Source organism: Cottoperca gobio, chromosome 14, assembly GCF_900634415.1.
Source record: "Cottoperca gobio chromosome 14, fCotGob3.1, whole genome shotgun sequence".
Taxonomy (NCBI): domain Eukaryota; kingdom Metazoa; phylum Chordata; class Actinopteri; order Perciformes; family Bovichtidae; genus Cottoperca; species Cottoperca gobio.
This window is the reverse complement of record NC_041368.1, coordinates 7,282,720-7,404,615: the sequence shown is the minus strand read 5'-3', so window position 1 is coordinate 7,404,615 and position 121,896 is coordinate 7,282,720. Positions and strand designations below refer to the sequence as shown.

At 40.0% G+C, this 121,896-nt stretch overlaps 8 protein-coding genes and 1 long non-coding RNA gene across 17 annotated transcripts; 3 read left to right on the top strand and 6 right to left on the bottom strand.

Annotated features, from left to right (window-relative positions):
* The first annotated feature begins 1,894 nt into the window (after positions 1-1,894).
* Positions 1,895-13,779, top strand: LOC115019340 (multidrug and toxin extrusion protein 1-like). 2 transcript variants are annotated; one of them, XM_029448850.1, is made up of 17 exons: positions 1,895-2,306; positions 2,703-2,804; positions 4,726-4,794; positions 4,916-5,064; positions 5,290-5,332; positions 6,117-6,161; positions 6,538-6,635; positions 7,309-7,406; positions 7,501-7,614; positions 8,202-8,269; positions 10,435-10,543; positions 10,848-10,923; positions 11,010-11,079; positions 11,210-11,342; positions 11,766-11,860; positions 12,306-12,410; positions 12,525-13,779. In XM_029448850.1, the coding sequence occupies exons 1-17, from the start codon at positions 2,103-2,105 to the stop codon at positions 12,885-12,887; spliced, it is 1,941 nt and encodes a 646-aa protein (XP_029304710.1). In that variant the 5' UTR covers positions 1,895-2,102; the 3' UTR covers positions 12,888-13,779. The 2 variants fall into 2 exon arrangements, with proteins under 2 accessions (XP_029304710.1, XP_029304711.1); XM_029448851.1 differs by lacking the exon at positions 2,703-2,804.
* A 1,158-nt stretch (positions 13,780-14,937) lies between these two features.
* LOC115018744 (uncharacterized) lies at positions 14,938-29,725 on the bottom strand. Its single transcript, XM_029447946.1, has 5 exons — positions 29,696-29,725; positions 21,667-21,728; positions 20,474-20,526; positions 20,347-20,418; positions 14,938-17,106 (listed from the first exon to the last, which is right to left on the bottom strand). The coding sequence occupies exons 1-5, from the start codon at positions 29,723-29,725 to the stop codon at positions 16,451-16,453; spliced, it is 873 nt and encodes a 290-aa protein (XP_029303806.1). The 3' UTR covers positions 14,938-16,450.
* A 671-nt stretch (positions 29,726-30,396) lies between these two features.
* Positions 30,397-37,977, bottom strand: cct8 (chaperonin containing TCP1, subunit 8 (theta)). 4 transcript variants are annotated; one of them, XR_003833424.1, is made up of 16 exons: positions 37,918-37,977; positions 37,097-37,187; positions 36,887-36,966; positions 36,637-36,786; positions 35,913-36,093; positions 35,735-35,796; positions 35,517-35,654; positions 34,895-35,073; positions 34,365-34,431; positions 34,183-34,270; positions 33,970-34,085; positions 33,557-33,628; positions 33,262-33,426; positions 33,008-33,127; positions 31,684-31,832; positions 30,397-30,685 (listed from the first exon to the last, which is right to left on the bottom strand). XR_003833424.1 is itself a non-coding variant. In XM_029448108.1 (15 exons), exons 1-15 carry the CDS (start codon positions 37,975-37,977, stop codon positions 30,611-30,613), a joined length of 1,644 nt encoding a protein of 547 aa, XP_029303968.1. In that variant the 3' UTR covers positions 30,397-30,610. The 4 variants fall into 4 exon arrangements, 1 of the variants encoding a protein (XP_029303968.1); XR_003833422.1 differs by having other exon boundaries at positions 31,698-31,832; XR_003833423.1 differs by having other exon boundaries at positions 31,702-31,832.
* Positions 37,978-39,668: 1,691 nt separating this feature from the next.
* On the bottom strand, positions 39,669-45,107 carry pimreg (PICALM interacting mitotic regulator). Its single transcript, XM_029447410.1, has 5 exons — positions 45,082-45,107; positions 42,718-43,041; positions 41,971-42,278; positions 41,764-41,859; positions 39,669-40,238 (listed from the first exon to the last, which is right to left on the bottom strand). Exons 2-5 carry the CDS (start codon positions 43,024-43,026, stop codon positions 40,079-40,081), a joined length of 873 nt encoding a protein of 290 aa, XP_029303270.1. The 5' UTR covers positions 43,027-43,041; positions 45,082-45,107; the 3' UTR covers positions 39,669-40,078.
* A 437-nt stretch (positions 45,108-45,544) lies between these two features.
* On the bottom strand, positions 45,545-52,325 carry tmigd1 (transmembrane and immunoglobulin domain containing 1). 4 transcript variants are annotated; one of them, XM_029448615.1, is made up of 6 exons: positions 52,285-52,325; positions 47,715-47,800; positions 47,322-47,612; positions 46,479-46,766; positions 46,288-46,391; positions 45,545-46,195 (listed from the first exon to the last, which is right to left on the bottom strand). In XM_029448615.1, exons 2-6 carry the CDS (start codon positions 47,776-47,778, stop codon positions 46,184-46,186), a joined length of 759 nt encoding a protein of 252 aa, XP_029304475.1. In that variant the 5' UTR covers positions 47,779-47,800; positions 52,285-52,325; the 3' UTR covers positions 45,545-46,183. The 4 variants fall into 4 exon arrangements, with proteins under 4 accessions (XP_029304475.1, XP_029304476.1, XP_029304478.1 ...); XM_029448616.1 differs by lacking the exon at positions 52,285-52,325 and adding an exon at positions 51,528-51,649; XM_029448618.1 differs by lacking the exon at positions 52,285-52,325 and adding an exon at positions 51,594-51,615.
* LOC115019184 (multidrug and toxin extrusion protein 1-like) lies at positions 51,720-64,044 on the top strand. 2 transcript variants are annotated; one of them, XM_029448612.1, is made up of 17 exons: positions 51,720-51,985; positions 52,703-52,804; positions 54,716-54,784; positions 54,906-55,054; positions 55,280-55,322; positions 56,107-56,151; positions 56,528-56,625; positions 57,299-57,396; positions 57,491-57,604; positions 58,197-58,264; positions 60,700-60,808; positions 61,113-61,188; positions 61,275-61,344; positions 61,475-61,607; positions 62,031-62,125; positions 62,571-62,675; positions 62,790-64,044. In XM_029448612.1, exons 1-17 carry the CDS (start codon positions 51,782-51,784, stop codon positions 63,150-63,152), a joined length of 1,941 nt encoding a protein of 646 aa, XP_029304472.1. In that variant the 5' UTR covers positions 51,720-51,781; the 3' UTR covers positions 63,153-64,044. The 2 variants fall into 2 exon arrangements, with proteins under 2 accessions (XP_029304472.1, XP_029304473.1); XM_029448613.1 differs by lacking the exon at positions 52,703-52,804.
* A 984-nt stretch (positions 64,045-65,028) lies between these two features.
* LOC115019321 (multidrug and toxin extrusion protein 1-like) lies at positions 65,029-72,917 on the bottom strand. The gene is made up of 17 exons (XM_029448819.1): positions 72,822-72,917; positions 72,524-72,710; positions 71,402-71,503; positions 71,167-71,235; positions 70,859-71,007; positions 70,666-70,708; positions 70,494-70,538; positions 70,210-70,307; positions 69,909-70,006; positions 69,270-69,451; positions 68,995-69,103; positions 68,687-68,762; positions 68,387-68,456; positions 68,157-68,289; positions 67,971-68,065; positions 67,746-67,809; positions 65,029-67,639 (listed from the first exon to the last, which is right to left on the bottom strand). Exons 2-17 carry the CDS (start codon positions 72,707-72,709, stop codon positions 67,410-67,412), a joined length of 1,749 nt encoding a protein of 582 aa, XP_029304679.1. The 5' UTR covers position 72,710; positions 72,822-72,917; the 3' UTR covers positions 65,029-67,409.
* Positions 72,918-100,379: 27,462 nt separating this feature from the next.
* Positions 100,380-107,146, bottom strand: LOC115019377 (uncharacterized). Its single transcript, XR_003833476.1, has 3 exons — positions 106,837-107,146; positions 100,691-100,766; positions 100,380-100,426 (listed from the first exon to the last, which is right to left on the bottom strand). It is a non-coding gene; the product is annotated as an uncharacterized LOC115019377 (long non-coding RNA).
* LOC115019376 (neurosecretory protein VGF) lies at positions 105,694-111,694 on the top strand. Its single transcript, XM_029448905.1, has 2 exons — positions 105,694-105,905; positions 108,018-111,694. Exon 2 carries the CDS (start codon positions 108,047-108,049, stop codon positions 110,069-110,071), a length of 2,025 nt encoding a protein of 674 aa, XP_029304765.1. The 5' UTR covers positions 105,694-105,905; positions 108,018-108,046; the 3' UTR covers positions 110,072-111,694.
* The last annotated feature ends 10,202 nt before the right edge of the window (positions 111,695-121,896 follow it).

Genomic DNA, 121,896 nt, shown 5'->3' with positions numbered 1-121,896 from the left:
GTCTTCAATAATGTAAGAAGGTGAAATGTTTGGTTTGTACGTTCTGAGCTACTGTAGAAACATGGCGGTGGAGAGAACCTGCTCCCTATGTAGATATCAAGGGCTCGTTCTAAACTGACAAAAACACAACAATTCTTAATTTCAGGTGATGATACACTTCTGAAAACATAGTTATGAGTATCATATTCCATTTCTGCTAATTGAGATCCCTAAATCCTGAAATACAGTAAGTACATACGAGGTCACAATTGAGTTAAAACAATAATCTGACTTTTTGACATGTGTTTTACTGTATTGTTAAATTATTATGTCATAGAAATGTATACTTTTTGGGAAGCCAAATTATAAAATAGACTATTGCTAAAAAAAAAAACAGAGGTACACAAAACAAACAACAGTGACTGCACTCTAAAATAACATTTTAATTGCTACTGTAACATATCTACGGTGTTTTCAGGGCACTTTTATTCTATACTTTAGCCAGGTGTGTGCATGTTTCCAACAGCCCCCTCTCTTGTCCCCACTCGAGAGAGGCATTGACCAGCTGGGAAGGTTTCTTCATCTACAGGTAACATATGAGACCTTTTTTCTTTCTTCAAAAAAATATGGCTGGCAGAAAGTCATTGGGTTCTTTAAAAAAACTAAACATAAAGACTTGATTTAGTTGTCTTGTACACACTTTCCACTTCTTCACTGCTGCTCTGCATTTGCAGTTGTTTTTGTCAACCACTTTTATCATTGTCATTATTGCTGTTACTACTTTCATATTTTTTTATTTCCCTCTGTCCTATCTCAACCCTAAGCACACATTTTAAGCTTCTTAAAATGGTAGGCCTGTACTGCTAACCCCCTTCTTTCCGTCTGACAGCTTCTTATACTTGCTCTAAAAAGAAAATCCTGTATGTGATTTTGACTGAGCATAAAAAGTGCCAGTTGTAGGCGTATTAGTTATGGCTCCTTCAAACTTCCAAACTCTTTGCTCATGTATTTGCATTTGATAAAGTGAATTTTAATGTATTAGCCTCTAAGCTTTGGACTTTTTTATAATTTGCACGTGATATTCAGTTTGTGACAGCTTCTTTAAAAAGAAAAAATCCTTATGTGTAAATTAGATCAAAGGTTAGCAGCAATTGCAACATATTTAGTTAAGGAAACTTGCACAATTGACTAAACTCATAACCTACTTTATGCTAGATAGACCCATGCAGTGATCTCTTGTTTCTCACCATACACACCTGAAACCTGTTCAGCTGCAATGTGTAAGCAGATAGCTGTGCTTGTGACCTGTTGTTATGATGCACATCAACTTCTTCTTGAAACTGTGTCTTTTGAGAAGTTAAAGTTTAATATCAGTGATTAAATCCGTACTGTTTGTACTCACAGTTATTTATTAACATTTGAGTTGAACATACCTATAGATGCTGCTGATTAAATGTTTAGGTTGCAGATTTCTGTCAGGGTAAAATTGACGAGTCCATGTGTGACTATGTTTGTCTATATGTGACAAGTTCACAAGGAGGCTGACCCCAGCGTTGAAGTCATTGGTCAAAGTACAATCAGAGGCAGATAAGATCAGTTGATGATGTGCACACACACAAACATAAACAGCATGACTGTAAATAATTAATCAAAGCCTTCAGAGATTATGCCATCATAGCTCTTTGTGAACAACATGCAACCAAACATTCTCCATGAGATTACTACTGAGCCCCGTAAAACCACACACACACACACACACACACACACACACACACACACACACACACACACACACACACACACACACACACACACACACACACACACACACACACACGTCAAAAATGTCAATAATACATGAAGCACTTACTACTCATACACTAGACACACTGCATTCCCTCCCTCCATACCATCTTCCTCTCAACTTTATTCATACCGTCTTCTCCCTCCTCCTCCAAACAGTATTCAATCTATAACTTTGAAGTGCATTTGTTGTATTTCTAAACCCAGATAGACCGACTGCGCCACTCCTTGCTCTCACTTTCCCGACTCCCTCCCACTCTCACTTGCCTCTTAGCTGTTGTCCCAACTCTCTCCCTATTCTCTTCTTTTTCTGTATTTCAATGGAGAAGCTGAGTCCCCTGGAACCTGGACACCCTTTACCGGGTGCAGGGACCGTTGCCGGGGTTTCTGTTACCACAGCAGGGGCTGAGGGAGACGAAGTAGCAATCAGCTCCAAACTGTTTCGGTGTGCGTGGTTTAGACGTTTGGTACCGCTCGCCTACAGAGAAGAACTTTACCAAGTCTTACGGCTCACAGGCCCACTGGTGAGTAGCGGAAAGTTGAAGTGTTGGTGGGGGGTTGCATTGGTATGTAATTCATAAAGCGCCACAACTGTTTAACAATTGGTTCCTATATCTGTTGGTTTCATAGTTACTGTTGAATGTGCACTGTTACAGAGTATAACCTAAAAGTGCAATCGATTACCAGTTCGAAAATAATATATAGCATGCAAATGTATTCAAATGTAGTCTAAACCTGTCTGTGCTTGGGGATTACACATTGCTGCACTCTAACTTCAATTTTGCTGAGCACACATAAACTGTCTGAGCCCAGATACTAGTAATATTATATAATACTAGCAATATTTTTCTACATCAGTTTCACCTGATCATTGATGACCTGTTAGGGAAAGAGTCAACTTTTTCTGTTTGTTTTTTCAGCTGCTGTCTCGGATTCTGAACTTCCTCCTGCCGTTTGTTATTACTATATTCTGTGGTCACATTGGCAATGCAGAACTGGCGGGATACGCACTGGCCTCAGCGGTACTGTTTTTACTCCTTTGTAGAATACTTGATTTTACCTGCTTCAACTAAAGTAGTAGAACTACTACTACTACTCTTTACTTCGCTCCGAGGACTTGTTTCTTTTAACTGTCCCAAAGGTCCGTACAGAACTTGGGAAAAGGGCTTTTAGTTACGCTGCTCTGGCTGTCTGGAACCAGCTGCAGAATGAACTGAAACTCAGAGAGCTGGTCCCTAAAAGACTTAAAGCAACTCTTAAAGACATTGAAGCCGCTGTGTCTGTAAATGTTTTAATTAATGTTGTGATTGTGATTGTTTTTTTTGTCTGTAACTGTGCTGCTGCCTATCTTGGCCAGGACACTCTTGAAAAAGAGATTTTTAATCTCAATGAGGCCATATCCTGGTTAAATAAAGGTTATAAATAAATAAAAATAAAAAATAAAAAAATAAAAAAAGTAAAACCAAAAACTAGTTTACATTAAGTCGATTTAAAAGAACGTGTACAGCTGCATTGCTCTCATCTGCACTTGTCGCCCTTTTTCTGTTGCTATTTTCATGAATAGCTAGCTATGCAGGAAGATTACGTTCTTATCCTGACTTCTTAGCTCTGATTGGTCGACTTTTTTTTACCAACTGGCCCATAGCAGATGATTCACAAAATGTATATAGACGTTAAACTATTCAGTAACACCTAACACCTTGTGGCTGGGGATATTGTCATCCTGGAAGAGACCATTCAACAGCCATAGACCACTGACTGTTTGGTAAATAGCATTATTATTGCTTCCACTGACGCAAACTCTATATTCATCCCAGTATCAGACCTCAAGAAAGTCACGGTCGCCACCTGTTAGTTTGCTTGGCCAACAAGTAGTGGTAAGGAGGTTGTATCACATTGCATCAATGCAAGCCCTCTGCCATAGGCTTTCCAAGTCCTTGGCTAACTTTTGTTTTTATTTAATTGAGATTGATATCTCCTTTGCAAGACCTGAGACCATCAGCAGAAACATGTAGAGCAAAAAATAATTGTTGATTGTCAGTGGGACTGGTGTATCAACCCTTTCACATTACAGGCAACAATGATATTCAATGGACACATTTGTCTTCGTGAAAAATGCCAAACTCTCTGAATTCAGCCATGAAATCCTTAAAAGACTGAAATCTTTTTCCTGATTAGATAAATTCTCTGTGGAGAACCACAAAATGTTCAGCTCCTTGATACCACTCAGACGATAAACTTCTTCTTTAAACCATTTTTGAGCTCTTCTGCATGCCTTGTGAGGGCTGAGATCCAGTATCGGTCTCATATATATAGTTTTCTTGCACCAGAAGTACAGCCCTCCATCTTGATTTTAGAGACTACAGAAATAGCTTCTTCCTAAATGTCCTGATGCTGTGCGTCAATGTTCACTTGTGAGATCATAATGGACTGAGGTAGGACACAGTGACACTGAAGTGAATAAGCCAGTAGGGGTAAAATCATTTCAGGCAGGGTCCCTTCCTTCGCAGGACGGTCTCTAGTTGGTTTAGATTCAAGCGGGATAGCTGCACATCATAGATCGCAATTACAGTCGATCTAATTAGGTTTTCCTATCCTGTAACTTCCTCCTGCCAGGATACTGTCTCTGAAGACATTTCAGCCAAAAACCCTGCTCTGCTTGAAACACTGCAGGCGTTGCTTGTTTTCTGCATTCTGTCATTAGCTTTTCCACCCTTGCTGCACCTGGATTTTCGTCCTTTTTTACCTAATAGTTTTCAGGGACTACGGAACCAAATTCACATTGGTTGCTGAATCACATAATATCATCAATATACTAAAAAGGACAATGCGTGAAAAAACAAAAAAGACGATACGTACAAGACATTTGAACAGTAACATTTTAGAACTTAAGTCTAATGTACAGTTTTCTGATTTTCTTGTTTTTGATTCTCCTCCTCTTAGACTATTAACATCACCACGACTGCTACAGGCTTTGGCCTTGCCCTGGCTTGTGACACACTCATTTCTCAGGTGAGCAAAATACATTTTTCTTTAATGTCCTATATTTATTGTTTCTAATCTACAGTAAGGTTTACATTTCAAACCTATGTAATCAGATTCAGCTCTCTTTGATCTCATTTGTGTTTTGCAGACATTTGGCAGTAAGAACATGAAACGTGTGGGAGTAATTCTCCAAAGAAGTTCATTGATCCTACTGCTGTTTTGTTTGCCCTGTTGGGGTCTTCTCATCAATTCTTACAACTTGCTGCTCATCTTGTACCAAGAGGATCGGGTGGCGAGGTAAATTCGCAGTTTATGAAACGGATCAATACATTACTGTCTTTTTTATCAATTATATTTTGAGTAACTAAAGCGCCAAAGCAGACATTTGATGTGAAGAGACACATAGTTTTGATATTGCATATATAGAATTGCAAAAATAGGGGCATGTCAGAGCAGAAAGCACATTTTTGTCAAAGTGTTTGTTCCACTAAATTAATATTATTCTGTTTGCCTCCCTTTCAGAATTGCCCAGCTCTACATAATGGCATTTCTTCCAGCTGTTCCAGTGAGTGCACTGAAATGAAACACTCAAAAAAGAGTTAGGATCATTTTTTACATTCTGCAGTTACTTGAGCTACAGAATTACACATTAGCACAGACTCTGTATTAAAAAAACCAAGAAATGCAAATCAAGTTTAGGTGCAACCAGTTCCAAACAGTATGAGGCATAGTGACGCAAGGAGACATGTTAATATTGATGTCTTTAAAGCAATGATTGCACAACTCTGGTGACCAACTATCAAGTCTCCAAAGAGTGAAGACTGTGCTCTCTGTCCTCATCTTCAAGACATGCAGCGTTTTTATTTACACACTGTAACCTAATCACTGTGAATAATCTCATTAGGTTTTGCTCAAGTGTTTACAGTGACCTAAATTCAATACCTTTATTGACAATGCTCTGAGGTAGCTACCAGGAAATATCTTAAGGAAAAGCAGGGGTAGCTGCAGTAATGGGCATACAAACAGTAGGTGCAGGTAGGTGTCTCTAGACAAATGGACACATGTCGAAAACAATGAATGCCGAAAAGTCTGTACAGATTATTAGCATGCATGTTTACCCTGTCCCCACAAAACATATCAACGTGAATGAACGAGTAGCGTAGCAACATATAGTACAGTAGCACTGAGAGGCAATTTTGTTTAAGGAAGTTAAAACAAGACCCATATCTTTATCTTTAGTGCCATGGTTGTTAAACTTATCAGCAGTGTTACTGATGTCTACATTGTATAATTCCAGGATTTTATTCCAAAAAGGAATTTTAAAATTCCCATTTGTCTCTCTGCTACAGGCCATGTTCCTGCACCAGCTGCAAGTTTCCTACCTACAAAACCAAGTAAGTTTGAAAGAGGAAATAGGTGCACTTCTCCTGCACTGAGTGTGCCCTGCTTTAAAAATAATTGAAGTGTTTGTTTCCTCAATTCAGGAAATGGTGGCACTCGTTAAAAAACAAGAAAGAAATACCTAATGTTTAAAATGGTGAACATGGTAAACATTTTACAGTGAGCATTTAGCTCAAAGCACCGCTCTGTCTAAGAAGAATAAATCAGCTTGGCTTTTTTCTCTTGTGCTTGTTACTGAGAGTGCTGTATTTTCCTGAATGTATTGTTTGTCTTGAACCTGCATAAATAATATTAATGCACAATTGAATATTAGCTCCACAGATTGGATAGCTGATTGTTTATTGCATGTCTTTATTTTTTGTCTGTCAGGGGATTATTCTGCCTCAGTTGTACACAGCAGCAGCAGCAAACATTTTTAACTTGGGGGCCAACTACGTCTTGATCTTCAACCTCGAGTTGGGTGTCATGTAAGTCTGCCATGCTGCTTCTCCTAACCTTTACATTGTTGATGGACTTTGTGCTGCTAGATAGCCTTTGGTATCAGGCCTCAAGTGCCATGACTAATGAAATGTACTAGTTACTGTAAGCCTATTGCATTTAAAGCAGAGAAACTCTACTCTACTGATCACTGTTGTGAAAACAGGAGAGGGCAGGGGGGTAATGCATAGCCAGGAGTTTGGGAGGTCGGAGAGCTCATTATTAATTTTAATCTAAGAAGAATTAAACTTTTTTTTTTTTTTTTTAAACCAAGCCAGCCACTGGTGTTTATTATTTCTGTACTTTATTTTTAGAGAGGGAGGCCGTGTAGGGAAAGAAGAGAGAGCTATGACAGGCGTTGATCCTTCTCCAGCTGGACAAACATTTGATCAACAGGCAGTCCACTTAACCAATCAAGTCCCTATGGTCGGGTCAGGTCTGTCCCTTGCCTCCCAAATCAAGCTTGGACACAACATTTTCAAAGCTTATTCTCAGACACTTGTGCTTAAACCATGGTGTAACTTTAACTGTCTCGTCGCTGACCTCCTTTGAGCCCTAAATGTGCAGTCCTTCACCAGAGAGGGAGCGAGTCACAGTTAATGTGTAGACCGTCACTAGACATCCCTTCAATATAAAAAGATGTTCCATCATGTGTGTTTGCAGTGGATCAGCAATTGCCAACAGCCTCTCTCAGATCATCATCTGCCTGCTGTTGTTTGGATACATCAGATGGAAGAAGCTACATAAGCAGACATGGGGAGGTGAGTAATACACACAAATATGAATATACTCAATAAATCTGACGTCCTCTGAAGGCCATTTTGAGTATAACTCTTTTGTGTGAAACTTCTGCAGGCTGGTCCACTGACTGTCTGCAGGAGTGGGGCTCCTATATGAATCTGGCTATCCCCAGTTTATTCATGGTCTGCTTTGAATGGTGGATCTGGGACATTGGCGGTATACTTGCTGGTCAGTGTTACTTTTGTAAAAAACTCTTTAAAGCCACTGTATTAATGTAAGGCCAAAATGGTGTATGTCTTTGTCAAAAATGTCTACAAACAAATATTTAAACCATCAGAGTAAATGTAAAGAGACTCAAATCACAACTTATATACATAGTGACTTTAAAAATAGATTTTTAAGAAAATGTAGGAACATATTTAATTGATAACAAAAAAAAATGTAACTGGCAAAAGGTTAACACACAATTTTGAATAAACCAAATCACTTAAAACAAGGTACACAAGGTAAAGACACAAAAGCCTAAAGCTTTAAAGGCTTCCCCCATCCACAGTAACTGTGCCACCATAAATTCACTTTATTTGCCCAAATAAAATTCGGTTTCAGGACTTGGACACCTATCCACCAGCACTATGTGGTGAATTGATAAGAGAATAGTACCATATGTATGCCATTTAAAAATATTACAACTTTTCTCTCTCTCATACATTTGATATTTGTGAGATTATTAAAGCAGCAGTGGGCTGTGTACAGTTTACTGACTGTGCTTGGTCAAACATCACAAGTCTCTCTGAATGTGACTTTTATCATATCAGGTATACTTGGAGAGGTGGATCTCGCTGCCCAGCACGTGTTGATGGAGATAGGAGCGATAACATATATGGTACGCATCATCCAATGTGTTCACTGGAACATTTATCTATTATTATTGACAACAATTCAGCATTTTGGGAAATGCGCTTATTCACATTAGATGAAAAGGTAGATACCACTGAAATAAGGACCTAGATCCAGGAGGATATTCGCTTAGCTTAGCAATAAGACTCAAAGCGGGGGGGAAACAGCGTGCCTGGCTCTGTCTGAAGTAAAACAAAATAGAACTACCAACACCTCTTACTTACTTGCGCCTATTGCTCCTTTTTAAATGGAGCAAAGGCCATTGACCACAGTTCTCCATAGTCTTCTATCCTGGGAGTTCCTTTCAAGCTGTTTCCATGTCAGCCCGCTCTGCTTGATGCCTGTCTTGAGGTCCTTTCGCCAGGTGTTCTTAGGCCGGCCTCTCTTTCTTGTGCCTTGGGGGTTCCATCTTAGGGCCTGCCTGTGATGCTGGTATTGGGTTTCCGGAGAATGTGGCCGATCCATCCCCATCTTCTTCTTTTGATCTCCTCTTCACTGGTTGTTGGCCTGTTCTCTGCCAAAGATCATTGTTGCTGATAGTATCTGGTCAGTGGATGTACAAGACAAACTATAGCCAGCTGTTGATGAATGCTTGTACTTTCGTCATTGTGGTCTTGGCTGTCCTCCACATCTGAGCCATAGAGTAGTATAGGCTTAGAGCTGAAGAGTCTGAGCTTTGTCTGCTGGCCGATTTCTTTGGATCTCCACATGTTCTTTAGTTGGGTGAATGAAGCCCTTGCCTTGCCGACTCTGGCTCTGATGTTTGCATCCGTGCAAATTTTCTCTCACTCAGATTTAAAACAACGGAAGGAGAATTGGCGAAGACACAGTTTATTCTGACACTCTGCCTTTTCACTAGTGATGTGTCCTTCCGTGTCGAGGCTTCGAAGCGTGTGTCGAGTAATCCAGGTAGATCTTTGTGAAGCGCATATCAATGCTTGTGTTGATTACGTATGTGATGACGTTCGAAGCCTCGCGAACCTGCCGTACCACGTGGCTGATTCAGGAACTGGTTGGCGGGTTTGGCGTGCGATTCGAAATATAAGGGGGAGCAAACCGCAATTGATCCCCCTTATAATTTGTGGACTTTATTGCGCGTTTGTCTGCAATCTATTCAAGCTTTTTGTTTTTGCGATGGAACCAGCAAGAAAGAGGAGATTTCCCCTGTCTGGAAACATTTTGATCTGATCTCTCCTAATAAGTTATGCACATTGTAATAATAACTAGCGTGATATACTGTACATACATGTGACAACACAGCGTATACCTTGTTCTAATGTCTTTCTTCTAATTTCTGGTATTTTAAAAGGTGAAGTGTCCGTTGTGTTCAAAAGAACTTGGATACAACAATAACACCTCATCGATGCTGACGTAACACAAGCACATTCACATCACAACCCTCTCCACAATTTGTTTCTACCCCGCCATTGACAGACACCATATTAATAAGTCCATAAATTATGTATTGGCATCACAAACATCATTCATTTATTTATTAAATTCAAAGCTTCACACACCAAAGCCATGTCATTATAATCACTCTGCCGGTTTTACATTTATTGTCCACTTGATGGCACAGTAGAGCAAATGAAGCACCATGAAGCTTCGGCCCATGAGTGAACCAATTGGATGGAAAGCTTCAATGCTTCATGAAGCTTCATCTCGCCATCAGTACTTTTCACGCTACAACAAATAATTCACAGATCAGTAACCCTCAATGTCCTGAGGCTGCTCTGTGGGGCCCACATCCTTCCTCCAGGACCCAGCCTACTGCAAGAGGCCAGAACCAGGTTACCATCATGCTTATATTATTGGACTGATTACCTGATTCTGTCCAGCTGTCTGATCTCCAGCTGAGACACTCCCCTCTCTCCACCAGCAGCCGGCGCTGTAACCACACCCCACTGCCACATGATTAGTGAGTGCTAGAGGTGCTGGTAGATTTACTTTTGAACTTGATTCTCCCTGCTTCCAGTCTGTATGCTAAGCTAAGCTAACTGCCTCCTGGTTTGAGTGCCATATTTCAAACACAGACGCGAGAGTTGTATCAATCTATTCACCAAACTCTCGGGAAGAAAGTGAATAAGTGTATTTTCCCAAAGCAGTGTAACTGAATGTCTGAAACCAAATATTAACATAGGGTCTTTGCAGTTCCCTCTAGGTATCCATGCAGCTTCCTGTGTGCGTGTTGGGAATGCTCTGGGGGCCGGGAACACTACCAGGGCCTTATTGACCTGCAAAGTGGCCCTGGTGCTGTCAGGTATGAAGACACATAAGCATTGTAAACACAATAATACCCAATTCATAAAATCTGAACTGTGCCAACTGAGAATTTTTGGTCCTGATTGGTTGGACGGTGTATTCATTTCTACTAATAGAGTATAATTGGACACCTCTGACGTAGGTGTAATCTATGTATTAAACTCTGGATAAATGCTTTTGAGAAGAACAATGCAATCTTGATTCCAAAAGTGTTTGATTTTGCATGAATCTTGACTAAAATCAAGCATAACCAACACGGAAGATACAACTTGTCAGCTATTATTATGATGTTTTTGCTATAGGTACGCTTGCTGTGTGCCAGGGTATCATCATCGCTGGCTCTAAGTCCGTCATTGGCTACATATTTACCTCTGATGAGTGAGTTTCAGACTATCACACGTTCATTCCTCCAATATGTAAAGGCAATGCTGTTTTTGATAATCTTCTTCTTCTACTGTCTGCAGAAACATTGTAAAGATGGTCTCAGAGAACCTCACAATCTACACATTTACACAATTCTTTGATGCACTTCTGGTACGTTATTACAGAACAGAACTGTCTTGTTTTGCATTGAACTCTTGTTTTGACGACTACATGAAGTTGTTTGCTTGTTTTGTTGAACCAATGTCTCTTATTCTTTCTTTTAATTGGTGTGTGTTTTCAGTGTGTCTGCTCAGGGGTTCTTGTTGGAGCTGGGATGCAGAAAATTGCCGCCTTGTCCAACCTGGTGTGTTACTACTGCATCGGTCTGCCTGTGGGAATAGCTCTGATGTTTACTGCCAAGCTAAGAGTATTAGGTAATGTTTCCATTCTATTCTATCTCTCTATGTTTTTGCAAACAAGCTATGAATGAAGATAAAACAAATACAGTAAACCTCAATTTTTTCCGGCTCGGAGTCTCAGCATTGCACTCCTATAACATAGTCAGACTCGCAATGGACAGGTAGAAAAGGCTCTAGGGATGACATGTTGATGATCATTGACATGTTGTTGTTTTCAGGGAATAGTCTACTATCGATGGATTGCTATGAAATTTGGTTCACACTCTCATGTCCTCCTCAGGATGAATTGTAATAACTTTTGCAATCCCCTGACTTTTCATTTAGCACCATCATCAGGTCAAAATTTTAATTTGTACAATAGCCGCTAGCGTTGCTGTATCTTAATCTTTTTGATATCTATTTTCTTTCATGTGTGCATATTTGTGTCCCTCTGGTTAGGCTTGTGGATCGGTATCTTTGTCTGTATTTTCTTTGAGACGGGTTTCTTCCTCTTTCTAATCTTCAAACTCAACTGGAAGAAAGTCACACACAAGGTAGGATCCTCTTATATTTATTTAAAGCACGCATGGCATTTAAACCTTTCCAAAAGGTATTGAGGGCAGGAATTGGGATTAGCTAATGAAACTTCCTATTAAGGAAACATTTTTGTTGTAATGGAGCTTCATCAGGACACTGGAGGTAGGCAATCAATGCTGGCATCCCTGCGACATTTTCACCTATACCAAATTGAATTCTTTGCAACAAATCTTTGTTTTGTTTTCTCCCTTTCTTCCGCTTTTGCATAGCTTTCATAATTATCTCTCTCAATCCATCAACACTAAACAGAAAAACAGAATCACTATTTTACAAAGACATTTGGTGTTTAGGTGTAATATATATTTATTTGAATTGTAGGTAAATTCAATAAAAGTTAATTGAAAATTTGGTGTATTATAAAATAATTAACCTCTCATGAGCCTCATTCTAATGTGTTTTCAGGCTCAACTGCGAGCTGGACAGAAAGTGGTGATGATACCAATGCGTCCTGTTAGTACTCTGCTAAATGAAGCGATGGTGCCTGGCGTCTCTGACTGCCCTAATGCAGTAAGTGCATAATAGTATGTGGTGTGTAGTTAAGGAAGGTGCTCTCCCTTCTATGTCCCTGTTTATAATATCTACTCACATATTGATTAACAGCAGCTTCTTTGTACTCTGAAGGCCTGGTTGGATGGTGAAGTAGATGGCTACATTCCGGTCAACACCCAGAATCAGGAGCTGAAAGCGGCTCATGAGGCTGAGGCCAACAACACACAAACAGGAGGAGCTGAGAAGAATGCTGAGCACAGCAAAAAGACTTCAAATACCAAAACTCAAGCGCTGCTTTCTGTCTCTGAGCTGATCTTGCGCCGGGGACTCATCTTCTTGGTTTCATTAATTTTTTTGGCCATAGGTGTTGCTGTCCACATTGCTTTCCCTGTACTGGAGCCCTCCGCCCAGAGCAGGGACAACTTCACCTTGAACTGGGCTAATGACTCCACTCTAATACCGCTGGCTCCACTGAACCTGACATTGAACCTCTGAGCTATCTTTGACATCTGAATGTAGACATCTAGTGGCTGAACACAGTTCTCATAAACTGACAATTTAGATCTCCCACAGAGAAAAGCCTTGCATTCATGATCTACTTGTATACCTGGATTGTTATTTTGTTAAACTACAGCATGACTTAGTACGACTGGATTTGTCTTGTATTGAGAAAAATACGTCTCAGTGCTGCACTGCTGAGCTGTAGAAAGCTGGAAGCAGTATCAATGAGACTGGCAGGATGAACAAAGGTCTTGTTACAAATATCACCTTTTTAACCTGCTCAGCCTGAGATGTTCAACTGGAAAGACAAGACACATTATAAATCCCTCACTAAGAGACCACGTGGGAATCAAGTAACAGATGTTCTTCCACAGATAGCTTTTCATTTAGCCACTTATTCTTGTCTTGATTTACATTTTGTCTTTTGTCTTACTGACCTTAAATCAATTTATCGTGTTTTTACCTGTAAGTGTAAGATTGACTGTAAATATCTGATGTAAAGTTTACATGTTCACATATATGTAATATGCACAGACTGTACATTACTGCATTGTCTGACTGTATCACTGCCACTCAACCCTGGTAATCTCCAGAACAGAGGTGATTGATAAATAATAAGATAGCTATTTTTTAAAACTAAATATCTATGACCAATAATATAATGTACTGCCATGTGATGGCAACCTAATCAATGACTTTTAAAGTGTATAACAATGAAACTAACTACAGGGAAGCCAAAATATATTATTTCCCCAAGACATTTGTGTACTATTTTGAACTGCAGACTACAGACTGAACTCATCTTCTAGGGTTTTTAAAAAAGAAATGTAGTTGAAAGGAAGAAATACAAACTATGTTGCCAAAGATTAAAAAATTAAACCACCAATTTCTGAGTCATACTGTTGACGTGGGCAGTAAATGCTACTCTTGGTCCTGCTAGCATGTAAATAACTGCTAAAGTAGCTACTTTCAAATGATATTGTCTTATCAAATGTCCACTTTTACCAGAAACACAGTATATATGAGAATAAAAATAAGAGAAGTCAACTTCAGATCCACCAAATATTCCTAACCATCCAAATCTGCTCTTAGGTGTGCTGAATGATGAGCCCCACTTGATCATAAACGGGAGGTATGTCGCTGATTGTTTATTATTGGCATAGATTACACCCCCTATACACTATATAAGGGCAGGTGTGGTGCCGTGTGCAAATACTCTGGCTGTAAGAAGAAGAACTTCAGCTGTAGTGAAATTGAGGTACTGTTAAATCAATTTCAGAGCGTCAGTATTGGCGCTACAGGTTATCAAAAAGCCAGAGCATTTTGTAAGCCATTCAAAAGCTGAAGGTACGCAATATCATCCTCCAAGAGTTTTTACTGTCTTAACTGGTATTATTGGACCAATACTATTTCTGTAGCACACACACATTTAAATAATCAAATCATAATAACTCTAAAGCATAATAATAATAATACATACATAATAATCTAAATTGATAATATAATATTCATGGATTTTTTATGGATGCTCCTCAAATGTTCCTTGTGTTGGACAAACTATTTGACTGAAAAAACAAGATGTTTTTTGCTCTCGACCATTCATAAAATGTTCTTTTACCTAAGAGAAAATAAAAAATAAAATAAGAAAACATTGGTGAAACCCAGAAATCAATGGGTACTTACAAAATAGGAACAAATTATCTATATGAAGAAAAATAACATTTGTTCTTATATCACTTCCTGTATGAGGCCCATTGTGTAAATGAAACTGCACAGAAGAAGGAAGAAGCACCAAACCCAGATTTAGATTCCATCATATTCCATTAAATCCACATCACTGAGGTTGACAGAGATCAGTAAATTAAAGTGCCATGGTGAGGGGACTACTGAAGCGACCAGTTTTACTTCAATTTGAAACCCATAGACTTAAAACTAGTTTGTGATATAGTGATCATATTATAAATTCACTTATATTTTAGACTTGAAATGGCATTTTGATTTGTGAAGGAAGGTGTAGTACTATGAGTTGGGAAAGGTGGGCTAATATTGATGTTCTTATTGCTTTAGTGCATATAGGAACTCAAAAGACTCCGCTAAGGTTTAACTACTAAATGTGACAGAAACAGGCCTTTACATTTTTCACAGTTCACACAGTAAAATGATGCCACTGTTGTTTATGGACAGCCCTTCAATATGACACTGACCAATCACTGATGTACAGAGTATGACATCATATATTGAGGTCAAACAAAATGCCGAAGTGCTTGATTTTTATTTCCACCTGGGAGAAGAGGCAAACACGGATTTTTGTCACATAACACAAGTCATATGTAATGATGATTATTCAGGTAAAAGCAGTAACAAGTATTTCTGGACTGCTTTACTAAAATAATATGCAATAGCATTAACTGCAGCCATGATTTAACTGACTTTCTGGTACGCTTTTGTGCTGCATGGCAACACGACCAATAAGTTAATATGAGATTCCCTAAGCCACTGTATCACAAGTTCTAGTCTGAAGATACTGACAGCAGATCTTTAAACAGTCACTTGTTAATGATGCCACAGCATGTTACTGATTGCAGTCTCTGGAGGTGAGCGTGTCTCTGTGAGGAGCCTGTGACATTGTCACTGTCACTGAAGCTCAGACGAGGATGTAACCATGTAAGAATCAGGCCTGATTTACATGTTGAATAACGATAAATTAATATGCATGTTTTTTATGGGACTGTTGCAAACATCAATCTGTTGCAGTTCTGATGTCAGTTGGTGAGTGTAGTAGCTTCGTACAGGCCAGAGTGGAGACTTTTATGGATACCCGTAAGGTGAAAGCTCTTTTGAAGTTATTACCTTCTGAAATGAATCTGCCAAAATATGAAGTGGTTAGACTTGACCAACAAACAAAACAAATCCCTTTAGGAGGGCCTGACTGTGGCCTGAATACAACAGGACTAAATAATTATTCTTTCAGCTACAGATTAGTTGTATTGATGTTCTCATTTAACTCGAATAACCGTATTTCCCAAAATGTCAAACCATTGCTTTTAATGGATTTGTAGAGAAACATCATACATGTAAGTATTTCTGAAAATCGCACAAGGTTAATTGTTAGCTGTTAACAGGGGGGAATTCTATATTTGTGAGCAGGCTATGACTGTGAAGCATGAGATTGCTAGTTATCTGCTCCTACAGAGTGAACATGACAGGGTCTGTTGGGAATCGAACCCTGGTCTCTTGCGTGGTAGGCAGACTCTCTACCACTGTACTACCCAGGGGTGATAGGCTCACTTGCAGAGACAGACACAGGCTTGGAGTGGGTTAGAAAAGGAGTCTTTACTTTTAGAGCAAACAGGTGGCAGGACAAAACTCAAAATACCTCCAGACAACTAACAGGTAAAGTCTGGGCAAAAACAGGATCAACAGAGGATATACGAAAAGCAGGCAGCAAAAGGATCTCAAGAGCTAAAGAGCAAAAAGGCAGTTAACTAAGGAACTCGAAACAAGGGCACAATAACGGACACTTCAAGAGACGGATCAAAACAGGCAGCTTATAAAGGCTAGCAAACAAGGAACAGGTGCAACCAATGAAACAATAAAGACAAGCACATGACACACAGAAATGAACGGTGGCCCGGATCGAGAACATGCCGAGACGGGACCCAGGACCGCTCCTCAGGACCATAGCCCTCCCAGTCCACCAGGTATTGAAGGCCCCTCCCCACCCGGCGAGAATCCATTAGGCGGTGGATTGAATAAGCAGGACCACCATCAACGATTCTGGGGGGCGGAGGGGGTTTAGCTGGAGGGACCAAAGCACTTGTGGCGACAGGGCGTAGGCGAGAGACGTGGAAGGTGGGATTGACCCGCATGGACCGGGGAAGTTGGAGACGGTAAGCAACTGGGTTGATCCTCCTCAAGATCTTGAAGGGCCCCACGAACCGTGGCGCCAGCTTGCGGGACTCCACCCGTAGAGGAAGATCCCGTGTTGACAGATAGACCCTCTGCCCCGGACGTAGCGGTAGTGTAGGTTTGCGGCGGCGGTTGGCATGGCGCTGGTACTGGCGTGCGGACCGCTGCAGGGTAGACCGGGCCTTGCGCCAGACCCGCCTGCACCGTCGGACAAAGCTCTGGGCCGAGGGAACACCCACATCAGTCTCTTGGTCAGGGAAGAGTGGAGGCTGAAAACCAAACTGGCACTCGAAGGGACTGAGACCTGTAGCAGAAGAACACAAGGTATTATGTGCATATTCAGCCCAGATCACAAACCTGCTCCATGATGATGGATTGGAGGAGGCCAGGCATCGGAGGGTGGTTTCCAGGTCCTGATTTAGCCTCTCAGTCTGACCATTGGACTCAGGATGGAACCCGGAGGAGAGACTGACCGTGGCCCCAATCAACTTGCAGAAGGCCCTCCAAAACTGCGCGGTAAACTGGGGCCCACGATCCGAGACCACATCCAGGGGGAGACCAAAGAACCTGAAGACGTTATGGCACACAGCCTCGGCGGTCTCTAGTGCTGAAGGGAGTTTGGGCAGGGGAACGACCCGACACGCCTTGGAAAAGCGGTCGACAATAACCAAAATGACTGTGTTTCCCTGAGAGGGGGAGAGGCCTGTAACAAAGTCCAAGGAGATGTGGGACCAGGGCCGCTTGGGGATGGGTAGAGGATGAAGGAAACCATGAGGCGGGGCACGGGCGCTCTTACTCTGGGCACAGACAGAGCAAGCAGCAACAAAGGACCTCACATCCGCATTCATGCCAGGCCACCAGAACCGCCTCTTAACAAACTCCAGAGTCCTGCGTGCTCCCGGGTGGCTGGTAAGGCGTGAAGAGTGCCCCCACTGCAGAACTCTGGATCGCACCACAGTTGGGACAAATACCCGGTTGGAGGGTCCATTCCCGGGGTCTGGCTCCTTCTTCTGGGCCTGGCAAACCAGTGACTCGACTCCCCACCGGACAGGAGCCACAATCCTCGAGCTCGGGAGGATGGGTACTGGAACTCTCTCACCATCTGACCCGTGAAACAGTCTAGAGAGTGCATCAGGCTTCTGGTTCTTTGAACCGGGGCGGAAGGACAAAACAAAATCAAATCTATTAAAAAAAGGGCCCACCTTACCTGCCTGGGGTTGAGACGTTTGGCCCCCTGAATGTACTCCAGGTTTTTGTGGTCGGTCCAAACAACAAAAGGGTGTTGGGCCCCCTCCAGCCAGTGGCATCACTCCTCCAAAGCCATCTTGATAGCCAGGAGCTCACGATCTCCAACATCATAGTTCCTCTCAGCAGGTGAAAGGTGAGCAGAGAAGAAGGCACAGGGATGGAGTTTGCCATCAGCCGGACGCTGGGAGAGCACAGCCCCCACTGCCACATCCGAGGCGTCCACCTCAACCATGAAGGGGAGGGAGGGGTCGGGTAAGGAATTCACACTTCTCAGGTTTGACAAAGAGGTGGCTTTCCAACAGGCGCTGGAGGACGACTCTGACATGATGGACATGTTCATGGAGGGACTTGGAGAAAATCAAAATGTCATCCAAATAAACAAAGACAAAACGGTTCAACGTCTCTCTCAATACCTCGTTGATGAGTGCCTGGAACACTGCCGGGGCGTTGGTTAAGCCAAACGGCATCACTAAGTACTCGTAGTGGCCCGTTGGTGTGTTGAACGCCGTCTTCCACTCGTCACCCTCCCTGACCCGGACCAAATGGTAGGCGTTACGGAGGTCCAATTTGGTGAAGACGGTTGCCCCTTGGAGGAGTTCAAAAGCAGTGGTCATTAAAGGCAAGGGGTAACGGTTCCTCACCGTGATCTTGTTTAACCCCCTGTAATCTATGCATGGCCTGAGGCCGCCGTCTTTCTTCCCAACAAAAAAGAATCCGGCACCAGCAGGGGAGGACGAGGGGCGAATGATCCCAGCAGTCAGGGAGTCCTTGATATAATCCTCCATAGCTTGTGTCTCGGCGGGTGACAGGGAGAAGATCCTACCTCGTGTAGGGAAAGAGCCTGGAAGGAGATCAATGGCACAGTCAAAGGGCCTATGAGGGGGCAGGGAAGTGGCCCTCCTCTTGCTAAATACCTCAGCTAGGTCGTGGTACTCTGAGGGGACTCGGGACAACTCGAGAGAGCTAGGAAGCTTAGGGGCTGGAGGCACAGCTCTAGTAAGGAGACAGGAGGACTTGCAATTGGGACCCCACTCAACCACAGTTCTTGAAGACCAATTGATGTGAGGGCTGTGGTGAGATAACCAGGGGAACCCTAGCACAACAGGGAACTCGGGAGAATGAATAAGATTAAACTGAATCTTTTCGTGATGATTGCCAAAAATAGACAAGACAACAGGAGAGGAAATATGAGTCACAGTACCCTGTCCCAAGGGCCTATCATCCGAGGCGGTCACTGAGAGCTGCCAGCTCATCCTTGATTCCGCCACAGAGGCCATGCCGGAACGCTGTCATCAGGGCCCCCTCATTCCACTAGTCATGTAACGTAGAGGTTAAAATAATAAAATGATACTGTGAGGTATCTGTAGAGGCGGGTGATCATTCTCTGCAGATTTCTTACTACACTAGTAACCGCATTTACATTAAACATAATCATCAGACTCCTTGCTAAAATAAAAATATTGATTAGAGCAGCTTTAAAGGGACTATAACTTATATTTCACAATAACAATGTACCAAAAAAATATGAAAACAATGTTACAAAGTGAAAGGGTTCGCTTGTAGTGTTTAACCTACAGAGAATTATCACCTGGCTTTACTGAGCTCCATAACGAGGTTCTGCTCGTTGTTTAGCTCCATAGATCTCTACCTGCTCAGCACCAAACAGCACAGTTATTGCTCAACTGGTTCAGAATAATCCTGGTTTTAGATCTTCTGATGAAAACTAACAAACTCTTTTGCTGTCGGCTGTCAAACTATTTCATGACTGCAGAGAAAAAGAACCGATGTTGTGTGTCTCACTCAGAGATTTATTTCCCCTCACTGAGGTGAATCACTCTGTGAGTCTGTCCCTGTAGAACAGCACACATGTATGTATCCTGTCACCTCCTCAATGTATATTCCTTCTCCCATAGTAACACCTCTCAGTGAGGTTCCGCTCTCTGGTTGCGGCTATGAGAGCCTTCCATCGGGTGGTGCTGTTTTGCTCTTGTTGAAATTCAAACGCTCAAAAATTTCAGGTTGCTTCACTGAACTTTGAATGGATTTCTGATCATTTAATCAAATAATATAAACATTTCTTTCTCCTTCAGCTGATTACAGTTAACACAGCCAAGCATCCCTGCAACATACTGTCGAACATATTGTCAAACACTCAGTTCATTTTTGCAGTTTCAACAGTTTTCTTTGCCCCGGGGGCCAACAGGAGAAGGGAAGAGCAGAGAAGAGAAAAAGAAATTAGCGGAGGCTAACGGGAGAGGAAGGGGGTGACACCTAGTGTAGGCTCTCATTCATTTACCTGGTTCAGTGATGCAGCAAGGCCCACCGGGTCCACCCACCCACCAAATTGTATTCCTCCTGCTCCCCCATCCTAACCACACGCACAGAATCACACACACACACACACGTAAATATGTTCCACCAACCAGCGGGTTCGGCGTCCGCCGTGACGTCACACTGCAGTTCTTCTCGGGCTCCACTGGATGACAGTGGCAAGTCACCGCTTACACATGATCAGCCGTCATTCTTAATGGCGACCAGTCAGAGTGTGTGTACGTGAGTGCATTTGTATATGTGTTTGTGTTTGTGTGCATGTGCGTTTGGGTGGGGTTCGCGCCTGATGGGAAGCGATGGGGTATTGAGGAGGTAGAGAGGGCTTATTGGAAGGGGTAGGTGGTTTGATGGAGGTGTAGGAGGCGGGGGTGGGCAGTAAAATCACAAATGAGAGGAAATTGTTTTGAGTCACAGCAGATTTGGTCGAGTGAGATAAGGGCTGATGACGGTGGCGGTGGTGTGATTAGGATTAGGGTGGGGGGGAGTAGGGGGGTTTGTAGGGAGTAGAAGGTGGTGGTGGTGGGGGGGTAGTGGGTGAGTGTGTGCATGGAAGAAGGTTCTGGGAGAGTTGAGATTTGCACGCACAGTGTCACGGGGTGTGTGTGTGAGTTAGGGTGTGTGTTTATCTGTGTGTGTAGGTTGTGATGACTATGAGAGAGGGGAATTGAGGGAAAGATGAGGAGATGGGTGGTTTAGATAATGGCGGACAGAAAGAGCGGACGAGGGCAGAGCGTGTCACGCAGAAAGATAGAGTGCGATGGAATAAGAAAGAGTGAACGAGACAAAAGAAGTGAACATTTGATAGAGATGGAAAAAAAGGGAGACAGTTTGGGGTGGGGGGGGGGGGGGTGCAGGCCGTGGATGAGAGGATGGATGAGGGGAGGGACGTTGAAAGAGTGCCAGAGTGATTTTTCGACGTGTTCTCTTCCCTCCTTTGTTAGTTACGTTGTTGGTAGCTTTGGCGGCTAGAGCTTTAGGGGGTTTTGGAGGGAAACAATGACGCAGAGGGACCCGTCGCGTCTGCTCCAGCTGATAATGATGATGCCTAAAAACGATAACAATAATAAGTAGCTTCTAGTGGAACCCTAAAACCGCTAGCACGTGACGCGTACGTCACACATTATCACACATGACACACTGCACTGGACACACAGACATTGCTATCTCACGTCGGCAGTGTGTATGAGGGGGGTCAGAGAGAGAGAGAGAGAGAGCGAGACACAAAGAGACACAGGAGAGGTGGAAATAGAGAGAAAAGGGGAGCGGGGAGGGAAACAGATTATACTCGGAGTCTGTCACCTGCATACACTTGACATTCGCATACGGGGCGAACGTGGGGGTAGAATGCTGAAAGTCAAAAACAAAATGAACGCATTTTTAGTTGCCACTATTGTATGTGGGCAATCTTGTGTAATTTTGCTTTTATCAGTACAGACAAAAAAAGAAATCAAAGGCAGCCACTCAGAGAAAGCTGAACCCTACTGAGCAGCACTATATTAAAATGTGGTAGAAACCTGAATGAGATGGTGGGAGGGGTGGGGTAGGGTGTGTATGTGTGTGTATTGTGTAGATTTAAACATTCTCAGTTTAAATCTACACAATGTCAAGCGCCTCATTTGAATTTCAGACTTTGTTAAAAGGAACAAATAATTGAAGCGTGGACCCAAAAATGACGATATAGATGAGAAGTAATTCAGCCATGACTAAAGCAGAAGAGACTTTGCTGTCTGCTCTTTTGATGATGCATGAGCTTTTGAATTTCTTTGGTGAGTCATATAGAAATTACTTGAAATAGTCAAAGCGATGCTGCACTCACATTGTGTACTAGTTGCTATAAATATGTATTGAGAATTTTAACTTCATTTTGATGCGGAAGGTTGAATGCAGAGGGGAGGTATTCTCCTTCAAAAACAAATTGCAATCACAATAACATGTAACCGCCGAGTCTCTAAGGTAATTAGCTTACATTATGCCATAATGAATTCCTTGTCTGACCTGCTCAAACATGCATCATGGGAACACGTTAAAATCCCACTCATGATTTACACAGTGCTGTCCTAATGCAATGGACGAGCCTTCTCAAATGCCACCAACCCTGATTTGTCTTCAGTGACTCATCCAGCCTCTAAAACAATGCGGCACCGTGCTGCTCGGTCCCTCATGACACACTGTCCTTTCCATAGCACCCTTGATGAAGCTGCAGGTTTGTCCACAGGGCTAAACACAAACAGACAGCACCAAAGGGTGTCTCCACTCAAACAGGCAAGAGCAGGAAAAAAAACTACCTGTAAAAGATCAGAGGTAAACAGGTTTTTGAGGACGATGTTGTATGACTCAGACAAAAGCCTCCCATTGAGCTCACAGGCGTTATTATATAAGTTCTTGTTAGCATGTGATAGGGTCGGAGGGCTGTATTACATATATGACAAGCGAATGCTTGGAAGTGATTCTGTGCTTTGTTGACTCCTACACTGAAGAGGCTCATTGACTGTGGCAGCTGGTTGACCTTGCAGAGAAGGCAACCTGTTTCTCTCACTTTCAGTTTCACCCACTGGAGATTATTATTTTTTTTTTTCCTTGTCTGAGGAAGTGAAGCGGGAGATGTTCGGTCTGACGTGAGAGTCGCAGGAGGAGAGCGGCACCTGGCCTCACCTACCTAAAACAGAGCGGCAGCTTGTGACGCGCTGGTCTCTAAGCTCTTTAAATCGATCCTTACACGCTTTGACAAGTGGCTGAAAATAACTTTGCAGTATCTGGTTTTGGAATTAGATTGATAACAGAGAAGTTATGTGCTCTATCTAAACACTGAGCACGCACACGGGTCTTAACTACACACTTTAGTGATGTGTCATCACAGTGTGACACATCACTACCTTGGCTTTTACCTTTTGATATTTGGACTGTAAATGTGTACACTTACAATTTACACAACACAAACAAACAGTTGGGAGGTTACAGCCATTACTGAGGTAAAGGCATGAATGCTGTAAATGTACAGTACATAAGGAACGTTTACCTCCATTCCAGCTATCAATTGAAGAGCAATTGAATCCAAGAATAAAACAAAAACATATTTTATACTCAATTTGTGCAGTATGAAAACAAAGCTTAATGTACGACCAACAGTCAGAGTTTTCTGCGTGCTGTCCTTTATGATTCATACAATTTTGACCGTTTTAGCTGCTGCAAGTCAGATATTCTTCTTCACTATATAGAACTAGGCTTGTGGCAAACAACAGAGACAGAACAAACACAGAGAGGACTTAGAGGAGAGTGAACGAAGACACAGGACTACATAGTAAACTTGATTCTGGCTTTGATGCGGAAATAAACATTGTTAAGGTATGCCCCTCTTCCTTTCCGGAAGGAGTACTCTCATTGGATGTTAAAGGTCACAAGTTGCAAAATACCTTTAGACTTCTAAGAATGGGTGCCTCGTTAATGTACGCTCGCATCTAAAATACATTTAACGATCATATTAATCCTTAAGATGTTTTTGGGAATCTGAGTCCAGACCTCTTCTGGTGAACATATGCCTACTTTGTAAAATATGGAGACATCTGTCCTTCTTGTTTTCTTGTTGGACAATTTTTTAGAAAGTTCCTCATCTGAGAATTGTGGATGCAGAAACAAACATACAACAGATTTGCAAATCTGTTTTCTTGCTTTCTTTGGACATGTCTTAATGTCTTAACATCTTAATGCCTTTCTTTATTCTCCATGACTTGATGTAACACTAACTACCATTTCTGATACATTTATTGCAGTTTACATGAAATGTCAAATCTATGCTTGAATGTAATTAGTGTAATCTATTTTAAAGTTATCTAATGCTCGACAGAATAACTTATATTGTTTTAAACCTCTTGTTGTTCTGTCTCCTTTAGACACTACTGATTTGGTTTTGGATCAAATGTGCGAGAGAGTGATGAATCTTATTAGCATTCACAATATGAGGCCAGGGCAGGATGTTTGTGGATGGTTGTTCATGTGTTACACATTATGTTTGAACAGAGTTTGACCAAATATGTGATCAGACTCTACAGTTAAAGGTCGCAACCACAGAGTTTAAAACAGGTTGTAACCAGGTCATATACTAAGAGACTGCAAGCGTTTCCACTCGTCTGTTATTGTTCTCCCAACGATACAAAGTTTTCAACTCTGTCGATAAGAGTGACATATTAAAAATCCATAGGTATCTCATTGACAGCGTTGCCATGGGAACACAGTGAAAAAGCTATTAGCTACCGTGTGGTCTTTCACACCTGAATGTTTCCCAGTCTCCTGAAAGTTGCATAGACCCAATATGAAAAGCTTTAAAAGATGCACGTTCCCATGAATAAAAAAGTGCCTTCAGAATAATCTGCCTAAGTGTGCACAGGCGTACAGCTGCACACATACTCACACAGGAGGGACTGAAGGCATGAGAGGGAGAAAACACCGGTGAGGTTACACAGTGTGAGGAGATGGCCGACGAAGAGCAGCTCCCACTCAAAAGGAGAGATTTCATTTTTTTTAATTCTTTTTTCATTTTTTACTGCAGTTAGAGAACCTAAAGCAGCACAATCAGCTACTACTAATACAAATGGACTGAATTAATCTCATTCTTGTTCAGTGACATGAAAGTGGATGGAGGAAATTGGGGAGGGGAGTGAGGTGGTGGGGCGGAGCGGGGGGAGTGCTGTGTGTTGGTGATGAGGCTTGAAAAGAGATGAAGCTGGCTGGGGGGAGGTATGGGGGAGGACGGGAGAGTGCAAGTTAAACGCAGAGAGAATTAGAATGAATGATGACAAGATCTGCTCCTTATTTCCCATCTTTCTGTCCTCAAGAAGGAAACAGAAACCTATTGTTTGTGTCTAAATGACCCACACGGCCGTCAGAAACACTTTGCTGCAGATATCAACAGTGTGATATTTCACATACAAATAGTAACATAATGTTAACACCCAGCAATGGACAGACAATTTGAAAATTAGCTAATGTTGCTGTTGAAAGCTCACCTGATTTCCTGTCAGGCTGCAGTATAAATGCTTTGTTTTTCTTCTACAGTAACCTTGCGCTATCTGACAGCCAATGAATAATGAGTCAGTTTAAAATACAGCTTTGCTAAAAAAGTCCTTTGCCACTAAAGGAAAGAAATGTCGGAGGCTGAAGCAGACATTTGTGATTAAGAAATCAACACACAAGCAAGGTTTGTTTTTTCCTCTTTGTTTTCTCCCATAACCAACATAAGGTTTTTGCAAAACGTCAAATATCTTGTGTTTACAAAAACATGCAAGATACTTTATTAATCTTGTAGCAGATTTTGTCTTGCTTTTGTTTTTTTTGCTCTGAGTTGGTGTTTGGGTTGGTAAAGATATGAGTGTAAAGTGCTTTTGTTAGTCATTTTTAGAGCTGCAATGATTTGTCGATTGACAGAAAATAATCAGCAACTTTTATTTTTATAATAAAAAATTCTAAATATTTGATGGTTCCAAGTTTTCTTGGTCTTGCATTACAGTAAACTAAATGTTTGGAGGTTTGGTCGAACAAAACAAGACATTTGATGACATTTTTAATTGGAAATGAATAAAAAACAAAAGAGCAGATTAATTGATTTTGAGAATAATCTGAATTTTCTGTGTCTGTATAATGTTGAATGATATAGTGGCGTTGATCAGAGCACATTTGACTCAGGCTTTTCAAGCCCTATCTACCAGAGGAGGACCAGAAGGGTAGCAGAAGGAAATATGTACACAAGATACAGATGGTTGAGTTATTTATTTGAACTAATTACAAGAACAGCAACATCATGCTGGCAGTAAACCATCTCAAGACTAATTTCTGTCTTTCATTAACATTTTGTTCGACAGTTTATGTTAATCATCAGGTTGATATATCAAATTTGCCAGGAAGGCTTTAAAAAGGTTGAATCATTTTGTAGTTTCCTGTTGATTTTTTAATTCCATCACTTTTAATTTTTTCTTGTGCATTCAGCAGAAGATTGTGTTTCAGATATGACAATGCAACGCATTCCGTGAATGCAGTTTATGAGACAATATGGCATTGTAACAACACAGCTGTGGGCTGTGATTGCAAAGCCTGTCTCTTTTGTGTTTGTGCGCATATGTGTGTGTGTGTGTGTGTGTTGCCTACAGGTGACTCATCTGCAGATGACCACAATGTTTTTCTGCTGCTTGAGCGTTCATGGATCTCTTTCTACCTTTCCCTCTCCTGTGATTCTCATTTTCTCACTCCCTTTCTTTGCTTCTGTTTCTCTTTTTATACCCTCTCGCTATCACTTTCCATCAGTGCTTTCTGTAGTCGATACAAGCCTGTATCCCCAGATTACATAATGCCCTGCCCCCTGAAGCACCTTTCATACACCTGTTTCTGTTTTGTGACCCACATTGTAGCTTAGGGGGCTGCCCACCAGCAGCAGACCGGTATAATGATAAGGTATAATGTCATGTTACGATCTGATTGGCATAGCGAGCGTCACAGAGAGGGGCGGGAAGAGGGGCTGGTGACAGGGCAAGAAAGAAAGAGAGAGAGAGGGAGAGAGAGAGATGGGGGAAAAAATAATGATGGTGATGATGATGATGATGAGGGGCCATGAGCCGAAACAAAGGCAGGATGACAAAAAAAAGGTTAGGATCAATTTACGCCTTCTACCTCATTTTCTGCTTCCCCTTCACTCTCTCTCCCACCCAGCGTCCAACTCACATCAATCATACATCCATTTACCCCATCCCTCTCTCACTCTCAATTAGTCTCTCCTCCATTACTTGTCCTCTGCATCCAGTGCCCCTGATTTTGAATGTTTAAACATCATTTCAAATGAGAGCAGGTGTTGTTTCCTTGATGACAAATCTGAATGCGTGCTGAACTTATATTCGATTGTAAAAATCCTTTAAGAGTTGACAGAAAACAAACAGTGCACAAACTAACAAGTGAGTTTTGTTACATTTTATTGGATAAAAAAAAAAAAATCACCAAAGAATTTCACTCAAACTGTTTAGATGTGGAAAGACTGCACACACTTGAGTTTCTTTGTTGTATTTCATGTTTGTTTTCTAGGTTAGTGCTTTGACTTTCGTTTTCTTTGTTCGCAATATCATTGAATATTAGCTAAAATACAAAGCATTGCATTATTATTGACAGAGAAGAAAGAAAGCTGTATGACAGAAGAAAATTGACAGAAAAAGGTGTCTAATCTCAAGTGCACATATAACAGGGTTAACATGAATCTAATTGCTCGTGGGGTTTTTTTGTCAAAACTGTTAATAATTGGATATTTAGTTATTTTTGCTTCCATCATAATCAAACTTTGCTTGATTGTAGATTAACCTAATCTTAGACATGCACATGCAGGCACACACACACACGCACGCACGCACGCACACACACACACACACACACACACACACACACACACACACACACACACACACACACACACACACACACACACACACACACACACACACACACACACACACACACACACACGCGCACACACACGCATTTACATTGTAAATTGCATTGCATTGCAGCTGGTAAGACATTTGAAAAAAACCCTTTCATATGAATTTCCTCACCAGTATGTTTTAGCCAACTCCAGGGACTGTTCACTGGACAGTGTTGAGGCTGTTTTACGCAATCAAGAATTATCGCTGGCGTGCACTGCTAAAAGCAACTTTTAAAATTTAATTTAGCCTTTATTTATACAGGTAAAATCTCATTGAGACACATGGTGTCATTCTCAAGAAAGACCTGATCAGATGGTAACAGTACCCTACAAAGTTACAGACAGACAGGACACTAAACACAGAGGCAACAGTCAAATAAAACATCATTAAAATAATCGGCAACTTTCTTCTGTTATTGGACATTTTGGAGTTCATAGCCCAGAAACTCATGAGCCGACAGTGCTGGTATAAGCTGTGCAGGACACATGGAGGCCTTTTTAAAAATATATTTAGTTTGTAATGAGGGAAAGTTATCTGCATTGCTTCATATACACACTGGGGAACTACTCAGTGTAAACACATCTCCTCTTCTGTTGGATTACAATATGTTTCTGAAAAGTGAAGTTCTTCTTTGTTCCACAAAGATAAATTAATCTTACTTAAAAACATTTATTCACACTGCAGTGGACATACAGAAGATGTGATAAACATTAGTTTATAGTTTCAAGTTAGAAGTCCAAGTTAAGCATAAATTAAAGTAGTAAAGCAGCCAGGTTCTTGGCTCCAAGCTGTCTAAGTCTTGAATCTATATATGGACATGATTACCAGAAGGTCCCTGGCCAAGGGGATACAGAGATCCGCAATGAGAAATTAATACCTGATATCTAAAGTTGCACATACTCATAAAAAGATAGATTGAAGATTTAAAAGTTAATATGGAATTATTCTAAAAATGTAAAAACATATGACATAAAAGAATGTCTAATATCATGGTACAAAATGTCCTCAGTTTCCAAATCTGTAGCTCCAGTAATTGGACATAGGCCAGGGAGAATTTGTAACCTCTACCTCTTAGAAAAGATTTCCCACTGTATGATTGTTGATTGCATTTGCAGAAATCATCAGTCTAAATCTTAAAGTGACCCAAATCCCCTTAAATGCATGAATGGAACTGCAGTGGCCAACATATTATCTTCACTTAACCATTCCTGCTCTCATTTGTGATGTGACAATAGAGGAAAAAAACACTTCTACATGCAATCTGCAGTCACCGGGTCACACAACCCTTCTCCCCGCCTCCCTGTCCCTCTGGGCTGCACAACAGATCGGATGCTCTGTGGTGCAAGATGTGTGCAATCAACCATGCATGAGGTTATTATCACCAGAGCCAAATGAAGCGACACACATATAGAGTCACACAGCAGGAATAACAGCTATCAATGAGGCATCCCCCACAATGAACGCTGACAAGAGACTGGGCAATGTTAGAATTTAAATTGGACATTTTGTTATTTTAAATCGTTCAATTCTCAATAGATTTCAGAAGTCAATACCGGAAGCGTAAGATTTCGCCTTCAAAGTAAAAGCGTGAAGATTACAGTCACTTTTGAAGAAAACAAAAACATTTTGAAGTGATAGCATCAATTATAATACAAATATAATACAAACTACAAATGATGATGATTAACTAAGCAATTTGAATACACGTTATTTCAATTTACTGCTAAAAAAACCCACGTTCAAATAAAACCATTCAGGATTGGCACCGTCGTTGCTGCCTGGTGATTTCGGGAACCAACTCATCGTCATGGAAACAGGGAATCCCCCACGTGCGTCACACCTGAGCAATTTCTACCAACTCACCTTCTTGTCCTTACTGCCGTCGGCCCCCATCTGTGTGACAGGACATCGGCACTGTAAACTCAGTGCGACGTCTGCTCCGCATCGAGGCACCTCACATCGTACTGCGCGCCTTCATGGTAGCCCATCAACAGTTTTCTGCACAACACACAGACTAATGTAAGGGTTGAAGACGCTAACGGATCCTCTTTATTAACTACCTGCAGGTGAGCTGGCTATCCGGTAGAAATGTGATAGATATGGCGACATAGAAACAAGTTAATCCCGAGTATGGGCAACGTCAGCGCAAATCCGCCCACATCTTCGCCATCCAATGAGACTGCATACGGGTGGAGTTCAGCTCCCCCTGCTGCTCTCTAATCAGAGCCGCAGAAATTAATTCTACACATAAGTGACAATTTCTATCATCGTGGATTGCATCATTTGCATGGCAGACCAGTTTTATTTTGAAGTACACAGGAAACAAATAAATGCATCCATTACCAACACTATGAATGTCTTGTATTGTTGACCTCTCTTCAATTCACTCGTTCTAAAAATAAACCAGCGCATGCATAATTTCGTCCTGCCTCAACATGTTAAAAGTAACCCCACAGGGCAACATCTAAAAGGTAAATGCATGCATGTTTGTTGCCCAAGCAAGGAGCAGATTGCAAACAACATGGCTGAGTGACACAATCAAGTAAAAAATATCCTGACCAAGATGATAGCCCAAGTGCCTTTTATTTGGGACCTAGAACAAATAAAGCAAACAGTGCCATCCATACATCTTACTTTCACATATTTGTTAACCAATGTGTGGTCATTTCTACAAAATAAACCGAACTGTTAAGCTTTAAATAAACAAGTAGAAAAGGTTTTGTCAATCCAAGTGGGAGCGTTCAGGGTTAAAGAAGCATCAGCTGGATGGCATCAGATTTAGTCATCCTCATCAAAGTCCTTCTTGCCCTGGGGAGGAGGTTTGGGTCCTCCTGCTGGTTTAGCCATGATGATCTGAAAGGAGAAAAGAAGCAGTCAGTCAGTCAGTCCTCTCTGGTTGGAAATCAAGAGCACGGAGATCCACGCAGCAGGCTATAGGCTCTGAGGCAGGCAGGTTTGCAGTTTTTTAAACATACATGTTAGCATGGGGAAAAAGCTTAAAATAATACAAATTCATATGCTCAAATAATGACTTGGGCTATATTATCAAAATAAGAGATTAAATTCCTATGGATACAGAGGAGGGCCATTTATAGTGATGAAATATTCATGATCTCATATGGGCAGATGTATGCTGTAAGGGAAACCGTGATACAATGGAAAATTGCCATTGATGCTTTTAGGACTAAAGAAGGACAAAATACTATTAATACTAAATATAATACTTAATACCAAAGTTAACAAATTAAAGCTTAAACCCCAAACCAGTTAGCGTCAATGCTGGGATTTATCATAGCGCTAAGGACTCTGTACCGGGGCTCAATAAATCACCTGGGCTTTTCTTGAAGGAGACATAATCTCAGACCCTGCTGGTGAATTGAGTAAATTGGCTGAGCTCCAGACTTTTGTATTCTGATGCAGTAGAATGGCTTCACAGTGATTGGAGGAAAATGCCCACCAGACAACAAAGCCACTTCACCCTCTGGATCCCCTCATCTCATTTACATGTTCCCTTTTTTTAAATTAAATGATGTTATATGCAACATTTTTCAATTCCGCACTTGCCTGAGGGCGTCCACTTCAAGGGAAAGAGTTCATGAGTGCATGCAGCATGCTATCAAACCACACTGTTTTGTGCAAGTTTAGACTTGAAGTGATTTAGTCCGCTGTCAGTGACACACTTGGTAGTATTGAAAAACCCCCTGAAGTAGATGAATGCTGCAGCGTCACAACATTTCTCTGAAGTGAGTTCTGCATCACACTTGGTGTTAGTTGTGACAGGCAAAAGAACATTTCACAAATTCAGTGTCCAGTGAGTGAGCTGAGTAAATCTCAAAAACACACACACACACATTCCAGGACCTACTGACGGAGGGTGTGTGTGCGCGCCCTCTAATGGTGAGTTTCAAAATTATCAGGTGCGTCATCCCATTCGTCCTTGTCCCAATGGCCTCTCTGCTTGGGAGCCTTGGGTCCCCCCTGCAGCCTTAGCCATGATGATCTGCATCGCACATATACACACACTCTAACATCAACTACCTGGTGGAGACAAATAATTCACATAGGCCTCTCCAACAACACCTGTTGAGTTTAGGAACACCTAAAAAATAAAGCTGATTAGAAACAAGTTATGGGATACACGTCATCTGCCTTGTGTCTATAAACCTGATGAGATGATGTTCAATCTGGATTCTTTGTGAGGAAACACTAAATAAATATAGAAGACTCCTGAATGTAAAGACACACCTCACCAATGTGGTGTGCATCTGCTATACACCACATATAAAGATGAGGCTTTGTTTGGGTGGCGATAGCCTAGTGTACTGGTGGTACACCTTCCAAACCAGAAGGTCGTGAGTTCAATACCAGAGCTGCCACCATTGAGCCCCTGAGCAAGGTACTTAAACATAAGTTGCTCCAGGGAGACTGTCCCTGTAGTCAGTTCACTGTAAGTCGCTCTGGATAAGAGCGTCTGCTAAATGACCTGTAAGGTTTGACAGTTCAAATCCTTGTTGTTAAAAACCTGTTTAATTAAAATCTTCAATATGTTAGATTAAATGACTCAATTTAACAATAGCAATAAGGCAAAAGGCTCCTGATCATAGTTACTGTCTGGAGATTGATCAAAAAGGATGAGGCAATACTCTGCATTTTTCTTATCATCAACAAATCCCATGAAAACACCAAAAACAATTGACCCAGGTATCCCAGGTTTGTCTGTGTAGTCAATACCTGATGTAGGCGATTTCTGACCATTAAAAACATGTGGATATTGTTTAACTGGGTGACACGTTTGTAGTTATAATGAAGTTGTACATTGTAGTTCATTTAATAAACCCCACATACACCGGCCAGCTGCTGTAAAACTCAGTAATAGAAATACACTAGATAAGTATTTATCTGTGGATGAAAATAGTCCCCCACAAATAAACTATTGTTGCCCAGCTGTTTATGGAAATTATTTGGCCTTGTTATAAAATGAAAGTAAAATGTGTGACTCTTTCATGAACAGGGTAGGGAAGTATTATTGAGAGACTGACATTTTGTCTTTTCATGCAATTTGTTGACAATAAGAAAAACATAAAATGACGCATCAAAAAACATTATACATTTCATTCTTTGTGGCGGCTCTTGATCATCAGTGTGTCACGAGTATTTCTGAGTTTTTGTACACACCTGGTCAACTCTCAGTACTGTGATGGCAGCGTTGGTGGCCAGTTTGACACCCCAGTATTTGACCAGGTAAGGCTCCAGAATGCCAGCTTCAAGCATGTCCTTCACAGCGGGGCCTTCTCCCTAAAGACAACATCACACATCAGTCATCAGAACCAAACACAAAAATAAATTGCTTTAATTCAGGAAAACTAAGAGATAGTACGATTTTATGTACTTGCATTCTTTTTTCTTCCGTCTCATATACAAATACACACCTCAATGTCAAAACCAATGTTTTTGTTTCCCTCATGATGCGCAGAGTACATTTTAGAGAGGAGCTCGCTTCCCTTCACACCAGAGTTCTCAGCCAACGACCGTGGCACAGCCTCGAAGGCTTCAGCAAACTTCTTAATGGCATACTGCTCCAGACCCGGGCAGGACTACAGAGAGAGGGGAAAAAGGTCATGTTTCTGCAATTCATCAGCAGTAAAGACAAAAAGGGTAAAACCAAGAGTAGAGGCATTAGTTGGCACATGGTCCACTTCTATTTATGTACTCAAATCTGCATACCTCTCCGTATGCGGTGATCCGTTTGGCCAGCTCAATCTCAATGGCTCCTGCTCCAGGTACCAGTCGCTTGTCCTAGAGACGGTGAATGACAGAGAAACTGTAGCAATTGTGCAGGCCAAGAAGTAACTATAAAGAAATTAAGGGTTTACCTTACCTCAAGACATAAAAGTTAAGTGAATACACATTTACTTTGAATGTTGAGATTTGTTATTATTTCTTGTCAAACAATTTGTGTGTGGAAATGTTTTAAATAATTACTCTTTGAGAGAAATATGAAGAGATACTCTTAAATGTGGCATATTCATCTTTTTTTCCCCCAAAAAAAAAGTATAATATGAATTCTTGCGATTTTATTTATATTTCTTATTACTAAAGTTGCAAACTTCTTACAGAGGTTTATCGTGCCGACTTACCCTGACCAGAACCTTGTAGCTGTTGACGCCATCATCAATAGCCCTCTCAATGTCATCCATCAGGTTGTCAGTGGAGCCTCTGATCACCACCGTTGAGATGACACCGTCCTCTTTCTCTGTTTAACACAAGATGGCCCAAACAACATGTTCAGCCTAAAACTCATATGGAGTAAAGATCAGGTTTAAAATGAAGACTCCTGAAGAATGATTTACCATGTTTGAAGATCACCACCTGAGTGTCCCCCACCTCTGACAGGTACACGTTGTCACAGTGACCCATCTCATCTGGAGTTGGAGCCGTCTAAGAAAGCAGGAGAGCATCATTATACATGATGTAATGGTGCACTTTTTCATGGTTCATAAATCTGATCTGAACGAAACATGATGACACTCACCATCCTGGGCAGTGCTACAGCTCCCACAGTCTTGCACAACCTCCTGAGGTCCCACTTGGAGTTCAGCCTGATGGGGAAAGGAGGAGGAATTAGGACTGGAAGTACACTGTGTACTAAAAATATACTACCATAAAAGGTTTTCAATAGCACTTAATTAATACAGGCATCTCTCATCTGCCCCAATGAGGTGGAAGACATTCTTATGACAGGTTTAATCAGAAATCCTTTAGTCCCACGACGGGGAAATGTACCGTGTTACAGCAAAAGAACAAGAAAGTAAAGTGGCGAGTACACAATTAAATAGAATAAAATACAGTAACAACAGTATAAGTACAGAGTCGTTGATAAAAAAGTTGTGAGTGAATATTGCACATGACAGTGATAATTGCAGAAGTTATAAAAAAGGGCACATGGTATTGATAATTGACAATAGTGATTAATTTTGAAACAGGAAACTCTTGTCGTACTATCACACCGATCACTTGATAATTAACGCTTATTTGGATTGTCAGAAGTCATCTGGGTCTTACCTGACAACCATGAGCTTGTACTTGTTGGCGTAGTGCAGCGCTATGTCAGCCACCTTTCCCCCAGTTACCACCAGGTTGGCACCAGCGTCCTTGATGGCCTTCACCTGAGCCTCCATCATCTCCTCCTCTCCTTTACTGAAGTCCATGAGCTCCTTTGCATTATTTATCAGCACGGTTCCCTATGAGACAAATAAGACTATTCTTAGCACCCAAGTTCAGAACCTTCATAGGGCCATAGGGACTTTATAAACCCAACAGGCCTTTTCTCCGCAGCAGACCTTTTCACTTGTCATGGTAGGAAAAGCAGAGGTGTTACTAATAACATTAAAGATGGCTTTGAAGTGAGCCAGCATGCACAATATCAGGACCCTGAGACTGAAGCTGCTAAATGGCATTAATGGTATTATGACATCATTCATTTTGATTATTTACCCCTTTCTAGCTGTGATATAGCTTTTGTGAAATAATTTCCAGATCATACAGCAAATTATTTTAGGCCAAATGTAAAATGTGTCACATGTAAAACTGACAGACCGGCATATGTTAGATCTTAATCTGAACTATTTTAGTTTGTGTGGCTCAGATTTCTCTAAAGCATCAAAGAGAATAAAGTATTCTTTACCTTGGTCTCTGTCACCATGCAGTCAAAGGGGCAGGAGAAAACAGCAATCTTGGCATCTTTAACTGATGTAACATCTCCCTCTGCTTCCTTCTTAAAAACCATGCCATGTAGCACGGTGGACGCCGTCACTCCACTACCCTGAAAACGCCACAGACATTAATTTCGAGTCAAACAACACACAAACGATAAAAACACATTCAATGGATACTGCTGCTTACCAAAATCTTGCATACTCTGACGTTATCAACATTGAAACTGCCGGCCTCTGGGAAGATGGACACTGAAGCACAATGCCGTAAGGAAAAGTAAGTTAGAGAAATAGAAAATGAATACTAGCCTCAAGTTAATTAACTTGAACAGCTATTTAGATTTAGGAAGTCGGGATTTCTGACTCACCACAGGCCTGTGCGATGAGGCCCGCGAGGAAGTCTTCGTTACCGTACTGTTTACTCATGACTGCTGTACGGATAAGAGATGTCGCCTCCTTAACATCATGGAGGTTCTTAGCTGAGGAACATACACAGTCTGACATGATGTCCAGGGTCTTTCTACACGCGTTCTCATAGCCTTCAATCACCTGTGTCAAAGAGGAAAAGGGACATTGAGGAAATGCAGCGATCAATTTCTTTGGGATGCAGAAATTCTTGCTCGTTTGTTATTATCATCAATATCATCTCTTAAAAATATTACTGCATCAGCCTGATATTTATCTTTGTATTGCAAATATTTAGCTTTGTATTGCAAATATTTAGCCGATTTGCATAAAATACTTTTTCTTTTTGAGATTGTAACATATGAGTGACCTTACTCAAAATACCTACACAGAAATGTGTTTTCTCTAAAAAGACAAACAATATCAGCTTTCTTCAGAAGACAAGCATGAACATACTCGTAGAGTGTATAATGTGGGCAAAGAAGACAAATACAAGTGTTTCCATCACAAGACCCTGTGGTTACATAATCACATAATCTACACAGCACGCATTTTCAGATATTTCTGGATGAAAAATTACTTAGACGAATAATTGTTTATCAAGATGGTTGCCGATCATTTTTCTGTCTACTCGTTGCAGCTCGACAGCAAAATGTGCATAATGATGATTGGACTACATTTGTTTACCTCTGACACTGACAGGCCCATCCTGAGCAGCTCTTCAGCCAGCTCCAGCAGAGCTCCAGCAAACACCAGGACGAAGTTTGTACCGTCTCCAACCTCCTGCTCTTGCATGTGGGATGCCATCACAATCATTTTGGCGGCTGGATGCTGCACCTATAAAAACAAATGACATTCATAGACAGAAACAGTTAAATACCCCAATTTATTAATCATTCCTGTATGCAGTATGTTAAAGAATATTATGCTTCCTCACCTCAAGCTCTCTGAGAATCGTTGCGGCGTCATTGGTGACAAACAGCTTCTCCAAGTGGTTGATGACCATTTTGTTCATACCTGAAAAGGCAACAAGGTCATAGTTTAGCATCACTGATTTTGTATATTTCACCAATGTGTGTTTGAATAGGTCAAAACTTGAACAAAGAATTAAGACACATTTATTTTACTTTCGGAGTAGAGAACTTACCGTTTGGCCCATAGGCTGTGCGTGTGGTCTGAGAAAGCTCCTTACAGGCTCTGATGTTACGATAGACTGCCTCTTCAAGCCCAGAATAGTGCTGCGGGAGAGATCATCATAACTCAATTGCTGTGACTTTTAAAAAGAAGTGCATTTCATTACTGTACATGAATTTTAGGAAACCATTTGTAACACCTTAACGGATGAAAAATAGACTTTTGGCAAATTCTTAATGCCATGTCACGTATTTATTAGCTTGCAGTCTCCTTTCTTTCAAATAGACTAAATGTATGCGAGACAAATAGGTATTGGCGTTCTGCATACCATTTGATGGAGAACAATGCATATCAAAATATGGCTCTATCAGCATTATCCTGGTAATATCAGTTGAAATCAATAAACAACTTGAACAAAATGACCTAAGGAGGTTTTATATGGTTAGATAAAAGCTTTAACAAAATTAAGCTAACCCTAAACAGGAAGCATCAGCATCTCTGGCACATCCTAGGTGACTATCAAATCATCATCTATGACGGCTAAACGCTGACTTGGGTGTGACTGCTGCGTGACTATTATATTTGCAGTTACAACACTGCAGACATATACAGCCGGTTTAATTGCTAGAAAGGACAGTGAAAAAAGAGGCATCCTTAAGTTCGTCACAACCGCCCCGGCTCCAGCAGCTCTGAGCGGCCTGGCTTCCTTCTAGAAGTCTCCCACATGACTGTGAATAAGCGTGCTAACTCAGGGGCTAACGCTAGCTAGCATGCTATTTCACAACCATACACTCAAAGATACCAAACTCCTCCAACAAAGTGATTTAAACTCACCTTGGCGCCATCCTTCAACATTTGGGCAAATCCGGGAGCTTTGGGAACGTGAAGAGCCATTTTTGGATGTTTAGCAGCCCCAATAACTTGAAGAAGGTAGCTGCGGCGTGGGTTCAGCTCTGGATACAAAGCCGGAGAGACAGAGGAGGAGCGACTTCAGCGAGGCGTGGGACTAAAGACGGGTAATAACAAGGGACAAACTGAGCGATTCTCGTTCCACCTGCTGTGACAATAGCACACCACTTAAGGGAGATGTTGCCTTTATGGTTATATGGCTACGTTCAAAACAGGGCGTAAGAAATGTTAGACTTGTATAATTTCTATTCTGGTGATCCTTTATTTACTTGTATGAAAAACTACAACTACCATGTCAAAATGTTAAATAAAATACTAAAAGTATATCTTCAACATATAGTTATAAAAGTCTCAAAAGTAAAACTATTTATTATGTCATACCATTTGTGTTATGCATACATTGATGGAACTGAATTAAATTTCACTGGAATCATATTGCATATGATGATATATAACAGAAAAAAAGATTTATTAATATCATTGGATTATTAGAAGAGGAATTTTAAATGTGCTATTAGCCACATTGTTCCTACACTGAAACAATGTTCATACACTACACTGTTGGGTGGTTTAATATAAACAATGCATCATGTTTTCTAAACTCTTCATTTGCTTTTAATTTTTTCCACTTATTTATGATAAAGGGACTTCAACAATATTTCACTGTGCAACTATTGTACAACAACATAAATTAACTTTGAACTTCACTGTACTACTACTTTATATAACATTACAATATTACATAGAATATATAGTGGTAAAACGTTTAAAAAATATTTAATTTTATTCATCAGCTTACTTCACATATGGAGAACATTTTTATTATTGTGACAAAAGGTGTGTTGGAAATGTATGCTTGGCAATTCAAACAATAAGTAAAAATTGTGGGTAAAATAACAACTACATCTGGAAAAAAAGAAGCAAAGGACAGTTTATATTATTTCACCCAATTGCTAAATCTACACTTGACTCATATTTGTAGGATTCTGTAAAATAGTGAATATTATTTTAATGTCATGCTGCAAAGCACTCAAAAGAAAGTAACCTTTGACTTTCACCACTGAATCAGAAGTGCAGAGGGTCCGGTTCTAGTAGTACGAGTAAAATGGACATAAATACTAAATACCACTGACAAGAACTTTACCATCCACATCATTTTATTTGTGCCGCAATAACAATAAAAAAGACAAGACTTTTAGATTGTAGTTTACAGATTTTATTGTATAATGTTTTTTCTTCACATTTAGGCACATCAATATGTAAAATTGGCAGAGAGGGGAAAAGTGTTGCTTCATTTGAAATGTTTGTTTGGAAGTCACAACACTAATAACCAGCTGGATATGGCTTTATAACATCATTATCGTTGACATCAGGTAATGAGTACTTACATTTTCTCCCATTACATTATCAAATGATTTATGTGTACAGTATTGATGCATGAATCATCCACGGGCCATTAAAAGTGCCAACCTCTGCCTAAAGGAAAGATATGAAAATTTAAAAAATCCCACTCAATACTGCCTAAGACACACACACACACACACACACATAAAAAAAGTCCCCTTTCATAGAAAATACTTTACAATTTGGCATAATGAAATGTCATAAACAAAAAAGAAGGAATAACCAATGCTTAAACATTACTGTACACAAATAAAAGTAGAGGAAAATATATCTCCCTTTGTCAGTAAATTTAGTGTTAGTTCTGCAAATACAATTTTAGTCTTGTGCAGCATTTCAGTACATTTTAGAAACTAGTAAAAGGTTTATATGCAGAGAGTGAGAATACAAACTACAATATTAGTATTTTGAAAATGTAACAAAGACAAAGATTTGGCTGTAGCAGCTATGACAGGTACATACACCACAATACAGAAATCCCTTTGGTAGCTACATTGAGAATGTTTTTAACCTCAACCAGCTAACCTGAGACATGTAAACACACAATAATTATTTGAATATTGCAAACTACACATGATATAGATTTTAAAAAAAATAAGACAAGCTGCCCTGTAACAGTGATACCTTAGTAATAATAAATGCCTACAAAAAGGTCCTGTGTTTTACATACAGACATGCATGTAGTTCAGTTGGGTTTGCGAATAGTGTTCACAGCTGTGTGGGTCCAACCTCCCAGTGCGGTTGAGAGGTTCGTGGCTCGACGTGTGAGGTTCGAGCGACTAAGTTTACCACTGGGGTCCAACTTTCTCATCACTGCTCCTCCAGAACATGCCCTTGTACTGTTCCTGCAGGGAGAGAAAGTATAAACAATTACTGCAGAGCATAAACACAGGGAGAGTGAGTAATGAAAGTGTCCACAGGCGACTCGACCTGGTTTTGAGACTTTAAGACGGCACTATTGCCAATGAGATATGGACAATAGAACCAAATACATCATTCATTTACTTCTCTTCTCTTTGGAGGTGCGACTTAAAAACTTAATTTTTTTTTATTGTTTGGTCACTATTGATGTAAAGCTGCATTTTGTCTATGAAAAGGGGCTATATTATTATTATTACTGCAAAATTTGAAAATGAAAGCAATTTTTCTGATTGGTTAATCTAGAAACACGATTTTTAAAGCAGCAGAGTATTATTATTATTATTATTTATGTCTATGTTAAATCCATTCATGAACTTTTTACAGATTTTTACTTGTATGTAGGAGAAAGGATGTCAAAGCTGAGCTGATAAGGTGACAGAGAACGAGTCAATATGTAAAGCAAAGGCTAGTAAAAGAGGAAGGAAGGCTGTGTGAGTCTGATAGATAAGAAGAGCATCCTTTGCTTGGACAAAGTAGGTTATTCATAAGTCATAAAAGAGAAGCTTTTCATTGCAACAGGTAAGAGACTTTCACAATTTCTTACGTACAAGTAGTCCATGCATCGGAACAGACACCAGGCCAGCTCTGCCATGCGCTTTTATGTCACAAAAGTAGTTAAACTCTGAGCACATGTTTACACAAGCTGAAGCATAATGTTTTGATGTTTGGATTTACCTTCTTCCCTACTCCACAATTTGTGAATATTCGAACTTCCTGTTGTCGGAAGAAAACAAACTTGCGTTTACATTTCAAAAGGAAGAGCCTTTCATTTCAGTGAGAAAAGTTGTACGCAATGCACATATAATAACTGACACGTTTCACGGTCCATGTGATTTCTGATTTTCACAGTGCATCTCACTCTTTATGGGCCGGTCCAGAGCACACTTCAACATTTTGAATGTCAACACAGGAAGTGATGTAAATATACTCCAAGCTCTCTCAAGCACATTTTTTTCATTTCATCTGGCCCCAATTCCCACACCCTCTCCCCTGCTGTCGTCCCCTCACTCCCTCCAAAATACCAGAAACACAGTTACAGTTTGAAATCTAGTCGGGAAGAATGTGTGTGGGGGGAGGGGAAGGAAGTCTGGGGGACCCGCAAGCTGTGCTGGGATTCTTTGGGAGGGGGGAGAAGAGGGTCATCGTCCTTCTCTGTGCTTTCCTCTATGCAGAATATGTTTGAACAGAAAATTAACCGATGAGCTCCTCAAATACACACAACACTCTCATTCACCGACAACACACACATGCTTTCATTCATACATACAGAAATTGCATTTCACCCACCTTCAACCAACTATTTATTACTCCCAACAAGAAAAATCTTACAAAACACTCAAAATGAAAAGAAATACTTTGGACTAATAGTAAAGTGAAAAGAACAAAGACATCACAATTCACCACACTTAGTGTTCAATACGCTAAATACTCAAAATGAAGATGATTTACCCGTTGTCTCTGCCAATGATGTTGTCAAAGGCCTTCGACAGATGTTTGAGCCTCCTGATCCCACTGGACACTGAATCCAAATCTCGGTCAAACTTTCTGTTACAACAGAGAGAAAAAAACCCTCAGAGTAGAGAAAACCTAAGAAATGACAGGAGCAAACAAAGACTAAAATATAGAAAAACATGGTCTGAATAAAAGAAGACTCACAGCCTCTGGTTCTCTGTGTTGGGGGAGGCAAAGGGACTTCGTAATGCAGCCATGCGGACCAGCTGCCTCCTGCCTCCACCTGTTTTCACCCCTCGTACACCAGCCTCAGGGGTCCTTTTTCCTCTAGAGCCTGGGGTACGACTGGGTGTGGCTGATGATCTGGGGGTGCGTCTGGGTGTTGCAGCTCGGACAGGTGTACGCCTTGGGGTGCGAGAAGTTGATGCACCAGCTTCTTCCTCATCACATGTCTGACCCGGGGTTGCTACCAAACACTCCTCACGTGCAAAGTCTCTGGTTCTCTGCAACCTCTGTGTAAGGGAGAAAAGGACCCGAGAGATATGTGCAGGGAATAAAGTTTGCTTGATTATTGTATATTTATATCAGGGTGCATGATATTAGGAAAATATGTGATAACGTTGTTGAATATCGTGATAACGATTAATAAAACAGTCTCAGTTCTCCCTTCCAGTATACTGCTAGAGATACAACAAAATGCTTGTTGAATTAAAACAAGGAAAGGAAACTGAACACAAAAGGCACCAATAAAAATAAAGATAGTTACATTTTTAAAAGTGCAGAATTATACTGATATTCTTTAAACTAAAAAAATATGGTCAGAGTGCAATATCACAGTCTTTAACGATGCGTTTATCGCGAAAGTTGCAAAGCAGCACTGATTTATATCATAAACTGAACAACATGGGATGTATATATGTTTTGGACTGAAAATCATACCAGTCAATCTACCTGATATACTCCAGTGATGGAGTTCTGAGCACTGCGAGTCATTTTGCGGACTGTGTTGGGCTTTGGCTGCTCCTTCTGGGTCTCCCAAGTTGGATTCTCTGGGAGAGAGGTGGTCTGGACAGAACGTAGTGGGAGACGTTTACGCAAGGACATTCGCAAAGAGTTAAGTGACGAAGAAGAGCGAAGCTTGCGGAAACGGTCGGGGGCTTCTGGGGAACTCTCTGCGCCATCGGACTCATCCAGGACTGTATGTGCCCGCCACACTCCCACCACAGCTTTACCTAGTCCATCCATTATTGAAGACGTCATGCTGACTGAATTAACCTGCAACAGGGGAGTGGAGTTATAACAAAACATCAGAGTGTGTATCATAATATAACAAAACATATTGTTGAAAGTGACAAACTGCTACTGTTACAGCAGATAAGCAGTCTGTACATACTTTGATAATCAATGAATAATTTATCAAGCAAAAATTACTCGGTTTTTAGCTTTCCAAATGATTTTTAGCTTCTTTCCATTTAAATGTTATTATGTTATTTGCATGTAAATGAAATGACTGAGTTTTGGTTGACCAAACTAATAACGTCACATAAGGCATCATACAAGTAAATAGATATTTCCATATATAAAGACAGAGGTAAACAAGTTTAACTCTTTACAGTATTGAGCTAACGTTAATAAATGTACGATATGACTGCACGATTATCGGTTCATGGGGACATGACCCGTAACAACCCGTACAATGCGGCAGCAGTTAATCGTTTTAGTGAAAGTTTGTGGCTTTTGTTTGATCAGGATTTCTTGCTTTGCAGGCTGCCTGCCCCGTGTAACTTTTAAGCCAATACGGAGCTAATAACAGTGATTTAGCACGTATGCGTCAAATGGGAACGACAATGAAGTTACAAGTTTCACACTATTAACAATGAACCGTCTTCAAGTAGTACCATTACCAATAAAAGGCCAGTGATTATCATTCACAAACAACACAAAGAGGGATGTTCGTCAGTTAGCTTATCGGCAGTTGAAAGCGTTAGCTAACATTAAAATACCTCAGTTTACACGAAACATATTATACGTTAAATACCTTACATTAAATACTAGCTATGCAACCGTCTACCGTGCCGCTAGCTTACCTGAAAGTAACAGCTTTGTGAATCGTCTGCTTTAGTTGCTGTTGTTTCTTTCTTCCACTGTTTGAATTTGGCGGTGGACCGCAGACCGCACACAGATACACATCACCACGCCCTTCACGCAAAGCCCCCTGTAAGACGTAACACGTTACGTCTTGGCGTGCTGGTCACGGTCATCATCGGAGCCATATGGCTCTGGTCATCATGAGATGATAAAATGGGCTTAAAGGTTTACATTTGTTCCACTTTTAATTGAATAATTGAATAATTTATGTTTACTTTATCATCATTATTATTATTGTTATTATTTATGTAATTGTTTAACTTACCCATCAACATTATTACCAATATTAATTGCATTATTGACATTATTTTTTGAGTTACAGTTTTTAGCTACAATCGAATGCAATCCAATCCAGCAGACCAGCAATAATCTCTGCATGAGATGTTGATTTCTTATCAAAATTTACCATAGGTTGATTCAACTTGGTAAGTTTTTAGGCCAGTTAGAGTTGTTTTTGTTGTTGTTGTATTTCATTATTGTAGATTGGGAAGTGTTTATATTTTGTTCACCTCATTTACATAGCCAACATAAGTAAGACAGAAAAAGTTAAATACATCTAAATTTAAAGGAGTTGAATATAACAGCACCTTCATGTCATGCTATCAATATTTTATTGAATTATATGATGATGTGTGGGATTAAATATAGGTTCAAAATCTCAAAAAAATGACCTGGTTAAAGGTTTAATTAAATAAATACCTATGATAAATAGTCTACAAAATCTGTCCTGTTGGATAGTGCAGTCTTGACACAGACAGAACAAGGACAACGTTAAATACTAATGTTCATTTGCCACTTGTCCTACACTGTGAGGCATGTCTTTTTCTCATGTTAATATTTCATTTGGTGTGTCTATTTGCACATTTACACAACAATCTCATTATTATGGATAGGAAGGGTTGAAAGTAAAGTGACCAGCAGATGTCACTACAGACCTGCATGTGAAACACTTTCAACCACCAGTGCCTGGAGATCTTTGTCACTTCCACCACGTCTGTGGTGATTTCATAAAGGCATCGACCAGCCTGTGTTTCCACTTTTCTTTAACTTTTGATCTATTATTTCTTGTAATTCCATTTGGGATGAACCTGTGTTTTGCAAAAACTATTTTTGACGTATTAATAAGTAAGCAAACATTCACATTTTTGCATGTAATTAGATCGAGACCTTTGAGAATTTCCCAAAAGGGATCAATTAGACCTTACTAAATTAATAATTACTGACTTTTGGACACAATCGTAGCTAACTGAAAAGCCTGACATAAGAAGGGACCAGATATGTAAATTCTTGACTTCAGATTCAAAGCTGCAGGAAAAACCAAGCAGCCTCTTTCACAACAAAAGCCTTCACTCAAGCTTGTGTTCATACTGTAGATTTGATAACCACATTACTGTGCATGTGTGCATTCTTGTCAAAGGTGCTACCAGGCTCGTTTGATATTGCACTGTTTTATGTGAACCTGTTAAGTGCTTCTTTATTGCTAAGAATAGACATTGAACCTCATTACATGGACATCCCTGTTCTTTTGTCTCATTAAGAGTAAATGTATAACATGATTTTATAAAGCCTTGATTGCATTGTTGAGTCAGAAGTTAAGGTTCAGTACAAATGTTGAAACTAGAGACCAAGCTGGTGAGGAAACAAAAGCACTTTTATTGAAATGTCATGTTGCAAACTGCCATAATCAACAGATGATACAGTTGATAGCATGCTACATTTTGTATAATTTTGAAGGACATTTTGGGAGAATGCTTATTTAGATCAAAGTTAGATGAGACTCTCATGTCTGTATGATAAATATGAACAGCCAGTTAGTTTAGCTTAGCACGAAGACTGAAAATAGCTATTGGCTTTGTCCAAAGGTAACAAAATCCAACTAGAACCTCTAAAGCTCACTAGTATACATGTTACATTATATTTTTCTATACTTGCACATTGTGGTTTTATGGGAGGATATCTTTAAACAGATAGCAAGGCTATCGCTAGAGGTTTCCTTTTGATTCCAGTCTATGTGCTAAGCTATGCTAACCAGCTGCTGGTTGTACTATATTCATATTTAAAACACAGATAGGAGAATGGTAGGCTATTGGTCTTCGAACTCTCAGCATGAAAGCCAATAAGCACATGTCCTAAAATGTCAAAACCTTCCTTAAGAAAATGTCAAATATGATAAAATTGTTAAATGGGTAATCGCAGTGTCACACACACACACACACACAAAACTGAGTCGTGATGTTTTCATGGCTTCTCTCTATATTTTGGGCACATCCTATTTGCAGCACTGTCAAAAGAGAAATAAAGCATTAGGAGGTTGGGTTTGTTGTGAGTAAGGGTCCGTCTTTGTTTTATATGTATATATGTTTTGTATGGTACCTTTGTAATTTTGTTCCACCATGAAGCAACAGCAAGAAGCGCAGTAAAGAACACCACCACCACCCCTGCTATGAAGGGCATCAATGGGATCTTCACAGTCTTTTCTACAGATGAGGAAGAAGATAATGATCAACTAAATGTTTCTTACTTCATATCACTGATTTATCCTTTCTAAGACTGTGTGAACTGACCTGTTACTGTGACAATGAACTGCTTGCTGTCTATTCCATAGATGGGAGACTTTGTTGTGCAATGATAAGTGCCTTCTTGCAAGCTTTTCTTCACTCTGTTGGCGGTTAGCTGGCTTGTGAAGCCGTCATTGGTCAGAGAGAAGCCACCTGATAATAGATCCACTTCACTTCCATTAAATGCCCATGACACAGATGAGACAGGTGGATTGGCCAAGATATCACATTGCAGGACTAGCATTGCCTCTTCTTCTACTACAACTTCCTCTGACCCAGAGAGCTGTGGAGGATCTGAAGAGAAACGCCAAACAGAAAATGTTTAAATTGTATGTTAGCCACCAATTTTAGCAACGGCTCTATGCATGACAATGTCATTCTGTTGGTTGGTCCCCCACTTTGGTCCAGACTAAAATATCTCAACAACTTTTAGATGGATTGCCATGAATCTTTATACATACGTCCATGGTTCACATGCAGACATCATAGGCCTACATGGTAAAGCTTGAGCATGATGTTAGCATTTAGCTCAAAGCACTACTGAGCCTAAGCAAAGCCTCAAATATCTGGTGGCTCTAGAGCAAAATCACCCTAGTCAGGGGGATTCATCCTCTGGGGACCATGAATATCTGTACAACATTTCACAGCAGTTCAGATATTTTGAGTGGTCAGACCAGCATTGCCATCCTGGGTAAAACATAGTAATGAATATTATATTCCTATTCGGCTAATAGATCTCCCCAAATCCTACATAGGCCTACATAACCTAAAAGCTTTATATTAATTATTATTATTATTATTATTATATTATTATTCACATAATTCCAACATTTATTTGAATGGACTCACATGTGACATTCAGGGTGACTGAGGCCGTAACTGTGGCATTTTTTCTCAGGTGGCAGGTGAAAGTGGCACCATTGTCTTCATAGATAATGGGTGTAACACACACGCTGCTGCGACCCTTCTTATTCCCTTCTGTCAGACTGACAGCAGCACCATTCCTCAACCAGACCAACTCTTCATCAGCCTGAGTGTCATGGCCGACGTCAGGCTGACAAACCAGAGACACAGTCTTCTCCAGCTCTGTCTGTATAACACCCTCACTGTTGACTTCTGGGAGAGTCTGGATATTGACACCTTAGGAAAGGAAAGGGGGAGAAGGTTGAAAGTTTTAGCGACAGTATAATTTTACTTAAAAGAGGCAAGTCAGTTCAATTCTTAGTGACCAGACAGGCTTACCTAATGTCTGGCTTGCACAGAACAGGAGCAAATGGAAAAGAAGGGGTCTGAACATCAACTTCATTTTTACACTTCTTTGGATTAACCTGAAGGTGAGGGAAAGATGATCGGAAAGAGCGTTCATACATACATATATAAAATTCTCATTTAATCTAAATTCAAGAAAACTTCAGCACTTCAGTAGTTCCAAATGTGTAGCAGTGACAGTCTCTTTTCAACATTTGGATACATTAATTAAACCTATGTAATGTTTTTTGTATATTGCTTTGTATTTCCTTTCTTAATGCCTTCTATGTTTTGTATAAAGCACTTTGAATTGTTGTTGAAAGCTGCTATACACACATAAACAAACCTTGCCTGATATTCTCAGTTGTTTTTCTCCACCTTGTAAGGCTACCAAGATCTGTGACACAACAACAATACTTAATACATTAATCATTTGTGTTTTTAACCTCAGTATACAATTCCAATTTCCCTCCTCTCTTTCAGTCGATCTTAGTTTCTTTCCAAGGCCAAACCTTTCTTCCGTACCCTTCTAATAGGCCTAAAACAAGCAAATTGTTGAACGGGCTTTGAGAATAATGATCAAAGAATTTAAATTGTATGCATGACTGATGAATCCAGATGAAAATTGATTGTTTTTTTAGCATCGGTTTATGCTGCGGGCAAGAAATGTTTTTTTAAAACATAAAGAAACCTGTCATCTCAAAGATTTTTCTCATAAAGTTGAGATAATGTGTGCTTTTAAATACACATTTAGGCAATTTGTTACATTTCTACTCCTTAAAGTTTTACTTCAAACCCGTTTAGAATATCTGTAATATCATAATATGAAATCTTTAAGCATTACAGAAAATGTAACCAGAATATTGTGTCCAATACAGAAAACAAATGTGTTGTTCCATTGTTTTCTATCCAGTGCTTGTATTACAAGTTTCTGAAGACAACATTTTGAAAAGCCTGCCTGTTAGATCTGCTGTGAAATCATCCCTTTGGATAAAAGTGTTATATAAATGTTTTTCTTAAAAAGGGACAGTTTTTTCTTGCTGGCACATATTAATCAAAGTTAATAGCAAAGCAATAGCAAAGCAATAGCAGTTTGCTTAAAATCGTTACCATTTCTTCTTTGGCAACAAGTCATACCAGCAACAAAGTACCAATGCTCCCAGGCTGTATATCCATAAAATAAACTAAAACATGAATAAAAGTATGACGCATAAAGTTGCCCCTTACCTGACAATGATTACTTCTTCTAAAATGATTCCCGTGTGTGAATGTGAGAATGTGGAGTGTTCAGATCTTCAGTAGCTCTTATATTCTTCACTTGCAAATGAGGACACTTTTATAACTTTCTTTACTGTTTTCTCATCATTCTACTTTCCTGTTCCTCCCAACACCCTTTCAATCCACCCACCCATGATTTTTATTTTATTGTTGCAAACTTATATTGGGCAAACACAAGGACAGTTTCTTTTAAGGGCTATTGGCATTACGATGGCACTAAAACTTCTAGGGTGTGGATTTAAGTATTAAAATACACGTTTTACTGTTTCTTTTCATATTTGTTATCAATAGTTAAGGGTTTTTAAAGCCCAAAAGACATTGATAATACAATTATTCATTAACGATGAAGCATGTCACTGTCAAATTCACATTATCTGATTTTTCCTAATGTCTAAATGCGAGAAGAGAAATGGTGTTCAAGCTATTTTGATGTCCCTGAAATAAAAGATAAAGAAAGTTTGAGGGATTATTTCCTTGTGATGTATGTACCGTGATTGACAGAAAGTAGTACTGTTGTCATAAACTGATAACAAAGCTGCTAAATCCCCAGCGTACAAGTACTTTTACATTTGCACTTTAAACAGCAGCGAGCATGTCTGTCTCTCCTCTGACAAATGATTTACTAAGACACTGTTATACATTTATAAAGTAACCAAATAAACACTCAAAAAACATTTTCAGATACTCCTCAAAATACTTCCATTTTATTAAACTTTATACTTTTACTCCACAACATTTCAGGGGGATATTTTGTACGTTTTACTGTAGTTCCTTTTCATATTAGGCCTTTACAGAAAGATAATATTAGAAAACATGATTGTTATAGATTAAAACTACAAAAAAGCCAGCCAATCCTTTTCTTAAGTAAAATAAATACTATGACTTAAAATTACAATACTCCACTCAAAAAACAAGTCTTCAATAATGTAAGAAGGTGAAATGTTTGGTTTGTACGTTCTGAGCTACTGTAGAAACATGGCGGTGGAGAGAACCTGCTCCCTATGTAGATATCAAGGGCTCGTTCTAAACTGACAAAAACACAACAATTCTTAATTTCAGGTGATGATACACTTCTGAAAACATAGTTATGAGTATCATATTCCATTTCTGCTAATTGAGATCCCTAAATCCTGAAATACAGTAAGTACATACGAGGTCACAATTGAGTTAAAACAATAATCTGACTTTTTGACATGTGTTTTACTGTATTGTTAAATTATTATGTCATAGAAATGTATACTTTTTGGGAAGCCAAATTATAAAATAGACTATTGCTAAAAAAAAAAACAGAGGTACACAAAACAAACAACAGTGACTGCACTCTAAAATAACATTTTAATTGCTACTGTAACATATCTACGGTGTTTTCAGGGCACTTTTATTCTATACTTTAGCCAGGTGTGTGCATGTTTCCAACAGCCCCCTCTCTTGTCCCCACTCGAGAGAGGCATTGACCAGCTGGGAAGGTTTCTTCATCTACAGGTAACATATGAGACCTTTTTTCTTTCTTCAAAAAAAATATGGCTGGCAGAAAGTCATTGGGTTCTTTAAAAAAACTAAACATAAATACTTGATTTAGTTGTCTTGCCTGTACTGCTAACCCCCTTCTTTCCGTCTGACAGCTTCTTATACTTGCTCTAAAAAGAAAATCCTGTATGTGATTTTTGACTGAGCATAAAAAGTGCCAGTTGTAGGCGTATTAGTTATGGCTCCTTCAAACTTCCAAACTCTTTGCTCATGTATTTGCATTTGATAAAGTGAATTTTAATGCATTAGCCTCTAAGCTTTGGACTTTTTTTATAATTGGCACGTGATATTCAGTTTGTGACAGCTTCTTTAAAAAGAATATGTGTACATTAGATCAAAGGTTAGCAGCAATTGCAACATATTTAGTTAAGGAAACTTGCACAATTGACTAAACTCATAACCTACTTTATGCTAGATAGACCCATGCAGTGATCTCTTGTTTCTCACCATACACACATATACACCTGAAACCTGTTCAGCTGCAATGTGTAAGCAGATAGCTGTGCTTGTGACCTGTTGTTATGATGCACATCAACTGGGCACTTCTTGAAACTGTGTCTTTTGAGAAGTTAAAGTTTAATATCAGTGATTAAATCCGTACTGTTTGTACACAGTTATTTATTAACATTTGAGTTGAACATACCTATAGATGCTACTGATTAAATGTTTAGGTTGCAGATTTCTGTCAGGGTAAAATTGACAAGTCCATGTGTGACTATGTTTGTCTATATGTGACAAGTTCACAAGGAGGCTGACCCCAGCGTTGAAGTCATTGGTCAAAGTACAATCAGAGGCAGATAAGATCAGTTGATGATGTGCACACACACAAACATAAACAGCATGACTGTAAATAATTAATCAAAGCCTTCAGAGATTATGCCATCATAGCTCTTTGTGAACAACATGCAACCAAACATTCTCCATGAGATTACTACTGAGCCCCGTAAAACCACACACACACACACACATGTCAAAAATGTCAATAATATATGAAGCACTTACTACTCATACACTAGACACACTGCATTCCCTCCCTCCATACCATCTTCCTCTCAACTTTATTCATACCGTCTTCTCCCTCCTCCTCCAAACAGTATTCAATCTATAACTTTGAAGTGCATTTGTTGTATTTCTAAACCCAGAGAGACCGACTGCGCCACTCCTTGCTCTCACTTTCCCCGACTCCCTCCCTCCCTCACTTGCCTCTTAGCTGTTGTCCCAACTCTCTCCCTATTCTCTTCTTTTTCTGTATTTCAATGGAGAAGCTGAGTCCCCTGGAACCTGGACACCCTTTACCGGGTGCAGGGACCGTTGCCGGGGTTTCTGTTACCACAGCAGGAGCTGAGGGAGACGAAGTAGCAATCAGCTCCAAACTGTTTCGGTGTGCGTGGTTTAGACGTTTGGTACCGCTCGCCTACAGAGAAGAACTTTACCAAGTCTTACGGCTCACAGGCCCACTGGTGAGTAGCGGAAAGTTGAAGTGTTGGTGGGGGGTTGCATTGGTATGTAATTCATAAAGCGCCACAACTGTTTAACAATTGGTTCCTATATCTGTTGGTTTCATAGTTAGTTGAATGTGCACTGTTACAGAGTATAACCTAAAAGTGCAATCGATTACCAGTTCGAAAATAATATATAGCATGCAAATGTATTCAAATGTAGTCTAAACCTGTCTGTGCTTGGGGATTACACATCGCTGCACTCCAACTTTGCTGAGCAGTTAGTGTCACACAGTGTCAGTCACACACAGTCACTTTACCGGGGCTGGAGATCAGAGTAGTAGTAGTAACAGGTCCGGGATCACAGATCAGGAGTCAGAGTTGAAAGCAGGCAGGTAGCAGGCAGGAGTCAGAGTTGAAAGCAGGCAGGCAGGATTCCGATGCAGGCTTGCAGACGATCTGACAAGTATGGACTGAACATCAGGGCTTTCTATACAGGGCATGATTAGTAGTAAATGCAGTGCAGCTGGTAGGTTAACGAGGGTGGAGCAGAGCAGAGACAGGTGGAGGTAATCAGACAGAGTAGAGAGAGCAGGGAGCAGCGTGGCACATAATTGAAAACAATTAGTGGTGTTACCAGGCAGGGAGAGGGCTCATGACAATTTTTCTACATCAGTTTCACCTGATCATTGATGACCTGTTAGGAAAAGAGTCAACTTTTTCTGTTTGTTTTTTCAGCTGCTGTTTCGGATTCTGAGCTTCCTCCTGCCGTTTGTTATTACTATATTCTGTGGTCACATTGGCAATGCAGAACTGGCGGGATACGCACTGGCCACATCGGTACTGTTTTTACTCCTTTGTAGAATACTTGATTTTACCTGCTTCAACTAAAGTAGTAGAACTACTACTACTACTCTTTACTTCGCTCCGAGGACTTGTTTCTTTTAACTGTCCCAAAGGTCCGTACAGAACTTGGGAAAAGGGCTTTTAGTTACGCTGCTCTGGCTGTCTGGAACCAGCTGCAGAATGAGCTGAAACTCAGAGAGCTGGTCCCTGAAAAGACTTAAAGCAACTCTTAAAGACATTGAAGCCGCTGTGTCTGTAAATGTTTTAATTAATGTTGTGATTGTGATTGTTTTTTTTGTCTGTAACTGTGCTGCTGCCTATCTTGGCCAGGACAATCTTGAAAAAGAGATTTTTAATCTCAATGAGGCCATATCCTGGTTAAATAAAGGTTATAAATAAATAAATAAATAAATAAAAAAAGTAAAACCAAAAACTAGTTTACATTAAGTCGATTTAAAAGAACGTGTACAGCTGCATTGCTCTCATCTGCACTTGTCGCCCTTTTTCTGTTGCTATTTTCATGAATAGCTAGCTATGCAGGAAGATTACGTTCTTATCCTGACTTCTTAGCTCTGATTGGTCGACTTTTTTTTACCAACTGGTCCATAGCAGATGATTCACAAAATGTATATAGACGTTAAACTATTCAGTAACACCTAACACCTTGTGGCTGGGGATATTGTCATCCTGGAAGAGACCATTCAACAGCCATAGACCACTGACTGTTTGGTAAATAGCATTATTATTGCTTCCACTGACGCAAACTCTATATTCATCCCAGTATCAGACCTCAAGAAAGTCACGGTCGCCACCTGTTAGTTTGCTTGGCCAACAAGTAGTGGTAAGGAGGTTGTATCACATTGCATCAATGCAAGCCCTCTGCCATAGGCTTTCCAAGTCCTTGGCTAACTTTTGTTTTTATTTAATTGAGATTGATATCTCCTTTGCAAGACCTGAGACCATCAGCAGAAACATGTAGAGCAAAAAATAATTGTTGATTGTCAGTGGGACTGGTGTATCAACCCTTTCACATTACAGGCAACAATGATATTCAATGGACACATTTGTCTTCGTGAAAAATGCCAAACTCTCTGAATTCAGCCATGAAATCCTTAAAAGACTGAAATCTTTTTCCTGATTAGATAAATTCTCTGTGGAGAACCACAAAATGTTCAGCTCCTTGATACCACTCAGACGATAAACTTCTTCTTTAAACCATTTTTGAGCTCTTCTGCATGCCTTGTGAGGGCTGAGATCCAGTATCAGTCTCATATATATAGTTTTCTTGCACCAGAAGTACAGCCCTCCATCTTGATTTTAGAGACTACAGAAATAGCTTCTTCCTAAATGTCCTGATGCTGTGCGTCAATGTTCACTTGTGAGATCATAATGGACTGAGGTAGGACACAGTGACACTGAAGTGAATAAGCCAGTAGGGGTAAAATCATTTCAGGCAGGGTCCCTTCCTTCGCAGGACGGTCTCTCTGGTTTAGATTCAAGCGGGATAGCTGCACATCATAGATCGCAATTACAGTCGATCTAATTAGGTTTTCCTATCCTGTAACTTCCTCCTGCCAGGATACTGTCTCTGAAGACATTTCAGCCAAAAACCCTGCTCTGCTTGAAACACTGCAGGCGTTGCTTGTTTTCTGCATTCTGTCATTAGCTTTTCCACCCTTGCTGCACCTGGATTTTCGTCCTTTTTTACCTAATAGTTTTCAGGGACTACGGAACCAAATTCACATTGGTTGCTGAATCACATAATATCATCAATATACTAAAAAGGACAATGCGTGAAAAAACAAAAAAGACGATACGTACAAGACATTTGAACAGTAACATTTTAGAACTTAAGTCTAATGTACAGTTTTCTGATTTTCTTGTTTTTGATTCTCCTCCTCTTAGACTATTAACATCACCACGACTGCTACAGGCTTTGGCCTTGCCCTGGCTTGTGACACACTCATTTCTCAGGTGAGCAAAATACATTTTTCTTTAATGTCCTATATTTATTGTTTCTAATCTACAGTAAGGTTTACATTTCAAACCTATGTAATCAGATTCAGCTCTCTTTGGTCTCATTTGTGTTTTGCAGACATTTGGCAGTAAGAACATGAAACGTGTGGGAGTAATTCTCCAAAGAAGTTCATTGATCCTGCTGCTGTTTTGTTTGCCCTGTTGGGGTCTTCTCATCAATTCTTACAACTTGCTGCTCATCTTGTACCAAGAGGATCGGGTGGCGAGGTAAATTCGCAGTTTATGAAACGGATCAATACATTACTGTCTTTTTTATCAATTATATTTTGAGTAACTAAAGCGCCAAAGCAGACATTTGATGTGAAGAGACACATAGTTTTGATATTGCATATATAGAATTGCAAAAATAGGGGCATGTCAGAGCAGAAAGCACATTTTTGTCAAAGTGTTTGTTCCACTAAATTAATATTATTCTGTTTGCCTCCCTTTCAGAATTGCCCAGCTCTACATAATGGCATTTCTTCCAGCTGTTCCAGTGAGTGCACTGAAATGAAACACTCAAAAAAGAGTTAGGATCATTTTTTACATTCTGCAGTTACTTGAGCTACAGAATTACACATTAGCACAGACTCTGTATTAAAAAAACCAAGAAATGCAAATCAAGTTTAGGTGCAACCAGTTCCAAACAGTATGAGGCATAGTGACGCAAGGAGACATGTTAATATTGATGTCTTTAAAGCAATGATTGCACAACTCTGGTGACCAACTATCAAGTCTCCAAAGAGTGAAGACTGTGCTCTCTGTCCTCATCTTCAAGACATGCAGCGTTTTTATTTACACACTGTAACCTAATCACTGTGAATAATCTCATTAGGTTTTGCTCAAGTGTTTACAGTGACCTAAATTCAATACCTTTATTGACAATGCTCTGAGGTAGCTACCAGGAAATATCTTAAGGAAAAGCAGGGGTAGCTGCAGTAATGGGCATACAAACAGTAGGTGCAGGTAGGTGTCTCTAGACAAATGGACACATGTCGAAAACAATGAATGCCGAAAAGTCTGTACAGATTATTAGCATGCATGTTTACCCTGTCCCCACAAAACATATCAACGTGAATGAACGAGTAGCGTAGCAACATATAGTACAGTAGCACTGAGAGGCAATTTTGTTTAAGGAAATTAAAACAAGACCCATATCTTTATCTTTAGTGCCATGGTTGTTAAACTTATCAGCAGTGTTACTGATGTCTACATTGTATAATTCCAGGATTTTATTCCAAAAAGGAATTTTAAAATTCCCATTTGTCTCTCTGCTACAGGCCATGTTCCTGCACCAGCTGCAAGTTGCCTACCTACAAAACCAAGTAAGTTTGAAAGAGGAAATAGGTGCACTTCTCCTGCACTGAGTGTGCCCTGCTTTAAAAATAATTGAAGTGTTTGTTTCCTCAATTCAGGAAATGGTGGCACTCGTTAAAAAACAAGAAAGAAATACCTAATGTTTAAAATGGTGAACATGGTAAACATTTTACAGTGAGCATTTAGCTCAAAGCACCGCTCTGTCTAAGAAGAATAAATCAGCTTGGCTTTTTTCTCTTGTGCTTGTTACTGAGAGTGCTGTATTTTCCTGAATGTATTGTTTGTCTTGAACCTGCATAAATAATATTAATGCACAATTGAATATTAGCTCCACAGATTGGATAGCTGATTGTTTATTGCATGTCTTTATTTTTTGTCTGTCAGGGGATTATTCTGCCTCAGTTGTACACAGCAGCAGCAGCAAACATTTTTAACTTGGGGGCCAACTACGTCTTGATCTTCAACCTCGAGTTGGGTGTCATGTAAGTCTGCCATGCTGCTTCTCCTAACCTTTACATTGTTGATGGACTTTGTGCTGCTAGATAGCCTTTGGTATCAGGCCTCAAGTGCCATGACTAATGAAATGTACTAGTTACTGTAAGCCTATTGCATTTAAAGCAGAGAAACTCTACTCTACTGATCACTGTTGTGAAAACAGGAGAGGGCAGGGGGGTAATGCATAGCCAGGAGTTTGGGAGGTCGGAGAGCTCATTATTAATTTTAATCTAAGAAGAATTAAACTTTTTTTTTTTTTTTTTAAACCAAGCCAGCCACTGGTGTTTATTATTTCTGTACTTTATTTTTAGAGAGGGAGGCCGTGTAGGGAAAGAAGAGAGAGCTATGACAGGCGTTGATCCTTCTCCAGCTGGACAAACATTTGATCAACAGGCAGTCCACTTAACCAATCAAGTCCCTATGGTCGGGTCAGGTCTGTCCCTTGCCTCCCAAATCAAGCTTGGACACAACATTTTCAAAGCTTATTCTCAGACACTTGTGCTTAAACCATGGTGTAACTTTAACTGTCTCGTCGCTGACCTCCTTTGAGCCCTAAATGTGCAGTCCTTCACCAGAGAGGGAGCGAGTCACAGTTAATGTGTAGACCGTCACTAGACATCCCTTCAATATAAAAAGATGTTCCATCATGTGTGTTTGCAGTGGATCAGCAATTGCCAACAGCCTCTCTCAGATCATCATCTGCCTGCTGTTGTTTGGATACATCAGATGGAAGAAGCTACATAAGCAGACATGGGGAGGTGAGTAATACACACAAATATGAATATACTCAATAAATCTGACGTCCTCTGCAGGCCATTTTGAGTATAACTCTTTTGTGTGAAACTTCTGCAGGCTGGTCCACTGACTGTCTGCAGGAGTGGGGCTCCTATATGAATCTGGCTATCCCCAGTTTATTCATGGTCTGCTTTGAATGGTGGATGTGGGACATTGGCGGTATACTTGCTGGTCAGTGTTACTTTTGTAAAAAACTCTTTAAAGCCACTTTGAGTGTATTAATGTAAGGCCAAAATGGTGTATGTCTTTGTCAAAAATGTCTACAAACAAATATTTAAACCATCAGAGTAAATGTAAAGAGACTCAAATCACAACTTATATACATAGTGACTTTAAAAATAGATTTTTAAGAAAATTTAGGAACATATTTAATTGATAACAAAAAAAATGTAACTGGCAAAAGGTTATCACACAATTTTGAATAAACCAAATCACTTAAAACAAGGTACACAAGGTAAAGACACAAAAGCCTAAAGCTTTAAAGGCTTCCCCCATCCACAGTAACTGTGCCACCATACATTCACTTTATTTGCCCAAATAAAATTTGGTTTCAGGACTTGGACACCTATCCACCAGCACTATGTGGTGAATTGATAAGAGAATAGTACCATATGTATGCCATTTAAAAATATTACAACTTTTCCCTCTCTCATACATTTGATATTTGTGAGATTATTAAAGCAGCAGTGGGCTGTGTACAGTTTACTGACTGTGCTTGGTCAAACATCACAAGTCTCTCTGAATGTGACTTTTATCATATCAGGTATACTTGGAGAGGTGGATCTCGCTGCCCAGCACGTGTTGATGGAGATAGGGGCGCTAACATATATGGTACGCATCATCCAATGTGTTCACTGGAACATTTATCTATTATTATTGACAACAATTCAGCATTTTGGGAAATGCGCTTATTCACATTAGATGAAAAGGTAGATACCACTGAAATAAGGACCTAGATCCAGGAGGATATTCGCTTAGCTTAGCAATAAGACTCAAAGCGGGGGGGAAACAGCGTGCCTGGCTCTGTCTGAAGTAAAACAAAATAGAACTACCAACACCTCTTACTTACTTGCGCCTATTGCTCCTTTTTAAATGGAGCAAAGGCCATTGACCACAGTTCTCCATAGTCTTCTATCCTGGGAGTTCCTTTCAAGCTGTTTCCATGTCAGCCCGCTCTGCTTGATGCCTGTCTTGAGGTCCTTTCGCCAGGTGTTCTTAGGCCGGCTTCTCTTTCTTGTGCCTTGGGGGTTCCATCTTAGGGCCTGCCTGTGATGCTGGTATTGGGTTTCCGGAGAATGTGGCCGATCCATCCCCATCTTCTTCTTTTGATCTCCTCTTCACTGGTTGTTGGCCTGTTCTCTGCCAAAGATCATTGTTGCTGATAGTATCTGGTCAGTGGATGTACAAGACAAACTATAGCCAGCTGTTGATGAATGCTTGTATTTTCGTCATTGTGGTCTTGGCTGTCCTCCACATCTGAGCCATAGAGTAGTATAGGCTTAGAGCTGAAGAGTCTGAGCTTTGTCTGCTGGCCGATTTCTTTGGATCTCCACATGTTCTTTAGTTGGGTGAATGAAGCCCGTGCCTTGCCGACTCTGGCTCTGATGTTTGCATCCGTGCCACCCTGCTTGTCAATGACACTGCCTAAGTAAGTGGAGGCTTCTACTTCTTCAAGTGCTGTTCCTTCCAGGGTCATTGGGTCTTCATGGGTTGTGTTGACTTTAGTTTTCCCTTTTTGGATGTTGAGGCCTACTTGAGATGTACTTATCAATGTTTGCCAGTACTCTTCCCCTGCATCTGCTTCTTATTTATAAATGGAAAAAGGATAATTTGTGGTTTAAAGGGGAGTTAAGTCCTGTAACTGTTTCTTGGCGAACCGTCACCTGGCAAAGTGAATTTTCTCTCACTCAGATTAAAAACAACGGAAGGAGAATTGGCGAAGACACAGTTTATTCTGACACTCTGCCTTTTCACTAGTGATGTGTCCTTCCGTGTCGAGGCTTCGAAGCGTGTGTCGAGTAATCCAGGTAGATCTTTGTGAAGCGCATATCAATGCTTGTGTTGATTACGTATGTGATGACGTTCGAAGCCTCGCGAACCTGCCGTACCACGTGGCTGATTCAGGAACTGGTTGGCGGGTTTGGCGTGCGATTCGAAATATAAGGGGGAGCAAACCGCAATTGATCCCCCTTATAATTTGTGGACTTTATTGCGCGTTTGTCTGCAATCTATTCAAGCTTTTTGTTTTTGCGATGGAACCAGCAAGAAGGAGATTTCCCCTGTCTGGAAACATTTTGAGCTGATCTCTCCTAATAAGTTATGCACATTGTAATAATAACTAGCGTGATATACTGTACATACATGTGACAACACAGCGTATACCTTGTTCTAATGTCTTTCTTCTAATTTCTGGTATTTTAAAAGGTGAAGTGTCCGTTGTGTTCAAAAGAACTTGGATACAACAATAACACCTCATCGATGCTGACGTAAACACAAGCACATTCACATCACAACCCTCTCCACAATTTGTTTCTACCCCGCCATTGACAGACACCATATTAATAAGTCCATAAATTATGTATTGGCATCACAAACATCATTCATTTATTTATTAAATTCAAAGCTTCACACACCAAAGCCATGTCATTATAATCACTCTGCCGGTTTTACATTTATTGTCCACTTGATGGCACAGTAGAGCAAATGAAGCACCATGAAGCTTCGGCCCATGAGTGAACCAATTGGATGGAAAGCTTCAATGCTTCATGAAGCTTCATCTCGCCATCAGTACTTTTCACGCTACAACAAATAATTCACAGATCAGTAACCCTCAATGTCCTGAGGCTGCTCTGTGGGGCCCACATCCTTCCTCCAGGACCCAGCCTACTGCAAGAGGCCAGAACCAGGTTACCATCATGCTTATATTATTGGACTGATTACCTGATTCTGTCCAGCTGTCTGATCTCCAGCTGAGACACTCCCCTCTCTCCACCAGCAGCCGGCGCTGTAACCACACCCCACTGCCACATGATTAGTGAGTGCTAGAGGTGCTGGTAGATTTACTTTTGAACTTGATTCTCCCTGCTTCCAGTCTGTATGCTAAGCTAAGCTAACTGCCTCCTGGTTTGAGTGCCATATTTCAAACACAGACGCGAGAGTTGTATCAATCTATTCACCAAACTCTCGGGAAGAAAGTGAATAAGTGTATTTCCCAAAGCAGTGTAACTGAATGTCTGAAACCAAATATTAACATAGGGTCTTTGCAGTTCCCTCTAGGTATCCATGCAGCTTCCTGTGTGCGTGTTGGGAATGCTCTGGGGGCCGGGAACACTACCAGGGCCTTATTGACCTGCAAAGTGGCCCTGGTGCTGTCAGGTATGAAGACACATAAGCATTGTAAACACAATAATACCCAATTCATAAAATCTGAACTGTGCCAACTGAGAATTTTTGGTCCTGATTGGTTGGACGGTGTATTCATTTCTACTAATAGAGTATAATTGGACACCTCTGACGTAGGTGTAATCTATGTATTAAACTCTGGATAAATGCTTTTGAGAAGAACAATGCAATCTTGATTCCAAAAGTGTTTGATTTTGCATGAATCTTGACTAAAATCAAGCATAACCAACACGGAAGATACAACTTGTCAGCTATTATTATGATGTCTTTGCTATAGGTACGCTTGCTGTGTGCCAGGGTATCATCATCGCTGGCTCTAAGTCCGTCATTGGCTACATATTTACCTCTGATGAGTGAGTTTCAGACTATCACACGTTCATTCCTCCAATATGTAAAGGCAATGCTGTTTTTGATAATCTTCTTCTTCTACTGTCTGCAGAAACATTGTAAAGATGGTCTCAGAGAACCTCACAATCTACACATTTATACAATTCTTTGATGCACTTCTGGTACGTTATTACAGAACAGAACTGTCTTGTTTTGCATTGAACTCTTGTTTTGACGACTACATGAAGTTGTTTGCTTGTTTTGTTGAACCAATGTCTCTTATTCTTTCTTTTAATTGGTGTGTGTTTTCAGGCTGTCTGCTCAGGGGTTCTTGTTGGAGCTGGGATGCAGAAAATTGCCGCCTTGTCCAACATGGTGTGTTACTACTGCATCGGTCTGCCTGTGGGAATAGCTCTGATGTTTACTGCCAAGCTAAGAGTATTAGGTAATGTTTCCATTCTATTCTATCTCTCTATGTTTTTGCAAACAAGCTATGAATGAAGATAAAACAAATACAGTAAACCTCAATTTTTTCCTGCTCGGAGTCTCAGCATTGCACTCCTATAACATAGTCAGACTCGCAATGGACAGGTAGAAAAGGCTCTAGGGATGACATGTTGATGATCATTGACATGTTGTTGTTTTCAGGGAATAGTCTACTATCGATGGATTGCTATGAAATTTGGTTCACACTCTCATGTCCTCCTCAGGATGAATTGTAATAACTTTTGCAATCCCCTGACTTTTCATTTAGCACCATCATCAGGTCAAAATTTTAATTTGTACAATAGCCGCTAGCGTTGCTGTATCTTAATCTTTTTGATATCTATTTTCTTTCATGTGTGCATATTTGTGTCCCTCTGGTTAGGCTTGTGGATCGGTATCTTTGTCTGTATTTTCTTTGAGACGGGTTTCTTCCTCTTTCTAATCTTCAAACTCAACTGGAAGAAAGTCACACACAAGGTAGGATCCTCTTATATTTATTTAAAGCACGCATGGCATTTAAACCTTTCCAAAAGGTATTGAGGGCAGGAATTGGGATTAGCTAATGAAACTTCCTATTAAGGAAACATTTTTGTTGTAATGGAGCTTCATCAGGACACTGGAGGCAGGCAATCAATGCTGGCATCCCTGCGACATTTTCACCTATACCAAATTGAATTCTTTGCAACAAATCTTTGTTTTGTTTTCTCCCTTTCTTCCGCTTTTGCATAGCTTTCATAATTATCTCTCTCAATCCATCCACACTAAACAGAAAAACAGAATCACTATTTTACAAAGACATTTGGTGTTTAGGTGTAATATATATTTATTTGAATTGTAGGTAAATTCAATAAAAGTTAATTGAAAATTAGGTGTATTATAAAATAATTAACCTCTCATGAGCCTCATTCTAATGTGTTTTCAGGCTCAACTGCGAGCTGGACAGAAAGTGGTGATGATACCAATGCGTCCTGTTAGTACTCTGCTAAATGAAGCGATGGTGCCTGGCGTCTCTGACTGCCCTAATGCAGTAAGTGCATAATAGTATGTGGTGTGTAGTTAAGGAAGGTGCTCTCCCTTCTATGTCCCTGTTTATAATATCTACTCACATATTGATTAACAGCAGCTTCTTTGTACTCTGAAGGCCTGGTTGGATGGTGAAGTAGATGGCTACATTCCGGTCAACACCCAGAATCAGGAGCTGAAAGCGGCTCATGAGGCTGAGGCCAACAACACACAAACAGGAGGAGCTGAGAAGAATGCTGAGCACAGCAAAAAGACTTCAAATACCAAAACTCAAGCGCTGCTTTCTGTCTCTGAGCTGATCTTGCGCCGGGGACTCATCTTCTTGGTTTCATTAATTTTTTTGGCCATAGGTGTTGCTGTCCACATTGCTTTCCCTGTACTGGAGCCCTCCGCCCAGAGCAGGGACAACTTCACCTTGAACTGGGCTAATGACTCCACTCTAACACCGCTGGCTCCACTGAACCTGACACTGAACCTCTGAGCTATCTTTGACATCTGAATGTAGACATCTAGTGGCTGAACACAGTTCTCATAAACTGACAATTTAGATCTCCCACAGAGAAAAGCCTTGCATTCATGGTCTACTTGTATACCTGGATTGTTATTTTGTTAAACTACAGCATGACTTAGTACGACTGGATTTGTCTTGTATTGAGAAAAATACGTCTCAGTGCTGCACTGCTGAGCTGTAGAAAGCTGGAAGCAGTATCAATGAGACTGGCAGGATGAACAAAGGTCTTGTTACAAATATCACCTTTTTAACCTGCTCAGCCTGAGATGTTCAACTGGAAAGACTAGACACATTATAAATCCCTCACTAAGAGACCACGTGGGAATCAAGTAACAGATGTTCTTCCACAGATAGCTTTTCATTTAGCCACTTATTCTTGTCTTGATTTACATTTTGTCTTTTGTCTTACTGACCTTAAATCAATTTATCGTGTTTTTACCTGTAAGTGTAAGATTGACTGTAAATATCTGATGTAAAGTTTACATGTTCACATATATGTAATATGCACAGACTGTACATTACTGCATTGTCTGACTGTATCACTGCCACTCAACCCTGGTAATCTCCAGAACAGAGGTGATTGATAAATAATAAGATAGCTATTTTTTAAAACTAAATATCTATGACCAATAATATAATGTACTGCCATGTGATGGCAACCTAATCAATGACTTTTAAAGTGTATAACAATGAAACTAACTACAGGGAAGCCAAAATATATTATTTCCCCAAGACATTTGTGTACTATTTTGAACTGCAGACTACAGACTGAACTCATCTTCTAGGGTTTTTAAAAAAGAAATGTAGTTGAAAGGAAGAAATACAAACTATGTTGCCAAAGATTAAAAAATTAAACCACCAATTTCTGAGTCATACTGTTGACGTGGGCAGTAAATGCTACTCTTGGTCCTGCTAGCATGTAAATAACTGCTAAAGTAGCTACTTTCAAATTATATTGTCTTATCAAATGTCCACTTTTACCAGAAACACAGTATATATGAGAATAAAAATAAGAGAAGTCAACTTCAGATCCACCAAATATTCCTAACCATCCAAATCTGCTCTTAGGTGTGCTGAATGATGAGCCCCACTTGATCATAAACGGGAGGTATGTCGCTGATTGTTTATTATTGGCATAGATTACACCCCCTATACACTATATAAGGGCAGGTGTGGTGCCGTGTGCAAATACTCTGGCTGTAAGAAGAAGAACTTCAGCTGTAGTGAAATTGAGGTACTGTTAAATAAATTTCAGAGCGTCAGTATTGGCGCTACAGGTTATCAAAAAGCCAGAGCATTTTGTAAGCCATTCAAAAGCTGAAGGTACGCAATATCATCCTCCAAGAGTTTTTACTGTCTTAACTGGTATTATTGGACCAATACTATTTCTGTAGCACACACACATTTAAATAATCAAATCATAATAACTCTAAAGCATAATAATAATAATACATACATAATAATCTAAATTGATAATATAATATTCATGGATTTTTTATGGATGCTCCTCAAATGTTCCTTGTGTTGGACAAACTATTTGACTGAAAAAACAAGATGTTTTTTGCTCTCGACCATTCATAAAATGTTCTTTTACCTAAGAGAAAATAAAAAATAAAATAAGAAAACATTGGTGAAACCCAGAAATCAATGGGTACTTACAAAATAGGAACAAATTATCTATATGAAGAAAAATAACATTTGTTCTTATATCACTTCCTGTATGAGGCCCATTGTGTAAATGAAACTGCACAGAAGAAGGAAGAAGCACCAAACCCAGATTTAGATTCCATCATATTCCATTAAATCCACATCACTGAGGTTGACAGATCAGTAAATTAAAGTGCCATGGTGAGGGGACTACTGAAGCGACCAGTTTTACTTCAATTTGAAACCCATAGACTTAAAACTAGTTTGTGATATAGTGATCATATTATAAATTCACTTATTTTTTAGACTTGAAATGGCATTTTGATTTGTGAAGGAAGGTGTAGTACTATGAGTTGGGAAAGGTGGGCTAATATTGATGTTCTTATTGCTTTAGTGCATATAGGAACTCAAAAGACTCCGCTAAGGTTTAACTACTAAATGTGACAGAAACAGGCCTTTACATTTTTCACAGTTCACACAGTAAAATGATGCCACTGTTGTTTATGGACAGCCCTTCAATATGACACTGACCAATCACTGATGTACAGAGTATGACATCATATATTGAGGTCAAACAAAATGCCGAAGTGCTTGATTTTTATTTCCACCTGGGAGAAGAGGCAAACACGGATTTTTGTCACATAACACAAGTCATATGTAATGATGATTATTCAGGTAAAAGCAGTAACAAGTATTTCTGGACTGCTTTACTAAAATAATATGCAATAGCATTAACTGCAGCCATGATTTAACTGACTTTCTGGTACGCTTTTGTGCTGCATGGCAACACGACCAATAAGTTAATATGAGATTCCCTAAGCCACTGTATCACAAGTTCTAGTCTGAAGATACTGACAGCAGATCTTTAAACAGTCACTTGTTAATGATGCCACAGCATGTTACTGATTGCAGTCTCTGGAGGTGAGCGGGTCTCTGTGAGGAGCCTGTGACATTGTCTGCGCTGATGAGCAACACTGAAGCTCAGACGAGGATGTAACCATGTAAGAATCAGGCCTGATTTACATGTTGAATAACGATAAATTAATATGCATGTTTTTTATGGGACTGTTGCAAACATCAATCTGTTGCAGTTCTGATGTCAGTTGGTGAGTGTAGTAGCTTCGTACAGGCCAGAGTGGAGACTTTTATGGATACCCGTAAGGTGAAAGCTCTTTTGAAGTTATTACCTTCTGAAATGAATCTGCCAAAATATGAAGTGGTTAGACTTGACCAACAAACAAAACAAATCCCTTTAGGAGGGCCTGACTGTGGCCTGAATACAACAGGACAAAATAATTATTCTTTCAGCTACAGATATTAGTTGTATTGATGTTCTCATTTAACTCGAATAACCGTATTTCCCAAAATGTCAAACCATTGCTTTTAATGGATTTGTAGAGAAACATCATACATGTACGTATTTATGAAAATCGCACAAGGTTAATTGTTTGCTGTTAACTGGGGGGAATTCTTTATTTGTGAGCAGGCTATGACTGTGAAGCCTGAGATTGCTAGTTATCTGCTCCTACACAGAGTGAACAGGTGGCAGGTTGATTTGTTCAGTTTGACATGTCTTCATCCAGCCAGCATGTTGCAGTGTGAGCGTACAGACCTTTTATTATCATCAAATATGGCAACACAGATCAAAGGGAACCAAAATAAACCCAAGAAAAAGAGCAGCTTTCCTGTCTTTGATGATGAAAGCACACATCCACGAATGCGCTGTACTCTAAATATAGCATTTAATCATGCTCTTTCTAATTCTGGCATCCATTCAGACTATATATTTCACAATGAGAACATATATTTCGTCAGTGTCTTGATTGGAAACCATCTTACACAGCATGTTTCTATATAAAGGATACATCCCTATACAATATTTTTTCAGTTCAGCTTTTCAGTGGCTAACATGTAAGTTCTTATTAGATTTTCCAAAACATGACTAATAAAAGAACTGCAAAAGTGAGTGGGTTTGAGCTATTAATAAGATAAGAGCAAGAATTACTATTACAATAAACAGATTTAACTTTAGAGACAATCCCTTCGGTATGAAGTAATGATGGGAAATAAATCAAAATGGATCTGAACAATTCAACAACTCATGAAACTTTTCAAGTTTTCAAAATGGTGCAATAATCCAATTTATTTAACGCAGTTACGGAACATTTTTAATTGTGTAACATGTATCATTGTAATGGAGCTATTTCCCCATCATTAGTGCATAATCAATGGCCAGAGGTTTTACAAAAGTGGGAGTTTGGAATGGAAACGTGTCACTAGCACTTTGGGCTGCAATTCTTGTATAAAAGGTGCTATACAAATAAAGCTTATTATTATTATTACAACAAATTGCTTCAAGAGGCAAGATGTAAACTGCCTTGAATCTCTCTCTCATAATCAGTTAATTTTGTAGCACCCAAAGACACTGTGGTACGTATCATTTTGCCGTTGATTGTGTCTATTTATGCGTGTTTTTCCTACATGACATGCTTTACTGCCAAACATGAAGATGCATCTGTGCTGTCAAAGGCAGACTCACAGAGCTTGGTTTCTTGCTGCACACACAAGGTCTTATAACGGTCACTCATCCAACTTGAGCAGTCTGATGAGTAGCTCGCTGATGAGGACTCCAGCAGAGAGGATGATGAACATGAGCAGCACAGCGAGACCACGTCGTACCACCAGCTGCCTGACTGAAAGAGCCACGTCATCTGAAGTCTGCTGACCTGCATCATGCGCTTCCAGCGGCCCCTCCGCTGGACTCAAAGAACTGGATTGCATCTGGGCCTGTTTCTCACCAGAGTCCAGGACTGTGAGGGTTTTTAATTCATGATTAGTGTTAGTTGTGCAATAGTTCCCATAAAAGAAGACGTTGATATGTAGCTGTAGGTAAAATAACAAATAACTTGTGTTTACCTTTTCTTTCTATCGCAAAGATCTTGTTCCTCTCTGTAATGTGGACTCCTGCTCTCCCCAGCGCCTATTCAAAGATATTTAAAACAACAACTATCAGATATTTTATACTTAAAAGACACAGAATAACAGGTTTCAATATTAGTAACACATGCCGCCCACATTGTTGAATTTGCACTTTTTTTGTGCAAATTTGCACTTTTTTTTCAACTTCAACATGTCACTCACCTCTTCAGTGACCTTCGTCCAGTTTAGTTTACACAGGTAAACTATAAAAAACGTGGACTGTATCACCACACTAATTAAAAACCCCGACCACAGCCCTAACAGAGATGGAACGAGGGCAGTTTATCAGTTTGAGTGGAAATACGATTACATTTTCACTTAATGTATACATATTTTATCTATCCTCACCTACAATGCCCATTTTGACAGGAAACATTAAAGACACTCCAATGGGGAACCCAATGAAGTAGAAACCAACCAAGTTGCACACAGCACCAATCATTTGCTTCCCTGCCCCCCTGACAATACCTCCGGTCACAGCCTGTGGAAGTTAAACAAAGAGAAATCAAACATCTCGGCCAACAAGTCTAGTTTATTTAGCTCGGCAAAGAGATAAACTGCGTGGCAAAGGTTCTCACCGCAAAGGCCTCAGCAACATGGATGAAACCGTAGATCTTCATGACATCGGCCACCCTCTGAATAATGTCTCTAAAAGCAAAATACAATGTGTGTTTGTATTTGCATTTATATTATGTGAGAGGAAGAGTGTAAAGTCAAAATATGTTTTTGCTTAGATTAAATAACTGCATGTCTTTGATAATAATGATGCAAAAAACAAGTTTACTTTGCTGTCAAGGGTCAGTGTCCTCTGAAGTTAATACATGATGAATTGCACTTTGACATGAGCTCTGTGTGTGAGAGTGAAAATCTGTACTTACTTCTCTGTGGTGAAAATGTAACCAACCACATCCTTAAACACAACAAGACACGCTCCAATGAAACATGAAACTATAGCTGGATTGGACAAGAAAGACATGTGATTAGACAAGGATGGGAAATATATAAAATCATAACGTGGATTAGCATATATTTTACAGAAGACAGAAGACTTTATAAAGCCATTCTAGTAGCAAATAAAAAATGGACAAACATGGCACATCTATAACATAACTCCACATAGCAGCCATTGCCTCCCCTATTGGTACATGGTGGTGGAGATTTGTCAGGCTACATATTTAATTCATACATGCACTGATGAGGGAGACCTTGCTGGACAGCTTGGCTTGCTCTGTGTTCCCAGCACCAAGAGCATTTCCAACCCGAACACTGGCAGCAACAGAGACACCCATTGGAAACTGTGGTGGACAGGATGAATCGAAAAATGCAAACATTCATTTCAAAACACCAAGATTCTTGGTTATCGTCCTATGGATCAAAAATCACTCAGATATCTTCACAAATATTTAATTAGCATACATTGTTTTCTATTACATTATCAAATACAATGTGTAAGGCAGTTACCATGTAAACGATAGCAGCCAGTTGATAAACTATAGACTGAGCTCCCAACTCAACCTCACTGATGATGCCTGCCAGGAAACCTGCAATCTCATACAGCCACCACTCCAGACAATGCATCAGCATGCTGGGGATGGCCAGGTTGAGGAAAGGACCCCATTCCTGCAGGCAGTCTACTGACCAGCCTAATAACAGGAGGTACAATTGATTCAGTGAAATGTATTTATACATAGTAGACACGTTATAGTCCTACGGCCATTTCCCTAAAGAACAGTGAGACTTCTTTCACTGACTACAATGCAGAACTGATCCAAAACTCTCATCCATTGGTGTGATTTGTGAACATTGCATGAAGAGTCTACAGACATGCTAGCAACTCTGTGTTGCTGTTCTTAGGCTCAGTGGTGCTTTGAGCCAAATGCCTACGTCAGCATAACACCCGCAATGACAATTGTAACATGCTGATGTGTATTAGGTTTTGTCTAACATGTTTAGGCCTACTACCTTCGATTAGTGTTACTGTTACTATTAATTAGCACCGAATTACAAAGTTCTTCGCAGAAATTCTTCATTTTACAATCATAAGCAAGTAACGGTCAAATGAAAGGTTAAGCTAAAGGTAGTTTAATAAACTTGACGCACCATTCCATGTAGCTTTGTGCAGTCCCCTGGAGCAGATGTGCACAAATAAGAACACAGCCAAGGAATACTGTGAGATGGCATTGGCAGCTGCAGATCCACTTTAGTGGCGACACAGTTAAACAACAAAAAAGGTAGAAAAAAGGTCACTCGTACAGAGAAGTCCTAAAATAAAGCCTCCAGATGACTATGAACAATGACTATTATGCATACAACATCTTTACTCTAATTTATAATCTGATTGGATTATAATTTCTAAAGATTATGACTCAGTTAAGGAGTACACTATTATGGGTGTACTTACGTGACCCCAAGATCCAGATGGCTGAGAAAGATGTAGTTGATTATTACGTTTAAAATGTTCCCCATGGCTCCAGATATCACCTGAGGCCACATGATGCCCTGCGAGCCAAAGTAAACTGTTTTTAAAACACTGGCTGTTTCAACACACCAGTTCACCCGCTGCTTGTTACTCTCTCACAGGACACGCTGCTGATCTCATTACAGACCACAAAATGATCTCATTACAGACCAACTTTCTGTCATTACTTAGTTTCACACCAGTGGTCTTAAAGTCATTAAACACACCTGATTCTGAAGATACCTCCCCTGCAGCTGGTACATGAAGGCAGCCTGTAGAATCCAGCATGAGGCAATGAATGAGGTCAATTAGATCAATAATGCAACACTACAACCATTCAATACAGCGTGGATGGAGATACAAAACACATTTTATGAAAAAGGAGGAGGTTGAACTCACTGGCAGAGCAGGCATAAAGATCTTCACATACAGCTGTGAGAGTCTTTATAGTAGACAGGAAAAAGGGAAAATTTTGAATACGTGCAATTAATTATACAGAATAATTTGATTCATGAGTAATATGTGTATTTATAGCATGTGTTCTCTGTTTGTGCTATTGTGATGCACTGATTTTGAAGCGGAGAAGGTTCACCTGGCGACCTCTGCGCTCTGCCTGACAGCCAGCAGAATGGGCTGAGTGTTAATGAGGACGGCCCAGCAGGGGAAACAGGCCAAGAGCAAAATCAAAACTCCCCTTTGGACTATCACTCCTACACGCTTTAGGTTACCACTCCCATATGTCTGCAAGAAACGGGTCAGAATAACAAGAAAATGAAATAACTCTTACTCATGTGCAAGACAAAGTGTAATTTGACACAGGAAAGCAAATCTGGAAGAGAATACTGTGCACACAGCAGTAACTGGTCAGGACTGACCTGGTCGTATAAACAAGATGAATACCTGAGATATGAGAGTATCACATGCTGAAGCCAAACCACAGCCAATGGAAATACCTGTGACATTTATTACCTGTATTGAAATGAGAAATGATTAGACAACGTCTAGAAAGAAAAGAAAACACAGATTCATACTTGGATGGATAATTAAAATAAAATAAATTCAAAAGTCACACCATTAAAGAGAGTTAAGAGAATGCCAAAAAAAGCTGAAGCTAAACTGTATTGAGATCTCTCACCGCTATCGCTAACGCCACCCCCGCCAGCTCTGTTTTCCCCAGGTGACCGCAGAACACCATGCTGACGAAGCCGATCAGGAAGCTCATCATCTGTGAAATAACCTGAAAAACAAAATCATGCTCCTTCGTTTGCATAACTATAAAGACATGAATGAACCAAACATGAATGAAACATTAAACTCCATATAAGCACATACAGTAGCTCATGGAGTTATTGTTATTCATTCATTGGCAGCTGACATGTGTTATTCCTTGGTTTTGCTGCAGCTCCTTTGTATTTCTAAATGTCTTTACTACTTTTTCTTTCTAGTTCCAGTGATTACTGGTGGAGGTTTTTGACAGCCTTTGGCATCAAAAGGTTTGCACAAAAGAAAACTAAATGTCCTCATCTATCAAGTACTGGATTTGTGCAGTGAATGGAAGTCAGCGAAAAGTGGATACATGCTGAACTTCCTTTTTCCCTCACAAAGTTATAATTTTCTGTTCAGGAGACACTTGCAAATGCACCTTATTTCAATGGTATATTGAAAATATTGTTTGAAAAATAGCTCTGATTTGGTATATCAAGTTTAAGGATTTGAGTTGTTATATATACTGTTTATACAAGAAATTGTAAGGGATTTAAGGTTTACTTTTGAACATGTAAAACATCACAAGTGCTAATTGAGTGGAGCCAACATATTACACTGTATTTGTCTGATAGTTGAGCTAGTGATGCCTCTAAGGCATTTATTTAGGTCAGTGAGAGGGTGTAATCTGTTTTAGTTAAAATGCTGCCACACTTTTATCACTATCAGGCAATTCTTTTTCTAATTAGTCCCAATGGTTTGCAGTTATTACCCTGTTAATTACTGTTATAATAAAGCAGGTGGCAAATTGAAAAGAAATACTGGTACAGCACAACCCTCATGTTAAAAGTAAAGCAATTTAAGCTTTTTTTAAATTAAAGACAACTCAGACATATTCACTTTTACCATGGTAATAAGTGACCTACACGGCAAACTACTCTAAATAATAGCTGGTTTTAATAATATACAATCCTAACTCTGTGTCCTGCAGTTAATATGATTCACACTCAATCATTCTGAATATTGTTGCAGACTTAGTAACAATGTTTCTTACCACGGGCCCAGCCAGTTTTAAAAACTGAACTATTTCATTCTTGAAGTCCACAGGTACGCAGAGTTTGATGCTTTTCAGGCAGGGTCCGCAGCATGAGTCAACACTGTGAGCAGCAGGAGAAGCTGATTCTTCTGTTTTGGACTTTCCATGTACTCCTCTACTTGTGATTTTAGCTAAATCTTCCATACTGAAATTAGATTTGGCAGAAAACAGAACTCAATGCCAAACTGAATGATCGTACAGTACAATTCTCCTCAGACACAGACAAGAAAGCTGGGAGTAATCAATAACCAATTACCTGGGTAATAATCAATAGCCAAAGTGACGTCCGCTCACTTTATTCTCTGTCTCTGAGAGTGGGCACACAGTGTGCTGGGGCATTGCTACAACTCAGATCTCTCCAACCCCGACCCATCAACAAGTTGAACACTCCCCTTAAAATGGTGCCAGAATGCAGCTAGTTGTTTATTCCTGGCTGTTCTGCAGTGCCGCAGATCTTCACTGTTTCAGCAAAGTTCAAAGGAATTACATTGTGTGACTACACACTGTATGAGCAACAAACTGGGCATTGATGGCAGGTGGAATGCCACAGACAATTTTACTGTAGAGAATAAGGTAGGAAAGTTTAAAGGAAAAGTGAAAGATAACTAACATTATAGGTAAATGATACATTATCTTTGCAACTAGTCATGTAACGTAGAGGTTAAAATAATAAAATGATACTGTCACCGGTCATAGAGGCTTAGCCTGCTGAGGTATCTGTAGAGGCGGGTGATCATTCTCTGCAGATTTCTTACTACACTAGTAACCACATTTACATTAAACATAATCATCAGACTCCTTGCTAAAATAAAAATATTGATTAGAGCAGCTTTAAAGGGACTATAACTTATATTTCACAATAACAATGTACCAAAAAAATGTGAAAACAATGTTACAAAGTGAAAGGGTTCGCTTGTAGTGTTTAACCTACAGAGAATTATCACCTGACTCTGCAGCTCCCGCTGGCTTTACTGAGCTCCATAACGAGGTTCTGCTCGTTGTTTAGCTCCATAGATCTCTACCTGCTCAGCACCAAACAGCACAGTTATTGCTCAACTGGTTCAGAATAATCCTGGTTTTAGATCTTCTGATGAAAACTAACAAACTCTTTTGCTGTCGGCTGTCAAACTATTTCATGACTGCAGAGAAAAAGAACCGATGTTGTGTGTCTCACTCAGAGATTTATTTCCCCCCTGAATCACTCTGTGAGTCTGTCCCTGTAGAACAGCACACATGTATGTATCCTGTCACCTCCTCAATGTATATTCCTTCTCCCATAGTAACACCTCTCAGTGAGGTTCCGCTCTCTGGTTGCGGCTATGAGAGCCTTCCATCGGGTGGTGCTGTTTTGCTCTTGTTGAAATTCAAACGCTCAAAATTTCAGGTTGCTTCACTGAACTTTGAATGGATTTCTGATCATTTAATCAAATAATATAAACATTTCTTTCTCCTTCAGCTGATTACAGTTAACACAGCCAAGCATCCCTGCAACATACTGTCGAACATATTGTCAAACACTCAGTTCATTTTTGCAGTTTGAACTGTTTTCTTTGCCCCGGGGGCCAACAGGAGAAGGGAAGAGCAGAGAAGAGAAAAGGAAATTAGCGGAGGCTAACGGGAGAGGAAGGAGGTGACACCTAGTGTAGGCTCTCATTCATTTACCTGGTTCAGTGATGCAGCAAGGCCCACCGGGTCCACCCACCCACCAAATTGTATTCCTCCTGCTCCCCCATCCTAACCACACGCACAGAATCACACACACACACACGTAAATATGTTCCACCAACCAGCGGGTTCGGCGTCCGCCGTGACGTCACACTGCAGTTCTTCTCGGGCTCCACTGGATGACAGTGGCAAGTCACCGCTTACACATGATCAGCCGTCATTCTTAATGGCGACCAGTCAGAGTGTGTGTACGTGAGTGCATTTGTATATGTGTTTGTGTTTGTGTGCATGTGCGTTTGGGTGGGGTTCGCGCCTGATGGGAAGCGATGGGGTATTGAGGAGGTAGAGAGGGCTTATTGGAAGGGGTAGGTGGTTTGATGGAGGTGTAGGAGGCGGGGGTGGGCAGTAAAATCACAAATGAGAGGAAATTGTTTTGAGTCACAGCAGATTTGGTCGAGTGAGATAAGGGCTGATGACGGTGGCGGTGGTGTGATTAGGATTAGGGTGGGGGGGAGTAGGGGGGTTTGTAGGGAGTAGAAGGTGGTGGTGGTGGGGGGGTAGTGGGTGAGTGTGTGCATGGAAGAAGGTTCTGGGAGGGGTGAGATTTGCACGCACAGTGTCACGGGGTGTGTGTGTGAGTTAGGGTGTGTGTTTATCTGTGTGTGTAGGTTGTGATGACTATGAGAGAGGGGAATTGAGGGAAAGATGAGGAGATGGGTGGTTTAGATAATGGCGGACAGAAAGAGCGGACGAGGGCAGAGCGTGTCACGCAGAAAGATAGAGTGCGATGAAATAAGAAAGAGTGAACGAGACAAAAGAAGTGAACATTTGATAGAGATGGAAAAAAAGGGAGACAGTTTGGGGTGGGGTGGGGGCGGGGTGCAGGCCGTGGATGAGAGGATGGATGAGGGGAGGGACGTTGAAAGAGTGCCAGAGTGATTTTTCGACGTGTTCTCTTCCCTCCTTTGTTAGTTACGTTGTTGGTAGCTTTGGCGGCTAGAGCTTTAGGAGGTTTTGGAGGGAAACAATGACGCAGAGGGACCCGTCGCGTCTGCTCCAGCTGATAATGATGATGCCTAAAAACGATAACAATAATAAGTAGCTTCTAGTGGAACCCTAAAACCGCTAGCACGTGACGCGTACGTCACACATTATCACACATGACACACTGCACTGGACACACAGACATTGCTATCTCACGTCGGCAGTGTGTATGAGGGGGGTCAGAGAGAGAGAGAGAGAGAGCGAGACACAAAGAGACACAGGAGAGGTGGAAATAGAGAGAAAAGGGGAGCGGGGAGGGAAACAGATTATACTCGGAGTCTGTCACCTGCATACACTTGACATTCGCATACGGGGCGAACGTGGGGGTAGAATGCTGAAAGTCAAAAACAAAATGAACGCATTTTTAGTTGCCACTATTGTATGTGGGCAATCTTGTGTAATTTTGCTTTTATCAGTACAGACAAAAAAAGAAATCAAAGGCAGCCACTCAGAGAAAGCTGAACCCTACTGAGCAGCACTATATTAAAATGTGGTAGAAACCTGAATGAGATGGTGGGAGGGGTGGGGTAGGGTGTGTATGTGTGTGTATTGTGTAGATTTAAACATTCTCAGTTTAAATATACACAATGTCAAGCGCCTCATTTGAATTTCAGACTTTGTTAAAAGGAACAAATAATTGAAGCGTGGACCCAAAAATGACGATATAGATGAGAAGTAATTCAGCCATGACTAAAGCAGAAGAGACTTTGCTGTCTGCTCTTTTGATGATGCATGAGCTTTTGAATTTCTTTGGTGAGTCATATAGAAATTACTTGAAATAGTCAAAGCGATGCTGCACTCACATTGTGTACTAGTTGCTATAAATATGTATTGAGAATTTTAACTTCATTTTGATGCGGAAGGTTGAATGCAGAGGGGAGGTATTCTCCTTCAAAAACAAATTGCAATCACAATAACATGTAACCGCCGAGTCTCTAAGGTAATTAGCTTACATTATGCCATAATGAATTCCTTGTCTGACCTGCTCAAACATGCATCATGGGAACACGTTAAAATCCCACTCATGATTTACACAGTGCTGTCCTAATGCAATGGACGAGCCTTCTCAAATGCCACCAACCCTGATTTGTCTTCAGTGACTCATCCAGCCTCTAAAACAATGCGGCACCGTGCTGCTCGGTCCCTCATGACACACTGTCCTTTCCATAGCACCCTTGATGAAGCTGCAGGTTTGTCCACAGGGCTAAACACAAACAGACAGCACCAAAGGGTGTCTCCACTCACACAGGCAAGAGCAGGAAAAAAAACTACCTGTAAAAGATCAGAGGTAAACAGGTTTTTGAGGACGATGTTGTATGACTCAGACAAAAGCCTCCCATTGAGCTCACAGGCGTTATTATATAAGTTCTTGTTAGCATGTGATAGGGTCGGAGGGCTGTATTACATATATGACAAGCGAATGCTTGGAAGTGATTCTGTGCTTTGTTGACTCCTACACTGAAGAGGCTCATTGACTGTGGCAGCTGGTTGACCTTGCAGAGAAGGCAACCTGTTTCTCTCACTTTCAGTTTCACCCTCTGGAGATTATTATTTTTTTTTTCCTTGTCTGAGGAAGTGAAGCGGGAGATGTTCGGTCTGACGTGAGAGTCGCAGGAGGAGAGCGGCACCTGGCCTCACCTACCTAAAACAGAGCGGCAGCTTGTGACGCGCTGGTCTCTAAGCTCTTTAAATCGATCCTTACACGCTTTGACAAGTGGCTGAAAATAACTTTGCAGTATCTGGTTTTGGAATTAGATTGATAACAGAGAAGTTATGTGCTCTATCTAAACGCTGAGCACGCACACGGGTCTTAACTACACACTTTAGTGATGTGTCATCACAGTGTGACACATCACTACCTTGGCTTTTACCTTTTGATATTTGGACTGTAAATGTGTACACTTACAATTTACACAACACAAACAAACAGTTGGGAGGTTACAGCCATTACTGAGGTAAAGGCATGAATGCTGTAAATGTACAGTACATAAGGAACGTTTACCTCCATTCCAGCTATCAATTGAAGAGCAATTGAATCCAAGAATAAAACAAAAACATATTTTATACTCAATTTGTGCAGTATGAAAACAAAGCTTAATGTACGACCAACAGTCAGAGTTTTCTGCGTGCTGTCCTTTATGATTCATACAATTTTGACCGTTTTAGCTGCTGCAAGTCAGATATTCTTCTTCACTATATAGAACTAGGCTTGTGGCAAACAACAGAGACAGAACAAACACAGAGAGGACTTAGAGGAGAGTGAACGAAGACACAGGACTACATAGTAAACTTGATTCTGGCTTTGATGGCGGAAATAAACATTGTTAAGGTATGCCCCTCTTCCTTTCCGGAAGGAGTACTCTCATTGGATGTTAAAGGTCACAAGTTGCAAAATACCTTTAGACTTCTAAGAATGGGTGCCTCGTTAATGTACGCTCGCATCTAAAATACATTTAACGATCATATTAATCCTTAAGATGTTTTTGGGAATCTGAGTCCAGACCTCTTCTGGTGAACATATGCCTACTTTGTAAAATATGGAGACATCTGTCCTTCTTATTTTCTTGTTGGACTAATTTTTAGAAAGTTCCTCATCTGAGAATTGCGGATGCAGAAACAAACATACAACAGATTTGCAAATCTGTTTTCTTGCTTTCTTTGGACATGTCTTAATGTCTTAACATCTTAATGCCTTTCTTTATTCTCCATGACTTGATGTAACACTAACTACCATTTCTGATACATTTATTGCAGTTTACATGAAATGTCAAATCTATGCTTGAATGTAATTAGTGTAATCTATCTTAAAGTTATCTAATGCTCGACAGAATAACTTATATTGTTTTAAACCTCTTGTTGTTCTGTCTCCTTTAGACACTACTGATTTGGTTTTGGATCAAATGTGCGAGAGAGTGATGAATCTTATTAGCATTCACAATATGAGGCCAGGGCAGGATGTTTGTGGATGGTTGTTCATGTGTTACACATTATGTTTGAACAGAGTTTGATCAAATATGTGATCAGACTCTACAGTTAAAGGTCGCAACCACAGAGTTTAAAACAGGTTGTAACCAGGTCATATACTAAGAGACCACTCGTCTGTCATTGTTCTCCCAACGATACAAAGTTTTCAACTCTGTCGATAAGAGTGAAATATTAAAAATCCATAGGTATCTCATTGACAGCGTTGCCATGGGAACACAGTGAAAAAGCTATTAGCTACCGTGTGGTCTTTCACACCTGAATGTTTCCAGTCTCCTGAAAGTTGCATAGACCCAATATGAAAAGCTTTAAAAGATGCACGTGCCCATGAATAAAAAAGTGCCTTCAGAATAATGCCTGTGTGCACAGGCGTACAGCTGCACACATACTCACACAGGAGGGACTGAAGGCATGAGAGGGAGAAAACACCGGTGAGGTTACACAGTGTGAGGAGATGGCCGACGAAGAGCAGCTCCCACTCAAAAGGAGAGATTTCATTTTTTTTATTCTTTTTTATTTTTTACTGCAGTTAGAGAACCTAAAGCAGCACAATCAGCTACTACTAATACAAATGGACTGAATTAATCTCATTCTTGTTCAGGGACATGAAAGTGGATGGAGGAAATTGGGGAGGGGAGTGAGGTGGTGGGGCGGAGCGGGGGGAGTGCTGTGTGTTGGTGATGAGGCTTGAAAAGAGATGAAGCTGGCTGGGGGGAGGTATGGGGGAGGACGGGAGAGTGCAAGTTAAACGCAGAGAGAATTAGAATGAATGATGACAAGATCTGCTCCTTATTTCCCATCTTTCTGTCCTCAAGAAGGAAACAGAAACCTATTGTTTGTGTCTAAATGACCCACACGGCCGTCAGAAACACTTTGCTGCAGATATCAACAGTGTGATATTTCACATACAAATAGTAACATAATGTTAACACCCAGCAATGGACAGACAATTTGAAAATTAGCTAATGTTGCTGTTGAAAGCTCACCTGATTTCCTGTCAGGCTGCAGTATAAATGCTTTGTTTTTTCTTCTACAGTAACCTTGCGCTATCTGACAGCCAATGAATAATGAGTCAGTTTAAAATACAGCTTTGCTAAAAAAGTCCTTTGCCACTAAAGGAAAGAAATGTCGGAGGCTGAAGCAGACATTTGTGATTAAGAAATCAACACACAAGCAAGGTTTGTTTTTTCCTCTTTGTTTTCTCCCATAACCAACATAAGGTTTTTGCAAAACGTCAAATATCTTGTGTTTACAAAAACATGCAAGATACTTTATTAATCTTGTAGCAGATTTTGTCTTGTCTCTACTTGCTTTTGTTTTTTTGCTCTGAGTTGGTGTTTGGGTTGGTAAAGATATGAGTGTAAAGTGCTTTTGTTAGTCATTTTTAGAGCTGCAATGATTTGTCGATTGACAGAAAATAATCAGCAACTTTTATTTTTATAATAAAAAATTCTAAATATTTGATGGTTCCAAGTTTTCTTGGTCTTGCATTACAGTAAACTAAATGTTTGGAGGTTTGGTCGAACAAAACAAGACATTTGATGACATTTTTAATTGGAAATGAATAAAAAACAAAAGAGCAGATTAATTGATTTTGAGAATAATCTGAATTTTCTGTGTCTGTATAATGTTGAATGATATAGTGGCGTTGATCAGAGCACATTTGACTCAGGCTTTTCAAGCCCTATCTACCAGAGGAGGACCAGAAGGGTAGCAGAAGGAAATATGTACACAAGATACAGATGGTTGAGTTATTTATTTGAACTAATTACAAGAACAGCAACATCATGCTGGCAGTAAACCATCTCAAGACTAATTTCTGTCTTTCATTAACATTTTGTTCGACAGTTTATGTTAATCATCAGGTTGATATATCAAATTTGCCAGGAAGGCTTTAAAAAGGTTGAATCATTTTGTAGTTTCCTGTTGATTTTTTAATTCCATCACTTTTCATTTTTTCTTGTGAATTCAGCAGAAGATTGTGTTTCAGATATGACAATGCAACGCATTCCGTGAATGCAGTTTATGAGACAATATGGCATTGTAACAACACAGCTGTGGGCTGTGATTGCAAAGCCTGTCTCTTTTGAGTTTGTGCGCATATGTGTGTGTGTGTGTGTGTGTGTGTGTGTGTGTGTGTGTGTGTGTGTGTGTGTGTGTAGCCTACAGGTGACTCATCGCACTGCAGATGACCACAATGTTTTTCTGCTGCTTGAGCGTTCATGGATCTCTTTCTACCTTTCCCTCTCCTGTGATTCTCATTTTCTCACTCCCTTTCTTTGCTTCTGTTTCTCTTTTTATACCCTCTCGCTATCACTTTCCATCAGTGCTTTCTGTAGTCGATACAAGCCTGTATCCCCAGATTACATAATGCCCTGCTTTGTACAATTCTATCTGGAAACCACGGAAATGACATGCAGCAAATAAAGGGGCAAAGAAACATTTACATTTTGAAGCACCTTTCATACACCTGTTTCTGTTTTGTGACCCACATTGTAGCTTAGGGGGCTGCCCACCAGCAGCAGACCGGTATAATGATAAGGTATAATGAGCCATAATGTCATGTTACGATCTGATTGGCATAGCGAGCGTCACAGAGAGGGGCGGGAAGAGGGGCTGGTGACAGGGCAAGAAAGAAAGAGAGAGAGAGCGAGAGAGAGAGATGGGGGAAAACATAATGATGGTGATGATGATGATGAGGGGCCATGAGCCGAAACAAAGGCAGGATGACAAAAAAAAGGTTAGGATCAATTTACGCCCTTCTACCTCATTTTCTGCTTCCCCTCTTCCCCTTCACTCTCTCTCCCACCCAGCGTCCAACTCACATCAATCATACATCCATTTACCCCATCCCTCTCTCACTCTCAATTAGTCTCTCCTCCATTACTTGTCCTCTGCATCCAGTGCCCCTGATTTTGAATGTTTAAACATCATTTCAAATGAGAGCAGGTGTTGTTTCCTTGATGACAAATCTGAATGCGTACTGAACTTATATTCGATTGTAAAAATCCTTTAAGAGTTGACAGAAAACAAACAGTGCACAAACTAACAAGTGAGTTTTGTTACATTTTATTGGATAAAAAAAACCTCCAGTTTTTCTCAAAATAAAAAAAAATCACCAAAGAATTTCACTCAAACTGTTTAGATGTGGAAAGACTGCACACACTTGAGTTTCTTTGTTGTATTTCATGTTTGTTTTCTAGGTTAGTGCTTTGACTTTCGTTTTCTTTGTTCGCAATATCATTGAATATTAGCTAAAATACAAAGCATTGCATTATTATTGACAGAGAAGAAAGAAAGCTGTATGACAGAAGAAAATTGACTGAAAAAGGTGTCTAATCTCAAGTGCACATATAACAGGGTTAACATGAATCTAATTGCTCGTGGGGTTTTTTTGTTGAAACTGTTAATAATTGGATATTTAGTTATTTTTGCTTCCATCATAATCAAACTTTGCCTGATTGTAGATTAACCTAATCTTAGACATGCACATGCAGGCACACACACACACGCACACACACACGCACACACACACACACACACACACACACACACACACACACACACACACACACACACACACACACACACACACACAAACGCAGCATTTACATTGTAATTACCCCTGAGCCCCTCTCTAGGTCCCTGTGGGGCCTCAGCCTGAAGATGGTCTCAGAAGAGTCCCAGTTGTCCCATTGAGGAGATCATTAGCCCTGTTAGAGTAATCCACAACAATCCGCGTGTGTGTAAGTGCACACGCATACGTGTGTATGTGGGTGTGTGTGTCACTTGTGTGCTCATGCGTTAAGCAGCTGTTAAATGGACTCCACGGCCTTTAGTGTCCGTGGACATTAGCTTTATTGGTGGGATCTGAAAAGTTATTTAGTGACAGCTGGGATTTCCCTCCCCAGGGACGGAGACGCAGACGACTCATGATAGCAGGCATGAATGAAAGGGGAAATAGGCGTTAAATTGAAAGACCTGGAAAACTGCCCTAAAAAAACACCCCTGAATTGATTAAAAAATATAAAATTCACATAAAATAATATGCAGAAATGACTTATGTTGTAAACTCTTGTTGGTTGTTTATTTTATACGCCTATAAAAAATGATGAATCAAGTCTTGTTTTATTAACTTTCAATCAAAATTTGTATTTCTTTATTTTGATTTTTACTATGACAAACAAATGATTTTATCATCTTATTTGAGTAACAACAAAAAGAGCCAAATTTAATCATTTATGAACAAATGAAACAACATTAGCTCGGACATTGGGACGTTTTTGACACCACATTAAATACATTTAATTTCAGTCTTTGACTGAGAAATACACCTGCATGTTCGAGTGTCAATGTAATATATTCTGTAATTATGGACATTTAAAAGCTTCTTTGTTGCAGGATCACTTTAGTAGATGTCACAGGCTGTGTTTCTGTGTATTTTAGGGTTTAGAGGATCTGTATGAAGGGGCATATACGTAGAGCTTATAGAGCAGCTATTTATTTGCCTGCCTTGGCTTAAAACAGCAAACATCTGCATGCAGTGTTTTATTGTCAGATGTGCCTCTAGACTCTTTGAACCAACGTGACCCCGCTCAATCAGCAGCCCCTCTCTCTTTCTGATTCTCCTTTCTCCTCCCTCTGCCATTTTCTTCCAACCACTGTTGTTTGGAAAAATTATCCTCCCTTTGCACTCTCTGCTGGAAAAACGAGAGAGAGAGAGAGGGCAACTGATTGCTCCTATTGTTTAAGAGTGAGGTTTGCAGCCTCATAGGGGGATAATTGGCACATAAGGAGAGTAATGTGTTTGGATGGGAATGAAAAGTCAAAGAAAGCTAAATTATAAGAAAGATGGTGGAAAGGGCTTGTGGAGAGGATGCTGTGCATCAGTTGAATCCAAACATTTCACATTAAATGTGAATGAGTGAGACCAACATGTTCTGAAATAATACATTAAACATAAATTCACAATTTCATTAAATGCATGTACACAGCATGTGCTTTATTCTGGAGCTTTTTTTTCCATGTTTTCTTTTATGTCAGTTCAAAAGAGCCATTGAAATCAAATTTCCTTTATGATAAAATAAAACACAATATAGAGTGGTGTATCCATTCCCTTGAAAGCAGTGATCTAACATAAATTAGACTGAAGTGCAGGTAAAAAGAAACCTGCAAATGATAGCTGGAGTAATAATATTCACACAAAAAAAAGAAGTTTGTTGTATTCATGTGTAGGGTATATTTATTACCGGGTTATGGGTAAAAAGGCCGTAAAAATAATCCCTTATACCATATAAAGAGCTAGTAAATGTATTAAACATTTTTTCTTTATAGGCCCAATTGGATAATGCTAGTCACTAGATCATGCAAGACTGACAACTAAATGATTATTAATTGTATATTAACTGTATTGCATTTTATGGTATTTAAATAATTTTACATTGCTGTAAAAAACAAATACTGTTTTAAATATACATATCATATTTAGCTAATCTGCTTTAGAATACAAATCAAAAACAGTCCATTGTATCAGATAACTGTAAAGCTAATACATTATGTTTTATACATTTAGCTCAGGGTTGTAAGGTGAATAAACAACATCTTTTCCTCACAGGAAATGTACATTGCCAAAAATATCCGAAGCCAACACAGTATAATACAGCTGTCACACTTTCTTTTGTGCCTGTTTTTGAGAGCAGGCTCTGCCACCATTTCCTGCTATTCATTATGTTCTTATTCTATTTCTTACTCTCATTTCTATTTGCATGTGCCCTTTGTTTCTCGTCAAGCACTTGGAGAAAAGTGCAGGTGTTAAAAGGGCCTTTTAAATCGACTAGACTTGACTGAAGGAGAAGTCATTTCTAAAGCAGAGGACAAACAGCAGGTTGAACGTAAATGATATGATATATGATCATTTTGAAACAATTTCCACAGTCTAATCACTTAGATGCGCTATTTTAAATGACAAGCCTTGCATGTCTGAGTCGAAACCCTACAACCATAAAGAATCAGTACAATACATGACAGGTGATGCAGAAATCCTGCTGTTACAAGGATGACCTTTAATCAGCAGGATGACTCCAACATCACGCAGTGCAAATTGTATTGTGAAAACTATCAAGCGTGAATCCGAGAGAACAGTTTGCTTTACTGCGTCATCAAAGCGAGTCCTGCACGTCCCTCTGTATGTCTGTGTCTCTGTTTCATATTCCAGTCACAAGCCGTGTGGTGCAACTGCTCAAAGGGTACGATTTGGTATTTTGGATTTTTTTTGGGGCTTGGTAAGTTTTGTGCCTCAAGGTCTGTCTGGGATGGGATGGCTGCACGCAGAGAACGTGCATGCTCAACACGCTCGTGACCATAATCGTTTTAGCTCGATACCCGTGGTGAAAAAAAAGAAATGAAGAAAAAAATATAATTTACATTCAGTTTGCAAGTATGTTGAAGACTCTGTGAGAATGTTTGAGTGCTCGCAGCGTGCGCCTACGTCCGTGCTCGTCTACACACTTGTGTGCGCATGTGTGTTACAAATTAGTGTACTTGTTAGACTATTATTTGTGATATTATTTTGTGCGAGTGTGTGTGTAGGTGCGTGTGTGTACAGTGTGTCTAAATTGGAAGGCTGTAATTAAATGCGTAGACCTCTCCACTATCTCCTCCTCCAGCCAGCGCCAGTGACGCACAAACCGCAGCACAGCCATGAGTCATCAGGCCCCCAGGATCACCACCCCTCCTTCTATCTCTCTATCCCTGCCTCCATCCACCTCTACACAGCTCTCTATAACCCTCTCTGCCTATCACTACACATTCCTATGTCCCACTCTTTCTAAATTACCCAGCATCGCGGGCACGACGCGAGCTGCCGCTTTTTTCCCTATACACTCCTTGAGATTCGTGCTCAATTTCCTCCTCAATCCGACACGCTCCCGTTTATCTCTCCACATCTGGCCATCGCTCCCTCTACTACACCCCCACCACCTTCCCTCTTCACTCGATCTGTCTTTACCCTCTTTATCTCCCCTGTTAACCTCTCCACGCCCACCCGTGAACCGGTGGTTTATTAAGTTTGCCACAGTTGCAGGCAGAAGGGGAACACAAGGCAACATTGCGAGGAGAAAGAGGGAGTTATGGGGAGACGGGCTCAAATTGTGAGTGGGAACGGTTGGAGACGACGACGGCGAGCAGTGGTAGCACGTGCAGTGCAAGGGAGTAGAGAAGGCTGTGAATAAGTGAGAGGAAACAAGAGAGAGAGAGAGAGAGAGAGAGAGAGAGAGAGAGAGAGCATGAGAGCATGATTTGAGGCATTTGCCACCTGGCGCCCTGAATCATTATCTGACTCATGCTAATCTCTTATCTTCTCAGCCAAACACACAAGCAGACATACACACACACACACACACACACACACACACACACACACACACACACACACACACACACACACACACGCATGCACACGCACACACACACACACACACACACACACACTACTAAACATTTTTTTTCAACCAGCACAAGGGGAGTAAAAGCAGCATGTCTGAGTGTCACAATGGGTAAGAGAAAAGCAGTCAGGGGGCACCAGAGAGTAGGGATGAGAAAGACTAGAAGGACGCAGAGGAGAGGATCTCTTTCGACTTTTCTGACGAAGTCTCCGACGTGGTTAAAGAGGAAAAAAGGGATGTTCCATCTCTCAGAGTGTTTATGATATGAGTAGGAAGGGAGAGCATATTAAATGTATGACTCATAAATGTGTGTGCCCCACCAACGCCCTGCAGAGAGGGTTGCATCCACTGCTGCAGGAGGTATAAAAAAAAAGGCAATTTCGTGCTTTACTTGGTGTGGTTATCCAATTAGTTACACAAAACATATGGCTAAGCGGATGTATGCCAATATGCTTCTGTTCCTGATAGATGTTTTATCCCCGGGAGAGCCTTTACAAATATGTAGCAAAGCTGTCTGATGAAATATTACATTTTGAGTGCAATAGTTTTTGTATTCGGTATTAGTTGTTTCAGGTCGACAGGGGGGATCATGCACTATTATCCTCTGAGCTGACAGTGATAATTCAAGGTATTCTGTTCACAGATGCCATAAGCTCTGTGTTAATTTACAAAGCCACGCGGCTCGATTGTGTGAGGGTTTCCCAAGGTGTACGTATTATTTATCTTGTTCCAGCATGTGCACATTAATCTTGTATACGTCCTGGATGTTCCCGATAAAGTCGCCGTCCATTTCAACATGTGGCTGAACCAAATAATTACATGTGTAAATCTTTATTTAAATTAGGCTATATCTGTAAATAACGCCTCTGCTCTAATACAGAATAATGTATAAATGTAACTCTGGATAAGTTTACTTCAAGAAAGCAATGCCTTGCATGGTACAAAATAATTTGTGTGCCACCTCTTCCCTCTGCAACTTTTCCATGTCGATTGCGAAGTTTGTGATTACCAACAGTGACACAGGGAGTTGCAGGGAGCACAGAGCACAACTCTCAGTTGAGCACTGATAATTCAAAATCCGAGCCTTACAGTGGGCGGATGACTCAATGTTATGGCACTAGATACTACTCCACTGGAGTACCCCACATTTATTTCAAACATTTGAAATATTTATGGCTTGAATTTGGACGTTGCCTAAAGCAGACATTGAAGAATACAGACTTTCAATAGCCCACGAGAGTTGAGCTTACAAAAAAACCTCATTATGTCTAGCAAACACTGTCGGTTGGTGATAATATCAGTGTGTGTAGGATTTAAATGATTGCCTCTAGCCTACATAGCCTAATTTCTGAATATATCTCTCTGCCTAAGCCTGCCAGAGTAGCTACACAAACAAAGTGATATACTTCGAATATGTGAGCGGAAAAAAAACTATTAATATTTGCAGATATGAAATGTCTCATGAGCAGATTTGAATTCCATAACAATAAGATTATTTGAGAAATGTAGCCTTTCATTCCTTCCTTTAAGGATTCCGTTTTTCTGTGGCTTTGTTAACGATCCCGGTGGATCTGAGTCATTTCAACTTTAATCTCTCACTCTCCTTCTTAGTTTAACAGTATGTCTATATTTTAAATGTGCTCTGTCACCAGCTTTAAGTGTTCGGTAAACTGCTGTGAAACTAAACTAAAAACTAAAGAACTAAACTTTCAACTCCTGAATACAGTCATACACCACTTTGCTGTGTGTCATTGGATAACAACACATAAACTGTCTGACAGCCTGTAATGGTTGCATTTCTGTCATGATTTAGTCACTAGGGAATTTTAAGACATACTGTATATCACAAGCAATTTCACCACTTTGTTTACTGCTGAGGACCTTGGCTGCATGTTGTTCCCATTCCCTCTCAGATTAGTATAACGAAACATTAAAAAAAAATCTTGTTTTTTACACATATCAAAGAAGAAGTACTAAAACTACAATTTCACATTTCACATATATTACAAAAATCTAACCTTTATTTAAAACACAAGATGTGGAAACCAAGAAAACTTATGACAGTTTGGTTTCCTCATGCTGTTACAAAAACTGTTTCCTATAAGGCCGATTCTGTCTCTCCTGTCCTCCCACTGGCTCCCAATTCATGCCAGATGAAAAAGTACATTACTTGGGATTGCACCATGCTATTTAGAAGATCTCATTGCACTCCTACTTATCTACCTGCAGTCAAAATGAAAAATGAACGCTGCACAACTAGTCCTTATATATGTGTTGTGTCCTCCATGCTGTGATTAATGACCCAAAGTTTTCAAATATCTTTATCTTTAGGGTTAAAATCTTACCAGTTCAGATTACCGCTAATCAGCCTGTTAAACCCGGTCCTTCAATCTGGTGCATGTCTTTTCATTCCACATCATGGCTGGGCAATGATCTGTGACCTTTGTGGTCCTTGACTCCTCTGCCTCCTCGCCTCTGGTGGTAGCTGTTGTTAATGGTGACTGCTGATGTTCCTCCAGGCTTTAAAATCCTCTGTTGACCTTCATGACAACAAATGACAAAGTGAAGTACGTCACTAAAGTTTGCTGGTGCCAGATCCATATGCTAATCTAAATCAAACGTCTAATTGTATATATTTGATGTACATTAATGTACTATTTTGCTATCCATATTTATGATATGCTGTTTTAATTACATCATATCCTTGCGTCCCCTAAATGGTAAAGGGACTGCCTTTTTTATAACACTTTTCTTGTCTTAGCGACCACTTAAAGCAACAGTATGTTCAACAAAGGCAGTCCCTTTACCATTTAGGGGACGCAAGGATATGATGTAATTAAAACAGCACCAGTCAAACCTCAAACGGTGGTAAACAATGAGGAAAATTGTATTTATGTAAGATTACCTTTTAGTACGTGGAGCTACTGGGGCACCTCTGTTGGCTACTTTAACCTTATACCTTATACTCTCTTCATCGCACCACACAGCTCTGATGTTTTCGTCTGCTGCTATTTTTTGTGTATTTGTTGAAGCGGAAGCTTCAGTCGACGTTTAAATCATGATCAATTAGTTAAATCTGTTTACATTGCACTTTGTCGCATTGATACACCAACTTTTCTCCTTTGGCAAAGAATACATTTTTTAAACTTGAATCAGCTTTATAACACATTTAACAATCTGTAAGGCTCACAGAAAGGTTCTGTCAATTTTCCCAGTGAGACCTTCCTCAGTTCATTTATGTTCTGAATCCGAGGTTGGTGGTGTTTCCATTGGTTGTGTTCATTTTGTGTTTGAAATTGTGCACACTGTGAAGCCACTTCAAACTGTAACCTGTGGATAAAGAAAATACGATAAATCTTGTGGCTTGCTGCTATTTCTACAACAAATAACTTAATAGCTTTTCTTTTGATTGCAGTTCCTTATAAGCCTCTTCAACAGTGAAATTGTTCACCTGTGAAAACAAATGAGCTATTCCACAATGAAGGATCACTATGTGCAGGAGGTTGACTGCAAGAGAAATCAGTGAATTGATGTGTGTTTAAATAATTGTTCAAAACATTTTCTTTTACCCCAACCAAAGACCAACAGTAGTGAGCTGTTTGCAAACCCTGCAGGTAGTTTCCTGAGACAAGCAATGAGACATTCATGGGGATTATTCTTTTCTTCTTTCATTTGTAAAAACAGAATAAGAGAAAAGTAAAATACTGTACCCTAAATCAGATTCAGAAGATGTGCCCAGATCAAAGATGGGCCTTTTTCACCCTAACCCTTCACAGTAAACATTTAAACATGATAAAATAGGAAAAGTACAGGTGTAAATGATCAAATGAATGATGACTGAACTTCATTCATGTATTGTGAATGCTGGGTCACTGAAATGGCTTACTGGAGCAGTTCAAAGTAATTGTTAATGTTATTATTAACACCTGTGCTTTTACTACCATGACAAATCAAAATGTCTGCTATGCCAAGGGCCTATAGATTTTTTCCCGTGTGAAAATCTTTTGAAAATGCACTCCATACAACATCATTGTATTAATAAAAGTCCAAGTTTGTAAAAAACTAAACAAACAATGTATCTGCATTAATTGCTGTATCTCTAACAGAATATGGTTTGAATGTGAGAAGTGTGCTACTTTTAAGTCACTTCCATGACATAAAGCACCTTGAAGGCCCATCAATGCCTTTGTGATCAACAAATCTGCTAAGCAACCACAAACAACAAAATAAGATGTAAAATGATAACGTCACTTACCATTATGATACCAACCAAGCGCAGACAACTTGATGACAATTTTATCCATGGCCAATCCACATCCCAGAGACATCTTGTGGGACAAGCAACCTATCAATCTATCAACCAATGCTAATTAATGCAACCCACAAACACACTAAATGTAAAAAAAACAACTTTTCACACTTAATGAAGCTATAATTAGCACAAAAGCAGATAATTATTAGGCTTACCAGTGTTGAAATAGGTAATGTTTGATGTCTCTAAAAAACCCTGAAAGAGCTCCTTCTGCGTGTTAGTTTTCATTCACAAAACAAGAGCAATCAGAAACTTGCTCCCTGCAGCTTTATCTATATAACAGAAAAAAGACATCTCTACTACCTCTGATTGGCATCTGAACGTTACAGGCCACAGTTTCAATTAAATTTGAGTAATTCTGTGTTTGTCTTCAGCATGCAGCCTGCGCTGAGACCAATTAGATTCCTCATCATAGTGTCTCTGAATAGCTCATTTTTTACATGTAGAACGGATAATAAAGCTAATAGAGAGGTTCAGGCACTTCTGTTTGCTTTAGGAGAGATCATTGCGAAGTTACCATTCCTTGCACTTATCGCGCTGACTGAAAAACTGATTCAATTTAATGTTATTGCTGAACTGTCTAAAGTTCCTTCCTCCAGCTAGAAAATCTATCCTTAAGGAATCTCAAATACAATAAGATTTTTGCTGACAAATAAAAACTTAACAATATGCCAAAATAAGCAATCTCTTTTGATATCCAAAGTCCTTTATTATACAAGGATCATCATTCATTTCAGAGAGTTTCCGTTGAGAAGCTGATTATTTACAGCAGTTAGTACAGCCTTGACCTGTTGCCCTACAAAGCAACATCTTGCGTTTTCACCGCTAGCTAACCTTCCCCGGACAATAAAATGAAGGACTAACTTCATCAAGGTACAAACCAATTTAAAACTATAAACTATGCAAATGATTCAACAAAACTGGGGAAAAAACAGGAAAGCACACTGACAGTTACAAAGTAAGCTAACAAAACATTAGCTAACAAAATCAATATCAAGGACTGTGGGTGTTGATATAAAATGTATGTTTACTTTTGGCTTTTTCATTGACTTTTAATCTTTTGAATTGATATGCTACTAATGTGAATGAGTATAGGATTCATTTAGGTTGTAACATTTAATCCTCCCCAAATTGATTGCTAAAGGAACATCTTTAAAATTTTGAGGCATTTTTTAAGCTGCTTGTCTTAAGCTAAACCCACACAGTGCACACGGTATTTTAAAAGTGCTACATAAATAAAGTTATTTAATTATTATTATTACTACTATTTTAGTTACCAAGTGTACTGCTTCTTCTTCACATGACCATTGCCGTGGTCACTCCTTACTGGTAACACCCTAAATTATTTAAACTACTAAACTAAGACCTAATATAAAGGCAAAAACAACATGCTTGTCCTTCCTTCTTGTTTGTTCTTTAGTTTTTTGTCTTAAGCTAAACCCCCACAGTGAATAGTATTTCTAGTGTGTGTGTGTGTGTGTGCGTGTGTGTATGATTGACGCTTATGAATGATCACAGTGCTGTGTTTTTTAGAGCGCGGGTACAATAACGCCAAATGTGACTAAGAAGGATAGGCCTTGTCAGTGACTAATCTCTATAAACAGATATCTGCATATGAATGAATGAATCTGTAGGCAATGGACAAGATGTTGGTATCGAAAACGTTCTGGTTTCCGTTTGTAGTCCGAGTTGTATTGACCAGTCACGTTTAAACGTGCCCCGGTTGCATGCAAGTAAACAGTCCGTGTGGAAAGCAAAAGAGGCGGAATGCATTGGCCGAAATGCAATCACGGCATCCATCGACTATCTTCTGACGAAGATTTCACTTTTTATAACTTTTTATTTATCTGCATTCACATGAAGATATCTGCTTATAGAGATTGGTCGTAGACGTTGTCTCTCAACTCCAACTTCAGTCTTTCGTCTCAAGTTGCTAATCCGGCTGTAAACAATGGAGCACGGAAGAATAAGTCTGGGATCTGTTATCCGGATATCTGCTAGCTACACCGGAACCCCGAAATATTGGTTGTTGCCCACAGAGGCTAAGTCATCGTCAGACTGATAGCCGATGGGTTCCGAGATTGGTCAGTGACTAACTACGTCGATGATAGAGCCTGGTCATATTCTGTATATGGTTAGTGCAAGCCTTGTAAATAATATGTTTTTGTGTGGCAAGATGCCTTGTTGGAAGTGCATAGATGAGTACTGAGAATAACTACAGTGAATTAATAAACTTTGGATTCACATTTCTGGTTTTGCTTTGAAAGTGCAAGCGAACAATAAACACTTCTGAATCAATGGTAACACTTAAAGGGCCTACGGAATGATATTTTGTCAGTGTTATTGGGCTTGGTATATGATAGAGGTTGCATATCTATTGTGAAATGTGCCATATATATTTTTAAAATATTGATGTATTCGTAATAAATCACGATCATAACAGCATAAAAATGACTTCCGCTAACAACAATCGATCGCTGCGCCGAGAGCATCCATTTCCATTTCCAATGTTCGGGCGATGACGTCACAAGTAGAACACAGCCACCAGTGTTCGTCTATGTTGAAGCGTCCAGCAAAGACTGCTGTCAATTATTACGAGAAAGAATGGACAACAATCGATCACCAAGGATAATTGTGAAGCAATGTGTTGTATGGGGATGTGGGGCCGTCTCCAAATCTAGCTTTCTGTGGCCAAAAGATGACAAAATGTCGTGTTTATGGACAAGACAAGTGCGTCGATGAAACCGACGATTTGTGGGCAGCACTTTGAGAGATCGTGTTTCGAACAAACTATGCTCGCCAAGGAAATGGGATTCAAAAATAATTTAAAACTGAACGCAGATGCTGTGCTTACAATACTGCCGAGAGCCCAGCCAGCACAAGCCAGCACGCCGATTCAAACACGTCCGCCGGTGCAGAGTCCTCCACCAAGAGACGACGAAATGCATTTGCCAAAAGGGAGAGAGCAAAGGTAAGCCGTGCTACTTGTTTACTGTATTTATTGTTTCAAGCATAAAGCCGTAATCGGTCTAGGCCTACTGTATGTAACGAGTTGACATACAAATGTAAAATGTAATGTAAATGTTTCCTAAATTTCCCTCGGGATGAATAAAGTATCTATCTATCTATCTACACCAGGCCCTAGCCAATATGTGTGTTATTGTTTGTAGTATTAATAACTTTAGCTAATTACACTTCATTAGCTTAATTAAGTATAGATTCAATGTTTATAACAGGCTTCCCCGTTTTATTCTGTAGTTTGAGTAAAAGCGTGAGTCTATTTAACTTTTAACTATCACACTATTATTACAGAGGTATTGAAACATTAGTGAATGAAGCCACTGACAGAACTGAGGATACCTGTATGATCAGCGACCATCTATTGGACATCCACACTGGGGAGGAAGCTGTGTGTACACCAGTAAGTATACAGACTGTACGTCATCTGTACATTACAGTTGTAGTTCCAGTAGACCTGCACATGACGTGTTAAAAATACAATCACCACATGCATGTACATAATTCATATATTTGTTTAATTTGATATCATTGCTCTCTCAATCAATTCAACCACATCTTTTATTATTAATGTTATTAGATATGTTCTTTACGCAGACATGTATAAACGTGCAATACAATTTCAAGCTAAATTTGTACATTTCAGACATGTCAGAAAGAAATTGCTGAGCAGACGGATCCCCCTCCACGGACACACCACAAGTCCATGCAGGCGCGACCACGTGTCAGGTCAGCAAGTTCCAATCCAAGTTGGTTGTTCCAAAGGTCAGCATCATAATATATATATATATATATATACACACATACATACATATATATATATATATATATATATATATATATATATATATATATATATATATATTATATATAATGCTTTATTATAAAACATCTTTTTTGCAGAGTATGTTACTGAACTCTTGACCGAGACTCAATGCTTTGTGCCAAGACAATGTTGATGAGGAACCTTTCGAAGTCCCAGCTCCACTCAGCAGTCGGTGGAAGAACCAAACAAGAGGGATGCTGTTGTGCTGTACAGAAGCAGATTCATTCACTGAACTGACATTGTGTTATTGACTCTAATAAAATGCTGATACTTGAACGACGTGTAGTTGTCAGATGGAAACGTAGCACAGATCTTTTGAATGGCACATGATGGCAGTCTGTGGTTCTTATCAAGTATTCACCAGCAGAATCTCACCGGCGGTATGGCACATAGTGATACATTTTGTAACATACAAGATAATACATGTCAATGGTAATCACTTAAACCTTATTTGCTTATTTATCTATGTATTCTGTAACTTTGCCAGAGTGACCATTCGACTCCCTATAAATACATCAAAGTTTCTGAGCTCTACACATCTCCACACAAGTAACTTACTCATTATGTGGCTGATCACCTGCTTGTTGTCTGTCCCTCTTCGAATACCTTTGGTAGGCTGTCTGCAACACCCAAACATCCAGACACTTTGATTTGAATCCTGGGTGATCTGTTATGCAGGTTATGTTTGCACCATGTCCCTCATATTCATTGAATTCCTCCATGACATCTTTTCTTGGCAGCAGCTCTTCAATTGCTTCCATAACCGTACAGTTTTCAGTGGTGTGTAAGTGAGTGGTAAGGACATGTACACAATATGCAATATCCAGAAAAAAGTCCAATATTAACGTCATCTTAATTTCATACTATTTATATGCCTGTGTTTGACGGCAGGCTCGTAAGCAGCTCATAAGCCTGTTATGGTCGTACGGAGGTTGGATCTATCTAGTAGCAACTTGTTACCCGTTTCACGTAAGTCTCGTAAAGTTACGACATCGTAACTTCCATGAACATCTAGTAAGTGTTCCGGCTATTATTTATATATATATATATATATATATATATATATATATAGACCGTCTCAGTATACAGACTATACTTGATAAAACAGTGCTGTCCTCCGGTCTGTTTGTTAGCTAATAGCTAATGCTTTATATACAGCCTCGTAATAAATGACGTTTGACATCAGACACAACGATAGAACCTCAATCGCAGAAACTTCGAGAAATAATCGAGTTATCAAGTTATCAAGCTTTACAGACGTCGATGTGTCCAAGTAGAGAAGTAATTGAATATTTAGGGATCCATTTTGAACACTGTGTCTCGCGCTGCTCTGTTTCCACCAACTGGTGGACTGTTTTCTACTTGTGACGTCAGAACACGGCGTCGGGTGTTTCCGGTAGCGGCAATGTAAACATCGGTGGTTGACATACTAAATCATGATTTATTAAATACTGCGATCATTGTGAAATAAATAACACATAATTTTATACCACAAATAGCATTTACTATCATCTGTAGAAATTCATGTTTATCATTTCGTAGGCCCTTTAAGTTTGTGGGTCCGTATGTTTTCAAATTCTTCCCAAATAGCACCCTGAACACGTCTGATCTCGGAAGCTGAAGGAACCTGAAGGAACCTGAAAAGTCTGAACGAGACCCTAAATAAAACTGTTGATTGCACTTCGTCCCTCCTCTCCGTGTGGTCTTTGTCCTGACACTGAGCAGGGAACGCTCACACTAATCAAAACACAGCAGCGAGTAGTCTCTTTCTAATTTATGCCGCTGTTTGCACTGAATACCATGGAACAGACATTCAACTTCTTTCTGAATTCCCCTGGATTTTACATCGAACACCATCATGAGGTCAAAATTTAAAAAGGTCACATTTGAATTGTAACTGTAAATGTACAGATTACATCGAGCATCACAGCCTCACAGAGCCACCAGTGTGGCTGTAGACTCTTTACGGGTGCATCGGTTTAGTGATTCAATGGTTCTGTTCATCAGGGTCAATAAAAAACATCTAAAGTGTATCAGTTTATCAGCAAGACATCTGTTCAGATCAGGACAAGCACAAGATAAAATGTTTTAATTACAACACTATCTGATTCCCTCTCTGTATGAACAGAACACTAAATACATCACTGACGTGCTTCAACGCGAGTCTGTTACCAAGACAGCTGACCAAAGGCCTTTTTAAACCAAGTCCCAAACACATTTACAGTCTGTAACACACATCAACCTTTTACACCAGCATGTTTTTTCTTCATTTAAGAAAGGATATGTGGCAGAATAAAATTGAACTTGCGAGTATACAGCATCTTTTATCTTTACCGTGTAAAATATGTCCTGCGCTTTGTGATTGTGGCCAGGAATTCCACACTCGTCATGTATTTAATTATTTTTCTTCTTCCTGTGTGCCAAATTTTAGTATGATGTTACTCTATTCACCACAGTCTATTAGAAAAAAGGTTGGGAAATGTATGTGTACACAATGAATTTTGAAACAATGGCTTTGTCCCTGATTACAACAATGGAGCCTTTCCATTATGCTCGGCTTTGGCCGGTACCCCTTTCCATAGTAAGAAGTGATGAGGCTCTTTGGTTTATAACTGATGGAGATTCCCAATTTTTTTGAGATGAATAACACACAGAGGCTGCAATTAAAAGTAAACTATCAAATGTGAATTACCAGTGTGAGAAAATATTGCTGGAACCAGTGGCTCTTGGGTGTAAGAGGTCATTGCTTTCATAAATCAACAAAAAAATAATAATAAATATATATTATATATGATATAAATAAAGCCTCCAATACATGATCAGGCTGTCCTCCTTTTCTTGTTTGTTTTTTTGTCTTCTGTCAACGCTGTCTCTTGTTCTTTCTCCAGCAGACACACAGAGATAAGCATGCTCATGCCTGGAAATAGAAGAGGAGAGATAGAGAAAAGAGAGGAAACAGAAAATTATAAAGAATACATGCAGCCATAAAAGAAGAGGTGATGAGTTGAAATGATAGAAGAAGACAAGAGAAGTATTTATGACATTCAGTTACATATAGAAAACAGCTTTGTTCCAGAGAGATCAGTGACTGGATTAGCAGAGTGACAGATAAAGAAATGGGAAATTTCATTGTAAGCTGCTATCTGGGAAATTGATTTTATGAATACGAAGCTGGCTGGATGTAAGCTTTTATTCAGCCTTTTACTGCCTGAATCCTTTTATATGTACAAGCTCAGGTTTTACCCACTGGCTACACTGAGGAATTTTTCTTCCTCTGTGTCGTCACAGAATAAAAATATCATAGTCTTCACAGGTCATGTAGAATAGGACCTATTGTGCACTCTTTCACCTCAATGGTCCCCATGCATGAACATTTCCGTGTCCTTATCCTAAATTTCGAAATCTTGTTCTGTGAGGTTTGCCCGTATGTCGGATTGAAGGTCACCTGATCATGAAGTAGTGCACGTTTGTAAAATTTCATCATTAGCATTATAATTTCAGGTCAAATGAGTATTTATTTTCCCCTGTGGAAAGAGACAGTCTATCTGTATATGACTCGTACGATAGGTCTGGACAATTCGTTAATGTCATTCGTACCTAGGAGAAATTCGAAGAACAAGAAATTGATGAATGCCACAATTTTATTTAAATAAACTTATTTGCTTTCTTGCCAAGAGTTAGATGAGAATGTCGATGCTCCACATTGTACGGTATATATGAAGCTGCCGCCTGCAGCCAGTTAGCTCAGCTTAGCACAAAGACTTAGAACAGAGGGAAACAACTAGCCTGGCTCTGTCCAAACATGGCAAAATCCTCTAAATGCTACTAATTAACACTTCATATCAGCCTCGTTTGATCCATATTAAACCATGGAAAACACAAGATGTGTTTTTTATGGGAGGTTATGTGCCAAACAATTTTCTTGTCCAGAAGCCAAGTCTTTACGCAAAACTAATCTAACCCTCTCCTGGCTCCAGCTATATATTTAATGGACAAATAACTGTAAGCAGAGATTCTGAGAGAGACTGAAAACAGCTCTGCGTTAAAGCAGATCAAGATCAAGTTCCTGACATGTTGTTCTGTTAGACCTTGTCAAAGCTTTTGAAGGTTTCTAACTCTGTGGATTTCATTAATTTCACTGCTTAATTCTGTGATTTAAAAACAAACAAAAAGGTGTGGGATGTGAGAATTAGGCTACACACTTCAATATGATTACCGGTGTCAGGGAAGACATCAAATGAAAAGAAGTATATACGTATACACAAACAATTTACACTCACTCATTTCTTGACTTTTCATGCCAAATTTGGGATTTCATGCACTTGTTTTTATTAGTTTCTATCCGATTTATTATCCGATATATTTCTTTATTTAAACCTGACTCCCACATATTCATGAACTGTGTTATGCACATTTTTAAGAACCTTATCAGGCGAAGACGTTCAACAGTTTTGCAGACACTTTATAATATTTTGAAAACTTCAAAGCTCTTGAAACTGCAATTGCAGCTACTCGCTTATATCATGGTATATAAAAGACAAAAGCGGCTGTTTGACTGTGTTCAATTCTATTTTAAAGCATATCATGCATCGTATACCTTTTTAAAACAGCTTGAGCTTCCTTTGAGTCAACATATTTAGAGAAAACTCCTGTTTAACTCTAATCAAAACAGGTGATAATGATCTTGCTGATTACTTAATTGGCAGCTTCTACCTACAGTTGTTGTTGTCGTATCTCCACTTGTGTTGACACTAAAACTTGACATAATTTATCTTCTCTGACATTTTCCAGTCAAGACAAAAGTCAAGTGTAAAGAGCATAGTGCCAGGCTTATGCTTTAAAGACATTTAAATAGTCGTCTGTACATGACACATTTATTGTGTTGAGCTCAAGTCTACAACATACAGTCGCAGTCAGATTCTGTTGAGGCCACGCTAGGACCAACACAGCTGCTGCATATATTTTCACTGCGCCTTTGAAACACTTCTATTTTTTAGCACTGTAATGCATTACTGAATACAGTGTTACAGTAGCATGATATATATTTTTTGTAATGTGTATCGTAAATAATTTGAGATTCAGTAATTACATTACAGTTACTAATTCCAGTAGGAATTATCGTCTGACATCGTCAGTTGTTGGCTGTTGGAGGATCTGATGGATTTCTGACATGTCCAAAATGTTGGTCTGCTGTCTGGCAGTTGGAGCAATTTCATGGTCCGATTTCCCACATTTGACGCTGTCTAAATGTAAGATTTATAATAATAATAATTATTATTATTATGGGAGTAGTATTTTACATGTTGTGGTTACTAATCTTGATTGATTGATAATGAATAAAGCCGATCAGGGTTTCCATGTTTGTGTGCTCAATGGTGGCACCCATGTCGTGTCCGATGGAATGATCTGTAAAGTATAACCATACAAGTTGTACGCTTTGGCAGAAAGGCTGAACATGTGTGTTAACATAAGATAAGATTAAAAATAATGTACAATGTCTGTCCTATTGTATTGAGCACTTTGGTAGACTTGTATCCAAATAATAATTACTTTTATTGTTAATGTATAATTTAGTACGAGTTACTTACTCCAGTGCTTCATTTATCTGCCTTTTGGAATTTCAGTTTATCATTTGATGGATTGTTTTAAAAATGGTTCCATGATGGAAAGTCTTGTTTAAGGTCTTTGCCTAACACAATTTGATATCTTATTTAAAATCTTGAGCCAAAATTAATCACGGAGAGATAATGATTAACAAGTAAGAGACTGATTACATTCCTGTCTAATCGTAACCCTGCATTAATCATGATAATTTCCCTCACCCTGACACCTCAAGTGAGCGTGCCCTATTTTGCTGTGATACTATCAGATTGTCATCAAAATTGTATTAACTGGACCCCGGCTTCCTGTCGGATATCAAACTGTAGGCAGTTTGTTTTTTATCACCGCCTTCTTATATCCCTTTAAAGCCCCTGCAAAAGGTTTTTCCCATTTATTGAATGTCAATAAATCTGCACAGGATATCTATCTATAGAAACATCTGTTGACTTGACTGGCAGAACAATAAAATAGGATGTGTTCCACTTTACAGCTACAGACACGGTAGATTCTGTGTATTTGTAATCAGTTAAAAATGTTCCAATTACACTAATGGTTTGTAAATGAAGGTTTTTTCTCTCCAGTTTATCAGGAACTATTTAAATATATGATCCAGAATGACATGATTGAAGCTACATATCCTCCTATAGCTTTATACCTATCACACACACATACACACACACACTGAGTTGTGCTACCCTATTCTTCCTTTTGAGGATCAGAGGTTTGTCGCTGTAGGTGTCGGCGATGAGTCACACCGGCAAATTACCGCATTTCAAACAGCTTTCAAATTACCCTTCCAGTCGGGTGGTGCGCTGATAACCGATAACCGATAACAGTTCTCATTTCAACAAGGAGTTTTGGAGGACTCATCTTTACTTCTGTTTTTCTGCCTCAGGGTTTAGCCTGGATGTGTACCCTGTGCCTGTTTGCATTAGGCCTACAGTGCAGTACTGTACATGTAGCGAGGAGGCCTGCAACACACAGAGACAAGCTTAGAGTTAGAAAGATTATCAGAAGCTAGGCCAGCTAAACATTCATTAGTAACACAAGTCTTTTCTTTATTTTACTTTTGAACTTCAAACTTGTTGACCCTGGGGCTGCTGAAACCCAAGATCTACTAAAGAGACAAGTAGGAAAACATAATATGAGAAGCCAATTAAATCTTTGGTCATAAAAAGGCTCATTTAAGATGACAAATGATTATTAAAGATATTCAAGGCTTCCCAATCACTTACCTGTTTTCGTTACTGTAACATCACAGAAGCCTGGTGTATTAATTTACGCTGGCCTCGAGAGCTCAACGCACTGCACCTTAAGAAAACACATACAAACACATGTTATATCTACAGTCCATTGTGTACAGGCTATCAAAATAAAAGCATCACCTCTCAACATGGCTTGTAGAACTTACACACACAGTAAAAATACTTAAATATGAGATAAAAGACAACACAGCTGCTATACAGTCCAACATAAAAGCTGCTATTGCAACAGCATTAGTACAATCAAACACAATGTTTTCCATGAGGTAATGAACACAGCGCACTTCACATCAGTCGAAGGGATGCATGAGTTTAGAAATGTGGCTCATGTTATAGTGAAGGTCTATAAAAGCGTGGTTTCCCTGCCATTACATCTTCAGTCCGTGGCTTTGCCATCTGTGCTCTCTGGTGTAGTGATTGCAAATGATGTGGATGCAAGCTACTATTGTAATAAAGGTTGCACTGTAGCACGTTAAAGGCAGCTGGCTGCAGGCCGAAGCGTCTTGTCTTTTAGGCCTTGAATGTGCAATATTGCTTCTGAAACCGTGCATATGTGTGTGTTTTTGTCAGGGTTGGGTTCAATTCACTTTCAATAGTGTGTTTGCTGATGCATGTGCCAGATGTCTACAGGGGAGAACGGAAGAGATTGATGGTGAGCGCTGATGTCGCACGCTCTGATATGAGTCGCCTCATCAACCTCGAATTCATTGCCTGTTTCTGGCCTCCAACACCATCCGTCACTGACGCCACCAGTTTCTCAAAGGTTGCAATGCGCATTTTGCAGCTAATATTCAAGGGGGTTAATAATTTCTGAGGAGCAGACAATGAGAGAGGAGGACAACAATCGCCACAATGCGCAGACATCATTCACACAGAATACACTTCCCGAGGGGTCCATCGACTCCTATAACTCTTCTAACAGGCCTAATTTATGCCATAGACGTTTGGCATTCAGCGGCTGTTCCGAGCTTATTCTCTCGTTTCATCTATATTGGCTCATATATTCAAATATTACTTTTAAGACCATATTCATCAGTGGAGGTGTTAACCTATTACTTATGAAGGGCTGGTGTTCATTCTAAGCGGTGAACAGAAATACATTTTTCTTTGCAGCGCTGCTTGTTGCCAGGGTTTGAGGGAGATGAGAGGATGGAGGCAGCACAGAAAATAGGGAACATTTCAGCTTGTATCACTTTCCAGACTTTTACTTTTCCTGTAAGCCACATAAACATATTAAATTATAAATCAGGCTTTTTTTTTTTACACCATAAAACCCATTTTCCATCTCTTCTGACACAAACACACAACATGTAGCCTATATCAGAAATGTGTGTAATGAACGTAGCTTGCAGCAGATTGTTACTTTTGAAAATCATGTATGAAAAAAAACTGTAGATTATAGTGTGGGCGCCAGGGCCCTGCACACATCATCATGTCCCAGCTATGCATTGTGTTGTAGGAACCTTACGGTGCAATTACTTGTCTTTCCCTCCCCTGGCAAAGTAGCGTGGGTGGAAAAGCTTCTGTTAATCATGAGCTCTATTTTATCACTTCCAGGTAGGGACCCTTTGCTGTGCGAGGGAGCTGCATCAACACACAAAGATGTCCAGCCTGCATTACCATAATTGTGGCCAAAATGTCAGCAAAAACCATGGAATTCATCATTCCCTATCTCCCCTTGTTTGCCCTGCAGCCCCACAGTCCAATACCAACATTAAAAAGTTAATTTTATGGAACAAAAGGCCATCCACATATACAGTAGTCATCGCCTCTTGTCTTAGCAGTTTGTACAGGGAACCATCAGTGACAGCATGCCCCAACCTCATCCAAAGGTTAATTTGTCTGTAATGTACATTACAGTAAGAGAGTGTGTTTGTCTCTGTGCTTGTGTGTGAGAGAGAAAGAGAGACAGAGTGCATAACGGAGGGAGAAAGGGAACTATTACTGTGAGGTGTATGTGCGTGTTCTCCAGTGTGCTGTATGCCATTAAATGCAAGCACGGTGTACCAGTGTTAATCTATGTGAGTGGCCAAGCAGGCGGCAGAGTGTGAGTCAGTGCGGGGGTGCGGACATGGAGTGAGGGTAAGGGGCCAACTAATGCTGAGTGGCAGTTGATAATGCCAGACCGTTATATCAGCAACTGCCCTCCGGCTCCATGCTTACCTCTCCGAGCCTGCTGCTGCCATCAAGCATTTCAACAAAGACAAACACACACACACACACACACACACACACACACACACACACACACTGACTGCTTTGCAAACACTTCGCATTCTGCAGCAAACAGTCCCTTGCACAAAATCTAATCAAACGGAGGTTATACGACGCCTCAAGCCATCGTAACAAATTACAACTTCATTTGATGTGTGCATATCTCGTCTGCTACCACAATACAAATATTTGCAGACACAAAACAAGTCAAAACCAACCTCGAAAAAAGAAAAAGCGTAATTTTAGTTCCCAGGTACAAAGTGTGCATGTTTCTTTGCCTTCCACTTACACATGTCTGCATAATTACTGCAGCGTCAATAGAAGCTTTTGTATGTTTATTCTTGATCATCTTAAAACCCCTTCAAAATGAGACATCAAAGATGATATTTCTGTTCATCCACATTATATTTCTCTGATCAGATAAGATGTATCAAAAATCTAACATTCACATCAGTAGAGCGTGACATTTTGAATCAGGCCACACAATAATGGCTTAATAAAGTTGGCCTCATGTGACTGACGTCTGCAGCTAATATCCAATTAACCTTAGAACAGCGCTGATAATATAGAACCCCTGTCTGTGGTTAACTGAACGTACAGTGCAAGTATTAACACAGCACACACAGACAAAGAAAACACATCCATGAACGTGTGTACACACACACACACCTTGACATAAAAGCCTTGATGCAGCGAGAAACAAACCCGTATGAGGACTGACAGCTGAATTTACTGGCACACAAGGCCAGAGTGGAAGCTTGGCATTGACAAATAAAGTGTATGGAAATGAGCTTGGCTTTAACATTGTCAATCAATTTGTTTCTATATTATCCAGCACATAAAGGCCAGTAATGTCTTTCTTTAACTTCAGAAAGCTGAATACCAGACAAGCTGTGTACTCCTTGAACCATACTGTACAAAATGCTCCATTACAGCAGACCTTGGTAATCGCAGTAGAAGTAGTTTGTATTGTATAAAGTAAACAGCGCAGAAAGATAGTTGAAAAAAGAACAGTGGTGAATTCACATGAGTGGGTCATGTAATCAAAGCATCACTCTACAACCCAGAGTTGTTTACTTCAGTGAGCCTTTGATTCTTATCCTGTTTCGGGCAGGACTACTGAGGTATAAAGCCTGCAGGCAGACTTATGTCAATTCCACACCTTTTCAGCAAAGCTGCTGAAATTTCTGATCAGATAATGATCAGAATTAGAGTCACAGAGCCTACAAGTAATCATTGAGAAAAGTTTTTTCCCCTTGCAGTACACTTTAATATTTAGCATTGATTCGTGGGTAAAACTTTATGATAAGGTTCTCAAGTAATGCGCAACGAATGCATGAGTCATGATGATTTAATAAATCCTAAATGAATGCAGGATGCATCATGAATTCCTGTTGGGCAATTTTAAGAATTATTGAGTCACTATGAGTTTATGTGATTTATCATCAAATCAATGAACTGTGAACTCATTTGCTCTCAAATTAGCTGGTGACAAGAGCATTTCAGACCCATGCATTTACATCACACAACAGTACTAATTCTCTAAATATGAAGCTGTTTTACTTCATATGTAAACATCTGCATGTTTCAAACATGTCTCTCCACTGGCACATGCTGGATGTTTTTAGTTTCAGTGCACTCCTTCTGTGCTACACTCCCCTTTAGTAACAACAAAACATATATAATTACATCTACTCTGATGTAGATGTTTGATTCTGACTACCATAAAACTAAAGCCTCATATTTTTGATGAGAATAGGTTGTTTTCTGCTTTAATAGAGGCTGATGTAATTCATGGGTCTCAAATGCCCTCCTCTGCATAACTGGATTGAAGCAAATTTTTGGGCAAATAAATGTATTTAGGCCGAACTAATCACATACATCCATAGGGACTTCATTTCTAAATGGTGAGCAACAACAATTCATGATACATCCTGCATTCATTCATGCATTAAATCATTGTGCATTGCTTAAGCATTCGTTTAGCACCCTTATTGTAGAGTGTTACCGATTTGGACACAAATGGTTACTCACTTGTAGTCTCTGTGGTGTGAAAAAGAATGGGGATACGTTAAGAGCACAATATGCTGCTGACAGATGGAGAGCAGCCAGAAATCATGTGAGACAGCAGGTGGAAAATTGTACAATCCCTGGAAATTGAGCAGAAATTGAGCAGTAAAGCACGGCTGCCCCCGTGGCCCGTGAGCCATGTAGCCACAGAGGATCAGGGCCACCTCAGACAAAAGCCAAACTACCAGGCTGTAAGAGAAATCGCCCCCTGGAGTGCACACCGCTTTTCTGTCTGAAGCCGCAGATGCAAGTCATTGATTCTTTGGAGCACGTCACTAAATGACCCTAATTGGATAGCCTGTGAACGAGGTCACTTTTTTAATTCTCCCCCACCTCCCAAATCTGAAACAAGTCGGAGCAGAGGAAGGAAGGAACAAGGGAGGAAGAAGCAACACACTAACCTTTAATATGTGAGAAGGCAAATGGCTGCGTACCAGCTCTATCTCTACAATTTTCTCTTTTCATTGAGGAAAAGTACTATTTCATTCATGCCATTTCCGTTCATTCATCAGCTGGGGCCAGCCTAGACTCACAGTGCCATCTCCACACCAACATTCTTATCAATGGATGTGACGTCAGCACTGCCTGCAGCTGGGGGGTGGGGGGGGGGAGGGGTGTGTGGTCACATGGTTCAGTGAGGGGTATATACAATAAAGTTGCGCTGACAGTGGAGCTGAAAACATTCACTCAATTGTACATTAGCGTCAGGGCTGCTTCCACACAAACACACCACAACTTAAATAAAGATCCGCCAGCTTGTTGTTTTTCTTGATGTTGGTCACAGGCTGAAGAGAGAGGGGGGGAAAACTGAAATTCTCTCAGGTGATCCACCATTCATGAAATAACTTTGGCTTTACCCGCGTTGTGAGTTTCACCACTTCCCCACCCCCCAGTGGGACTCCAGGTAAGTGGAACGAAATATATATTTTTATAAATCACATGCCATATCAGATAGGTGAAGATATTTTATAACTGTTATACAGTCGTTATAACTGTCGAAGTCTGATTTTTATCTGTGAAAAAAAGGAGGAGTAAGGCGTATGTTAGGCTTGGGGAGTGTGGAAGTATTTCTTCTACAATCTCAACTTTATCAGGAGAATTCATCTGTTTGCTGCAACTGGGCGACAATTGGTTGTCTAATTGTACAGTAGATGTGGACTGCCACTGTTTCTATATGATCTTGAATTAAGTTCAACTGAATACATTTAGTAACTTTAGCTATAGAGGAATATCTTTAAAATGATTTTGATATTATTTCTTCACTTTCACTTTCATATATATCTTTTTTTTTTTACTAAATTGAGAAATTAAAACGTTTATTTATTTTATGAATGTATTGATATGTATAATACAATATAATACAATATACAATACAATATATAATACTAATTAATAATTGTTACATCAAAAAAACAATAGAATATGTTATTTTGTATTTATCTTGGGGATGATTAAATAATTAAACCTCTACAATGCGCAGACAATTATGTCTCAGAAATATTTATATGTGCAGCTTCAGCTCAAGAGCCCCTGTAAAAATTCGGTCGATATTTTCCTAGTGTGAATATGACAAAAATCGTGCAAATTTGGGGGATTTAAAGGCACAGTCGATTATATGTTATTAAATTCTAATTTAATTAGAGTTGAAATCACGTATTCTGCAATGCAGTTACCTTATTAAGTGCATTTTTTTCGTTTTCCACCTTGCTGATCCAGTTTATAAAAATGGAAATAGTTAACAATTTGGGCTGCACGCTTGTGTTTGTCTGCATTCCACCACTGCCACTGAGGAGAAACATGCCCACAGCACACAAGGACAAAGACGCGTTACTTACTGCTCCCCCTGTTCCTTGAGAAAAAAGCTTTATCCTCTAAAATGTAAAATCCATCTCATTTACAATTTGGAGGGACCACTCAGGGACCGTAGGGTTAAATAACCCAACCGTATCCACCAGCTTTACGCATGACTTCCCCGTGCGTGCCGTCTTTATACCGGTGTCCTGGTCACATCGCTTTGACGCATGGAATACCAAAATCACAGCTAATGCAGAGACAGAGCTCGGATCAATTTGTGTTTTCTGTATTCTTCTTATGAAATAGACGTTTTGCGCTTAAAATGGCAAGTGCGTGCGTTCTGGTTGAGTTGGCATGGAAGAAGAGGTGAGATTATTTTTTTAATGCCAGAAATTCTGACTGAAAATTCAATACGTGCATTTCTTTACTGTTGTAACAGTTTACTCGGTTAAATCTCATGAGAAGACTAACAATATGAGAGCATGACTCAATTCATCCGCGCGGTGGAAAGATAATGACTGGGTTAACGCACGACTACAGACAAAATGTGGCTCATGTGTAGGTTCGAAGCGCAATTTTTGTAAGCACATTATTACCATCCTCTTGAAAGACATGGGCAATTAGACATTGAAATAATAACGAGTGGTTTATATCGGACCTTCATCTCTGTGTTTCCAGACACACTGAGGTTGCAATGGAAAAAAATGACCAAATAAGAAATATAAAAAATGTTTAATTGATTTTTCATCAAAAACATCAAGAATAAAAAAAACAGACATGAGAGAGAGAGAGAAGACTGCAACTTTCGTTGTTGGATTTTTGGCATGGCTCATTTGACTGCGTTTGGCTGCGTGCTTTGTTCTCAAACGATTGTTCAATTCAAAACAGCTCAGTGTTAACTGATTTTGTATGGTGACTCCTTCATGGTGGAAATATATATCGTTTTTAAATTAAAGACTGATTTTCTATGTGCTATTTTAAATTCCTGACAGACTGTTTGTGCTCTAACCCTAAAGTCAGTGAAGTATTTTTCATCCCCTGTACATTTTACAATGGCCTTTTCACCAAACAGCTGTATAATATTTAAATGATCCAGATGTGCTCATATTATCATTTGAAATTTCACATAATCATGAATCCAGAGAAAAATATACAACAAATGTGGATAATTTCTAATGTGTCTTTTGTCCTTTTCCCTTTGCCTTCTCCCTTTCTTCTTCAGGTGCTTAACCTCCCTCCTGCCAGTTCTGCATGGTCATGACCTGTCATCACGCCCCTTCCACAGCCCACTTCATCCTATTGGTCTTGCTCATTGTCACTCCACAGCTGGCTGGCACCGCCCCTGCGTGGGGTGAGGGAAGGGAGGGAGGGGTGGAGGGGCGCACCCGGACAGACCTTAAAGAGGACAACCTCGCCCCCTTCCTCTCGCCCCCACCTAAGACTCTCTCCAGCCCTGACGTGTTGCTAGACCAGGGCCGGGGCCCAGGTCAAGATAACCTATCAGATAAATTGCCGGATCCTGCGCAGGTGCTCGCTGTTCTTTTGGAGGCCCTGGAACACCCGGGAGGGAGTGAAATTCTGGCAAGCAGAGACAGAGACTGGGAAGAGGATCAGAGTCAGGAGCTGCCCTCCATTGAAGGCTTGGAAGGTGGTGAGATAAGGAGAACAGGGCAGACAGAGGGGGAGAGGGGGGTGGAGGAAGAGGAGGGGCGAAGGGCTGATAAGGCTATTGAACAGCTAATTGTAGGCCATTTGACAGCTGCTCAGGGTGATGAAATAAAAGAAAGGGATGAGGAAGATAAAAACACAAGGTCAGAGGAGGATCAAAGGTGGTCCATGGAGGATGTAGGAGCTGATAGTGTAAATGAGGAGGAAGGGAAAGAAGAAGATGAGGGACAGGAGGAGGGAAATTATTTAGAAAGTTTCCTAAACAAGGCAAGACCAAGTTCGGCCTCACAGGGAGATGATTCCTCTCTGCAGCGCAAAATAAGAGGCTACTTCCAAAACATTGACTTGGGTCTCCAAGATAATGAGATCCTGCCTCCTCTGAAGGGCTACAAGGCATACAATACTCAGCTAGCACGAGCTGGAAAGAAGCTGCATTGGGAGGACAACCAGTCCCGCAACCGACCCATGAAGGGGGGTAACTTCATGGACGACTTTGAGGATGAAGGTGAGGAGCTGGAGGAGGAGGTTGAAGAAGAAGAAGAGAGCCTCTCCCACATGGAAGAGGAGGCGAGAGCACGCGCAGAGAAACAGGAGGTGCTCCGGCAGCAGGAGGAGGCGGAGCGAGCCAGAGAGGAGGAGCAGAGGCTGGCTGACATCGCCTCTGACATGCTGCTGCAGTACATGGGGAGGAAGCAGCAGTCCTACATGAAGCCCCGGCAGAAAAGCAGCATGGGAGTCGCCAGCAACACAGCTGAGGACAAGCGCTCCGAGGAGGTCATCCCAGACGAAGACGACCTGGACCAGCAAATGATCGACAGACTGATCGAGATCAGCAGCAAGCTGCACCTGCCTGCTGATGATGTGATTGAGATTATTAGTGACGTGGAAGAGAAGAAGAAGAAAAGGAAAGAGTTGCAACAGCTGCCCACTAACATCAACCCTGTAGCCCCGCGTTTCAGACCTCTGGTACCTCCTCCTCTGGTTGCTCCGCCTATCTACCACTACACAGCCTCAAAAAACCCCAAGAAAGCCCCTTATAGGTACAACAAGTCCAACAAGAAATGGCACAAGGACAAAATCAAGTCATACAAGCAGGACTATTGGTATAAGCCTCAGAAGCAGCTTGACTACTGGTATAAACCCCAGAAACAATTTTTAGCCTTCCCGTCCTATCCATACTACCAGAAGCCATATCGAGCATACTACCCTGTTTATTTCCCATATCCCAAAGCACAATATTATGGCAAGCCCTCCCCCTCCAGAGACCAGCCGTTCGGCCCCCAGGAACTTGACCTACAGCCCCCAAGGCGCAGGCACAGGGCTGGAGGTAAAAACCGTGGTCAGGGCTGGAGGCAACAGCCAGCGCCACGCCTGCCTCTCAACCCTTATATCTCTAACTATATCCTTCCTCACCCACGGACCTACCAACCCCTACCTCCGCCCAAACCAATAACCGCGCCCAGGAGAGGCAGGCGACCCCCGTACTTCTATCAACAAGTCACACCGGGAGATGACTATGAAGAAGATGGCCTGGTGCCTCAGCTGGACAGTGAGGAAGAACTGGAAAACTTTATTGAGAGGATCTACATGAAACGCAGAATGTATTGAGTTTACTTTTTGGACATTTGTCAGATCAGAAGGACTGACAAAAGTGGGATAGATATACAGTAGCTGGAGAAAAGCTCAGAAAAAAAGACTCAGAAGAGATGTGTTTTGAGCCTGTTGGAAATTTAAGGGTCAAGAAATAAAAAGTTAGATTTATGTTGTTTTAATCACTGTATTTTTTGTTGATTTTCTCGGTCAGGGAGAAGATGAAGGGTTCCCAGTTTAAGCTCCCTATAACCATGTTCAGCCTCTTGCTCAGTTTACATTTTGAAACAGAACATACCATGGTGTATGTCTGCCTCCATTCAGGTCAATCTCTGATGCTCTTGCATTATACAGAGTTTTCTAGAGGACACACACACACACACACACACACACACACACACACACACACACACACACACACACACACACACACACACACACACACACACACACACACACACACCTGCATCAACACATTTTTGACACATTCACAAGCAGATGTGGCCATTGCAAGAGAACCATGTTTACAACATCACTTTGTATCTTTTGTTTTATATTCTGTACGTCATATTACAAAACTAAAGTAGTTCAATGACTTCTACGAATATAAAAAAACAGAACACTGCTATTGTCAAATGTTCAATGACTATGAGTATATTTTTGCTTTTTTTGTTGTATTTGATGTGTGTAGTTGCCTTTCTTATACCCAATTGGATCACCTTTAAAAAGCTGCAATTTGCAAAGGTGGCAAATACACACATTTCAGTTTTTCAAACTCAAGGTTTTAGATTTTTGCCTTACAAGCAGCATGGTTCTATAAGGGAAATATCATATTGCATAGTGTTATGCTCACAACCGGTCCAAATGTAGAAACCCTGTGGACTCCAAAAGCACAAACTTAAATACTTAACACTTCCAACCTGGTGGACGAAGGGTTTTCAATCATTTTGGGATCCAGAGGTTATTGTGTCAACATATTTATGGCAAATCCACCATAATTACCATCAACGCCACCACTCCTTGACCTTGTAGGAGTCCTTCATTTTTTCCAAATGTTCTCTCATTGTTCATCTTTAACTCCAATCTATTATTTCTTTCCACACATTGTTATTTTGTTATTTTTCTGGCATCATCCATTATCTTTATTTTTCCTTTCTTTAAAAAAAATACTTGAAATCACATTATCTGTTCTGCAGCCTTTTCAAACAGATTTCCACTAAGAGGCTACAAAGATTTTGTTCATTTTCAGAAGAAATTCATTGAAAAGTTTCAGGCCGGGGAGTCAGGGATTGTGCTTAAACCATTAAATGCACGTCTTTCTACTTGCATCTTAAAAAATGAACAAAAAAATAGAACAAAAAAAAGTGAAAAAATAAAACAGTATGGGAAATGTTTTCTCTGACTAAATTGTGAACATAAAAAAAGAAATCTCAAAGGAGGAGGGCCACTGTGTCCACAGTGAAGCCATCTGTCTTGTAAAAGGAGAGTGTTGTTGTTGATGTCACCTTTAGCATTGTAAGATGTACAGTGTGAAATAAATATGCCCGTGCAATGTGTAAATAACAGCATGATGATTACTAGTTTTGCTATATGATAAAAAATAAAAGCAATTATTTTATTAAAGTTCAGTTTTTTAATGGCTTTTTGGCGAGTACTATGTTATACTTGTATTGCAGCAAATATAGCATGAACACTTGATACTTGAGTAACACATCCAAATACACAAAGAAAGGAAGACAATCAGCTGAAGCTTCGCGACAGCGCGACTCATATATGTCACAGTTGCATCAATATGGAGACAAATGAAGAAAAACCTAAAGGGAGTTTATTATACTACCAGACAATCAAAAATGAACATGAGAAAAACAGCAAGAATGGAAATGAAAAAGGGGAGGAATAACTGAAGAACGGGAAAAAATCAGAAGGAGGGAGGAAAATGGTAACTGCAGTGATTGATGAGTCACATGATTGGTGGATGAGTCATCCATCTGTACACTGCGCAGGACGACATACTCACACACATGCACACACACATGCACATTCTCTTTGAGCTGTATAGTAATTTAGCTGCTGGCATTCAAGATAAAGATTGAGTCATGTTCGCTCCTGCCTCAAGCAGGCCAATCAGCCAGTGGAAAGGTGTTTGGTAGATAGGTTTTTGCCATATTTTGTTTCCACACCTCCTCACTCTCACTTCACACGGGCAATATGACCTTCTGCTATAATTCCTTGAAGTGCGTCTGGCTGCCGCTTGTTTGGCATCAAAACAAACCCGATGTATTCTGTCAGTGCTACAAACACTGACAGTGATTAGCAGGCTGTCAATATGCTCTAATTGCATGTTATCTTGCCAGCTTGCTCACCAGTTGATTGCAATGGTACCTTTCATGGCTGGATCTTGGCTTGTTGAGTGATTCTTGGACACCTTGTTATGAATGCATATTTAAGATTACAGCTTGTACCTTCTGTCTCAGCTGGTTATTTACTGACAAGACTGTAGGAATGAAAAAAATGTTCATTTGATGTGGCCTCAGTGATTTCATTATTAAGGTTGTTTTGAGTTCTAGCAAGCTCTGCTACTGGGACAGATAAAAAGACGCAACTAGTGTCAACAGGACTAGGAGAGCCACTGACAGCTGAGTATGTGACCCTAACATTTATATGTTCAGCAATGTAATAATATGACATGCTGTGGTTGTAGAAAGACAACTTGGATATTTGCAGAGACGATCAGTAGCACTCTCATGTCTGCAATGTCAGGAGGCAATTATCTTACCTTTGCATTATAATTATTAAATTAAAAATATTTATATATATATTTACTTCCTCCTTGTTATTTCTCTTAACGGGGAAGTCCACCTACTTTGCACATCAAAGTCCGCTCACAACTCTTGGAAAATACACCTGCATGTGTGAAGAAAGTTGTATAATTCCTTTTGTAACTCCAGAGGGAGCTGCGTGAAATGTGATAAATTGCCTCATGAGTCAGTGTCGGTTGGGGAGGAAGACTACAAGTTTGAAAATGAAAAAAATCTTGGGGTGTGGACTTGAGTTAGAAAGAAGTTACGAGACCTCTGCAGCCGCTCCACATCTTTTTTGGTATGTTTGGAATTTTTGGGGTCTCTGCAAACTTTTTAGTTTGGATGATCATTGTGAGTTTGCAATGCCCGACACAGTTGACCAATGGGTTTAAGAGGATGTACCATGCGGGCTGATCACCTGACAAGATACAAATAGCTCAAAAGTTGGCAGTGTAAAGATGTTGACAACAACTACTTTTTCATATATTGTTAGCAACATGGCTATCGCTAGTAGCCTGGCTAACGTTACTGTGAAATAACAGTAAGAATCGCAAAGAACTACAAACCCTAATCTCAGTGCTATGATAAAGGCAGAGTAAAACTCCCTGTAGTATTAAAAACTAGACAGGTTTTGTTTTACAGTGATCTAGCTCAGTAAAAAAACTGTTCGCCTTCTTTTCCTTCTCTGTCTTTAGCTGGGTAGAGTTTCTAAGGTTAACATTACTTTTGCTACTGTAGCTATTTTGTTGAGTTGCCTCTTAGTGAAATGCTCTTTGGTAGGCAGTGATGCAGTGAATATGTCTAGGGCTATTATTAATGATTATATAATTATTATGAAAGGGAGAATGTGACCGTCCAGCAATCAGAATTGCATTGTAAAGCGAGGCTTACAGGGAATCAATCTAAACGCCGATGGGGTTCTACAGCAATTGCATTGTGGAATCAAAATTTACTTCATTATGATAATTTAAAGCAAAAATGTTGCCACTTTCAAAAAATCCCCAAGGGATTAAGATTTATTTAAAAAAACGTGAATATTTTTGACTATATTACATTTTACATTAATTATTTTTCTCCAATCAAATCCGGTCTGGTGCCTTTTTACACACCTGTGCATTGAAGAATATTTCATTTCACATTCACTGACATAGACTGGTCACCTGTCAACCAATCACTGTGGACATCAGTAGTGACTCAATTGATTCAGAAATATGATGTCATCCATAGCAACGGGGGTCAACCCCACCCCAGGTCTCTGCTGTCCACAAGATGATTTTTGTCATCTGTAGCAGACACCAATGAGAAGCTTTGGGACCGAGCAGTCGTGACTGAGTGCAGTGAGACTTTTTTGAGTCTCTAAATGATAACAGTGGAATTCAGAGTGAAAATCAGCTCGGCATTTCTAAACATTAGTATATAACATAATCAAATAAAACATTAAGTTTTGGAATAAAGCTCTTCTGTGCTGTAAGGCCAGACACCAGATATTTCAATAACTTCTAACTTAATTTAACCGTATAAAGGCTGCTAATCTTCTCACAGATTGTTGCATATGTTCCCCGTTGTTTTACACCAGTAGCTTAAAAATGATGAATCAATGATGTAATATGCTACATGTAGGACTATTAATGATACACTCATTAGTCTGCATTACAATAATGGCTAATACACAATACATAACCACCTGTATAAAGCTGATATAATATATAATGTCTGAGTGATTTCAGTTCTGTTTTCCCCCTCCTAAAGTCTCCCTGAAGATGTGGCTAAGCAGGTCCACTCTGATAATGTCCACACAGAAGATGCTCACACACAAAGTTCATTGATTGATTCATAAAGTCCTCTGTCACACCTTGTTGCCAAGCGGTGGACAAAAAGAGCATTGTTTAGCTTCCGCTATTTACATTCCCACATTCATATTTCTGCGACACACTACACTATTAAGATTAAAAAAAAATCAAACACAATGGGATAATTGCTTGTGAAGCTTTAGATCACATAACATCCTTATAGTAATCATTTATGTTTTGCCTGGTGGGTGCGCTATAATTAAAATGCAATTTAATATTTTTCAAAAGGCTCTAACTCTTACAGGCACAACATTTGGTATACATCCAGCTACTGGCACAGAAGAGTCTGACAGCAAAGCAATTCATCAGTAATGGCCCCAAGAAGCCTGCGCATTGACAGAAGCAGAAACACGAGGGGAAATGCCAGCCATTAGTAGAGTGAATATTGAATTAATACAGTTATAAGACCTTCAAAATCTGATTAAATAATGATAATGCATTTCTACAGCAGTGGGATTTCAGCTCAACCTTTAACTTTAAATGCCAGTTTGATATTAGTTTAAAATAATTTACTATGCATATCTGTGAATATAAAGTATATATTTACCATTTAAACAGCAGCAATACAGAAGTTTACACACATGAAGACATTGGCAAAAGTTCTGGTTCTGCAAGAGTCAGTGCGATGGATGTGTTTCTGAATGGTTTGAAAAAAAACATCAACTAGGACCAAATCATCATTACTGATAAAAAAATGGTCATATTAGGTTGCATGGCAACCAGCAGTTTCTTGTTTATGTTTTTTTGTTCAGTAAATGGTGTATTTTTATGCCCTGTTTTGATGTTTTTTCCTCTTTCCTTATTCTCTCTAAAGCCTACGTGTCAGCTCTGTGTTGTGTCGTGTGGTATGATTATGCTGATATTTTGGCAGTGACTTTCTCAGAAGAAAAAGATGTTAAAATTATTCAGGTTAAACTGAGATTAAATTAAAAAAGATTTTTTTTTAAAAGCACTTCACATCATACACGTCTTGGTTGTTTTGAACAATTGGCCTGTGTCTGTTTGTAAGTTGATGTGATTTTACCTGATCCTGCAATGTTTTTGACTGATGCACCTGTTTGAACGCACAACGGTTTGAGCTCGTCAGAGCTCTGTTGGTTTCCTCATGTTGCTTTGAAAGATTCCCGTAAATGTGCTGATATTTAACCTGTAACTTGACCCATCTTTGTTGCAGCGTTTGTAACTGTGATTACCATCAAGGCATGCCACGATGCCTTTTCTGACCCAGTGAACTGCAGTTCAATTTAAATATGACAAAATCATTACTGAAAATCTCGACTGTTAAAACTGTGATAACCAGCGTGGCATTGTGATTGGGGATGAACTTTAATTGATGTATGAAGTTGGATTTTCGCAAAGCTTAAGTCAATGTTTATAGTTTGATTTAATTTGATTAACATGTACTGTACATTACTGAGCTTTAACAACTTGCAACTTTTGGTTTATTATTTTAGATATAGATATATAGAGGTTAGTTAGCTAGTATCATAAAATGACTTAAAATGCTAGAAAAGACTTGAAACACTTCAGAGAACTTAAGGCACACGCAGCAAATGTTATGCCTTGAATCCGTACTGTGTGTGACACAAGCTCGTTGGGCAAGTAAGTCGCTGAAACATGAACTTTTTCACACGATGTGGCTCCTGACCTCAAAACTATTTTTCAAAGGAAATCTGAACCATGTCATTGCTTCTCCCTCCTCCCCATGTTTGTTAAATGTGTTGTCTGTTAAACTACCATTGTTGATTATAATCTCTGCCACATAATATGCCTCATCAACCACGCTTTCACCAGCCATTAGGACAACAGAGGCAGAGCTGAGAAGGCCTCTCCCTTGAATACACATCCTTTGTTCATGATCTCTGCAACCCTTGTCTTTTTGCTCTCTCCTCTCATCTCTCCTTCCCCATCCTTTATCCCGCTCTCTATCCTCATTCCCATCTTCTCCCGTTTTCCTTCCATTATCCATGCCCCCCACTCCCCCTTAATGCTCCCTTACGCCCTATCTTCCTCGCCTTTTCTTCTTTATCCTCTCTCCATTTCTTGTTTTGTATGCAAGCCCCAAGGGAGAGAAATGGGTGAAAAGCACTCTCTCTGCACCACTGTCACAAAAGACTGGTGAGTCATCGCCACTTATGTTCCTGTCTCCCTCCTCCCACAAAAAAACACACATATACAGGAAAAACACTCAAATTACTCCTTACCTGCCGTGCACTTACAGGAAGACACATACAGACACACACATTAGTGATGGTGCTGGCACACAACACAAACAGACACACTATTTAGAAACACACAAGCGGGTACACACACACACACACACACACACACACACACATACACATACACACACACACACACACACACGCGCACACACACACACATATTTCACAGCTCTTCAAAAAGACCCTGAAATTAAAACCCAAGTCACATAATTGAGTTGATAATTGTGATTGAAAAGGGTGTGCTGCCATATCTTACAGAGTTTGTATAGTGGAAACTCATGTACATGAAAGTTCACACGTAGGAACGGAGAGCAAAGGAGAAAGCTGCACATGCAAGAGAAATGTGCTCCTGGACTATAGGGGAGACAAAAAGAAATAACTGGGCGAGGGGAAAAGAGAAAAAGACAGGAGACTTCCCTGGGGTATGTGGCTTTTGTTCACCTATAGTTTATGAGCCACAAAGCAAATGCTCTTCCTCCATCTGCTGGAGGAATGAGTCACTTACAATGCAGTCATGTTGTTGTTGTGTGCACAAGATGGCAGTCGTGGATGAACACAATGTGCAGAACAACACATACTGAGCTGCAGCTGAAAATAATAATACTTTGAGACATTTTTATTTTGTAGTTATATTGTCAGTTTTCTATCTATCTATAATTATCTTATCTTAATAGCTAGATAGTTAGAGTAATGTAAGAAGCATCCTTTATTTGAGTAAAAATATTAATAAAACAGTGTAAAATAACTCCATTACAAGTAAAAGTACAGAGGTATTATGAGCAAATTGTGCCCCATCATAAGTAAACGTACACATTTGGCATTATAATGTCCTATTTCAAAAGGTATGAAGCATTTTGTAGCTGGATAGGGTGGGGCCATTTTAACCACTTTATACACTGTTAGGTACTTTAATCACAATAAAGAATCATGTTTTTATTTTATTTTGTGTGTTAAATCTTAATCTGTAACTTAACTAGTATATAAACTGTAACTAGTAGTTATAGCTTGCAGATACATGTAGTGAAGTAAAAAGTAGGACTCGTTCCCCGCAACTAGTGAACCGCCCCATGAACAGCTCTTTTACTTCTGTATTTTTTCATTCCCATAGGTCTATAGTTAATATTATAAATCCAAAAACAACACTGACAGAAGGGCAAGACTCATAGAAAAAGTCATTTACAAATCGGTCTGCTACTTCAGCACCACGGACTTATCAATACATATCACAGTTAAGCCATATTTCAGAGCCATGGTCGGGGCCACATATTCTAACTTGCAGATAAAGGATCAATGAGTCAGACATACTAACATATTCACCTAAACAACCCCTCTGCCCCTGCACTCTCTCTGCTACAAGGGGATGAGAGGGGGATAGCAGGTTAACAACGGACATGTATTTTGGTCATTTTGCTAACAAGGGGGAAGGCATCCCCCCTCAAATCGCATACTGAGAAATAGAAATGTCACATAAGAAATTACAAACAAATCAATTATCAAAATAAGCTGACCATTATTTTTCAGTCGACTAAACAATCAATTGACTAATCGTTTCAGCTCTAAACCAGTCGATGGTTACAAGATATACAACAAGCATACAAAACAGAAAGGGAATGGTAAGAAAGTTTATGTTAAAGTATTATATTACTGTGATGTATTAAATAAGTCTCTGTATCAACATTTGTATATTCTGGAATTGTCAGACATTGTCTAGGTTTTGAATCTTTGCAGAATATCTATTTTCTGTTAGTGTTGGCAAACAGACTCCACCGCAGAGACCTCCGAGTCCTCACCTGATTACTCTTTACAGAAAGCTGCTTGTGAGCTATTCAGACACATCAAATATTGAAAGCCTGGAGTTTCCGTTTCACACACGGAGAGGGAGGGGAGACGACCGAGAGGCGGACAGACGAGAGGGCAGACAGGGGCAGAGGGAGAGAGGGAAAAGTCAAAGAACGGTGGGATTAATAGGAAATAACACATCAGGCACCCTGGGAGGGAGACACATGAGTAGGGATGGAGGGAGAGAGCGTGGATCAGGAAGAGAGCACCCACAGGTAAGGCAAGGAGAGTGTCAATGTTGCCTAATTATGTGCTCGCCTTGAGTGTAACAGTAGAGGCCTTACCAGTGTAATCAGCTGAAGATTGATTGCTTGATAACCTTTCTAGTCAGGCGGTTAGGAGGGCATGTTTTTAAATTCTGCTGCTTCCCTCTCAAACCTCAGTGGGACGACTTCTACCCAGGCTGATACACTGAGCTGTAGTGAGGAGAGCGACGAGCCCCAACACCTCCTGGAACCGGACGAGGAAGATGATCAGGCCGACAGTGGATCCTGCGATGGAGAGGTAGAGCCCAGTCAGGTCAGATTTGACAGGAAGAATTCACACTACACCAGCATTCAAGATCTATTCTGTATATTTCCCCCATCAGAGTTCATTTAATTGAAAGAAAATAGCAATCAGGGACACACATTTTTGCTCAAGATTTTTGTCCCTTGGTTGGTGTGATTGATGAAGGTCGGGGAGGATCTATGTATCTGTGACGCAGAGACCTTACCACAGGAGACTCTCATAGCCACAAACACACAGCACGATGCTGACTGCCTCCCATTGTCCCCCCTGCCAACAGAGGAAGAGCTGACCCCCCTTTCAGTGTCATCTCATCCCTGCGACACACAGAGTAAGTCACACACACACACACACACACACACACACACACACACACACACACACACACACACACACACACACACACACCGGGGAATTAAGCCAGATGTGCCGTCAGCTTGATAAAGTCAGTAGTTTTGTAATCAGAGGTCGACCTGCAGTATTGATGTGCCGTTACTGTGACAATACAAGTGTCTCTGTACTCAGACCTCGAACACACACACAGTCACCAGCATGTGCTCATGTGAAGCTGTACTTTTGTGTTTTTGTCCTCACAGATCGCCCGTCAGAACCCTGCTGGTATTGCCTGAGATCTCTTGACTCAGAGTATCGTCCTGAATCTCCTGAACAGGTTTCAACGCTTCTGACTAAACACATTATGTCACTGAGACAGTGAAAAAGCTGTTTCTCCGAATAGCTGTGTGAAATAATTTTCTTCCTTTCTCTAACACAAACCGAATTGACAACCTCCTAAACCTATGTGTGCAATCGAGAGTAACATTTGGGCAAATAAATGTTCACATTTAAAGGACATATTACAAAAAACCTGATCAGGGAATCCATATCTTCTTTATGGAAATAAAAAAATGTCTGTCACCTTATGAGATCAGATGAAATACTGAGTACTGAAGTACCCCGTTAGTACATGATTTTGACTTTGATGCAATACCAAAGTCAAATGATTTTCTTAACCACCTTCATTAAGATGTTGAAATATTCAAAGAAGTCAATAACTTCAAGAAAAGAAATCTGACCCTTTAAGCTGTGACATGGAGTACCAAGACTCAAATTCTTGAAGACAGAGTGACACTTTTTGGAGTTGGTCCCTTGAGACTGATGTATAGCAATGACTCTTTGGGCGTGTAGAACTGCTTGATATATCCAATGAAGTTTTCTCATGGTGTTATAAATTCACCAGTAAAATCTGAATTGTTCATTCAGTGTCTGAGGAACAGTTACAGGATTAACCAAAGCACAGTCTGCCACTTTGCTGTTAAGGATTCAAATTCACATCTCAAAACTGAATTTTAAATATGCGTTCAATCCTATTTTGTGCTGTGTTGCAGGAAGTCTCTGATCCTTTGTCAGCGTCGCCCTCTAGTGGCCAGAGAGTGAGCTACCAGACAGACCCTCGACCTCACTTTGGCGTAGCTTGGTCCTCCCACTCCACATGTCACCCCCTGTGGGGCAGTGAGGGGCCCTGCTGGGAGCAAAGGAACCAGGAAGTGCCTGATGAAACACAAACCTGCCCTCACTGCCATCTGGTGCTAACCCCTGACACACTCCTTTGGCATGAGGTTGGCACAGACACACACAGACATAAATAGAGACATAGAAGCTCAGTCTCCACTAAACATACCACAGCGTATTATCACTCTGTTTACCAGAGACCCTCTGAATGTTTTCTTTCTCTCTGCACAGGCTAAGTGTCAACAGTTTGAAGGGCTGAAGAACTCAAAGAAATAAAAGGAGTCCTCATCAAATGTTGCTTATACTTAAAATGATGCTGTCTTCTCTGTATTAATGTTCTCAGGAAATACTTTGCACCTAAAAGTAATGTGCAATAACGGTTTCTGCTCGTAAACAACTCTGTTTACGCCTAAGTTCAGCCATGTCCATTTCTTATTTCACTTCGAGTTTAATTTCTGATATTTGTAATGATGTGTTATTTAACAAATAAACTGATGTGTCCAAACTCAGTTTGTCTTTTATATATTAAATGAAATACTCAAGAGAAGAATGTAGGCCTCTCTTTGCAAAAACAGAATGAAGAGAGAAAAATGTAAACACACACACACACACACACACACACACGCCTTCACTTTAACGTTTTGGCGAACAGACGCTAACGAGTGACGTGAGTTCAAAAGTCAAAGGTAAAGCCGTGTGCTTAGTTTGTGGAGTACAGGTCGCCGTGTTTAAGGAATATAATTTGAATCGCCATTACGAGACTAAACACGCAGAGAAATACAAGAATTTGACTGATGCAGAGCGGGCACGGACATCCGAAGCTTTGCTAGCTACTCTGCAAAGTCAACAAGGACTTTTTACCAAGCTTCACATATCTAGGGATGGAGCAGTCAAAACCAGTTTAGCTATAAACAGTAAGCCATTCTCTGATGGGGAGTTTAACAAAGAGTGTTTGGTGGACTCTGCAGCTCTTATATGCCCGGAGAAAAAAAAAAAGAATTTGAGAATGTGCCGCTCTCCAGGCGAACCGTTACGAGACAACAAAGCAGACAATTTTGACTTTTTCTCCTTAGCTCTGGACGAGAGCTGTGATGTCGGCGATACAGAACAGT

Coding starts and splice junctions, on each gene's coding strand:
- LOC115019340 (XM_029448850.1), top strand. CDS start 2,103: ATGGAGAAGCTGAGTCCCCTGGAACCTGGACACCCTTTACCGGGTGCA. Junction 2,307..2,702: donor TACGGCTCACAGGCCCACTG/GTGAGTAGCGGA, acceptor TTGTTTTTTCAG/CTGCTGTCTCGGATTCTGAA. Junction 10,924..11,009: donor TACATATTTACCTCTGATGA/GTGAGTTTCAGA, acceptor TACTGTCTGCAG/AAACATTGTAAAGATGGTCT.
- LOC115018744 (XM_029447946.1), bottom strand. CDS start 29,725: ATGGGGGCCGACGGCAGTAAGGACAAGAAG. Junction 20,527..21,666: donor ATGCAGGTGACAGACTCCGA/GTATAATCTGTT, acceptor ACTGTCATCCAG/TGGAGCCCGAGAAGAACTGC. Junction 20,419..20,473: donor GGCGGACGCCGAACCCGCTG/GTTGGTGGAACA, acceptor GCGTGTGGTTAG/GATGGGGGAGCAGGAGGAAT.
- cct8 (XM_029448108.1), bottom strand. CDS start 37,977: ATGGCTCTTCACGTTCCCAAAGCTCCCGGATTTGCCCAAATGTTGAAG. Junction 36,967..37,096: donor CACAGCCTATGGGCCAAACG/GTAAGTTCTCTA, acceptor TTGCCTTTTCAG/GTATGAACAAAATGGTCATC. Junction 33,427..33,556: donor GGATCACCGCATACGGAGAG/GTATGCAGATTT, acceptor CTCTCTCTGTAG/TCCTGCCCGGGTCTGGAGCA.
- pimreg (XM_029447410.1), bottom strand. CDS start 43,026: ATGACGTCTTCAATAATGGATGGACTAGGTAAAGCTGTGGTGGGAGTG. Junction 41,860..41,970: donor AACACAGAGAACCAGAGGCT/GTGAGTCTTCTT, acceptor CTGTTGTAACAG/AAAGTTTGACCGAGATTTGG. Junction 40,239..41,763: donor ATCATTGGCAGAGACAACGG/GTAAATCATCTT, acceptor CTCTCCCTGCAG/GAACAGTACAAGGGCATGTT.
- tmigd1 (XM_029448615.1), bottom strand. CDS start 47,778: ATGAAGTTGATGTTCAGACCCCTTCTTTTCCATTTGCTCCTGTTCTGT. Junction 46,767..47,321: donor AGTCACCCTGAATGTCACAT/GTGAGTCCATTC, acceptor GTTTCTCTTCAG/ATCCTCCACAGCTCTCTGGG. Junction 46,392..46,478: donor GTTCATTGTCACAGTAACAG/GTCAGTTCACAC, acceptor CCTCATCTGTAG/AAAAGACTGTGAAGATCCCA.
- LOC115019184 (XM_029448612.1), top strand. CDS start 51,782: ATGGAGAAGCTGAGTCCCCTGGAACCTGGACACCCTTTACCGGGTGCA. Junction 55,055..55,279: donor CAAGAGGATCGGGTGGCGAG/GTAAATTCGCAG, acceptor CCTCCCTTTCAG/AATTGCCCAGCTCTACATAA. Junction 61,345..61,474: donor AATTCTTTGATGCACTTCTG/GTACGTTATTAC, acceptor GTGTGTTTTCAG/GCTGTCTGCTCAGGGGTTCT.
- LOC115019321 (XM_029448819.1), bottom strand. CDS start 72,709: ATGGAAGATTTAGCTAAAATCACAAGTAGAGGAGTACATGGAAAGTCC. Junction 70,539..70,665: donor TCTTTATGCCTGCTCTGCCA/GTGAGTTCAACC, acceptor TGGATTCTACAG/GCTGCCTTCATGTACCAGCT. Junction 68,290..68,386: donor ATGTTGCTGAGGCCTTTGCG/GTGAGAACCTTT, acceptor TAACTTCCACAG/GCTGTGACCGGAGGTATTGT.
- LOC115019376 (XM_029448905.1), top strand. CDS start 108,047: ATGGTCATGACCTGTCATCACGCCCCTTCCACAGCCCACTTCATCCTA.